This window comes from Xenopus laevis, chromosome 1L (assembly GCF_017654675.1).
Source record: "Xenopus laevis strain J_2021 chromosome 1L, Xenopus_laevis_v10.1, whole genome shotgun sequence".
Taxonomy (NCBI): domain Eukaryota; kingdom Metazoa; phylum Chordata; class Amphibia; order Anura; family Pipidae; genus Xenopus; species Xenopus laevis.
In genome coordinates this window covers 100,664,727-100,796,684 of record NC_054371.1, presented here as the reverse complement: position 1 = coordinate 100,796,684, position 131,958 = coordinate 100,664,727, and the positions used below count along the sequence as shown (strand labels likewise).

The 131,958-nt window shown below is 40.6% G+C and overlaps 2 protein-coding genes across 8 annotated transcripts; both read right to left on the bottom strand.

Annotated features, from left to right (window-relative positions):
- Window positions 1-10,939: 10,939 nt before the first annotated feature.
- rax2.L (retina and anterior neural fold homeobox 2 L homeolog) lies at window positions 10,940-29,766 on the bottom strand. Of its 2 annotated transcripts, NM_001280624.2 has the most exon segments (4): window positions 10,940-11,718; window positions 12,707-12,960; window positions 28,154-28,242; window positions 29,606-29,677. In NM_001280624.2, coding segments are annotated over 2 exon segments (687 nt in total). In that variant the 5' UTR covers window positions 12,953-12,960; window positions 28,154-28,242; window positions 29,606-29,677; the 3' UTR covers window positions 10,940-11,277.
- A 13,267-nt stretch (window positions 29,767-43,033) lies between these two features.
- XB5845204.L (provisional ortholog of complexin 4 L homeolog) lies at window positions 43,034-106,195 on the bottom strand. Of its 6 annotated transcripts, none has more exons than XM_041581359.1 (7): window positions 106,097-106,195; window positions 75,092-75,271; window positions 74,901-74,987; window positions 53,692-53,772; window positions 53,348-53,554; window positions 48,555-48,642; window positions 43,034-43,627 (listed from the first exon to the last, which is right to left on the bottom strand). In XM_041581359.1, exons 2-7 carry the CDS (start codon window positions 75,253-75,255, stop codon window positions 43,409-43,411), a joined length of 846 nt encoding a protein of 281 aa, XP_041437293.1. In that variant the 5' UTR covers window positions 75,256-75,271; window positions 106,097-106,195; the 3' UTR covers window positions 43,034-43,408. The 6 variants fall into 6 exon arrangements, with proteins under 6 accessions (XP_041437293.1, XP_041437302.1, XP_041437309.1 ...); XM_041581368.1 differs by lacking the exon at window positions 106,097-106,195 and adding an exon at window positions 94,151-94,230; XM_041581375.1 differs by lacking the exon at window positions 106,097-106,195 and having other exon boundaries at window positions 74,901-75,017; window positions 75,092-75,180.
- Between the last annotated feature and the right edge of the window lie 25,763 nt (window positions 106,196-131,958).

Below are 131,958 nucleotides of genomic sequence, written 5' to 3'. Positions count from 1 at the left end.
TCTTTTTAAAAATGTGTGGGGGCAATGGCCAATTGTTTTTTTAAAATAAATGTGTAGGGGCCCTGGCTAATTTTTTTTTCTTAATAATGTGTGGGGACCCTGGCTAATTGTTTTTTTTAATAATGTGTGGGGGCCCTGGCCACCAATGTTTTTTATTCTTTAACCACCACCTGACCACCAAAACTTGTAGGAGGGCCCTGGGCACCAAAGTTCTTTTTTAACTTGTAGGGGGGCACTTAATGTTTTAATGCCTGTGTCTTGTGTGGCCTTTATACTGATGGGTGAGGAGGGGTGCCCAGAAAATTTTGTTGTGCGGGGCCGTGTGATTTCTGATGGCAGCCCTGCTCTGCACCCACAGTGGGTGCAGAGTACCGCAGTACACACATCCTGCACACTGAAGTAGCTCTTCAAGGGCTCTAGAATTGAGGGAGCTAGAGACTGTTTTCAATAGTACATACATTGCATAAAAAATGCAATAAATGTACATCATAAAATTGCTTAACATTTAGGGGCAGATTCATTAAGGGTCGAATTTCGAAGTTAAAAATACTTCGAAATTCGACCCTCGAATTGAAATCCTTCGACTTCGAATATCGAAGTCGAAGGATTTAGCGCTAATCCTGCGATCGATCGATCGAAGGATTTTTCGTTCGATCGAACGATTAAATCCTTCGAATCGAACGATTCGAAGGATTTTAATCCAACGATCGAAGGAAAATCCTTCGATCAAAAAAAGGTTAGCAAACCTATGGGGACCTTCCCCATAGGCTAACATTGACTTCGGTAGGTTTTACCTGCCGAAGTAGGGGGTCGAAGTTTTTTTTAAAGGGAAAGTACTTTGACTATCGAATGGTCGAATAGTCGAACGATTTTTACTTCGATTCGTTCGATTTCGTTCGAATTCGAACGAATTTAACCAATTCGATGGTCGAAGTACCAAAAAAATACTTCGAAATTCGAATTTTTTTCATTCGAATCCTTCACTCGAGCTTAGTGAATCGGCCCCTTAGTGTGAATTGTATGTAACTTGAGGACTCCCTGTACATATACAGTTAGGCCAATAAATCTTTGGACAGAGACAACTTTTTTCTAATTTTGATTCTGTATATTACCACAATGAATTTTAAATGAAACAACTTAGATGCAGTTGAACTGCAGACTTTCAGCTTTAATTCAGTGGGTTGAACAAAAAGATAGCATACAAAATTGAGGAACTTTTTTAACACAATCACTTCATTTCAGGGGCTCAAAAGCAATTGGACAATTGACTCAAAGGCTATTTCATGGGCAGGTGTGGGCAATCCCTTTGTTATGTCATTATCAATGAAGCAGATAAAAGCCCTGGAGTTGATTTGAGGGGGGGGGTACTTGTATGTGGATACGACCACATGTGATGACCACATGCAGTTAAATGAGCTCTCGATGCAGGTGAACCAAGCCATCCTTAAGCTGCAGAAACAGAAAAAACCCATCCGAGAAATTGCTACAATATAAGGAGTGCTAAAATCTACAGTTTGGTACATCTTGAAAAAGAAAGAAAGCACTGGTGAACTCAGCAACGCAAAAAGACCTAGACATCCACGGAAGACAACAGTGGTGGATGATTCGCAGAATCATTTCCATGGTGAAGAGAAACCCCTTCACAACTGCCAAACAAGTGAACAACACTCTCCAGGAGGTAGGTGTATCAATATCCAAGTCTACCATAAAGAGAACACTGCATGGAAGTAAATACAGAGGGTGCACTGCAAGGCGCAAGCCACACACAAGCCTCAAGAATAGAAAGGCTGGATTGGACTTTACTAAAAAACATCTAAAAAAGCCAGCACAGTTCTGGAAAAACATTCTTTGGAGAGAATCAAAATCAACCTCTACTAGAATGATGGTAAGAAAAAAGTATGGAGAAGGCATGGAACAGCTCATGATCCAAAGCATACCACATAATCTATAAAACATGGTGGTAGCAATGTGATGGCTTGGGAGTGCATGGCTGCCAGTGGCACTGGGACACTAGTGTTTATTGATAATGTGACACAGGACAGAAGCAGCCAAATGAATTCTGAGGTGTTCAGAGACATACTGTCTGCTCAAATCCAGCTAAATGCCAATATCAAATTGATTGTGAGTCATTTTATAATGACCCAAAACATACAGCCAAAGCAACCCAGGAGTTTATTAACCCTTTCACTGCCAGCCAATTTGGCCAAGTTGGAACTTCTATTGCCAGACCGTTTTTGAAAATTTTTTGCTCTTTCACTTTAGGGGACTTTCCTGGGGGGGTCTTTTAGTTTACCCATGAAAACAAGATATTGTTTTTTTCAGGACAACCTAAGCTTTCAAAATATGCTAGAATTTAGTTGTCATTCCAGTCCTGTAAAAAGATATGGGCTTCTAAGTGTATAAAAAAAACAAAAAAAAACTGTTTCACATGATACAAACGCATATATCAGAAGCATAATTTATTTTATGCATGAGAACATGGCAGATTTGGAAAGTTCTGTGTCTCCCGAACGAACCAATACCAAATATATATAATTTTATGGAGATTTCTCACTTCGATAGTTGAAAACTCCGAAGCAGTAAACTACCAAATTTCCAAAGCACCGCTCCACAAAACAGCATACATCTGATTTCAAGGCCAAACATTCCACTAACAGTAGGTTTACCCTAAAAAACTACCCCTTATTGGAAAGAACAGATTCTAACGAGTTCAAAATGGGTAAATATATATTTGTACTCCAAACTACCAAGTTGCAATTCTTTCCTAAAGTTAGCAGTTTTTATAAAAATGTGTTACATTTTTGAAAAATTACCTCAAAGTGTCCAGTCTACAGCATTGTATATCCCACATATCATTATAAACCAAGATACAACACCCCAAATATGAAAGCCCAGGGTCTGCTGAACAGTTTGATGCCCAATATGCATAGGTGCACCTAAGTATGTGGCATATAGGGGCCCCAGAACGAAGACACCCCATATGAGTTATCAGTTCTGGAATTCCAAATACTGCAAAATCCGCACATTTACATCATTTTTCAAGGGGCAAAAGTACAAAAATGTATGTTCACCCCAGAAAACCATAAACTTTTGGAAAGTACACATTCCGACAAATCTAATATGGGTATGCACATCTTTCTACTCCAAAGTACCAAGCCGTAAAGCTTTCCTACATTTCGCAGTTTTTATGACATTACCGAAAATCAACTCGATATTGCAAATCTGAAGCATCGTATCTCACACATATCATTATAAACCAAGATAAAATACCCTAAATATGAAAGCCCGGGGTCCGCTGAACAGTTTGATGCCCAATATGCATAGGTGCACCTAAGTATGTGGCGTATAGGGGCCCCAGAACGAAGACACCCCATACGAGTTATCAGTTCTGGAATTCCAGATACTGCAAAATAAGCACATTTACATCATTTTTCAAGGGGCAAAAGTACAAAAATGTATGTTCACCCCAGAAAACCATAAACTTTTGGAAAGTACACATTCCGACAAATCTAATATGGGTATGCACATCTTTCTACTCCAAAGTACCAAGCCGTAAAGCTTTCCTACATTTCGCAGTTTTTATGACATTACCGAAAATCAACTCGATATTGCAAATCTGAAGCATCGTATCTCACACATATCATTATAAACCAAGATAAAATACCCTAAATATGAAAGCCCGGGGTCCGCTGAACAGTTTGATGCCCAATATGCATAGGTGCACCTAAGTATGTGGCGTATAGGGGCCCCAGAACGAAGACACCCCATACGAGTTATCAGTTCTGGAATTCCAGATACTGCAAAATAAGCACATTTACAGCATTTTTCAAGGGGCAAAAGTACAAAAATGTATGTTCACCCCAGAAAACCATATGTTTTTGGAAAGTACACATTCTGACGAATCTAATATGGGTATGCACGTCTTTCTACTCCAAAGTACCAATCCACAAAGCTTTCCTACATTTCGAAATTTTTATGACATTGCCGAAAATCACATCAATATTGCAACTCTGAAGCATCGTATCTCCCACATATCATTATAAACCAAGATAAAACTCCCTAAACATGAAAACCCAGGGTCCACTGAACAGTTTGATGCCCAATATGCATAGGTGCACTTAAGTATGTGGAGTATAGGGGCCCCAGAACGAAGACACCCCATACGAGTTATCAGTTCTGGAATTCCAAATACTGCAAAATCAGAATATTTACAGCATTTTTCAAGGGGCAAAAGTACAAAAATGTATGTTCACCCCAGAAAACCATATGTTTTTGGAAAGTACACATTCCGAAGAATCTAATATGGGTATGCACGTCTTTCTACTCCAAAGTACCAAGCCGTAAAGCTTTCCTACATTTGGCAATTTTTATGACATTACAGAAAATCACCTCAATATTGCAACTCTGAAGCATCGTATCTCCCACATATCATTATATAACAAGATAAAATACCCTAAATATGAAAGCCCAGGGTCCGCTGAACAATTTGATGCCCAATATGCATAGGTGCACCTAAGTATGTGGCGTATAGGGGGCCCCAGAACGAAGACACCCCATACGAGTTAGTTCTGGAATTCCAGATACTGCAAAATAAGCACATTTACAGCATTTTTCAAGGAGCAAAAGTACAAAAATGTATGTTCACCCCAGAAAACCATATGTTTTTGGAAAGTACACATTCTGACGAATCTAATATGGGTATGCACGTCTTTCTACTCCAAAGTACCAATCCCCAAAGCTTTCCTACATTTCGAAATTTTTATGACATTGCCGAAAATCACATCAATATTGCAACTCTGAAGCATCGTATCTCCCACATATCATTATATACCAAGATAAAACTAGCTAAACATGAAAGCCCAGGGTCCGCTGAACAGTTTGATGCCCAATATGCATAGGTGCGCCTAACTATGTGGCGTATAGGGGCCCCAGAACGAAGGCACCCCATACGAGTTATCAGTTCTGGAATTCCAAATACTGCAAAATCAGAATATTTACAGCATTTTTCAAGGGGCAAAAGTACAAAAATGTATGTTCACCCCAGAAAACCATATGTTTTTGGAAAGTACACATTCCGACGAATCTAATATGGGTATGCACGTCTTTCTACTCCAAAGTACCAAGCCGTAAAGCTTTCCTACATTTGGCAATTTTTATGACATTACAGAAAATCACCTCAATATTGCAACTCTGAAGCATCGTATCTCCCACATATCATTATATACCAAGATAAAATACCCTAAATATGAAAGCCCAGGGTCCGCTGAACAATTTGATGCCCAATATGCATAGGTGCACCTAAGTATGTGGCGTATAGGGGCCATAGAACGAAGACAGTTCTGTAATTCCAAATACTGCAAAATCGGCACATTTACAGCATTTTTCAAGGGGCAAAAGTACAAAAATTTATGTTCACCCCAGAAAACCATATGTTTTTGGAAAGTACACATTCTGACGAATCTAAAATGGGTATGCACGATTTTCTACTCCAAAGTACCAAGCCGCAAAGCTTTCCTACATTTCGCAATTTTTATGACATATTCAAAAATCTCCTCCATGCTCCAACTCTAAAGCATTGTATCTCCTACATATCAATATATAGCAATATAAAACTCCCTAAACATGAAAGTCTGGGGTACGCTGAACAGTTTGATACCCAATATGCATAGGTACCCCTAAGTATGTGGCGTATAGGGGCCCCAGAAAGAAGACACCCCATACGAGTTCTGTAATTCCAGATACTGCATAATCAGCACATATACAGCATTTTGCAACAGGCAAAGGTACAAAAAACTAGGTTCACCCCAGAAAACCATATATTTTTGGAAAGTACACCTTCTGCCGAATAAAAATTTGCTAAAACTGTCTTTCTACTCCAAACGTACCTACTGCAAAGCAACGCTAAAGGCAGTGGTTTTTATGATATTTCTGAAAATCTCCTAAAAATATTGCAGTTGGTCGCATTTATCTCACCCAATTTCTTACATACAATTGGAAAACACCCTAAATATTGACGCCAAGGGTCTACTGAACAGTTTGATGCCCAATATGCATAAATATACCAAAGCAGGTGGGCATGTGCGGACCCCAAATGAAAACAGTGCATAAGAATTTTCTCAGCTGTCAATTCGCCTTCTGTGAACATAGCGCCCTGACTGCATATAATGTGCCGTAAGACCCCCTAACAGTACAAAGACCCCCCAAAACCATATATTTTTGGAAAGTATACATTCTTCTGAATAAAAATTTGCTACAACTGTCTTTCTACTCCAAACGTACATACTGCAAAGCAACGCCAAAGGCAGCGGTTTTTATGATATTTCTGAAAATCGCCTAAAAATATTGCAGTTGGTCGCATTTATCTCACCCAATTTCTTATATACAATTAGAAAACACCATAAATATTGACGCTAAGGGTCTACTGAACAGTTTGATGCCCAATATGCATAGATAAACCAAAGCAGGTGGGCACGTGCGGACCCCAAATGAAAATAGTGCTTAAGAATTTTCTCGGCTGTCAATTCGCCTTCTGTGAAGATAGCACTCTGACTCCATATAATGTGCCGTAAGACCCCCTAACAGTACGAAGACCCCCCAAAACCATATCTTTTTGGAAAGTACACATTCTGCTGAATAAAAATTTGCTATAACTGTCTTTCTACTCCAAACTTACATACTGAAATACTATGCTAAAGGCAGCGGTTTTTATGACATTTCTGAAAATCGCCTAAAAATATTGCAGTTGGTCGCATTTATCTCACCCAATTTCTTACATACAATTAGAAAACACCATAAATATTGACACTAAGGGTCTACTGAACAGTTTGATGCCCAATATGCATAGATAAACCAAAGCAAGTGGGCACGTGCGGACCCCAAATAAAAACAGTGCATAAGAATTTTCTCGACTGTCAATTCAACTCCTGTGAACATAGCACTCTGACTGCATATAATGTGCCGTAAGACCCCCTAACAGTACAAAGACCCCCCAAAACCATATATTTTTGGAAAGTACACCTTGTGCCGAATAAAAATTTGCTAAAACTATCTTTCTGCTCCAAATGTACATACTGCAAAGCAACGCTAAAGGCAGTGGTTTTTATGATATTTCTGAAAATCACCAAAAAATATTGCAGTTGGTCGCATTTATCTCACCCAATTTCTTACATACAATTAGAAAACACCCTAAATATTGACACCAAGGGTCTACTGAACAGTTTGATGCCCAATATGCATAGATATACCAAAGCAGGTGGGCACGTGCGGACCCCAAATGAAAATAGTGCTTAAGAATTTTCTCGGCTGTTAATTCGCCTTCTGTGAAGATAGCACTCTGACTCCATGTAATGTGCCGTAAGACCCCCTAACAGTCAGAGACCCCCCAAAACCATATATTTTTGGAAAGTACACATTCTGCTAAATAAAAATTTGCTATAATTGTCTTTCTACTCCAAACTTACATACTGCAATACTATGCTAAAGGCAGCGGTTTTTATGACATTTCTGAAAATCGCCTAAAAATATTGCAGTTGGTCGCATTTATCTCACCCAATTTCTTACATACAATTAGAAAACACCATAAATATTGACACTAAGGGTCTACTGAACAGTTTGATGCCCAATATGCATAGATAAACCAAAGCAAGTGGGCACATGCGGACCCCAAATGAAAATAGTGCTTAAGAATTTTCTCGGCTGTTAATTCGCCTTCTGTGAAGATAGCACTCTGACTCCATGTAATGTGCCGTAAGACCCCCTAACAGTACGAAGACCCCCCAAAACCATATATTTTTGGAAAGTACACATTCTGCTAAATAAAAATTTGCTATAATTGTCTTTCTACTCCAAACTTACATACTGCAATACTATGCTAAAGGCAGCGGTTTTTATGACATTTCTGAAAATCGCCTAAAAATATTGCAGTTGGTCGCATTTATCTCACACCAATTTCTTACATACAATTAGAAAACACCATAAATATTGACACTAAGGGTCTACTGAACAGTTTGATGCCCAATATGCATAGATAAACCAAAGCAGGTGGGCACGTGCGGACCCCAAATAAAAACAGTGCATAAGAATTTTCTCGGCCGTCAATTCGCCTCCTGTGAACATAGCACTCTGACTGCATATAATGTGCCGTAATACCCCCTAACAGTACAAAGACCCCCCAAAACCATATATTTTTGGAAAGTACGCCTTGTGCCGAATAAAAATTTGCTAAAATTGTCTTTCTGCTCCAAATGTACATACTGCAAAGCAACGCTAAAGGCAGTGGTTTTTATGATATTTCTGAAAATCGCCTAAAAATATTGCAGTTGGTCGCATTTATCTCACCCAATTTCTTACATACAATTAGAAAACACCCTAAATATTGACGCCAAGGGTCTACTGAACAGTTTGATGCCCAATATGCATAAATATACCAAAGCAGGTGGGCACGTACGGACCCCAAATAAAAACAGTGCATAAGAATTTTCTCAGCTGTCAATTCGCCTTCTGTGAACATAGCACTCTGACTGCATATAATGTGCCGTAAGACCCCCTAACAGTAAAAAGACCCCCCAAAACCATATATTTTTGGAAAGTACACATTCTGACGAACACAGAGTTGCTAAAAATATGTTTCTATCCCAAATTATCAAAGTGTAAATGAGGCTAAAAAATTACATAAGGAAAAACAATGCAAGCATAAAACTGCAATAAAAATCACAAAAAAGCAAATACAATTAGGAAAATCAACGAAATAACAAAATAACTGATCCGACAGCGTGGTTAGAGGTCAGAATGCTTGATCCAGTAGTCATGCTGTGAAATCTAAAGTTTTTAGGGAAATAACATAAGGGAAACTTAGAAAATGAACTAAAAAAACAAAAAAAAAACCTATAAGTGTGTGTTTGTGTATGCATGGATGTACAGCACTAAAAAGTGTATAAATATTTGCATATATGTATTTGAGTATGTAAATATGTGCAAAAGTTTGAAAAATCAAAAAAATCAGAAAATCAAAAAAAAAAAAAAACTACTTTTACTAGTATGTGTACTGTGTATATGTAAATGCCTGTAAATGCCTGTAAATACCTGTAAATACCTGTAAATAAGTAAAAAAAGGGGCACTTACCAAATCTAGATGAAGAGGAGTCCTTTTCAGTGCTTTTCAGTTGAGACACGCTGAGTCACTGCACCAGGAAGTGCGTGGGCGGAGCAGGAGCATGTGCTGTGCTGCTGCTTGCGACATGGAAGCTGCTGAATCTGTTGCTGCTGTTGCTGCGTCTCTGCGACCCTGGAGTGGAGGATCGCCGATCTTTTTCAGGTAAGCTCGTTGCCTAGGGGGTTCTGCTGCTAGCTGCTCCTCTCTGCACGCTGATTTTGCAGTGTGTGCAGAGAGAGCTGTTTTAGTAAAGAACGTAGCTCCTACGTTCTTGGCACTTAAAGCCTTTTTTCAAAGAACGTAGGAGCTACGTTCTTGGCAGTTAAAGGGTTAAAGCAAAGAAGTGGAATATTCTTGAATGGCCAAGTCACTCACCTTATCTGAACACAATTGAGCATGCATTTCACTTGTTGAAGAATAAACTGTGGACAGAAACATCCACAAAAAAACAGCAACTGAAAGCTGCTGCAGTAAAGGCCTGGCAGAGCATTAAAAAGGAGAAAACCCAGAATCTGGTGTGTCCATGAGTTCAAGACTTAAGGCTGTTATTGCCAGCAAAGGGGTTTCAACCAAGTATTAGAAATGAACATTTTATTTTCAGTTTTTTGATTTGTCCAATTACTATTGAGGCCCTGAAATGAAGTGCTTTGTGTTAGAAAAAGGCTTTAGTTCCTCACATTTTTATGCAATCTTTTTGTTTAACCCACTGAATTAAAGTTGAATATCTGCAGTTCAACTGCATCTGAGTTGTTTCATTTAAAATTCATTATGGTAATGTATATAACCAAAATTAGAAAAAAATTTGTCTCTGTCCAAAGATTTATGGGCCCAACTGTAAGTATGAGTACATGTAAAGCCCATATAGTGCATTAAAGGCTCTGTGACTATAATTTAACTGTATATTTTAGTTTTTCTATCTGACCCCTTCAGTCAGCTCCATTGGACTTCATAAAGGGGTCAGTCTGTTATTTAGAAACCACTATTTTGAAGGGTATTAGATGTCACAATCACATTGTTTTGTGCCACATTTCCTATATTCTAAAGAAGTATTTATATTTAGGAAAACTTTGTAAATCTGTACAGTAGGTGATGAGAGTTTGTGTGTTTATATTACTCTGCTGTAAATACTATATTCTTTAAATTTTGGTTTCAAGTAATATATTTTCAGTATTGTGTGCTGCTTTGTCACAGAATAGATTTTTTTTTTTGACTGGCCATGGCTTGCAACAGACATCAACCAGTCTCTCCAGCTGTGTGCCCTGTTCAAGCTTAATTAATTCCACCATGTTAGTCCTGAATTGGAAGGGAGATCTATATCCTTTTTATTTAGGGTACTGACATACATGGAGTTCTGCCCACAAGGAAAACATTAATGAGAAAGATCAAGAATTTAGATACAGTAAATGTGTATGTAAACTTTAATAGCGACCAGTTTTTGATGTTGCAGTTTCAGCTGCTGAGTACATATAGCTTCAGCAATTAGTAAGAGATCAATGGAGCTGGGCAGCCAATCCTGTGCAATGTGCTTGCCTGATTGCAACGTAGATCTTTACTGACAGGCAAAGAGAGTAGTTTTCTGGGCATTCATGCATGCAAACAAATAGCTTGGATGTACGTATTAATGAACTATCTGAAAGGAGAAATTAATGGACTAATTGTATAGTATTCTGCGAACTAAGGACCCGAAAAGATACAAATAAAAATTTTTTTACAGCATTTTTCAAAAAATGTGTTATGCACGTGATAGAAGAAAGCATGGGTATCTAATTATTAACTTCTGCTTTGAAGTTTGGTTTATTTTTTATTTTTTTCTCCTTAAATAATGGCTGACCCAGTGAAGACACAGTGAAGTAAAACTACAACACAGGGACATCAACTTCTAACAAACAAGCCTGTTCCTCTTAACCATGCTGACAACAGTGTAAAAGTCACATTAGTCTCAAGACCACCTACAAGTAAACAGGTCAACTTATGTAAGTTCTATAGCATATTCCATCTTTCTGTCAAAAGTCTGCTTTGGCTTGAATACATCCAGGTATAAGGAATGATAGGCTTCAAAACAGAACATCTGAAATTTTGAATTAAAAGGAATTGTGATATTTTGCATTTTGTAATAGCTGTTTTCATCAGATAGGCTGCCATGTTTTATCTATTGTCTGGATGTGCTCCTTTGCTTTCATTCTCAGTGCAGCAATGCTTGAACTTCTTTGATCCATTTCCTCTAAGGGAAATTTGTCCACAAATCCCCCCATGCACTGATATGGTGCACTACTGAGAGGTTGGATAGGGGTCATTGGAGGCCCACTGTTCAAAAATGTGTGACTTGGGAAAGTTGGCAGATGGGCCTGCGAAGGAGTCATGAATGCTGGCATATTGTGGATGGTGGTAGTGCCTGAGATTGGTGAGGTGAGCCAGGGTTCCAATGGTAGAGCGGTGCTCAGAGGCCCCATACTTGTAGCTATCGGGGATCTTGAGAAAGAAAATAGTGGAGAGTCATGTAGCTTGCTAGTGGAAGACTCCAGTTTCTCTTGCCGCCTCCATTTTGCTCGCCTGTTCTGGAACCAAACCTGTATTAGAGAAGAAATACTGTTATCACAAAACAATGCAAGAGGTCAACAACTGAGAATGGACAAGAAACTTTTTGTTTTGAAGAAGTGAAAAATCTCTAGGATTAGGATAAGAGCTATCCCAAAACCCGATCCTAGCTAATGATTATTCCATTAACAGCTCGAGATGACCAGTAATTGGATGGTACAGTTTGTGGATTACTAAGGGAAATGTGTTCTGCATTTGTAGCGATAGGATTCATAACATGAGTGCAGTTTTCTTGTGGGATACAAATTGCTGTGAGTGGGTAAAGCATCATTTACAGATTTTGTATGGACAGTTAGACACATAAAACAATCATAATGTTTCACTGTTCAATATACTGATTGTGCTTACAAGCAGCACAGAGGGGGGATGTTGACACCCTTCCTTGTGTGTCATTCAGGGGGCTCAAGAAAGGCACATCAAGGGAACAGGCATCAAGGGAACAGAACCCTGTACTCCAGAACCCTGTATTTAATGCCTGTCCATGAAAAAGTAGATCATCCAAGATGCTGTGAAACCATTTTTTCAATGGCCATATCTTTTTGACTTGTTTAGAAAAGCAAACCTATTATGTTTAATGTAAACAGTTTTTCAATTTGGGCAAAATGTATATTTCTCACAGTTTTACAAATTTATTTTAATGGCTCCATGCTCTTTTCACTCTTTAGTGAATATACAAATGTTCTCTCACTTTTAATTATATAAGATCAAGTGAACAAGGATGTTAAAATTCTGTTAGCCTCAAAGGTACACCCAATTCAGTTTAAAATAGTTATTCAGATGTAATTTATAATAAGTATGGGAACACTTTGGCAAGTAGTGCATTATGTCAGTTATCTGTACTGTCAACTCTGGAATCAGTGTGAAAGTTGATGCTCAACAAGTCCGTGGGCTAAGTCATTCAGAAAGATTAAGTTGATTAAGCAAATTATGACTGACATTCAGAAATGTCTGATATCCCACCTGGACTCGAACCTCTGGCAGGCTGACCTTCATAGCTAGCTCTTCTCGACTGTACACATCAGGATAGTGTGAGCGCTCGAAGGCATGCTCTAATTCATGAAGCTGGTAAGTTGTGAATGTTGTTCGGTTCCTGCGGTGTTTCTTTGTAGGTAGTTTATAATCCTCCCCCTCAGGAGTGCCAGGTGTTGGCGTGCTGCCGTCTTCCCTCAAGTCACACAAATCTCCTTCACATTTGTCTAGAAACATCCCTTGTGCTGTTAGGGGATACAAATGCCAAGAAAATATAACAATTATAAATCATATATACATACATACATAAACTCAAAGTTCATAATTTATTAAGAACCTGTTTTGTATTTTAACCAATTAAAAGACTAAACCTTCCTGAAATGAAGATAGTTCAGACACATACAATTTGATGCAATTTTCCTTATAGTACCAGATCATATAAAAAAATTCATGGGCATTGCTACACTGTTCGCATTTCATTTAAATACTTACATTTATTAGGCATGCCCTGTCCAAGATTACTATGTTTCAATGCTTTAAAAAAGTTATTACTGTAACTGCAATTTATATAGGAGAAATTAAACAAATGCATAGATATCACCAGTTGCCTGGACAAAGCATTTCAGTTTAAGAAGATAAGTAATACTATGTTGCTAATAGTTTAACTGGCACACTGCGTATAATTGGCATAGGCGACAGGTAGTTAATATGTCAATGAATAGCACACTCCTGCTTCCTTTGAATATTATTGTGGATGCTTGGTCACTTAAAGGGGACCCATCACCCAAAAAAAATTCAATTTTATCACATTAGTCAAGCAAAAATGAACTTTAATTACACTATATAAATTATTTGAATCTTGTTTTCTTCAGTTTGGGAAATAATAATTATAGCAAGCAGGCAGGAGCCATTTTGTGGACACTGTTATTAAGGCAAGTCTTACATCATCTCAGAACCTTGTTTGTGCACCAGAATGGGGGACCTGATGTCCATCCCCATACCCTGGCTACACAATTAAAGGTGAAGAGAATGGGGGTGTGTGTGGAGAGCAGTAACATCTAGGAAGTGCTGAATGGAAAGTGAAAGTAATTGTCTGGCCCGCCTCTGTGCCTAAGGCATAGAGGAGGGGCAGACAATATTTGATTGACAGCTGAGATTTTTAAATGAGCTTAAAACCGCTACGAAAGCTTTAATAAAAATAGATATTGAAATTCATGTTTAATTTGAAAAGAACTTTTATTATACAGCTTTTTGTGCCTGGGTGACAGGCCCACTTTAAATCACTGGTGTCAAAACCCAAAACAGTGAATAGTGTAGTTTGAGAAAATGGAGACTGTTATCCAAAATGATTATGACCTGAGGTTTTCCGAATATTGGATATTTCCATAATTTGCATTTTTATACCTAGGGGTACACTTACTTAGGGTGGAATATCAAGGGTTATTGTGAGGGTTATGGGGTTACCTGTGCGGCAGGGTCGCCCGCTGCGCCATCGGCGGGGACGCCCGCCGCATGGTCCGTGAGCCGGCGCCAACGCTATCTTGGGTTCTAGGGCGCGCCTGCGCGCCTCTTAAAGGCGCAGCCACGCTGGCTGCCCTGCCTGTATCCTGACTACTCTGAACTCGGTATCCAGACCCTTGCCTGCCTACGACAACTCTTCCTACTTAACCCCTTGATTGACAACCCGGTTTGACCCTTGCTTGCCTGACGATTCTGATATCCGCCTGCCTCGAACCAGCCTGTCTGACCATCCTTCTGCCTAATCCTTTTGTACCGTGACCTTCGGCCCAAAAAGACTTTGCTAACAGCCGTGCCCCTTAGCCAGCCAGAACATCTCGCCTTGCACCCCTCGTTAAGTCCAGGTGGCACCCAAGTAAGCGGAGGGCTCCTCCCAAAGCCCAACGGTGGTCACACTACTGGTGAAGCCGAGACCAGGGTGCTTGGCATTTGTTCTGGTATCGGGTGCCGGCCGTGACATTATCACGGGCCATGGATTACGAAAGTCACGCTGAAGCTGCTGCCGCTGCTGCTCCTCCAACTACCACCGAAGCGCTTCTTACCACTCTGTTACAGCGCTTGGAGGATCACGATCAGAAGCAAAATGACCTCCTGCAGGGTTTTGACAATCTAACCTGACAGCTGGAGGGTACACAAGCTTCGCAGCAGCAATCTGTTCCTGTTCCTGCACCTTCTGTGGGTTCTTCTGCAAATTGGGGTAACTCATCTAAACCCCATGAACCAAAAATTGTGTTCCCTGAGAGATTCAGCGGGGATCGCACTAAATTTTTTGTCTTTAAAGAGGCATGCAAGTTATACCTTAGTTTCTTTCCTCATTCTTTCCAAACTGGTGAGGAGAAAGTAAGGTTCGTCATGACCCTCCTTTTGGGTGACCCCCAAATTTGGGCCCTCAGGCTGCCTTCCTCTGACCCTGCTCGTTATTCCCTAGACACTTTCTTTAACAGCATGGCAATTCTTTACGATGACCCGGATCGTGCATCTTCTGTCGATACCGCGATTCGTAAGTTGCGCCAAGGGTAAAAGGGATGCGGAGGTGTACTGCACCGAATTCTGCAGGTGGGCAGTGGAGACTGGGTGGAATGATTTGGCTCTACGGAGTCAATTCTGTTTGGGGTTATCTGATTCAGTAAAAGATAGTCTGGTTAATTACCCCTTACCTTCTAACCTGGATGATCTCATGTCCCTTGCCATCCAGGTAGATAGAAGGCAAAGGGAGAGAAGGGGTGAGAGGAGTACAAACTTCTCTGGGGTTACTAATATAAGGTCTAATGTGGTAACCAATGTAAAATCTTCTAATCCCTCTGTGCCTCTACCTCAGGAGGAGCCTATGCAATTAGGCGTATCCCACCTGACTCCTGAGGAAAAGGCACGCAGGCGTTCCCTGGGTCTTTGCATATACTGTGGTGAAAAGGGACATTTTCTAAACCAATGTTCTAAGAGGCTGGGAAACTCCGAAGCCTAAATGGAGAAGGGGAGCTCCATTTGGGTGCAGGAATTTCCTCTCCCCAATCTTCCTCTAAGGTTTTGTTACCCTGGCCTACAGGCTCTGTCAAGGTGTCCGCATTTGTGGACTCAGGGGCGGAGGGTAATTTTCTGGATACTGCTTTCGCAGCTAAATTCTGTATCCCTGTAGTTCCTCTAAGTGCCCCCATGAGAATAATGGCAGTGGACAGAAGACCCTTAGGGTCAGGTGTAATTTCTAAGGAGACTGTAACTCTTTCCATGTGCATTTATAATTTGCATTGTGAGGAGACAGCTTTTTACCTCATAGAGGGTGCTTCCTCTCCTCTTATTTTGGGATTACCGTGGCTCCAGAGACATAACCCTCGGATTGACTGGGTCTCACGGGAGGTGGTTCAATGGAGTACTACGTGTGGTGGGGTATGCTTTCCCTCTGTAGTAGCAACTACATCGCTTGAAGGGTTACCTGCTGCATATGCAGAATTCACTGATGTCTTCTCTAAAAAGGCAGCAGAGACCTTACCCCCACACCGGCAGTATGACTGCCCAATAGATCTGGTCCCTGGGTCAACTCCTCCTCGTGGTAGAACCTACCCTCTTTCATTGCCCGAAGCCCAGGCAATGAAAGAGTATATAAAGGAAAATCTAGAAAGGGGTTTCATCAGACCTTCTAGTTCCCCTGCGGGGGCGGGCTTATTTTTTGTAAGATGGTGGTCTTCGACCCTGTATTGATTATAGGGGGCTCAATAAGATCACCATAAAAAACCGCTATCCCCTCCCTTTAATTTCTGAACTCTTTGATCAGGTCAAGGATGCTAAAATCTTTTCCAAACTAGATCTTAGGGGGGCTTATAACCTGATCCGTATCAGGGAGGGTGATGAGTGGAAGACTGCATTTAACACCAGGGATGGCCACTACGAGTATCTCTTTATGCCTTTCGGCCTCTGTAATGCCCCCGCAGTGTTTCAGGAGTTTGTCAATGACATCTTCCGGGACTGCTGGGGATCTTTGTAGTGGTCTACCTAGCCGATATTCAGATTTTTTCCTCTAACATGAAGGAACATCAAAATCATGTTCGGGAAGTCTTACGAAGGCTAAGGGGAAATAATCTTTATGCGAAACTAGAGAAATGTACTTTTGGGGTTTCTTCTGTTCAGTTTTTGGGGTTTAACATTTACAGCAAGGGTCTAGAAATGGATCCAGGCAAGGTCAGAGCAGTCCTGGATTGGACCCAACCCCTTTCGCTTTTGCAACCCAAAGGTTTCTTGGTTTTGCTAATTATTACTGTCAGTTTATAAAAAAAATTCCCTCATTGTGGCTCCCATCACTAATCTGACTAAAAAGGGCGCTGACCCCAGCATGTGGCCCCCTGAGGCCGTTCAAGCATTTGAATTCCTCAAAAAGGAGTTCAGTTCTGCCCCAATCCTTCGTCACCCCGACACTGTGCTTCCTTTTATTGTGGAGGTGGGAGCGGGGGCAGTCCTTTCTCAAAGGCACCCGACTACCAACAAGTTACATCCCTGTGCTTTCTTCTCCAGGAAGTTTTCACCCGCAGAGGTGAATTATGATATAGGTAACAGGGAATTGTTGGCAGTCAAATGGGCCTTTGAGGAATGGCGGCATCTCCTGGAGGGTGCTAAACATCTGGTGACGGTCTATACTGACCACAAAAATCTACTATATATAGAGTCTGCTAAACGCCTTAATCCGAGGCAGGCTAGGTGGGCTCTATTTTTCACAAGGTTTAATTTTTCTTTGACTTTCAGGCCTGGGACTAAAAACACCAAGGCGGATGCACTCTCTAGGAGTTTTGAATCCATTTCTTATGACTCTAGTGAGTGTACTCCCATTATTCCCAGAGAAATGATCATAGCAACCCTTGAATCTGACCTTTCTTCTTTATTGCTCCCTCTTCAAACATCTGCTCCTTCAGATACCCCTTCGGGAGATGGTTTGTACCGCAGGAGTTAAGGGAGCAAGTATTGAGGGAGGTTCATGATTCTAAAATGGCAGGGCATCCTGGCATTTCTAAGATGGTGTCCCTGTTATCCCGTCATGTTTGGTGGCCATCATTCAAACAGGATGCTAAAGCCTTCGTTAATTCCTGCCCAGTTTGCCAAAGATCAAAGTCTTCTCGAAATTCTTCCCAGGGTCTGTTAATCCCCTTACCCATTCCAGGGAAACCTTGGTCCCATTTGTCAATGGACTTCATTGTTGATTTACCCCTTCTCAGGGGAAAACGGTAGTGGATAGGTTTAGCAAGATGAGCCATTTTGTTCCCCTTCCACACCTCCCTTCTGCTAAGACTTTGGCTGACCTATTTGTTACCCACATTTTTAAGTTTCATAGTTTTCCTGAAAATATTGTTTCTGACAGGGGGGTTCAATTTGTTTCTAAGTTTTGGCGTGCCTTCCGTTCTTTGGTTGGGATTGAGTTATCATTTTCCTCTGCTTATCACCCCCAAACAAACAGTCAAACTGAGAAGGTAATCCAGTCCCTAGAACAGTACCTCAGGTGTTATGTGTCTGACAACCAGTCCACGTGGGCGGAACTGTTACCCTGGGCAGAGTTTGCATATAATAATGCTACCCATTCTTCCTCTGGGGAGTCCACTTTCTTTATTGTAAATGGGTTGCATCCCAAAGCTTTTTCTTTTTCTGGGTCTGGTTCCCCTGTACCTTCTGCCAATTCTTCTGTCGAACAATTTTCTAAGGTTTGGTCAGCAGCTACTTCTGCTAAAAAAAAAGCTGACAGATCACGTAGAGAGGCACCCCAGTATAAAGTGGGGGATCGGGTCTGGTTGTCTACAAAGAATATCAAGCTAAAGGTGCCCTCTCTCAAACTAGGACTCTATATATTCTAACCAATATGAGAATCATTATATATATATATATATATATATATATATATATATATATATATATATATATATATATATATATATATATATATATATATACACACAAATATACACACACACACACACACAGTTAGGTCCATAAATATTTGGACAGAGACAACTTTTTTCTAATTTTGGTTCTGTACAGGGGCTCAAAAGTAATTGGACACTGACTCAAAGGTTATTTCATGTGCAGGTGTGGGCAAATCAATGAAGCAGATAAAAGCCGTGGAGTTGATTTAAGGGGGGGGGGCTTGTATGTGGAAGATTTTGCTGTGAACAAACAACATGCTGTCAAAGGAGCTCTCTCAAACATGCCATCCTTAAGCTGCAAAAACAGAAGAAACCCATCCGAGAAATTGCTACAATATTAGGAGTGGCAAAATCTACAGTTTGCTACATCCTGAGAGAGAAAGAATGAAAGCACTGGTGAACAAGACCTGGAAGTCCACAGAAGACAACAGTGGTGGATGATCGCAGAATCATTTCCATCGTGAAGAGAAACCCCTTCACAACAGCCAAAATAGTAAACAACACTCTCCAGGAAGTAGGTGTATTGATATTCAAATCTACCATAAAGAGAAGACTTCATGAAAGTAAGTACAGAGGGTGCACTGCAAGGTGCAAGCCACTCATAAGCAACAAGAATAGAAAGACTTTGCTAAAAAATACATCTAAAAAAAGCCAGAACAGTTCTTTGGACAGATGAAACCAAGATTAACCTCTACCAGAATGATCGCAAGAAAAAATTATGGAGTAGGCGTGGAACAGCTCATGATCCAAAGCATACCACATCATCTGTAAAACGGTGAAGGCAATGTGATGGCTTGAGCGTGCCTGGCTGCCAGTGGCACTGGGACACTAGTGTTTATCCATGATGTCACACAGGACAGAAGCAGCCGAATGAATTCTGAGGTGTTCAGAGACACTGTCTGCTCAAATCCAGCTAAATGCAGTCAAATTGATTGGGAGGCGTTTCATAATACAGATGGACAATGACCCAAAACATACAACCAAAGCAACCCAGGAGTTTATTAAAGCAAAGAAGTGGAATATTCTTGAATGGCCAAGTCACTCACCTGATCTGAACCCAATTGAGCATGCATTTCACTTGTTGAAGAATAAGCTTTGGACAGAAAGGCCAACAAACAAACAGCAACTGAAAGCCGCTGCAGTAAAGGCCTGGCAGAGCATTAAAAGGAGGAAACCCAGAATCCCGTGATGTCCATGAGTTCAAGACTTCAGGCTGTCATTGCCAGCAATGGGGTTTCAACCAAGTATTAGAAATTAACATTTTATTTTCAGTTTTTTAATTTGTCCAATTACTTTTGAGCCCCTAACATTTAGTGATTGTGTTTAAAAAAAGGCTTTAGTTCCTCACATTTTTATGCAATCTTTTTGTTCAACCCACTGAATTAAAGCTGAAAGTCTGCAGTTCAACTGCATCTGAGTTGTTTCATTTAAAATTCATTGTGGTAATGTTCAGAACCAAAATTAGAAAAAAAAAAAGTTGCCAAATATTTGTGTGCAACTGATAAATCCTTCTCCTAATGCAATATTGTGCACTTCTGGCCCAAGTAGAAAAATATTTCCTACCAAGAAAGTATCTTACATTAAGAACACTATTTAGTGATATATATATATATATATATATATATATATATATATATATATATATATATATATATATACACATACATATATATAACCTGACTATAGTCAGGTGATCCCACTGGTGTCTAATAAAAGGGTAGCCAGGTTTGGGAGTTTTACTTTGAAAGCAGCTAGTAAGTTGCAGGTAAAACTTAGTCCCTTTGTAAAATGTATAATGAAGCAATAGAATTCTTAATGAATCAGATGAAAATTTAGCGTAGGACTGGCCAGATATGGGATGACTTTGACATAGTTGGCCAGCTTAAATATATTGCAATATATGGACAAACAATCCCTGTTTTATTTAAAGGGTAAGGCATTTTTCAATAGCAGTATGCACAAAATGTCTCTGTCTTAAAGGGGTTGTTCACCTTCCAAACACTTTTTTCAATGCAGTTGTTTTTTGATTGTTCCCCAGAAATAAAGAATTTTTTCAATCACTTTCCATTATTTATTTTTTACCGTTTTTCCAAAATCTAAGTTTAAAGTTGAATGTTCTTGTCTTTGGTGTTTAAAGGGCACCAATCATGACCAAAATCATTTACTAAGTAAATACACTATGTGAAAGTTCAAGAAATCCGATTTTTAAAACAGTTAGAATTGTTTGTATAATGTAAATGATCAGCTCACTATTCCTTCTGCAAGATCTCCCCTTTCTCCCCTGCAGTTCTAGCTGAGGCAGGCATCTTGGATTTCACTGGCTCCTCCTACCTATATCTTCCCAGCCAACTGTAGCTCTGAAATCTCGCACATGCTCAGTTCAAATTCCCTGTTTGCTTATCAACCCTTCTAAGCTATTTTCAAATCAGCCAAACCTGTGTGTTAGCTGCTGTACAGTAGTGCTGCCACCTGCTGGAAGTTAGCAGGTGGCAGCACTTCTATTGGATACTTCTAGTGGAGGAGTTTACTAAAACAAGGCATTCTGGGTAGAATACTCAAAGCAGTGTTACAATCTGAGCATGCTCCTGAAATTTGCACATTAGAGTCTCTGTTAGAGTCTCAATATGGCCTCCCTCAGTGAAAGAACCCATTTGACAAAGTAAGGGATTTTTTTTAAAACCTGCAGTTTTTTCCAAAAACTATATATGTAGTTTGATTAAACGTGTTTAGCTTGTACTGGTCAGATTGTTAATATGTGTTTGATTTTGGCTGTGATAGGTGCCCTTTAAGTCTGACAGCTCAGTAATTCAGGTGCAGACTCCAAACTGTTACAATTTTGCAACATTTAGTTGATACATTTCTCAGCAGCATCTCTGGAGTATTAGCAACTATTGTATCAATTCTAACAGCTGCCTGTAATGAAACCCAGGGATTCTGCTCAGCAGGGAGACAGATAAGAAATGTATCAACTAAATGTATCCATTTACAACAGTTTACAGGCAGGATCGGCGACCCCCCCTCCCAGGGCTGCTTTAGAAGGTGAAAAATTACACTTTACACTTCAATATTAGAAAAACGGTGACACATAGAAAATAGAAAATCATTGGAAAATTCGTCATTTCTGGTGATCTATCTGAAAACAACTAGTTGTTTGAAGGTGAACCACCCCTTTAAATATATTGATAATGGGTTGAGTGCAGTGGACTCTTGTATTTGTCTATATATATATATATATATATATATATATATAATATATATATATATATATATATATATATAAAAAATGGTGGATATGAGCCGCACACCATAAGTATAATCACAACCTGGGTGCTCATGCTTAGAGGGTAAATGCAGGATACGAAATGATGGCACTCGCAGGATTTTAGCAAAAACAGACAAAAAGTGTCAAAAAAGAAAAGGAGGGGGCGTGTCCTGATGGTGCACTGACTAAGACGTGTTGTTTGGAGCTCCGATATACTTCTTCACCAGAATTAAGGATAACTCCCTACTAATCGCTAAAATGGGGAAAAATCACAAAGCTGTACCCACAAGTGCCACCCCGAAACCTGTTGGAGTGAAACGCACCAGGGATATTGAGCAGTTCTTCGAGAAACCTAATGACGACGCTGAAAGATCCGAAGACTCCAATATGGCGGAGGATGATTCACAAGGCCTGGCTATTGCGCACTTGGGAAACCCACCCGATGCCTCTGCTTTGCAAAACGTGCTCGCAGACCTGCCTAGCAAAGCGGACTTGGCTCAACTACTGACGGATATTAAATCCTCCATAAAGCAAGAGGTGACGGGTCTTCAGGTGGAGCTTTCTAAACTTTCTAACAAGCTGACGACTCTGGAAACTGCGCAAACAGCCCTGCAAGGCGAGACGGGCCTTCTTGCAGCTAAACTTACCACTCACGATCGGCAGATCTATCTGTTGCGACGAGCGATGGAGGATTTGGAGAACCGCAATCGACGCTGTAATATCAGGATCAGAGGTCTGTCGGAGGATGTGGATCTCCCTGAAGCCCGCCAACTCTTGGAGGATCTCTTTCGACAGCTTTTGGGCCTGGATAAAGATAAGCCTGTACGTATTGAGAGATTTCACCGAGTTATGGCGAGCAGACAAGGGAAGCCTCGGGATATCCTTTGCTGTTTACATCATTTTACCCAGAAGGAGGCAATCTTGCGCAAAGCCAGAGAAGCGGGTGATCTGACTATAGAGGACGACAAGATCGAGCTCTACCAAGATTTGGCGCATTCTACTATTCTGCAACGCAGGCTTCTGAAGGGCGTCGTGGAGTTACTGAGGTCTCGTAAAATCATCTACCGCTGGGCCTACCCGTTTGCACTGGCAGCTCGCCATAATGGCACTTGGATCCAGCTACGAGAGCCCTCGGAGGCACATCGCTTCTGCTCTGCACTCAATATTGAAACACCCGATCTTACGGAATGGTCCCGCTATGCCTATGGTCCAAGCGCTGAGTCCACTGCAGAAGGCTGAGAGATACGCGCTGAATGCGCCACCATACCTCACCGGGATCTCCTGGACTCACTTGAATTCTACTGGATCCTTCACTTCCACCTGAGAGGGAATCTGTGCGGGTAAAATGTACCCTTTATTTTATATTTTATTGCGGATGATAAGAGCGGTTTGCTTGCTCATCCCTCCTCGTTATACCTGTTTGATGTGGTGGTTACATGGGTCCTAATCCTTGACAGTGTCCTACTACCCGCTGTTTTACTCTCTCCTGTTTTGGCGCAGTTTTGGGCCACACATTGGAACGTCTCCCTACCCCGCTACTCACTCAGCTCTATATCCCAGCAAGTGATATCTACCACTGTTTTTCCTATTTTCACTAACTGACTCTTGTGCTGGCTCTGCCACCCGCAGGGCTGTATGTGTTGCCTATACTGCTCCAAGCGATCTGTCTGCTTGCCATTGAGGCCTAGGAAGCAGCTCGTGACCACCCACTCACCGGCCTGGGAATTGGTTGCCACTGTCATTTTTGCTCATTGCCATGTAGGGGGTTGGGAGCGATAGCAATATTCCACTGATCGTTCCCATTTTGCTTGGACTGCTGGGACGGTTCTCCTTCCAACCAGCACTAAAGGAGTCCTCGGATCTTACCTGTAGTGGTGCATGTTCAGCATCCATACTGCATGTTCAGTGTTTAAGTTATCTATGCTTTACGGGTGCAGTTCCCGGCACACGAGTATATGACACTATATTATAAATGTTTGCATTGTTCTTCTGTTATGTATAATACTCTTTCCTTTACGTTTATGAGTGGGTCTGACTCGACCTAAGGTTTTAACCACATACACCGGTGACATATTTCCCCATGTCTTTCAGCTTTATACCATCGCGGAGTTAGCATATTACACGCGAGTATATCGGAATTACCCCAAACCGGTCCACTCTCGGACACACCTCTCTCCTCGAGCTCCTCCCACTACAACTAAACGGAGGTAACGCTAGACGTACCCTCGTTGGTCAGAGCTCTTCGTCACACCTTTAGTGGGGGGAACTGATTTTCCTCCTCACCTCCCACTACTCCCTGATACTTCTCCTCTCCTCCTGGTCCTTTTCTAACTAACTACCTTCCCTTCTATCTCTCTTTTCTCCTTTCTCCTCCCTTCTCACCCCCCCCCCTTTTTTTTTTTTTTTTTTTTTTTTTTGTTAACCTTCCTTACCCACCTCTCCTTCTTTCCTTGCCTCACTCTTCTCCTCACATTCTCTACACAGCGTTATGGCAATACCGACAAGACCTTCTCTTGAGCCTAGATGTGCACCAGTGAAAGTAGTGAGCATAAACGCTAATGGTCTCAATTCCCCACAAAAACGCATCCTGCTAAGTTCTGAATTGAGGCGCCTTAAGGCACAGGTGGCCTTTATCCAGGAAACCCACTTCAAATTAAATTGTGTTCCCAAGTGGTCCAACCGGTATTTTCCCGATATTTATAGCAGCGTCCCGCAACAGAGTAAAACTAAAGGGGTAGCTATACTTTTTGGGAAAAATTTTAACTTTAAGGTGACCTCTACGAAAAGAGACCCAGACGGGAGATATGTGTTTGTGAAAGGTAACTTAGGTTCTCAGAAGATCACGTTTGCTGCCTTATACTTGCCTAATGAAAACCAAGACCTTACGTTCCATAAGATATCCGAAACTTTACTGGGTTTTTCGGAAGGCCTGTTGGTTTTAGGTGGAGACCTGAATGTCCCTCTTGACCCGCATATTGACTGCTCTCTGAACAAATCTAGTGTGCCGAACCGAGTTATTCGTAACATAATTAAAGACTTACATAACTTACAAGTAATTGATGCATGGCGCTTATTAAAACCTAAAGAACGAGATTATACCTTCTATTCGGCTAGGCACAATCTCTATACCAGAATTGACTATCTCTTCATTAGCCATCATTATTTGAATACTTTACAGCATGTAGACATACATACACGCTCTTGGACCGATCATGCCCCCATCTCTGTGGCCTTGTCAGTGAATGGGGAACCTATCAGGCAGGGGCTGTGGAGACTGAATGAGTCGGTGCTAAAAGATACTCAAACATTGAATGAAATTAAAGCTTCCATCCAAACATATTTTAAAGAAAATGTCACTGCTGATGTTAATCCAGTCACAATTTGGGAAGCCCACAAATGTTATATTAGGGGTATATTGATTCAACTTTGCTCTAGAAGGAAACAAGCACATAAGAAAAAGCATGAGTCGCTATTGACTGAAATCAGAAATCTAGAAACACAACATAAACAAACCCCGACCACTGAACTTTCCGCTAAATTAGCTTCATTACGATCTGACCTGGCTAATCATCATAATTTTTTCACAGAAAAGGTTATCACTAGGATGAGACATCGTTTTTACGAACACGGGAATAAATGTGGCAAGCTTTTAGCTCGCCTCTTGAGGTCGCAGGTTGCTAGAAATCATATTCACAGCATACAACCAAAAATTGGGAGTAAGGTTCACAGCAGCCCTCAAATAGCGCAAGAATTCCATAGATTTTACTCAGAACTGTATCAGATACCTGACCCTATGCCTGATGATGGGCTATCCCGAGGGGCAGCCATCACCTCCTTTTTAGATAACACCCAGCTGCCGCGCCTATCTCCAGCGCAACAACAAGCTTTAGAGGCCGACATCACAGCGGAGGAAGTCACTCAGGCAATTAGAGGGTCTCCATCAGGCAAGAGCCCTGGTCCGGATGGCTATACATCTAGTTACTACAAGGAATGTTCATCGCTATTAGTGCCCCACATGACTAAGGCGTTCAATGCTTTGCAAACTGAGGCCCAGTTTTCACATCATTCCTTAGAAGCCCATATCTCTCTGCTATTGAAAGCTAATAAGAACCCCGATGACCCTGGCAATTACAGACCTATTTCATTGATAAATGTGGATGTCAAATTCTTAGCCAAAATAGTTGCTACTAGAATGCAAGCGGTCCTCGGTCGGTTAATCGGCCTCGATCAAGCAGGCTTTGTCCCTGGTAGGGAAACCAGAGATAATACCAACAAACTCATTAATATTCTTCACCATGCAAAACTCAAGAAAATTCCTACTATGCTATTGTCGACGGATGCCGAAAAGGCCTTCGACAGGGTTTGCTGGGAATATATGTTCAGTTGCCTACAGAGATTTGGGTTCGGGGACCGTCTTTGCAAATGGATACGTTCTCTTTACAATAGCCCTATAGCCAGATTAAGAGTAAATGGGACCCTCTCTGATTACATTAGTATTAAAAATGGGACTCGCCAGGGTTGTCCCCTATCACCCACTTTGTTTATCCTGGCCCTTGAACCCTTCCTTTCACAGATCCGTCACAATCTGGATATTTCAGGAGTCACTGTCAGACAAAAACACTACAAAGTGGCTGCATATGCAGATGACCTCCTTTTTTTTTTAACTAATCCGCTTATTACGATCCCGAACCTGAATCACCTATTTGACTTATTTGGTAAAGTTAGCAATTTCAAAGTGAACTATAGTAAATCGGTGGCGTTAAACATCTCCCTTTCTCCACACACTCTGCAGGGACTCTCCCAAAAATTTCCATATAGCTGGCCAAACAGACAATTCACTTATCTGGGCATAATTATTACTAAGGATTATGACGATTGGGTAGATGGGAACTGTAAGGTGCTTCTCTCCAAGGTAAAACAGGACTTGCAAACTTGGTCCAAACAGTATCTATCATGGTTAGGTAGAATAAACGTCATAAAAATGAATGTTATGCCACGCCTGCTATACGTGTTTCAGTGCATCCCTCTTTCGTATTCCGACAAGTGGTTAAAATCCTTTCAGTCTTTGATAATCCGATTTATTTGGCAGGGGCGACCACCCAGGATTAAGACCTCTACGTTATATCGCAGCAAGTGCGAAGGCGGGTTGGCTCTTCCTGATTGTGCGCGATATTTGAAGGCTGCTCAATTATCAAGGATAATTGATTGGTCTCATCACTTAGATAATAAGGATTGGGTAGAGATTGAGCAGCAGTCCACAGCCACGCACCTGATTCATCTACCTTGGATAGATAAGATCCATCGGAGGATTCTACATGAATCCCATCCGTTACTAAAAAGCACATTGATGACATGGGACTCGGTGAAGGGAAATTTTAAGTTCACCTCATTTCCCTCTCCACTTACCCCTATCACTAATAACCCGGCATTTCCTCCGGCTTTGCATCCTAATGCCTTTAAAGATTGCTTAGTAGATGGCCACTTACAATTTATACATATTATGGATAAGACTCAGTTAGCCGACCTTATCACCCTCAGACAGTCCAGGCCTGACAATGTTCTGCATGACTTTCAATATTATCAACTCAAACATTTTTACAAATACAATGGTGGTAGTAATAATTTGGGGAGACCGCTTACCTCTTTCGAGACCCTCTGCCACAGCGAAACTCCCCCGAAACGGATAATTTCTATGATATATGACATGCAAAAGCTAGGAGGTGGGAAGAAACAATTACGTTTTATTAGGGCCTGGGAACTGGCTCTGGGTCTCGATCTCTCGGAAGAAGATCTCACTACTGGTGTTGCTAATTTGTTATTTAGCTCCAGGTGTTGTAAAATACAGGAATTGAATTATAAGTTACTGAGTAGATGGTATTATACTCCGCATAAATTGAAATTGATCTATCCGGCCACGAGCGATGCGTGCTGGAGATGCAAAGGCGATGCTGGAACTCTCCTTCATGTTTTTTGGTCCTGCCCGGATCTTCACAGCTACTGGTCTGGAATTCTCCAGCTCAGTTCGCAGGCATTGGGTCGACAGATACCCCATACCCCGGAACGGATTCTGTTGTTTTGGGTTAGGGACCCCATGGCAGACGTCTCAGATTGGGCTCTAGAAAGGCACTTACTTAACGCAGCCAAGATACTTATCCCACGATTATGGAAATCCCCTCTGGCCCCTACTTTGAAAGATTGGGTAGGGAAAGTAAATGAGGTTGCGAAATTTGAGGAACTTTCTTCCTCTACGGAAAAACAACTTACCAAGTTTAGGAACACTTGGGTACGCTGGTTCTTGTTCAGGGAGACCGAGGAATACAAGCGAATACTGGGCTCTTAACGGTTCGACATGTCTGGTTATGTTTGTAAGACATATATATATGTGTAGAAATCAAGCGGACAAGTGAATAGAAAGTGACAAAACAAAAGAAAAGCTAAATATTTCATTCATAATATTAATTCATATTATTAATCGAGAAACACAATCTGTTTTTTAACATATGTTTATGTTAATTGGTTACATTTATGTTTAACAGTATGTTTTATCATATTGTTATTTGACTTTTCATCTTATTCTGTATTATACTAACCGAAATTGTAGATGTTTAAAAAACTATTTCTGTTGAAATCAGCAGTCCCAGGTTTTCATTCTGTTTTTAGGTACAGTGCTGAACCCCAGCAATGAATAGATCTGCCAGGTGAACTTGCCATCATGTGGCTAGCTCATGGCATTCTAGTTAAGCCATTAGGATTGTTCCAGTAGTGGCCCAATAAAAGACTTTGTGGTTTGGTACAACAACATAGGCATTTATAAAATTGAAGACTCTGAAACCAAGATTGACAAAGGCAATATCAAACTGTGAGTGTTTTTTTTTTTGTTCAGAAAATGTTACTAGCATGAAAGGTTTAATGTAGCATTAAATAAGCTTATATAGTTTAAGAACTGGTCTTGAATATCTTCCTTATGTCTTCATTGCACACAACATTGCCTTACTTGTGTAATTGTGTAACTTGTGTAAAATATATATATATATATATATTTTTTTATTTATATATATATATATATATATATATTCAATAAATAGACATCATTCTGTCTACATCCATGACCACGTTCCATGACAGCTTTCTTCTTGTATTCACCTCATAAAGAAACATTTACTTCACTCAAAATCAAAAATAGTACACTATTCACTTGCTACATGTAGGGCCTTCCTATATTTTCTCTATATTTTCTGGATTGAGTGAGTACATTTTTAAAAAATAAATAAAAGTTTGTTGTCCTTTCTCTGGATTATCAAAGCTTGAAGTGGACATTGTATTTTCTAACCTGGCTTTGCTACTAATTATAATACACACACTATTTCTAATAGTGGTCGAATAAGGCAGTAAACATGTACATATTCTGCATGTCTTAACATTTAATTTCTTAGTGTGTTCCCCTCTTGCTTTCAATTTTAGGGGACTGTACAAAGTATACACATTCCTAACTCTCTCTCTATATATATATTTTCATGTTTTTTCCCTGTTAATAACATTGACATCAAATAACCTTCCAGACAATTAAATACCAGTCAGGTGGCAACCCTATATATCTGTTGTCTTTAGACCTACAACAAGTAGCTTATTTACTTATTTGCTTAGCTACAACCTGCAACATTAAAGTTTTTGATCCATTTAAACCCATTGTTTCATGAATATACATGGTTAAGTTACCTGGAAGTGTCTTCCTGAACTGCACTTAGTTGCAGGCAAACAAATGGATCAGCCTCAATGTAATATCCTCCCAGCTTTTGAGATTTGAGTAGTAGTGAGTGGTGGGGGAGAGAGCTACAGAAGGAGAGCTAGAGAAGGAGTCTTGGTTAAATCTTCACAGATGTCTGTAGGGGCTGAAGCAAGCTATAGCAGCCGCAGGGGATTACAGGACTTTAGAAAAGGGTCACCTCCCACTCTTAGTAATGATTGGCACTGCCCAGTGGCTGAAGGAAGAAAGGCTGTATGGTAAAGACAGAATGTTTTAATTTTCAAAACATTTAGCAATCACACTGTTATTGCTTTAAATCATTTTATATTGTCTGTCGCTCAATGAAAAAGAACACTCCATAGACTAAAGGGCAAGTAGATCTAAATTACAATATAATTTTATTTGATGCAAAGTGATAGACCCCATCCAAAAAAAAGTCTGTACATGTAAAATCACAGTCAAGTCAAACACAGCAAAAAGCTGTGCCACAGTCAGTGTCGTTAAATTAATGTAAAGTGCTGCATAAACTGCTGGCGTTATATAATTACTGTTAATGGTGATGATGATAGTCTATTTAATGGCATAAGGAATTGAAAACCCTAAGGGCTATATTATATTATTATGACATTTCAACATAGAGTAAAAACACAAAACAAACAGTTCATGCACATTGTTTATATCTCTAAAAAGAGACAGAATATTATTTTTCACATGAGCTGATATGCCAGGGCAGATTGCTGGCACATGTGGCATATAACTGTAGCATATTTATAGATAGCTACTGAAATCACTCAAGACTTTCGTTGCATATGATTACATGGCATCATTGTGAAATTCCTGCAATGCCACATTTTAGAGCAAGCTATTAACGATATAAACATACAATGCTCTACAAACCCTGTTATTATTGCACATCACATTGTTTTGTGCATCAGTGCACTTGACAATATTTGGAATGAGGTAATGCTGTGGTGGTTTGTGGGAAATGTGAATAAGTGCAAAGGTTTGTAGAGTAGGACAAATCATGTGTAATATAGAAATATGCTTGTCTAACATACGCACATAAAACCACGTGTTACAATTATGTAACAACGTGTAACATAGCCCTTAGGTTTTGCACATGTATGCATGAAGATTCAAAAAATCCACACTTCAGTATGAACTGATTTCTGGAGATCAAGTAGAACCACAAGTACATACATAGCAAAAAACCCTCTGAAGTTAAAGGGGCGGTGCACCTTTAGGTAATAGGAATGCCAAATTCTAAGAAACCTTTCAATCAGCCTTCATTGTTTTCTGTTTCATAGTTTTTTTTAATTATTTGCCTTCTTCTGTTCAAATGGGGTCACTGATCCCATCTAAAAAGAAACCCTATGTAAGGCTACAAATTTATAGTAATTGCTACTTTTTATTACTCATATTCATATTCCAGTCCCTTTTTCATATCACTGCATGATTGCTTGGGTAATTTGGACAATAACAACTGTATTGCTGAAATTGCAAACTGGAGTCCTGCTGAATAGGGTACTATCTAGGTCCCCTTTCAAAAAAAATCTTTGTGGGGGCCCAGCGCATATACAGCGGGCGTGCAAATTTTCAGCACAAAACTGCGGCTATGGAGGAACCGGACTCCATTGTCCAAGCTCCCCGTCCCCCCCTGCGGTATCTGCTTCCTCTATAGGTACGTTATTGTAAAAAACTCAAAAACCACACATAATAAAAAATGAAAACCAATTGCAAATTGTCCCAGAATATCACTCTCTACACCTTACTAAAAGTTAATGTAAAGGTGAGCAACCACTTTAAAGGCATACTATCATGAGAAAAACTTTTTTTTTCAAAATAAATCAGTTAATAGTGCTGCTCCAGCAGAATTCTGCACGGAAATCCATTTCTCAAAAGAGCAAACAGATTTTTTTATATTGAATTTTGAAATCTGACATGGAGCTAGACATTTTGTCAATTTCCCAGCTGTTCCAAGTCATGTGACTTGTGCTCTGATAAACTTCAATCACTCTTTACTGCTGTACTGCAAGTTGGAGTGATATCACCCCCCTCCCTTTTCCCCCAGCAGCCAAACAAAAGAACAATGGGAAAGTAACCAGATAACAGCTCCCTAATACAAGATAACAGCTGCCTGGTAGATCTAAGAACAACACTCAATTGTAAAAACCCATGTCCCACTGAGACACATTCAGTTACATTGAGAAGGAAAAACAGCAGCACATGACCAGGCAGGCCCGGATTTAGGGAAAGGCCCCCTAGGCCCGGGCCTAGGGCGGCAAGATGTTAGGGGCGGCAAGAATGCGCCCCCTAACATCTTGTGTAAGTCGGCTGCTCCTGATAGATCCGGCTGGCTTTAGGACCGCTCCTCCAGCCTATCTCCCGCTGTGGCTCCGCCCCCTCCCACTCCTCTCTGTGCTCGTGCTGCTGCTGCCTCTGCTGTGCTGCGTGTGTCCCAGCAAGGTGATCTGTTCCTGGTATGTACATTTAATATTTCCCCTGCAGATCTGCTGTATATCGGCCATGTAGAGAAATATGTCATAGTCAATTTGCAGATTTGCTGGAGGTGCAGAATCACAAGTGTTCTAACTTCTAAACCTGTCACAGATTTTTTTATGTCCCTTTCCTGCTTCCTACAAAATGAAAACCATTTCAGTTCTTGTATTATAAGGGATAATGTACCCCCTACTGTAAATGATAAGGATATTAGAAGTCACTGAGGGGTTCTATGGACATATAAAGGCACAAGGCTGCAGGCTGAGTTATACAGGGAACTCTGAGTATCACTTATGTATTATATGGGATAATGTACCCCCTACTGTAAATGATAAGGATATTAGAAGTCACTGAGGGGTCCAGTAACCATATAAAGGCACAAGGCTGCAGGCTAAGTTATACAGGGAACTCGGAGTATCACTCATGTATTATAAGGGATAATGTACCCGCTACTGTAAATGATAAGGATATTAGGAGTCACTGAGGGGTTGTTCTGTGACCATATAAAGGCACAAGGCTGCAGGCTGAGTTATACAGGGAACTCTGAGTATCACTCATGTATTATAAGGGATAATGTACCCCCTACTGTAAATGATAAGGATATTAGAAGTCACTGAGGGGTTGTTCTGTGACCATATAAAGACACAAGGCTGCAGGCTGAGTTACACAGGGAACTCGGAGTATCACTCATATATTATAAGGGATAATGTCTGCTGAGAAATAGGAACTACAAAGATTATGATGCTGCCAAGATTTGACTTTTTTATTTTATAATAAATATTTAACTGATGCTGCGGCTGCCCACTGTAGCACAATTGACAAACTTATCAAAACAAGGGACACATCTCTCTCTGCATCTATGTATAAAAAGGTGTCTATATATATAGAGAATATATATAGATATATCCCAAACAAGCCTAACTGCTAGTTGATCCATCTGATCCACTTTTGCATAAATGTCCTGATTGGAAAAAGATTCACATCCAGAAAATGCGTGCGGGGGGGCGGCACAGTAGCTGGGCCTAGGGGGGCAAGGAGGGTAAATCCGGCCCTGTGACCAGGGGCAGCTGGGAAAATGACAAAATGTCTAGCCTCATGTCAGATTTCAAAATTGAATATAAAAAAACTGTATGCTCTTTTGAGAAATGGATTTCAGTGCAGAATTCTGCTGGAGTAGCATTATTAACTGATTTGTTTTGAAAAAAACATGTTTTCCGATGACAGTATCCCTTTAAGATTGTTTTAAGCAAATCTGTTATGTAGGATTTTAAAAGTCAAGGACGGAACTAGGGGTAGGCAGAGTAGGCACGTGCCTAGGGTGCAAAGCTGGGGGGGGCGCCAGGCACGCACCTCCTCTGTCGCCTACCCCCAGTCCAGTGCCCGACTCTTTGCGGTTCTTACGTATTCTTGTGCTCCTGCGCATGCACGCGAATACATTTCTCTCCGCACATTCGTACCAATTCGCGCATGCGCAGAAGAGCAGAAGAAGTAAAGACCACCGCATGCACGCGCAAGCGCCACCTTGCGCAAGCGCACTTGGGCTAAACCGGCGCCGCGTCCGCCGGCTTGCCTTGGGCGCCTGTGCGGTGTGGCCCGGCCCTGTTAAAAGTATTACTAAAAAGTATCTTTTAAGAGATAGGGTATATAAAAACATCTTATCTATCTTCCATGTACCCCATCTGCACTTGTGTAATGTAAAATTGGCAAATTGTCTAGTATTGACTATGCAATACTTTATTCTGCAAGTTGATCTAAAGTAGTGGTCCCCAACCAGTGGCTCATGAGCAACATGTTGCTTTCCGATCCATTGGATGTTGCTCCCAGTGGCCTCAAAGCAGGTGCTAATTTTTGAATTCCTGACTTGAAGGCAAGATTTAGTTGCATAAAAACCAGGCATACTGCCAAACAGAACCTCCTGTAGGCTGCCAGTCCACATATTGGCTGCCAAATAGCCAATCATAGCCCATATATGCTCCCCAGGAACTTTTACATGCTTCCCAGTTTTCTTTACATTTGAGAGATAAGACAACTAAAACTATTCATGTAACATGTTTACATAAAAAAACGATTTCTTGTCTTTAACATGGTTCAAAGTCATAAAATTTAAAAAAACAGCTCAATTAATAATTAGGGACAGCACCAGGTTTTATGGCACCCTGTTCCAGTTGACTTACGTTAGAAAAATAGAAAAACTTATGTTAGAAAAATAAGCACGTATTGTATGCACACATTGATATGTACCGTTTGAGCACATCCTGACAGACTTATGTGTAATTGTTTATTGACATTAATTGAAGTGCTCAGCTTTAATATTTATTTAATGGTTTAAGAGTCTTATAAGATGTTAGTAGCCACTTAGGAGGGCAGCATGGTCAGTTTTCCTCTCTGGTTACAGTATTAAAAGGGGTGTAAACTAAAAAAAAAAAAAAAGATTTTGCCTAATGTAACAAAATATTCTAAACAACTGCCCATTATAAATGTTCAGTGGTCCTTAAAAAAAGTAAATATAATTGCTATTAATAGTATCTGTTCCTTGGTGTTCTCTGCACTGGTGGCTCTGATTTTTGTGTGGCAGAAGCAAACTGATTTTGCCTTCTTAGTCTTGGTTATAGTGGGCCATATTGAGTCAAGAGTCAAAGTCCACAATGTCTACCCACACTTCACTTTGCACCTCAGAGCAAGGTGCAGTGCACAGGCATTTTTTCACATCAAAATATCCTTTTCACGCTGCTCAGTCTCAGACCAACAAAGTTTTATGTAACAAACAAATAATAAATCCAATCCACACTACCTGTTTTGTGTAATATAGTTATTGTTAACTCTCACATCCATATAATGCTTCACCTTCATTTAAATTCACAAAAATTTACTGACCTTTTCAAATAGACAGATTCACAATCATCTGTTCTGAACCTTCAACTCTGTTCTCTCCTCACCACAGTCAGGCCCTCCTTCATCTCCTGCAGCCTAAGATCTTACTGTATACTTGCAACAAATAATAAATACAATTAGGAATTAGATTACAGAACCAATCACCACCCCTGTCACACATAGGCCAAAACCTGTCACACAAACACCACCCAACTCCAATAATGCAATGATATCACAATTCTCCCTGGTCAATGAGGAAGAGGTTCACTAACATTTGCCCACTGCCCAGGTCTTACTCATGTCTTCAGTCTCTCTTTCTCTCTTCCCTTCTGATTTTCAATATGCACTTGTCACACCTTCTCTTAAAAAACTTTACTTGATCCTCTCTCTACTGTCCTATCTCTTAACTTACCTGTGCTTCTAAACTTCTAGAACATATTGCTTACAATTACTTGTCCCATTTTTCTTTATTAACTCAATACTAAATCCACTTCAGTAGTGTTTCTGCCTACTTCATTCAACTGAGACTGCACTACCCAGTCTCTGGCATCCTTGCCTGGGAAAACTGATAGACTGGGCAACTAAGTGGCAGATAAGATTCAGTGCCGATAAATGTAAAGTTATAAATTTTGGATACAAAAATATGCTAGCCACTTACTCCAAATGTTATTAAGTTAGACACAACCTTGATGGAGTAGGAGCTGGGGATAAATGTGGATAATAAAAATGTAGCTGTAGTAAGCAAAGTCAAGTCAGCAGCAGGAAGAGACCGAAAGATATTCTGTATTAAAAGGGGTATGTGGGAGAAGAGGGTCATACTCCCTGGAGGCCTGGAGAAATGTTGCTTAAAGAATACTTTTTTTTTTCTATCTCTAAAATGAGGTCTTCATATTTGGAGAGGGAAGCAAAACTCACCCTAGACAAGGAAGTAGCTAAAAGAAATTAAGTTTAGCTGTCTTGAGCTCTCCTTCTCTCTCCGACTATACTGCGCATGCCTGATTGATTACTTTTGGAGCAGAGGCAGTGAGCATGCCCAGTGTGGAGCTTCACACTAAACAAGGAACTAGCTAAAAGAGCTGAAGTTAAGCTGCTTGTAATGTAGAAACCAAATAAGACTCAGTGTAGGGAGAAAAGTATGGTATTCTGGTGGATGTTTAGTAATTTTACAAGAAAAAGCTTGCTTATCCTTTAGGGTAAGGGCACACCTGGCAATTTGGGGGGACTAATCGCCTGGCGACTAATCGCCTCTTCTTTGGGGCTACTAAATCTTCCCGAATTGGCATGTGTGCCCTAAGAGGGAGATTTGATAACTTTGTATAAATATGCAAGGAGACCAAATAATAAACCGTTTGATGCTTGTTTACCAGTTAGGTCTTTTAAGCGAACACAAGGGCATACATTCAGAAGGAAGTTTCAACATAAGATGCGGAAAAGATTGTTAAAGTGTGGCTGCTGTACTGGAAGATTTATTCAATTTTCTAAATAAAAGGTTGTATGCCTTTATAGAAAGTGAGGAAATACCAAGTTATTGAAATTAACTATAGTGCAAGTTGATCCAGGGACTCAATTTTCATCTGATTCATTAAGAATTCAATTGCTTCAGTATAATGAAGCAATTGAATTCTTAAAGAATCAGATGAAAATTGAGCGTAGGACTGGCCAGATATGGGATGACTTTGACGTAGTTGGCCAGCTTAAATATATTGCAATATATGGACAAACAATCCCTGTTTTGTTTAAAGTGTTAGGCATTTTTCAGTAGCAGTATGCACAAAATGTCTCTGTCTTAAAGTTCAGTATGAAAATAAAAACTGTGTAAATAGATAGGCTGTGCAAAATAAAAAATGTCTCTAATATAGTTAGTTAGTCAAATATGTAATATATAAAGGCTGGAGTGAACAGATGTCTAATAAAACAGCCAGAATCCAACTTCCTGCGTTTCAGCTCTACAACTCTGAGTTAGTCTGCAACTTGAAGGGGGGCCATATGGTACATTTCTGTTCAGTGAGTTTGCAATTGATCCTCAGCATTCAGCTCGGATTCAAAAGCAACAGAAATGACCCATGTGGCCCCCCCTCAAGTCTCTGATTGGTTACTGCCTGGTAGCCAGGGTAACCAGTCAGTGTAAACCAAGAGAGCTGAAAAGCAGGAAGTAGTGTTCAGACTGATATGTTATATATCAAATCACTCCAGCCTTTATACATTACATTTTTGACTAACTAACTATATTAGAAACACTTTTTATTTTGCACAGCCTATCTATTTATCCAGTTTTTATTTTTACACTGTACAATTCCTTTAAATATATTGATAATGGGTTGAGTGCAGAGGACCTCTTGTATTTGTCTATATGTATTTTGTGGTCACAGCCTCATTGCACCCCCACCTAATGTTTTTAAAAATTAGTGGTGAGCACAACTTTCCCTTGTTTGTTATATATATATATATATATATATATATATATATATATATATATATATATATATATATATATATATATATATATGTATTTATTTATTTATTATTTATCATGCTGTGTAAAACGTGGATTAAAGCATTACCTGTGATGTTGCACAGAGCAAACAAAAAGCAAAGATCTGATCGGTTGCTATGAGCAATATTACAGGTAATGCTTGAGTCCACTTTTTTCGCAGCATGATAAACAGACCCCTTAGTTAAATATGTTAAATTTCTAGTTATAGTCAAGAAATCAACTTTGAGACCCAAAAATAAGTTCTGGGGTCAATTATTTTATAAAGATATTAACATAAGTGATCATGAGGATGCACATCATGAGAACGCACACTGAACAGATGGGGGTCCCTTTTTGGATTACAACCCATAGAATCCTTGCTTGCACTACCCTCTACTAAACTGTATCCTTTTCTTCTCCCTCTCTTCTATCTTCCTATATCTTTTTCCTTTTGTTTCCTCCTTCTACTCAAATTCCTGGCCTGTCTAATTTTAGACACTTAAGAAATTAGGTTGCTGTGCACTAAAGGAATGAAAGTATTAACCTGACTTTGAGAACATCTTAGTGATTCAAGACTAATGGGGGAATGTAATATGTTTTGTTAGTGTAAAACAAGTTGGCAAAGACCATTGCGAGCATTAGCAATGAAAATTTTCATTGTTTGCATCCTTTTTGACTGATTTCAGACCTCACAACACAAAGTAAGCTGCAAAATAGTTTTTGCGAACATGCACAGTGGATGTAATAAAAATTTGCAATCACAAAATGTTTTTTGCAGGTGTTAACACTGATCTTTGCTTAGTGATAGTAGTGATATTAGCCAATGAACGATTTCACATTGCGAGCCGCACATTACATTTGAAAAAAATACCACAACAACGCTTGCGATTTTAATTACACCCCCTTAACTGTTTTAAGTGTTTTGAAATCATACCAATTATTTTCAAAACACTGTTAATAGCCTTTATCAATATTCACATTTTTATTGTATTCATTTAATATTTAATTAGACATGACAATGTAACCTTTAGTATAACAGACAAATGCATTCCATTTCAGTAATAAAACAGTGCTTTAATAGACTGGAGTAATGTAACATTATTACTTTGTCTGTATTTATGGTCAGTACAGAAATAGAAGAGAATCAATGCATTGGTAAGAGTTCTGCATCCTCCACTCATCCGTTAAAGTGACAGATTTGCTCATTAAACCGTTTAAGTCAAACATTAACCCCATAAGCACTCAACTGCAGTAAAAGTTTCATATTGTCCGTATTGGGAGGACTTAATTCTCCTGTGGAGGGGGTCCGAAGGTCTCTGATCGGATTCATCATGTTAAAATATTAATGCAGAACAGCTTCATTCTACTAATTGGTGGTTGATTGGTTAAGCGGCAGCTCTGCGGCTGGTGGCAGTTTAATGACAGATTTAACCCCTGATCCTATTAAGACCAAAGCAGCTCAGACTGCAAGATGCTGTGTCAGCTCCTGCCTTGGTAGTGGTGGTGATGTGGAATCAAAGTGATAGTAAAAGAGTGGAGGCAACATGAATAAATCACTAAAGTATCAACATGTGTTAAACCTTTTAAAGGGGTGGTTCACCTTCAAACAACTAGTTGTTTTCAGATAGATCACCAGAAATGACGAATTTTCCAATGATTTTCTATTTTCTATGTGTCACCGTTTTTCTAATATTGAAGTGTAAAGTGTAATTTTTCACCTTCTAAAGCAGCCCTGGGAGGGGGGGTCGCCGATCCTGCCTGTAAACTGTTGTAAATGGATACATTTAGTTGATACATTTCTTATCTGTCTCCCTGCTGAGCAGAATCCCTGGGTTTCATTACAGGCAGCTGTTAGAATTGATACAATAGTTGCTAATACTCCAGAGATGCTGCTGAGAAATGTATCAACTAAATGTTGCAAAATTGTAACAGTTTGGAGTCTGCACCTGAATTACTGAGCTGTCAGACTTAAACACCAAAGACAAGAACATTCAACTTTAAACTTAGATTTTGGAAAAACGGTATAACGGTAAAAAATAAATAATGGAAAGTGATTGAAAAAAGTCTTTATTTCTGGGGAACAATCAAAAAACAACTGCATTGAAAAAAGTGTTTGGAAGGTGAACAACCCCTTTAAGTATGTGTACAGTACAGAGTTTCACCACAACAGATTATCACATATTGTCAATGTCCAATGTTTCAGTCCACATTCACATTCAAATGTGTGTGTGTGTGTGTGTGTGTGTATATATATATATATATATAAAACAAACAAACAAGTAGTTGACTATATATATATATATATATATATATATATATATATATATATATATATATATATATATATATATAGTGGTGTGAAAAACTATTTGCCCCCTTCCTGATTTCTTATTCTTTTGCATGTTTGTCACACAAAATGTTTCTGATCATCAAACACATTTAACTATTAGTCAAAGATAACACAAATGAGGGTTTTTATTATTTAGGGAGAAAAGAAATCCAAACCTGTGTGAAAAAGTAATTGCCCCTGAACCTAATAACTGGTTGGGCCACCCTTAGCAGCAATAACTGCAATCAAGCGTTTGCGATAACTTGCAACGAGTCTTTTACAGCGCTCTGGAGGAATTTTGGCCCACTCATCTTTGCAGAATTGTTGTAATTCAGCTTTATTTGAGGGTTTTCTAGCATGAACCGCCTTTTTAAGGTCATGCCACAACATCTCAATAGGATTCAGGTCAGGACTTTGACTAGGCCACTCCAAAGTCTTCATTTTGTTTTTCTTCAGCCATTCAGAGGTGGATTTGCTGGTGTGTTTTGGGTCATTGTCCTGCTGCAGCACCCAAGATCGCTTTAGCTTGAGTTGACGAACAGATGGCTGGACATTCTCCTTCAGGATTTTTTGGTAGACAGTAGAATTCATGGTTCCATCTATCACAGCAAGTCTTCCAGGTCCTGAAGCAGCAAAACAACCCCAGACCATCACACTACCACCACCATATTTTACTGTTGGTATGATGTTCTTTTTCTTTTTTTTTTTTAACACAAATGCTTTATTGTCACATCCACAAAAGCATCACATACAGCATATGTAAAATAAATGTGGAATGGCACATACAACGACCAGCATTGAAATATTGCTACGCATTGTGAACAGTAACAGAAAACAGAAAATCTCTCATAACTGTGTCTCCTCAGTACAAATGACTGCTCCATAGTTTGTCTAGAATTGACTGGGTAGCCGCATTAAAGGAAAAACAAAACACAAAAAGGGGTAGAGAAGGAAAAGGGGAGGGTCCCAGGAGCAGGGAGGGCCTAAGGCGCATCTACCTGAGTGGATTTATGATGTTCTTTTTCTGAAATGCTGTGTTACTTTTACGCCAGATGTAACGGGACGCGCACCTTCCAAAAAGTTCAACTTTTGTCTCGTCGGTCCACAAGGTATTTTCCCAAAAGTCTTGGCAATCATTGAGATGTTTTTTAGCAAAATTGAGACGAGCCTTAATGTTCTTTTTGCTTAAAAGTGGTTTGCGCCTTGGAAATCTGCCATGCAGGCCGTTTATGCCCAGTCTCTTTCTTATGGTGGAGTCGTGAACACTGACCTTAATTGAGGCAAGTGAGGCCTGCAGTTCTTTAGATGTTGTCCTGGGGTCTTTTGTGGCCTCTCGGATGAGTTGTCTCTGCGCTCTTGGGGTAATTTTGGTCGGCCGGCCACTCCTGGGAAGGTTCACCACTGTTCCATGTTTTTGCCATTTGTGGATAATGGCTCTCACTGTGGTTCGCTGGAGTCCCAAAGCTTTAGAAATGGCTTTATAACCTTTACCAGACTGATAGATCTCAATTACTTTTGTTCTCATTTGTTCCTGAATTTCTTTGGATCTAGCTTTTGAGGTGCTTTTGGTCTACTTCTCTGTGTCAGGTAGCTCCTATTTAAGTGATTTCTTGATTGGTACAGGTGTGGCAGTAATCAGGCCTGGGGGTGAGTACAGAAATTGAACTCAGGTGTGATAAACCACAGTTAAGTTATTTTTTAACAAGGGTTGCAATCACTTTTTCACACAGGCCCTTAATAACGTAAACCTTCATTTAAAAACTGCATTTTGTGTTCAATTATGTTATCTTTGACTAATAGTTAATGGTTTTTGATGAGCAGAAACATTTAAGTGTGACAAACATGCAAAAGAATAAGAAATCAGGAAGGGGGCAAATAGTTTTTCACACCACTGTGTATATATATATATATATATATATATATATATATATATATATATATATATATCCCTCCAAAGAACAGCTGCTATCCCTAGCAGATGCTATTTGTTGAAAAGTTCAAACAAATATTTTTGATAATTTATCATCTTCCATGTTTCCAAGTGTTCCATTAGCTGTGTTGCAACACTGTTGTTTTAAACAGAATATCTTTATAAAGATTAATTATTTAAGTAGAAGGAAAGGTTAAAACTAAGTTAGCCTTATCAGAAAGGCCCACCTAAATATACCAGTAAACCCTCAAACTAATGCATTTCTTTCCTTCTATTGTGTACACATGGGCTTCTGTATCAGACTTCCTGCCTTCAGCTTAAACCTCCTTGCCACTGCGCGAGCATGCTCAGTTTGCTCCTCTTCCCTCCCCTCTCCCTTCTCTGCTGTAATCTGAGCCCAGAGCTATGCGTGAGCAGGGAGAGACTCAGGCAGGAAGTGAAGTCACACCAAGCTAAAGAGAGCATATACTGTTTTTTACTCAGATATGGTAAAACATTCTACAGCAGTGATCCCCAACCAGTAGCTCGTGAGCAACATGTTGCTCTCCAACCCCTTGGATGTTGCTCCCGGTGTCCTCAAAGCAGGTGCTTATTTTTGAATTCCAGGCTTGAAGGCAAGTTTTAATTGCATAAAAACTAAGTATAGTGCCAAGTAGAGCCTCCTGTAGGCTGCCAGTCCACAAAGGGGCTACCAAATAACCAATCACAGCCCTTCGTTGGCATCCACAGGAACATTTTTCATGCTAGTGTTGCTCCCCAACTTTTTTCAAATTTGAATGTGGCTCACAGGTAAAAAACGTTTGGGGACCCCTGTTCTACAGAATAAATATAGCATTCTAGCTTACACTATTGCAGCTAATGTACTGGCAATAAAATGCCTCTGTAGCTTTCCTTCTCCTTAAAAAAAAATTCAGGAGCCATTTTTTAATCAAAGAGGAAGATCTTGGAAATAAGTGTTTGATACACCCACTGTTATATGAAGCCTATTTAAATCTGGTATTTAGAAGGAATGCCATAATAAAGCATAACACTAATCAGAAATTCACTGTGTAATTTATGCAAGTTTATAAAAACATTGTAGTCTTAAAATACCTATTTTTCACATTTTATTAAGTAGGAGCGCAGACAGAATTTTCTAACCAACAAATAAAACTGAAATGCGGCTCCTTTAAAGACCATTTCACAGCTCTTATAAAGAAATAACCGAAAAACAGAATTTTCCTTTCCCTTTCTAATGTTCAGTACTTTAACAGAAAATAAATGTGATCATTGCACACAAATGAAACATTAAAAATATGAATTGTGTAGTAAAAACTTTATTAAGTTAAGCTCTGAACTGTATAATAGTGAATTTGAAAGTGTTAAGGTGCACTGTTTGTTTTTCAGGCTTTGATATGAGATTCGCATTATTTGTTAAATGTCTGTGCTAGACTGTGAAAGTGTTAGGATGTGAGCTCTCGTGTGGTGTAAATTTGCTATTGCTTCTTAGATCTAATAAATAGCAGAATCCATGCTCTATTGCTTGTTTAGCCAATCCAAAGTATTAACTTGTGCAGAAGTGCCTGTCAAACCAAGTATCATATAGAGGAGTCACATTTGTTGGTGCCTTTCCACCTTCTCATTGTATTTCCATCTTCTTCTTGTAGCTTCATAATGCCAGACTGTAGAAGCTGTCACATAAGCACACACTTTTCTTCAGCCACCCTGCGGACCTCAGTATATGTGCCTTGTGCTCGTACCTTGAGGGCATCAATATCAAATTCTGGCAACATGGACAGTAAGGAGTCCTGCTCTTCCTCCTCTTCCTCATCTTCTTGCACCATTTTAGCCAGATCCTCTGGAAGTTCAACTTCTCCTCCCACCATCTGCAGCTGGGCATCATCCTTTTCACTCTGCAAAACAGATAAACCAAAAAGCATAGAAAAGGGGGGAAATGTTTGCTTTTAACAGCAAAACAGCAGTAAATGATAAAATGCTAATTATTTCGGCAAAGAGTTCACAGGTTTACATCTGTATGAGCCAGGCCATATACAGTTCCTATGGGACACAGACGAACCATTGTTAATTTAAGCAGTGAGTGTATCACAAACCATAATTTTACCTAACCTCTAGACAGAAGGTCTAAATGGTGGGCCGTATGATTTTCTGAATTATTTTCTGAAATGTAGGACTCTGGGTCAACAATGTATAACATGGCTGCCATCAGGGGGGCAATGGGTCCCAGTCCCCATGGCTTTTATATGTTAAGGGGGGCCTAGCCATGCTGCATTTCCTGGATTAACTGTACCCCAATGAGCTGAGTTGCTCCAAAATAGGAGCCGAGTTGCTCCAAAGAAGGCGCTGAAGAAAGAGCCAAGTTGCGCCAAAGTAGGAGCCAAAGCCACAGAAAGGCACCAAAGAAAAATAAAGGTAAGTTCCACTGAACACCAATGGTCTTCTTTTTTTTTTTAATAAACAGTTGGGCACTCTTTTTTTTTAACTTGTAGGGGGGCCATGCCACCAATGTTTTTTTTTCAACTTGTAGGGGGGCCATGCCACCAATGTTTTTTTTACTTGTAGGGGGGCCCCGCAAATTCTGATGGCGACCCTGATATTTAGTATAGTAAGTTTACAAAAGCAAATTTAAACCTTATTGTCTGCTGTCAGGCAACTGTATTGCAGTGTTCTTTCCTTTAAAAATATTGAGTATCTACCATTTTATCTCTATATTTTTTTACATTTCTCTTTATTGTATGTAATTTCTAATTTACTTGCCATTTTTATCTTTTTTAAATGAAACATCTGTGATCTTTAAATTTCATATGTAGTTATCATTTACAGTGGAGAAGAGGCTCTTAAGAGGGGAATATAATAATGATGTCTAAATATATAAGGGGATCACACAATTAACTCAACAATGGAACTAGTAGTTCCCAGGCCAGATGCAGGCCGTGCAATTTTTGTGTGGGATTCGGGGCGGCACACCCCCAGGAGGTTTGCCTCTGCTGATGTTGTATTTAGCTTTAGATCCATTTATAAAGGAGGTTCAATCTTAAGATGTGAAAAGGTTATTTTTTATAGTGAGAGCTGTGAATCTGATTGCCTTCTTGATTGTGTTCTTGTGATCTGAAAGAAATTCTGACGCCAGAATTTGGAGATCCAGAAAGGCTTCAGGTTGGGTTTTTTTCTGTCTTCCCCTGGATCAGCAATCAGCTTTCACTTAGAATCAACAATGCTACTATGTAGTATTTGGATAAGATATTTACCATTTGCAAACATTTAAGCTTTGATAATCACAAATCCAGATAATAAATACAGTAAGGCCACACTGGGCGTTTTGGGGAGATTTGGTCGCCTGGCGACTTATGGCCTCATCTTTGCGGCGACCAATCTCCCCAATTGCCTTCCCTCACTCTGCGCCAGCTAAAATTAAAAAACTCTGGCGCTAATCACACGTGGCGGTTTGTTTTCCAAAGTCGCCCGAAGTTGCCTCACGAGGAAACTTTGGGCTACTTTGGAAAACGAATTGTCGCGTGTGATTAGCACCAGCTAAAATGAAAAAAGAGTGAGGGAAGGCCTTTGGGGGGATTGGTCGCCGCAAAGACGAGGCAATTAGTCGCCAGGCGACTAAATTTCCCCAAAATGCCCAGTGTGGCCTTACCCTTAAATTAGAAACAAAATGCTACAGCTCTTTCTTGTTGCAAAGGTCTACTTTATTTACTACTTATGTCTGGCAAAGGTCACTGGACTGCATGTGCACCAATCTCAAAGAATCTAGCACGGTGGTTCTTGCACACCCAGTGGTGTAGTGGCTCTCACAACATGCTTGAGCCAACTAGGTTCTTGATAAAGACAAAACATGATTTAACACATGCACACCAAACAAAAATTGCAGGAACTGCAACAATATTCATTCCCCTATCTTTCACCCTTCTACTGTTTATGAGCGCTTCTACTGAGTTATAGTAGGCTTATAAGAAGCTACCTTAGGCTGTGGCCAGGTGTGATGGACATTCAAGGAAAATGTCTTTGGAGCTCATCACCAGGGGTACAGGTTAGTGTACTAAGCAAATAAGATTATATTCAATGTAAACAGATACCCATAAGACATGTAGAGTTATATACTGTATATCAATAAAATAACTAAAAAAGAGAAGTTATTTAGATGCAATTGCCTGAGGCAAGCTACACAGGCATGTTGTTATCTTTCTGCCAGCACAATGTAAGCACACACTGAGACTATCACAAACAAGCTTGTGAATAAAAAGTCACATAATAACTGTTAATTGGTATTTAATCACTATGGTATCTAACTAATTATATAGAGCAAGCAGGTGTGCAACCTTTGGCAGAGATAAATACTTATATAAGGCAACTGTTCTTTAAAGGGCACCTATCACAGCCAAAATCAAACCATATTAACAATCTAACCAGTTCAACATAAACACGTTTAATCAAAATACATATACAGTTTTTTGAAAAAAACTGCAGGTTTTAAAAAATCCCTAACTTTGTCAAATGAGTTCTTTCACTGAGGGAGGCCATACTGAGACTATAATATGCAAATTTCAGGAGCATGCTCAGATTGTAACACTGCTTTGAGTATTTTACCCAGAATGCCTTGTTTTAGTAAACTCCTCCACTAGAAGTATCAGGAGATTTCCCTATCTTGTCCCTTGCTGGTGATGTTCTTATGCAAATGAAGGGCACACACTAACTTCCAGCAAGTGGCAGCACTACTGTACAGCAGCTAACACACAGGTTTGGCTGATTTGAAAATAGCTTAGAAGGGTTGATAAGCAACAAGGAATTTCAACTGAGCATGTGCGAGATTTCAGAGCTGCAGTTGGCTGGGAAGATATAGGTAGGAGGAGCCAGTGAAATCCAAGATGCCTGCCTCAGCTAGAACTGCAGTGGAAATACATTATTACCCTCTAAACTACTGCCCACCCCAGTAGTCTCAGGGTCTGCTACTCTAAGGGTAGGACTACATTGACATTTTTGGCGCGCTGTGACAAAACTTATGCGACAAGTCACATGCAACAAAAATAAGGTAAGTGAATGCATGGTCGCATGGTGTCGCAGCGGTGATCCGACGCGACACGACTGTCGGATGCAGACTCAGTGTGCAGTTTTGTCACAGCGCATCGGATTGCGCCGAAAACGTCCATGTAGTCCTACCCTAATGGTTACACCTCTTTCACTAAGTCCCAAAATTCCCTTTCATTTAAAATGATCAGTCTATGATGCCTCTCTGTGTATTCAGTTTGAACACCTACTTCAAAAGGGCTGTTTATGATGGATTAGCTGGGGTTATCGATACAGTCAATTGACTCCCATAAAATGTACAGGCAAGTTCAGTCAGTTCAGTATACTTCAATGGATACAATGCTGCTTGTTTTTATTCAGTCATTTGCAAATGTAATGGAATTAATAGCAGTAGCTGTCTTTTAATTTCAATTACATTTGTAAATAACTGTATAATTATAATTATTGAACAATTATAATTTATATACTTTCCAGAAAAAAAATATTATCATTTTACCCTGATTTTTTTTCCTCATTTGAATATTTAATTTTGCTTTTATATAATTTATGGAAAAGCTAGTTAATATTCCAGTGTTTTTGGCTTCAGGACCAATATGATTGTTTTCTAACCTATATGGATTAATGCATCTTCACAGGGATCAAGTATAAGTTAATGTCTTATTATTACAGGTTTGGGATCCATTATCTGGAAACCAGTTATCCAGAAAGCTCCAATTACAGAAAGACCATCTCCCATAAACTTCATTTTATCCAAATAATTAAAATTTTTAGAAATGATTTCCTTTTTCTCTCTAACAATAAAACAGTAAATTGTACTTGATCAAACTAAGAAATAATTAATCCTTAATGGAAGCAAAAGCAGCCTTTGGCGAGGCCAGATAGGCCGGGGCTAGGGCAGCGAAAATTAAGGGGCGTAATGCCGCCCAGCCGTAGGGTTGATCAGCTCGATCCCGGAGCACTAATCGATAGGCGCTTATCACTCCACTAATAAAATATGTGCACGTGCGCAATCCTGCTGGAGGGAGGAGGCGCCAGAGGACGTTGGCCTACGTGCGCCCTCTGGGGAAATCCATGCCTGCTTTTGGGGCTATTAAATGTTTAAATGATTTTCTAGTAGACTTAAGCTATGAAGATCCATATTACAGAAAGATCCTGAAAAACCACAGGCCTTGAGCATTCTGGATAACAGGTCCCATACCTGTACAGAGAAATAAAAATGTTTTAAATAGAATTATTTGCTTAAAATATACTTCCTGTCATTTGGAGCTTTCTGTATAACAGGTTTCCAGGTAAGTGATCCCATTTCTATACTGGCCTTAGATATGAAGGTATTCTAAGGAAAGGCTTTTTTTTCTTATATGTTGCTGGGAATTATCCAATTAACTTACACTATACTTCACTACTAAATCACACGTATGGCCTGCTTTGGCCAGTAGAATGAGAAGATCTCAACAAAGAATCACACAACTGTCTGCCAAAAGAGTTTTTTCTGCAAAGCTCTGGCAATACAACTAAAATCAGTGGAACTCCCAAACTACATTCTCTTGTGTATTGCTGCCCAAAGTACCCATTCTGTTACACACATATGTGTAAATACTAGGATGCATGCTGGATATTATTTATCTGTAGAGATAACACGCAGATGCAAGGTGGCCATTTCTAATGTGTAGTTATAAATACTTCTTTGTTATTTACTTTTAAATCCTAACTCTGAATGAAATATCCTCAACAAGAATTGCTGCGCTGAAGCATTATATTTGGCTCACATAGCCAAATGCTGCCAGTTCATACCTGTGGAAGTCTGTATTTGTCCCTCATGTGCATTCTGACAGCTGCTCGCTCTGCTTTCTTATGTGCAAAGGCGTGATCTCGTTCTATTCTGTAGATACACAATAGTTGTATTATTTTTAAGAGCATAAAACACAGTGACAATTTTGAAATATACAGTGGTTGTACACTCTATATTGAAAAATATATACACGGTATTTATATATTCCGATCAAGATGAAATGAGGTTGGCAGCCCTATTGATCAGAAGGTTTTGTTGTGATTTGAGGTAAACTCTTGATTGTGTTATTTATTTCTGTAATTAAGATTTTCCAAAAAATAAAAGGTTTAAAGGTTTTACATTTTTATTATTAAAAAAAACTATCATGTATAAAAACAATGGTCATTATTTTGAAATGAAAGCATCATAATACCATAATGAACACAGCTAGTGATATAAAAGTAGATTATAAAACTAATCAGTGTTGGATTGGTCCCAGGTCGCGGGCCCAGACCTGCCCTCCTGCCTGGACCATCCCCTCTCCTTGCTCCCGACCAGCTCAGGGTAAGATGGAAGTGAAAACCTTTGTCGTGGATGCGCAAGGGGTGGGGTCTGGGAACAGCAGTGGGAAGGTATTTTGGTTTTCCTGGTGGGCCCTGGCAGTCACGCTCCCGATTGCTCCCGACTTACCAGTCCAACCACAAAACTAACATTTTTAGAGGGAACAGAACTGTGACTGTGGATAGCCCACTGCACAGCAGCAGTATATAAAATGGTGATAAGGCAAAGTCATACAGAGTTGATTTTCTCATTGCTTTTAGTTGGAGTTAAAAGATTAAATAATGTGTGAGCCTTTGCACACATTTCAATAAGATAATATTTAGGGATGTATCATAGGTCAGTGTTGTCTGTTTCTGCAAAGTTTGTGAAAAATCCAATAGATCAGATGTTTGGGGTGAAATTATACCAAACTACATACCTCCCAACATTTTGGAAGTAAAAAGAGGGACAAAAAAAAAATTTCCGCACGTAGCGCAGCAATTTTTTTGACCACACCCCTTTCTGTGGCCACACCCCCTAATTACCATGTTCGTTTTACAAAATTTGGCAGGTTATGAAAGTTTGAAAATATTCCTCCTTATCTAAACTGTGTTTTTGTGTCTCAAAATTGTTACAAAGTATCTTATTTGCACCTGTTAGCTGTTCTGGGCTCTCTGCTAAAAGCCAATTAAGTGAGAAACTTTGTTTCTTTTTCTGGCTGTTCAGTGCAGAGAAAAGAGGGACTTTCCAGTACAAATGAGGGACTGCGGGTTGAGCTGTCAAAAGAGGGACTGTCCCTCCGAAAAAGGGACAGTTGGGAGGTATGAAACTATTACAGTATTTAATACAAAGTAGAGCATTTGGGCATTCCCAAAAAAACAACTGAAAGCTTGCTATAGGGCCATGGGTCTCCAGGTGGAAAGGGCTGATATAAGTTATTTTGACTGAAGGGTCACTGGGTCTGTATTGTTTGTGTAATAAAGACAGACAAGAGTAGAAACATAGCCGTTTTAGCCGGACTGTAGTCTCTAACAGAGTAAAAACCCTGTGGCTACCAGTATGTAAGTTAACATCTCTTGCAGTGCCATGGCTTAACTGTAGTGGGCACTTCACTTATAACACCAAAAGGATTCACAGCTGCACATACCTTTGAATTATCCCGTGGTTCAATGTCCCGTAGACATCTGACGACCTCCCAAACTATAGGTATAAAAGGAAAGAGACTGCACTTACAGAAAATTTTCAGCTGGAGAGCTTACCCCATTTATTATGCCAGTGTAATGACCCAAATCATTGTTTTGGTGGAGGGCACTCCCAGCTGAAAATTTTCAGTGAGTGCAGTCTCTGGACAGACCCTGCAGTAGCTTAAGGCTCAGACAACAGGTGGCTAGTGATGGGCGAATTTGCGCCGTTTTGCTTCACCGGAAAATTCGCGAATTTCGCACTATATTCGCAAAACGGCGCCCGTTTTTGACTCCGACATCCGGTTTTTTTTTTACGCCAGCAAATTTTTTCTGGCGAATTTTCACGGGCGTTTCGCCAATTTATTCGCTGGCGGTGAATCGCGCAAATTCGCCGAGAATTTGCGCCTGGTGAATAAATTCGCCCATCACTACAGGTGGCCAGTAAGTGGGGAAGAGTCACAGATGACCTCCAATGTGAGTTGCGCAAGCAATTGCAGCCATGGCATTATGGGTCACCCACAATTTCCCATGGGGGTGGGGGCCCGAATAAGACATTTTTCTAAGGGGGCTACGGTAGCTGTGCTAACCTTCCATTTATGTTCCATATTATGAATCGTAGGAACCTTGCAACCTTGCAAACCATGGAAGTGACCAGAGTAATGTCCAAAGAAGCTCATAATTTGTGGAAAAAACATATCTGGATGTGTGGGGACCAACAGATATATCATCAGTGCTTATATATAAGCAGTGTTGGTTCCAGCAACCTGACCTAGTCAGATGCTACTACTCTGTTAGCACCCCCAGTGACTATAAATGCTTTCTTTCGATCCTTTCTTTAGCCAGTGCTCCTATTCTGAAAAGTGCACAGGCCCAGGGCATTAAACACCACACCGCTAGCCAGGTCTCTCCCAGCAATACTGTGCTCTATCCTAAATAGCGTGTGCACATGCATAGTAGAATAGGAAATCCAAACTTACCTTTAAAGGAGAAGGAAACCCCCAGGGCGCTAAACCCCTCCCCCCCTCCCCTGTGCTGGCCTACCTGTCCCCCTGGGCAAATGCCCCTAACTTTTTACTCACCCCTCTGCGCAGGTCCTGTCCACGGAGTACGCAGTCGCCATCTTCTCCCACGCGCGTCTTCTTCCTGCTCTGATCGGCGTTTTCTGGCGCATGCGCAGTAGGAACAGGTACCGGTACGGCTCTACTGCGCATGCGCCGAATGTCACGAAGTTTTCCGATTTCACTTTGTGACATTCGGCGCATGCGCAGTAGAGCCGTACCGGTACCTGTTCCTACTGCGCATGCGCCAGAAAACGCCGATCAGAGCAGGAAGAAGACGCGCGTGGGAGAAGATGGCGACTGCGTACTCCGTGGACAGGACCTGCGCAGAGGGGTGAGTAAAAAGTTAGGGGCATTTGCCCAGGGGGACAGGTAGGCCAGGGGGGAGGAGGGAGGGGGGGCAGCACAGGGGAGGGGGGGAGGGGTTTAGCGCCCTGGGGGTTTCCTTCTCCTTTAAGGTTTTTAATGTGATATGTATGCATGCTGTCCAGTACATTGAAGAGCATTACAGGGACATTAGCAGAAATGGTGGCATGGTGCTCAAGGGGTAGCACCCCAGGCCAATGTACTTTTCAGCAAACAGGAGTCTAAAGTAAGTGATTCTATTCAGTTTGGAGTGCCTTACACATTAGCACCCACCTCAGTGGTTTTGAGTTGACTTGTCCTTTAATATCCCCAAAAGGTCCAGGATTATTATGTAGGTACATAACATGTACCAAATACATTTAACCTGGAACAGAGCATAGTCACTCTAATTCCTTTAGGCTGTATACCCACAAGCATTTTTACAATAGCTGTTGCTGGTCAGTTACATTTTATGAGTAAAATGAAAGGTAACTAACTGTCAAACATGTTCATACTGCTCACACTGGGGGTCATTTATCAACACTGGGCAAATTTGCCCATGGGCAATAACCCATGGCAACCAATCAGATTGCTGTATTCAATGTTCTACTTACAGCTGGCTTTAAAAAGCTAATCACTGATTGGTTGCTATAGGTAACTGCCCGTGGGCAAATTTGCCCAGTGTTGATAAATGAGCCCCATCGTGTTTCCTACCTACTTATCCTGTTACTGACCCTTTAACAGATGCATATTGGGCACGCATCATCTTTAGGCTGTCTATTGTGAAATGTACCAAGTATATGAGAAGGAAGAGGAACTCCAGCAGTATTACTGCAAACAACTTTTTATTCCAGGCAGTGGTAAACACAACATGATTCGGGTTCAATACCTTTTATCAAGTGAATGGAAGAGTATTGAACCCGAAACATGTTGTGTTTACCACTGCCTGGAATAAAAAGTTGTTTGCAGTAATACTGCTGGAGTTCCTCTTCCTTCTCTTATACTTGGATCATTTGCAGCAGTTGCAGCACAGAGCAACTATTAAGGAATTGGACGCATACCATTTGGAAAAGCTGTGCTAACCCCCATCCCCTTCTTCTATTTGGATATCGTAAAACGTACTAATGGCAAGTTTGCTACGGCCACGAGGAAGGGTGAGAACTTTTCCTCAGGAGGCAGAGTATGCAGAAATTCATCTTTTTTTAGTGCAGAGAGCATGGTGTGCATGTTATTTTGTAGGGATTGATAAAATTAGGATGAATTTAAGAGTGACTATTTTATTTGTCAGTGCAACCTAATGCATATCATATCACTGTATATGGCTTACCTCTACAGATAATATACTCATTTAATCAATTAATGAATTATTAATTAATGAATTATAAAATCTAGCTAAATAATTATGCAATTTGTCACAAAAATTAAATTCACTTAAAGGGAAGGGTTAAGTTCTGTTATCCTGTCTAGCAGAATATAATAAATTATACAGTTGTTTTCCCTGGTCACACAAAGCAGATCAGTAAAAGATTCCTGCTAATTGTTTTTTATGGGTATTATGGGCAACTTGATCAGTAGCAATCATTGAACCTTTAGTTATATTATACCTATTGTATTTTAAAGAGAGAATATGTGGGAGATACTGTGAGAGAGGAAAACTGTATCTATTTAAACATAATGCAAAGCACTCACTTCTCTTCCACTAGTTGTCTCTGATACTCCTCAAACTCTTCCCGTGTCATTCCCTTGGACTCTGCTGTCTCCTTTCCATCTGGATTTTCCTTCACCTCTGCTTCACCTCCGAGGTTATTCCCCAAGTTCTTCATTGAAGATCCCATCATCGCTTTTAACATGAATGCCATGTTTGAATGCCACACTCTATGTGATAAATCTCCCTTTCTATGAATTATATGAACAATAAAAGTCAGACAAATCGCTTAAAAAGACCAATTATAGCTGCCTGCCTTCTTTAGAGAACCCATACAACAGTAATTTTAACTGTCTCTCAGTTCTCTATACACATTAAGTTCACTCACACAATCTCCGAAGTCCTTCTTTCACTCTCACTGTCCTTCCTGTGTTGCCTAAACAAGGTGAGTGTGTCCTGAAAAGACAGCCTAAACCAGATTAATGTATTAAGGGTTGGAGAGGTGGAGACACCAGCTACTTAGCGAAGATACAATAAGATCTACAAACAGATAAGGCAAACATGCTCTATTATTTGCATATGTGTTTGTTGCATTTTACAAAATTGTAGCACAATTCTCAAATGTTGTATGAATATTCTGCAGCCATTTTTATTATAATGACATATAATAAGCACTACACAGGTGCAACTATTACAATAATGGTTTGACCATGAAAACAATCTTGATTATACATTTTTCTGATTGTCATATTTGCATATTAGGAAACACTCCTAAAGACTGAGCATATTAAAGGGGTGGTTCACCTTTAAGTTAACTTTTAGTATGTTATAAAACATAATTTTAATTGGTCTTCATTATTTATGTTTTATATTGTTGTTGTGTTTTTTAATTATGTGCCTTTTTTTGCTCTGAAAAACTACAAATGTAATGTTATTGCTACTTTGTATTACTCCTCTTCCTCCTCCTCTCCTATTCTTATTCAAATCAATGGATGGTTACTAGGGTAATGTGGACCCCAACAACCAGATTGCTGATATTGCAAACTGGAGAACTGCTGCAAAAAAAGCTGAAATACTCAAAAACTACAAATAATAGAAAAAATTAAACCCAATTGTAAATTGTCACTCTCTATATCATACTAAACTTTAACTAAAAATAAACAATCCCTTTAATAGTTCCAGTATGAGAACAGAATCAATATGTCAGATTTACCCAAACAAAGTACACATAAAAAAACTAAACATATATTAAATCACAGAAAAGAAGTAAGAAGTAAAACTGAAGGAGACCTAATGTTTTGTAACCATTGAGTTAAATTGGGTTGAAAAAAGACAAAGTCCATCAAGTTCAACCCCTCCAAATGAAAACCCAGCATCCACACACACACCCTTCCCTACTTTTAATTAAATTCTATATACCCATACCTATACTAACTATAGAGCTTAATATTACAATAGCCTTTGATATTATGTCTGTCCAAAAAATCATCCAAGTCATTCTTAAAGGCATTAACTGAATCAGCCATCACAATATCACCTGGCAGTGCATTCCACAACCTCACTGTCCTGACTGTGAAGAACCCCCTACATTGCTTCAAATGAAAGTTCTTTTCTTCTAGTCTAAAGGGGTGGCCTCTGGTACGGTGATCCACTTTATGGGTAAAAAGGTCCCCTGCTATTTGTCTATAATGTCCTCTAATGTACTTGTCAAGTGTAATCATGTCCCCTCGCAATTGCCTTTTTTCCAGAGAAAACAACCCCAACCTTGACAGTCTACCCTCATAATTTAAGTCTTCCATCCCTCTAACCAATTTAGTTGCACGTTTCTGCACTCTCTCCAGCTCATTTATATCCCTCTTAAGGACTGGAGTCCAAAACTGCACTGCATACTCCAGATGAGGCCTTACCAGGGACCTATAAAGAGGCATAATTATGTTTTCATCCCTTGAGTTAATGCACTTTTTTATGAAGAACAGAACTTTATTTGCTTTAGTAGCCACAGAATGACACTGCCCAGAATTATACAACTTGTTATCTACAAAAACCCCTAGATCCTTCTCATTTAAGGAAACTCCCAACACACTGCCATTTAGTGTATAACTTGCATTTATATTATATTATATTATTATAGTGGTATTGCTCAGGGCCAGAACTAGGGGTAGGCAGAAGAGGCACTTGCCTAGTGCGCAATGATGTGGGGGCACTGGGCAGGTGCCTGTTGAAGATTCATCTACCTACCCCTAGTCCAGATTCCCTCCCTCCTGCAGCTCTGACCTACCCCCTCTGTCGCTCGCCTCTCTGTCCCTCCCTCCACTTCCCCTTCGTTGTCCTTTCCTTATGGTTGTGCGCACACATGTATGCACACACGCAGGGGGCCGGGTTAGCCGACTGAGTTGCCTAGGGTGCCCGGTCGGCTTGGCCCTGGTATTGCTACCCTGTAGTTCAGTGATATTTTATTAAGAAGGTTTGCTGGATATCCTGGGTTTAAGAAGACTTATAGAAGAAGACCGATGCGCCATTCCGAAGGCATAGGACATCGCATGAAGGACAGGTATTACGCTGCAGAATGTCCTAAAATACGCTCCATACAGGCAGCTTAGCAAAGTAGTCAGAAGAATCAGCAGGAGAGCAGGGGGCTAGGCTTCGGAACTGTCAGAAACCATTAAAAACCATGAAAAGTCTGCATATTTTTTAAATGCTGTAAATTGCAAAGTTGCTTGAAATTATGTTTACTTTTCAAAAATCTTAAGTTATGTTTGAGTTTGTATGTGGAGTTCCCCTTTAAATGAACTTATTTCCAAGTACTTTTGGTGGCCTTCTCTTGCCCAGGATGTCACAAAGTTTGTTGCTGCTTGTACGGTTTATACCCAACAGATGTCTCCTCACTTTCATCATTTCTTGTGGGTTACTTAAGCCACTGACATTTACAGTTCAGCCTTGGTCTGACATTTCCATGAACTTTACTGTTGACTTACCTAAAGGCTAGTGGATTGTTTTTCAAAGATGGCCCATTTTGTTCCTTTAAAGAAGCTCCCATCAGCTGCTATTTTTGATGAGGTTTTTGCCAGAGAAATCTTCCACTTACATGGGTTTCCTTCCTCTATTGTCTTGGATCTGGTAGTCCAGTTTGTATCCCAGTTTCTGGTATGCCTTCTGTAAACTGTTGAGTGTAGCTTTGAACTTTTATTCTGCACACCATCAGGCCCGGATTTAGGGAAAGGCCCCCTAGGCCCGGGCCTAGGGCGGCAAGATGTTAGGGGCGGCAAGAAGGCGCCCCCTAACATCTTGTGTAAGTCGGCTGCTCCTGATAGATCCGGCTGGCTTTAGGACCGCTCCTCCAGCCTATCTCCCGCTGTGGCTCCGCCCCCTCCCACTCCTCTCTGTGCTCGTGCTGCTGCTGCCTCTGCTGTGCTGCGTGTGTCCCAGCAAGGTGATCTGTTCCTGGTATGTACATTTAATATTTCCCCTGCAGATCTGCTGTATATCGGCCATGTAGAGAAATATGTCATAGTCAACTTGCAGATTTGCTGGAGGTGCAGAATCACAAGTGTTCTAACTTCTAAACCTGTTACAGATTTTTTTATGTCCCTTTCCTGCTTCCTACAAAATGAAAACCATTTCAGTTCTTGTATTATAAGGGATAATGTACCCCCTACTGTAAATGATAAGGATATTAGAAGTCACTGAGGGGTTCTATGGCCATATAAAGGCACAAGGCTGCAGGCTGAGTTATACAGGGAACTCTGAGTATCACTTATGTATTATATGGGATAATGTACCCCCTACTGTAAATGATAAGGATATTAGAAGTCACTGAGGGGTCCAGTAACCATATAAAGGCACAAGGCTGCAGGCTAAGTTATACAGGGAACTCGGAGTATCACTCATGTATTATAAGGGATAATGTACCCCCTACTGTAAATGATAAGGATATTAGGAGTCACTGAGGGGTTGTTCTGTGTCCATATAAAGGCACAAGGCTGCAGGCTGAGTTATACAGGGAACTCTGAGTATCACTCATGTATTATAAGGGATAATGTACCCCCTACTGTAAATGATAAGGATATTAGAAGTCACTGAGGGGTTGTTCTGTGACCATATAAAGACACAAGGCTGCAGGCTGAGTTACACAGGGAACTCGGAGTATCACTCATGTATTATAAGGGATAATGTCTGCTGAGAAATAGGAACTACAAAGATTATGATGCTGCCAAGATTTGACTTTTTTATTTTATAATAAATATTTAACTTATGCTGCGGCTGCCCACTGTAGCACAATTGACAAACTTATCAAAACAAGGGACACATCTCTCTCTGCATCTATGTATAAAAAGGTGTCTATATATAGAGAATATATATAGATATATCTCAAACAAGCCTAACTGCTAGTTGATCCATCTGATCCACTTTTGCATAAATGTCCTGATTGGAAAAAGATTCACATCCAGAAAATGCGTGCGGGGGGGGGGGGGGGCGGCACAGTAGCTGGGCCTAGGGGGGGCAAGGAGGGTAAATCCGGCCCTGCATACCATACTGCAATGACCAGAGTGAAAGGACTAATGAAGCCCTGGAACAGTTTCTTGGCTCTTATAATATTATGGAGAGGGCAGCTAAACTGATAAAAGGTATGGAAAGCCTCAGCTATGAAGAAAGCCTGGCCAAGTTTGGGTTGTTTATGCTAGAGAAGAGGTTCTTAAAGTGGTTGTTCACCTTGAGTAGAATTCTGAGACAATTTGCAGCTGTTTTTCATTATTTATTATTTGTGATTTTGAGTTATTTAGCTTTTTATTCAGCAACTCTCCAGTTGCAAGCAATCTCAACAATCTGGTTGCTAGGGTCCAAATTACCCTAGCAACAATTCGTTGATTTGAATGAGAGGCTAGAAAATTAATAGGAGAGGGCCTGAATAAAAATAATAAAAAGTAGCAGTATCAATATATGTTTAGCCATTTAGAGCATTTGTCAGTTAACCTCCATTCGAAAACTGGAGAGAGTTAGAAGAAGAAGGCAATTAATTCAATATACTGGAATATAAATAGGTGCAGCCTTAATATATAAATGAGTAATTATTAGCAATAACAGAACAGAACAATAACAGAACATTTGTATCCTTATAGAGAATTTGTTTTTTAGATGGGGTCAGTGACCCCCATTTGAAAGCTGGAAAGCTTGCTTAGAATTAGCCATTTTATACTAAAAGTTAACTTAAAGGTGAACCACCTCTTTAAAGGGTGATATGATAATTATGTATAAATATATATGTGGAGCATGTAATAATCTCTCAAGTGCTTTACCACTAGATCATTCTAGCTAACACAAGGGCACCCATTCCCATTAGAATAAAGGCGGTTTCATCAGGGCGTGGTCAACAGCCTGATGTGAGCAGTCACACATGTACAGAGCTGTGGTGCCCAAACTCCTAAATATCCTGATTTACCCGGCTAATTTGCAAATCCCAGGTACAGTGGAGCACCCCTGGGACCAGCTACCTCCCAGACACCTGATGGGCCAGAACCGAGCTCAAAAGCGGGCCTCAGAGGCGGCAGCGAAGTTGGGAAAGTTCACCAGAGAGGGAAGGTCAGCGCAAGATGGCGCCTCTCTCTCTAGGCCTAGCTCCCCAGACCCAGATGATCCTGCAATGCAGCCAGAGACGGTGGAACCCACACTCTCTGACCTGTTGGCGGAGATCTGATCCACAAGAGAAACCTGTGCTTCCGTGATTACAGCCACAACTAAGGAGATCAAGGTAGATCTTTCCATTATTAAACACGATATGCAGAAAATCAGGGAAAGGGCCAAAATGGGGGAGCAGCGGATTAGCACGCTAGAAGATACATGCTTACCATTACCTAACACTATACAACAGCTACAGCAATCCCTGAAACTGGCCCAGCACAAAGCGGATGATATGGAGAATAGACTCCGACTAAATAATTTGAGATTTGTGGGCTTTCCCGAGGGAGTGGAAGGTGACAATCCGAAAGGCTTTCTGGAACTGTGGCTTAAAGAAGCTTTTGGGGATCAAAACCTCTCCACGACATTTGCCATCGAGGGCCCATAGGATCCCTACCAAACGCAGGCCTCCCGGGACACCTGTGAGACCACTGATTGTGTGCCTGCTGAATGCAAGAGATCGGGACAAATTTTTAAGGTTGGCCAGAGAAAAAGGCAGCATTACATTTCAAGCTGGCAATGTGTCCATATATGCGGACTTCTCAGCGGAAATACAAAAACAGAGGGCCCAATTCGCAGACAGCAAGAGGCGACTGAGGGCGCTAAATATCCAGTACTCCATGTTGTACCCAGCGCATATGAGGCTGTCCGTTGATGGAACTACCCACTTCTTCACCTCTCCACGAGACCTTAATGATTGGCTTGACCGCAGGGGAGATCCAGAGCACCCGAATCCGCAGTAACAGGTCCCGGTGTGTTTGTTTTGTTTTCTTCTTGCTGGCACTCACTCCTCACCACGACCAAGTACCATTCTGAACAGACAGCCCCACAAAACTGATGACTCTTGTGCCCATAGTATGTGTTAGTCCTAGGATCCCTACACAGGATTGGACGTAAAAGCCATTAAGGCATACAATTCTCATTTACTTGTCATCTGGGCTGTATGATTATCTAATTTACCTAGGGGTACAATATGCTTGTTGGACCTAACTGGGTACGCTGTCATTAAGTATCTGGACAACGGAGGGAGGGCACTGTATGGAGCTGCTCAAGTTGCCTTTCTTTTAGCTCAGTTTAAGTTTACTGTTTTGGCCACCTCGGAGTGACCTCACTTAAGGTTATGGGAAACATTCTACCTACGGTTGGGGAAATGGGTAGAAAGGAAGGGTTAGGGAAATGCATACTGTTTGTGTTTGAAAATGTTTCTATCTATGCTTTGAACATGTTCAGGAAAGGTAAAGTCAACGACAATGCAGATACACAAGTTCGGTCCCCCTTGAGACAAAAACCACCATGACTTTAAACCTTATTAGTTGGAATGTGAGGGGTATGAACCATCCCATTAAAAGACGGCTGGTAACGGACTACCTGAGGCGAAGGGGTGTGGGCATTGCACTCTTGCAAGAAACGCATCTGTCAGGCAGTAAAATACTTGCTCTAAAGAAGCCCTGGGTAGGCTGGCACTTCCATGCAACACATAGCACACACTCCTCAGGAGTAGCGATACTGGTGCCCAAACATATTCCCTTTCAATTACTGGAGATTTAATCGGATGCTAAGGGGAGATACATTTTTATGCATGCTAATGTTTTCCATCATGAATATAAAGTAGCTAATATATACATCCCTCCTCCTTATGAACCCACTTGTGTCAGACAACTAACTCAATTTATGGCCCAGCTTGACACGGAACTAGATAGACTACGGATTCGCCCGCATGGAGGGCTAGATGCACGCTCTAATCTGTCTGGATTGGTAAAAGGTGTGGGGCTCACAGAAGTATGGAGACATTTACACCCACTTGATAGGCAATACTCTTGTTTTTCAGCTTCTCACTTACTACTGTCCAGAATTGACTTTGCTTTTGTGAATGATATCTCTCTTGCATGTATAACAAGGGCGGAATACCTTCCCAGAGGTATAACAGATAATGCACCATTAGAGCTTACCCTTACACTGAATAAACCGCAGCTGCAGAACAGGTGGGCATTGAACCCAGTTTTGTTAAAAATTCTGGATAATGATAAAGAGCACGAGGGGAGACTCTTACAGGCCTATATCTCTCCTCACGGCTGATGTTAAAGTACTAGCTAAAGTTTTAGCCAGACGGCTAGCTCAGGAAATCACACATACGGTCACTGAAGACCAAACAGGGTTTATACCAGGGAAAACGACAGCTCATAATGTTAGAAGACTCATGCTTAATCTCACTATAGACCATGTTAACTTGGGCCAGAGAGCAATTGCAGCCTTAGATGTGGCAAAAGCATTTGACACGGTGGAGTGGGCATATTTATGGAAAGTGCTCAAAGCCTTTGGTATTGGTCCATACTTTTCTTCACTTATTCAAATTCTGTACAAGGCCTCAATTGCTTTCTTGAGAGTTAACTCCTCCCAGACCAACTAACTAGTACTAACTAGAGGCACCCATCAGGGGTGTTCTCTGTCGCCTCTACTTTTTGCCTTAGCAATCGAACCTCTGGGGCTTGCAATTAGGCAAAACCCGCACATCAGGGGACTCCGAACAGGTAAACGAGAGGAAAAAGTACAAATGTACGCGGATGACACATTAGTGTACTTAGGGGACACCCTGGGTTCACTTGAGGCACTACTAGTCCTTACTAAAAAAAATTGGAGAAGTCTCAGGTCTACAAACCAACCCAGATAAGTCCTCTTTATTCCTGATTGACCCAGAGGAGAATTATAAATTTCCCACAATAGTCTCTCTACAATTAGCCTCTCAATTTACATACCTGGGAGTCAAAGTGGCCCTACCAGTGTCAGCATTTTATGTGCATAACATAGCCCCTCTGCTACAATGGTCTCGTGATAAATTTCAAGTCTGGAAACAACTTCCACTGGGCCCAACAGGGCGAATACAGCTCATTAAAATGGTAATAGCCACAAAGATTTTGTATATTCTATGGCAGGCACCTATTAAAATACAAAAACCCTTTTTTACTGAGCTAGCACAGATTTTTAGGCAGTTTATATGGGGTAAATCTAGAAGTAGACTTTCCATTGCAACCCTCCACAGGCCAAAAGAATCAGGGGAATGGCCCTACTAGATATGCAGCTTTATTACCTGGCATCACAGCTATTACAAGTTTGGACCCTTAGATACTCAGACAAAGAGGAGGCGCTATACCAGCTATGGCAAGAGGTACTGCAGACAGAGTTACCTCCAATACATGCTTTAGAAACTACAAGCCCAGGGTGTTCTAAACCCATTAACAACCCAATACTAATTTCCCAAAGGTACATTCTCACCTTGGCAAACCATACTATTAAAGCCGAGAATCTGGGCCCACTTACACCACTTTGGCGTAACAAAAAGCTTGCCCCACTTGATAAACTAATCCCACCTAAATCCTGTTTGGAAGCTGGCATTTATACTTTAGGGCAGGTATGGACCGATCAGGGTATGGCCTCTTTCGCTCACTTAAAAGAGACCGACTCAATACCTAACTCACAATGGTTTACCTACCACAAAATTCGGAAAGCAGCGCAACGATCCCTCAATTTTAGGAACACTCAGCTGACTGTATCCTCAGTGGTAGAAGTGTTCAAGCAGGAACAGACTGGTCACAAAATAACAATGTTTTATAGAGCCCTCATGTCGCCAATAATACAAAGATCCCCATTGAAAGTTAGAGATAGATGGGAAACCGATACTGAGCAGATAACCGATGACCAATGGGATCAAGTGCTTCTAACCCCCCTACTGATTTCTCCCATATATAAATACAGACTATTGCAATTATATTTTATACATAGGGCATACTACACAAGAACTCTTCTGCACAAACTTAACCCAGAGATTTCCCCTATGTCAGGGATCCCCAACCTTTAGAATCCGTGAGCAACATTCAGAAGTAAAAGGAGTTGGGGAGCAACACTAGCATGAAAAACGTTCCTGGGGTGCCAAATAGGGGCGGTGATTGGCCATTTAGTAGCCCCTATGCGGATTTTCAACCCACATTGAGGCTCTGTTTGGCAGTACACCTGTTTTTATACAACCAAAACTTGCCTCCAAGCCTGAAATTCAAAAATAAGCACCTGCTTTGATGCCACTGGGAGCAACATCCAAGGGGTTGGAGAGCAACATGTTGCTCGCGAGCTACTGGTTGGGGATCACTGCCCTATGTGTTTAAGATGTAATCAGGAAGAGGGAACGTTATTACATACCTTTTGGTCATGCAGTGAAATAAAACCATACTGGCTAGCAATACAGGAGAGAATTACTAAACTGCTAGGGTTTGAGATCCCGCTGGATCCAAAATGGTACCTTATGGGGATGGATCCTACTAACTAGCTAACTCACCCAGCCAAAAAAATCATGCTTAAACTGTTGTTCCAGGCCTGTAAGCTTATTGCACAACATTGGAAAGATAGGAGCCCACCTACGTACCCTGAATGGGAAAAATCTATACAGGAAACTCAGGCAGTAGAACATATGTTAGCTAGGAAAAATGGTACAGTCAAACAACACCTTTCTATCTGGCAGCTATGGATTCTGGAAAATGTTTAAAATTAAATATGTGTAAGCCATGGTGTGATTTATTGATGTACATGATCATTTTACACTTTTTTTTTCTTACAATGATTAACTGCTGAACTGTGCTTTTGTGATGCCATTGTTGTACCTGCAAATGTTGTTCAAATAAAACTTACATGAACTAAAAAAAAAGGAGGTTTCATCAGAAAGGATTTTTTTTTACAGTGAAAGCTGTGAAGTTGTGGTCCGAACCTCTTCCCTGGGCTAAATCTAAATAATAATCTGTCATGAGTCTTTGGGCTTCTCTTCTTTCTTCCGTACATATGGACTCAATCCTCTGGCTCTACCTTCTGACTTCATCAGATGATGCAACTGAATCTACCGCAGGGGTGACCATTCAGCCTGACATTCTTTGAACCATTAACATTAAATTACAATAATCAAGTAATCGTAGCAGTAATATTTGGGCACATTAGTGAAATGATCTGCCACTTGGTCTATACTATTGAGTGCTGAAGGTGTTAGCGATATACAGGTACTGGCACGTAGTGACACACTACTCTCACATACTTCTTTAGTTTATTGTACTGGCACCTCAGTATGTCTATTGACACCTTCAGCCCTAAAGAAGTATGCGAGACCAAGTGGCAGATCATTTCACTAATGTGCCCAAATATTACTGCTATGGGATTCCTGATCGCACCATGCTGGGGGGGGGGGCTTCATTATTATTAATTTCATGATGGAGGATCTAAATTCTGCAATGTTTGCAAACCAGTTAAGGTGGCCATAGATGCACAAGTTTCATACAATATTAGGTGCATGTATGGTGTGAGACGAGCCAACTGATATTGGCAGAAGACTTGCATATCGGTCGGCTCGTTGACCAGAAAATTTTGATCAAGCGCCTTTGAACATCTGGCACTGTTGCTGCTAAATGGTCAGATACAGGTAGAATTGTATTGTTTCTAAGCCTTTAGGCTTTAGATGTACTAATGAGTAGTTCTTGGGTATTATGGAATGGTGCAATTTCATTGGTCATATGAGCAGGACTGTGATTTGGGGGGAAATGCCTTACATACTAAAATTTTGTATACTTGAAGATCTTGTAATATGTTTTAGTTGCATTCGGTTGTACTCTTTGGAATGCCAAAGCATCATTGGTCAGATAGATTAGTGGGCTGTGGGCAGATGTTTTGTGAACAAAATTGACTACCTCCCAGACCATCAACAAGAAATATTTCTAGGCCCCCTCGAGTATGCACTAAGGGGGCTATTTATTAAACCTCAATTTTTTTCTGATTGCGGTTTTTTTTTTGTACAAAAACTCACATTTTTCGAGCTGCTAAAAGTCTGAATCGAAAAATCTGCCATCTCAAACCTGCTGAGGTCATGTAGAAGTCATGGCAAATGTCCCTTTTACAATCTGAAGATATTGTGAGCTACGCTGGATTTAGTCCGATAAACCCAAAAATTCTGGGTTTTCTGCCGCTAATCTGAAAAAATGAGTGATTCAGGTGTCAAATCCAAAAAATTTGTATTCAAGATTTTGCTCAATTTTTTGGAGTCGTTTCCCGACCCGACTCTTTTGAGTTATTTTATTGATACATAAGATAAAATCATGGATGGGTGTTTGGTCGAGCTTGGTTTAATAAAAAGATGAGATAAATCTGAGTTTTTAGTAAATAACCCCTTAGGGTTGCCACCTTTCTGAAAATAATACCAGTCTTCCTGGTATTTATCTTTCTTAACATCAAGCATCATATCATTACCGGCAAGGCCCATAAAATACCCAGAACCAGATTTACATAGTTGGTGCCCCTAGGCCCACTGCTGTTCATCGCCCCTGTCCCCTCCCCTTTATTCGTGCAAATTTTCATTATCTGGATCGGATCAATGGTGATTGGCGCACGGGAAATGTAAAAAATTATTGTATCTCCTGAGAATCCCCAGTGTTTTTGAAGCAATGCGGGTGTGGTTGGGCAGCATTCCGCCCTAGGCCCGGGCCTAGGTGGCCTTTCCAGAAATCCGGGCCTGAAAATACCACCCTAATGGCACTCCAGAGAGGAGCACAAAAATCCGCACCTTTCCAATGAATACAGTGCTGGCCGTAGACATGAGGGGATGGGCGAAGTGGTATGTGGAATTCAGTGGTTGCCATGACGGCCTTTCTGTTTCTATCTGAAACAAAAGTTCATATGCCAGTTCATATGCTTTGTACTTCACTTAACTAACAACAATATTTTGGTATAATATGCAATTACTAGTCATAGAGTGTACCTGTACATTTTTCTTTATTTATTTTTTAATAAAACTGTTAGCAATAGCTGTTAAAAATATGATACCTATGATTTGCATCTTCAGCTCCAATCACTGTTTGCTCCAAGATGTGTTTTGAGTGTTTGAGGTGTGTGATGCTGCCTTGTTACAATTTTAAAGTGGTTCTTTATATATATGGACGCACATGATGCTTCAGACTGTCAACCTGTGCACTTTCTTTTCAATAGTATTTATGCCTAAATTTCTATTCCATGACTTAAAGGGAATGTTCACCAAAAAACTATCATCTGCATAATAAAATAAAACATAATTCTAACCAAATACGTATACAATAATACAAATGCAAATGTTATTTTAAATGTTATTGCTATTAAAAGCAGTAACTAATTGTTTATTTATCCTGAATTTTTGAAACAATGTAGCAGAAGCTAGTTGATTAACAGACCAGCAGAACTGCCTTCTGCTACATTGCAAGAGTTAGAACTAGGAAGGTGTATAGAACAGAAAGGGGCGAATAAGAAGGTACTGCTTTCAGTTACAATTCCTTTTACAAATAACTTCTGGTTTTCTAAAAAGTTGCCAGCTGTTGAGATGATTTGAGATACAGATGAGTTGTAAAGGATAATGTTTTAGTCTTTGTTTCACTTTATCCCAAATTCCTGGTGACTTTGCTAGTAGTAAATGGTCTGTATACATAATTCACCAATGAATTACATCAGGAGGTGGCAAATTGGATAAAAAAAGAAATATTTCTTACTCTGTTGCAATCCACAATTTATTAATGAATTTAGGCCATGGCCTGAATTTTGCACAAGAGGTCATCTGCATTTTAGAATTCTTTAAACAGGGTTTCAGGTTTTCCAACCACTGTTCCAAAGGCATGTGTAGACAAAAAAATGATGCTGTGCACAAAAAATTTTTTGAAAACACAAAATTTTGATGTGTGCATAACAGTTTTTTAAGCTAAAAAGTGTGCACAAAAGATTTAGAGTAATTAGTGATGGTCTCCATATTTGGGAACCCCTCTCAGCCTGCATAATAAATTACTCCACTTTCATTTTCTTTCATTGAAATTAAATCAAGTGTGAAAAGCTGGCTGTTGGGTACCCTTGTAATTTTGCTAATTTGAATGTATGCAACTGCTTAATATGGTTTGCTGGCAACACCAAATTGGTTGGATTAGCTTGTTAAGCCTTGAGCTTCATAGGCAGGTGTGTCCAATCATGAGCAAAGGTTTTTAAGGTGGCCAGTTGCAAGTTGTGCTTCTGTTTGACTCTCCTCTGAAGAGTAACAGCATGGGATCCTCAAAGCAACTCTCAAAAGATCTGGAAAAAAAGATTGTTCAGTATCAAGGTTTAGGGGAAGGCTACAAAAAGGTATTTCAGAGGTTTAAACTGTAAGTTTCAACTGTAAGGAATCAGGAAATGGAAGGCCACAGGCACAGTTGCTGTAAAACTCAGGTCTGGCAGGCCAAGAAAAATACAGGAGCGGCATATGCGGACGATTGTGAGAATGGTTACAGACAACCCTCCAAAGACCTGCAAGAACATCTTGCTGCAGATGGTGTATCTGTACATTGCTCTACAATCAGCGCAATTTGCACAAAGAACATCTGTATGGCAGGGTGATGAGAAAGAAGCCCTTTCTGCACTCACGCCACAAACAGAATCGCTTGTTGTATGCAAAAGCTCATTTAGACAAGCCACAGTCATTTTGGACATTTTGGATTTGGACATTTGGGCTGATGAGACAAAAATTAAGTTATTTGGTTATAAAAAAAAAAGCTCTTTGCATGGCGGAAGAAGAACACTGCATTCCAAGAAAAACACCTGCTACCTACTGTCAAATTTGGTGGAGGTTCCATCATGCTCTGGGGCTGTGTGACTAGTTCAGGGACTGGGGCCCTTGTTAAAGTCAAGGGTTAGATGAATTCAACCCAATATCAACAAATTCTTCAGGATAATGTTCAAGCATCAGTCACAAAGCTGAAGTTACGCAGGTGTTGGATATTCCAACAAGACAATGACCCTAAACACACTTCGAGATCTACAAAGGCACTTATGCAGAGGGAGATATTCCCCAACTTGAATATCATGGAAAATCTATGGGATGATTTGAAGCAGGCTATCCCTGCTCGGCAGCCATCAAATTGAACTGAACTGGAGAGATTTTGTATGGACGAATGGTCAAAAATATCACCATCCAGAATCCAGACACTCATCAAAGGCTATTGGAGGTGTCTAGAGGCTGTTACATTTGCAATAGGAGACTTTACTAAGTATTGATGTAATGTCTCTGTTGGGGTGCCCAAATGTATGCACCTGTCAAATTTTGTTATGATGCGTATTGCATATTTTCTGTTAATCCAATAAACTTTATGTCACTGCTGAAATACTACTGTTTCCATAAGGCATGTTATATATTAAAAGGAAGTTGCTACTTTGAAAGCAAAAAACTCCAAAGAATTAAGAGGGGTTCCCAAACTTTTTCATATTACTCTATGTGTAAGTGAGAAACGTAAAAGCTATGTATACAGCATTTACTACTTTCACAGCCTGTGCCTTACAACAGTTAAAGTGGTTGTAAAGTAGACCCACTAAATTTTAATTCAGAATTAGCAGTAACTTTTGAAACAACGTTGCAGGCAGAAATGTATATTTTAGAATTCCCAATAGAAGCATTTATGTCACAAATATCAAGACCCAGGGGTACTATTATGTAGCTATTCAAGAATATTATAGGGGGAATTCACCTGTAGATAGTACCATGCTGAGGCTATTCTCAGTTTGTCATTTTTTATTCTTGTGTTTTTTGGAATATTTAGCTTTTTGTTCAACCGCTTTAGCATTTCAGTAGCTGCCTGGTTGCTAGGGTCCACTCCATTTTACTCAAGCAACCAGGTAATACTTTGATAGTTTGGAAGATGACTAGGAGAGGATAGAACAATAATTAATAAAAAGTAATAATAATAATAAAATGGTAGCCTCACAGAGCAATAGTTTTTCAGCTGGTGGAGTAAGTGACCTCCATATGAAAGCTGGAAAAAGGCAGAATAAGCAGACAAATAATTAAAAAGGAACAATGAAAAAGCTGCTATTCTATGACATTCTATGTCATATACTTTGAGAAGAGGCATTATGTTCTGGAAGGAGTTGCTTACAGAATTCAGATAAATATTTGGCTGGTAGTTCTTAACTGGGCATTCAAGCATTAGGAAAACACATAGGGGTATATTTATCAAAGAGTGAAGTTAATAGTGAAGTTCCGCCACTAGAGTGAAATTCCGCCACTCTCCATTCATTTCTATGGGATTTTTATAGGCGTATTTATCAAAGGGTGAACTTTCACTTTCACCCATTGATAAATACGCCTTTCAAAATCCCATAGAAATGAATTGAGAGCTGCGGAATTTCACTCTAGTGGCGGAACTTCACTCTTTGATAAATTTACCCCTTAATTTGCACTAAATGTAAGATTCTTTGTGCCAAACCTTTTGGCTTATTTTCTCTCTTTCTGAAAGACCATTGGACTTAATTGTTGCACTTCTTCCTTCTGAGGGTCACAATACAATAATGTGCCATGCACAGATATATTTCTTATTAATATGTGTCACTCACAGATTATCTTTCAATACTGGACAGAGGCTCTATAGGTTATTTTTATAGATTTGTTACAATTTTTTTCCAGCACTTGTAGAGGGTAATTCCTGTTTCCTCTACCCAATCACTGAGCATGAGATTCCTTGCCACATAAGTCTGGTGGCCTGAGCAAACAGGTTCTGTTTTGTTTTAGTGAGAATCTGTGATTTCCTAGCTAGTGTCAGTGAATTAAATCTGTTATAAGTACAGTATTTTCTGTGTATGACCTAGTTTTCCTAACACTAACGTTTAACACTTAACGTTTTCCCTGCAAACTTTAACTTGGTGATTTCTTATGTATGACCCTGCTTATTCTGACTCTGATAAGTGATATTGATTTCAGCCTGACCTTGCATTTGTTTAGTCCCTCTAGTATTGCTTGCCCTGCTTCATTACTGCAGCAGCTACTAATCTGCAGCTTTTCCTCTGTGCCTCAGTGTGTTTCCTAAGGGAGCTTGCCTATGCGGGTAATCCAGACCCAGAGGGGAGGGCTGGGGAATTATATTATTAGACTGAGAGTAATTACAATCAGTTTTAAAAAATGCATCCACAGATGATGTCATTGTTCATCTTTATTTTAATAGAGATAATATGTAAAAAAAATCCACTATAAACCTCTCCCTGCACCTACTAAATCACTGGGGGTTGCAAATTGCAGTTTTACGGGCAGAACTATGCTTCCCTGGTCCCTCAGCATATGCAGCTGCCTTCTTGGATTGAGCTTCCTACGCACAAGCACATGTTATCACTGATGGAAATCATTGCTCTGTGGTTGGCAACACCTCCACTACGGATGCTCCACACTGAAGGAAAAAAGTGAGAAGAGCAGAGTCCACACTGATGCCACCCTGAACTTAGAATGTAGGCATTATTCGCAGGGACATCACCAATTTACTAACAGGTGTAGAGGACAATTCGCTAGCAAAAGAGCTCCTACTGAAGTTTCACACACTGTCTCTATGCGAATTTTCGATCAGGCGATCAATCGTTACTCCGCAAAGTCATCAAAATGCAAACTTTCCACTACTTTACCCCTTTCACCAGAGTCTGTTCGCCAGGTTACAAATGATAAGATGAAGCTACAGCCTCCACAATCTTATGTCAGTGACAACATAACCTATATGCCGAATAGTCATAAAAAAAGACAAAACGCTAGCGTTTCTTCATGTTTTAAAGTTGGATTATGTTTAAAAGTTGTAACTTTACTTTTTTTTTTTAACCATTTGAAGTTTATGCCACATTTGTTTTAGGGTGGGCTCATGTCTAGGACACCAGGGGATCTCTTTTGTCTTTATTTTGCTTCATTGGACATTTTTGATAATAAATGGCCACTTATTTCACTAACATCTCTAATATAGACATATATATGACCTACAGTATATGTACCTGCCCTATTTAAATTGACCTAGGCATAAGTGTGTTAACAAAGTTTTGCTACAAAGAAAGTAACTGTAGCGAAAGTTCACTTAGAAATGCTTGCTCTGGCGAATTTTTGATGGCGAAACTTCACCAGCATTCGTCTGCCGAAACGTAATTTTGCATTTTGATGAATAAGCATATGCGCTGCGAATTAATGTCTGATGAAGTTGCGTGAAGTGTGGCTGAGCCTACCGAGGCGAAAATTCACCTTTTAGTAAATTTTCCCAGTGTGTTTAGGAAAGTGCAGCAGTGAAGCTGACATGAAATAGGCTGTGTGGTCTGGCTGACAGAATGAAGTTAATCTCTGAACTGTGAGTAACAAGGTGCTTACCTTGTGGTGGACCAGAGTGTGGGAGAGGCCCTGGAAGACTACATTCAGGAAGACAACGTTCTTGGCTGTGAGAGAGACTGTTACATATGTTGATGACATATGAAGATAAGCACCTTGTTACTGCAATCAGTTGAATAAATTAAAAGCAAATATTGCCCTGCATTTTTGTGCCCCTGTCCTGCATAAGAAACCTGCTTGTCTACCATTTTTAAAAGCTAATCTTCCCACAGTAGGATGTACGTTTCTGTCATACCAAATATAACCATTGTTCACTTTATGAGCCCCTCAGACTATAGTTTTGATTGAAAGTAAATTCATTTGGTTAATCAGTACTGAAAATTTGGTTCCATTAAAGGACCAGTAACATCAAAAAAAAATATTTAAAAATTCGTTAGAGCACAACGAAAAATAAACATCAAGACAAATGAAATTTTTAAATAGCAAAGCTTTTATTAAGAAATAACTTACAGAATGTCCACTTCCTTTCCTTTTCAGAAACGGCGAATAGGCGACCATCCAGTGTGTAGTGATTGATTTCTCCTGCCTGGCTATTCACTGACAGACGTCGGCTTCCCTTCCACTGGCCTGAGTGTGTAGTCTCCCGACGCACACTTGCTTCCTTATACTGCCTCGCAGCTGTACACTGTGCTTCCCTCCACCGCTCACCTCCCTCTCAGCATGCACAATCCAGTCTCGGCATTCCTCTGCATTCCAATAGCGCACATATCCTACACATGGAAGACACAGACCGGCTTATGCAGTCTGTGTCTCAATCGCACTCTGTTCAGCAATTTAGTCGGATCAAGTGTTTGTATCCAGATGGTGTGTACTGAGTCAGGCGTCTCTCGTCCAGCCAGCTCGCCTCCCCCAAACCCAGGCATGCACATTGTGCTTTTTGCTTTGCCATTACTTTGCTACAGGCAGAAATACATATGAAATACATCCCCCCCTGCACAGTGAAAAGCTGAACAGAGTGCAATTGAGACACAAACGGCATAAGCCGGTCTGTGTCTTCCATGTGTAGGATATGTGCGCTATTGGAATGCAGAGGAATGCCGAGACTGGATTGTGCATGCTGAGAGGGAGGTGAGCGGTGGAGGGAAGCACAGTGAAAAGCTGCGAGGCAGTATAAGGAAGCAAGTGTGCGTCGGGAGACTACACAGTCAGGCCAGTGGAAGGGAAGCAAGAGGACACGCTGCTGTTAGTTGATAGGAGGATGAAGCCGACGTCTGTCAGTGAATAGCCAGGCAGGAGAAATCAATCACTACACACTGGATGGTCGCCTATTCGCCGTTTCTGAAAAGGAAAGGAAGTGGACATTCTGTAAGTTATTTCTTAATAAAAGCTTTGCTATTTAAAAATTTCATTTGTCTTGATGTTTATTTTTCGTTGTGCTCTAACGAATTTTTAAATATTTTTTTTTGATGTTACTGGTCCTTTAATGCGCGTGGAGCTATAAACTGACAGCAGAAACAACCCTCCACAGCCTCCATGTGATTCAAGTTCAGCATGTGGGCTTAGCAGCCAGATAGCAGGGAAAGAGTAAGTGTGTGCAAACCTTTAATCTCCCATCATTGTTTCAAATTTCTCTTTTAGAAAGTAGGGCGTTTTCCAGAGTCAGCCTCCCAGCAACTTTTCATAATGCTGTATATCATTGGTGGGCAGTTTTGCGGAGCCTCAATCCAGTATCCTTTCTTCACCCCTGCAATCACTTCTCTTAATGACTGAAAAAGATGTGCCATTTACCATGTTTTGCTAGAAAGGTTAATTCAGTAAGTAGTGAAGTACCTTAAAATGTAAGTCTTTTTGCAAACCAACCATAATTAGTCAGGGCCACATCTGTAATGAGGCATTGTGAACTTTCGGGGGCAGAATGAAAAATACTTCGAGTTTTTTTTTTGGCTACTTCAACCATCGAATTGGATGCTTCGACCTTTGACTAAGACTTTGACTCGAACGATTCAAACTAAAAATCGTTCGACTATTCAACCATTCGATAGTTGAAGTACTGTCTCTTTAAAAAAAACTTTGACCACCTACTTCGCCACCTTAAACCTACCGAGCACCAATGTTAGCCTATGGGGAAGGTCCCCATAAACTTTCCTTGCTTTTTTTGATCAAAGGAAATCGTTCGATCGATGGATTTAAATCCTTCGAATCGTTCGATTCGAAGGATTTAATCGTTCGAACGAAATGTGGTAAATCCTTCGACTTCGATATTCGAAGTCCAAGGATTTAACTTCGATGACCGAATATCGAGGGCTAATTAACCCTCGATTTTCGACCCAAAGTAAATGTGCCCCTAAGTGTAGAGAGAGCTCTGCTTCCAGTTTAGTACAAAGGAGAGGGTCACTGGGCTAGCATTAGGTTGCCAACTCTGCTAGCAGTAGGACCTGTAACACCCCTGTGTCATTGGAATGAGGATTGTTTGACTTTTAAGAGGCAATAACACCAATAAAAATTAAAAGGGCCCATATGCAATTATATTTAATATACTGGAAATCTCTTCTTGGAGGTGTTCCCTAGATTCGGTGCATCTCTACTGTAAACTGTGATATTCTAATAGATAGTTTCATCTTCAGGGCAATTAAAACTCAACAATCTATCATGCTAGAAGCGATAAACCACTACATCGGACCTACTGTAGCAGCCCAGGTGGTAGAGAAGCCCTCTATCCATGAACATCCATCCTTCCGTTGCTGCCCCTATAACTGCTTTTAAAGCAGAACTAAAGCCTAACTAAAGAAGAAGGCTACAAATGTTGTACATGATGTTTTGGGCTTCCGTACCAGCCCAAGGCACCACAGCCCTTTAGCAGTAAAGTAATCTGTGCCTCTGAAGATGCCTCAGTAGCCCCCCATCTTCTTTTCTGCTGATTCACTGCACATGCTTTATGCTGCTGTCAGTTACTGAGCTTGGGGACCAACTCAAAATTTACAGTACACACAGAATATAAATGTCATAATATAAGGCTGATTAATAATTAATACAGATAATTTGCAACAACCCCTAAGATTATCTTAGCTGCTCAGAGCCCACTGAGCATGTGAGTGTTGCAAACACTTTCCAATATGTTAACCCCCTGTGACAAGTTTGAATTCCTGAATGCTTGCTGCTACTGAGAAGCTGAAACTTTAGGCTGGTGCAATAAGTGCAGTATATATAATATGGTCTTTTTAGCCATATAATTTTTTGAGTTTTGTTCTCCTTTAAGTCATTATGATAATAGCCTTATTTGTGTCAGTGGTACTCCATGTGCTTATTGGGCTTTGGTCAACTTTATGTACAATTATTAGCATACCCTTCATATAATCATATGGTGGGCATGACAATTTGATTTTACACCCTTTAATTAGCCACCCACCCAAATACCATTAGGATATTTTAAATGTATTATTAAGTTTAAATTATTAACCATAGTTATTAAAAGATCTGTTTTTTTTAAATTATGCCACAAGTCAAGGAAGGAACCATGTGAATATAGGAGTCTAGTAAAATCTATTTGAATGTCAGGGTGATTGGAACAGGTTTTGGGTTCATAACTGCTATTTAATAGAAAGATCTGGAAGTTGCTGAAACAAAACATTGATACTGATAATTTTGTTCCCATTTTGTTGAAATGTTTTGAGCATCAATGTTGTTCAGAATTGGGATAAATTGAACAGTTCTGGCCCTTTTGTTAGGAAATTGCACTATGCATTCAGATGCATTTATTGTATTTTAATATACTGACAGGCAAGAATTAATGATGTTCTTACCATTTTGGGGTATGGAGCCTGTCCATATGAATATATCTCCCATAGCAGCACACCAAAACTCCATACATCTGGGCGGGAAGAGAATTTCTGGTAGGATTGAAGAAGAGAAACATTTACCTGATTTATTTTATAGTAAGAATAATTTTAAGGCCCATTTTGCAAATATTAATCATTACATTGTTCTGCAGTACCTATGGTGCCGTCCATTTAATCGGAAGCCTGCTGAGGTCATCTTGCTGTAGCTGTGGCTTAGACCAGAATCACTTATCTTGGCTTCTCCTTTTTCTGATATAAAAATATTTCTGGCAGCAAGCAGGTCCCAATGCACAAGCCGTTTCAGTTCCAGGTACTCCATTCCTTGAACAATATCCCTAGAATACAGAAGTCAGTGTATTGTTGCTGATGCAGTGCTTTCAGACTGTGGGGTTACTCACATTAACACAGTAGACATCATTGCTGTAAGGGATCTGTATTTAGTCTACCTAGGAAACTCCAAGATGACTACAGCAACTCCTACATCAACACGTTTCACTTTACATGTAATAAGCATTATTCTGTATTATCCTGTTGTAGCGACACCTTTATGCACCACATTACATTACAGTCAGTAAGCAGAATGGTGGAACATTTAGTCTTAAGGCTCACTGGGGCTGTGGTTTTGTTCCCTAACAATATATACTTCTTTGCATCTTATGCAAAGTCACACTTTAAATGAATGAAGGAATTACCATGTGCTTTGTATCCACATGAATAATCATATGGGTACATATTCATTCCATCCAGTATGCAGCATCCTTACAACAGGATCTTGACAAACTGGCAATCTGGGCAGCTAAGTGGCAAATGAGATTTAATGTTGATAAATGTAAAGTCATGCACCTGGGATGTAAAAATATCCAAGCCACATATACCCTTAATGGGACTGCACTAGGCAAATCCATTATGGAAAAGGACCTTGGAGTCCTTGTAGATGATAAACTTGACTGTAGCAAGCAATGCCAGTCAGCAGAATCAAGGGCAAATAAGATCTTGAGCTGTATTAAAAGGGGCATAGATTCAAGGGAGGAGGGGGTCATTCTTCCACTTTATAGAGCACTGATAAGGCCTCATCTACAATATGCTGTACAGGTTTGGTCTCCAGTGCTCAAACAGGACATTATTGAATTAGAGAAGGTACAGAGAAGGGCAACTAAGCTGGTAAAAGGTATGGAAAATCTTAGCTATTAGGAAAGACTGGCCAAATTGGGGATGTTCACGCTGGAGAAGAGTCACTTGATAACTATGTATAAATATATAAGGGGATCATATAATGATCTCTCTTATCTCATGAGGTTACCCATTCCGATTAGAAGAAAATCGGTTCCGCCTAAATATTCGGAAGGGGTGAGAGCTGTGAAGATTTGGAATTCGCTGAATCAGTTGTACAGGCTGATTCATTAGATAGCTTTAAAAAGGGGATGGATGGCTTTTTAGCAAGTGAAGGAATACATCATCTATCACCCCCTGGTCCCTTCTCTACTTTCTTGGATCACTTTGCTGCTTGGCTTCCATACTTTCTCTCCAGCGAGACACCTGCTCTCATTTTAGGTGACTTCAACATCCCCATTGACAACTCTGCTTCTCCTGCCACCCCTAAATTCCTCTCTCTAACAACTTCATTTGGTCTCTCTCAGTGGACCGACTCACCTACCCACATCGAGGGTCATGCTCTTGATCTTATATTCTGCCACTTGTGCCGCCCATGCAAACTTATGAACTCTCCTTACCCCCTATCTGACCATCACCTACTCTCCTTTCAGATAACACTTTCACCTTTCATCACAACCAGCTCTCTCTACCCACACATACAGAAACCTTAACGCCTTTGATCCACAACAATTATAAACGATATCAGTACAACCCATCTCTCATATTAACAATCTTTCCTGTCCAAATATGGCAGCTTCTCTATACAACGATGCCCTTTCAACAGCTGTTGACTCCCTTGCACCTTCTACCACCCGTCACAGCTGACCAGCTAAACCCCAACCCTGGCACACTGGTGTAACCCGCTACCTCAGAATATGCAGTAGATCAGCTGAGTGACGGTGGAGAAAGTCACAAACTGATCCTGACTTCATCCACTTCAAATTCATGCTCTCCTGCTACAATCGAGCTCTAACATTAGCTAAAGAACAATACGTCTCTTCTTTAATCTCCACTAAACCACAGCGACTGTTTGCCACATTTAACTCACTCCTATGCCCCCCACCCCCTCCACCCATTAATGTAACTGCCCAACATCTTGCTCATTTCTTTAATGAAAAAATCGATCTCATTAGGCTGAGCATACCGTCTGAAAACAATCTCAGACTAACATGCAGTCCACTCACATCCACTTTGAACTCCTTCACCCCTGCAACACTAGATGAAGTTAAACTTCTAGCCTGCTCAAAACCCACAACCTGTTCCCTTGACCCCATACCCTCTCGCCTCCTTTATCCACTCTGATACACTCTCTCCCACACTTACCCACCTATTTAATCTTTCACTCTCTACTGGTACTTTTCCATCCTTATACAAACAAGCACTAATCACTCCTATCCTCAAAAAACCTTCCCTTGATCCCAGCACTCCCGCTAACTATTGTCTGGTTTCCCTTCTTCCATTCACATCCAAATTACTAAAACGGCTTGTTTACAAACGCCTGCTCCAGCATCTCGCTCACAACTCCCTTTTCAACCCCCTGCAATCTGGCTTCTGCCCATCACACTCAACTGAAACTGCACTCACCAAAGTAACCAATGATCTTCTATTGGCAAAGTCTAAAGGTCACTATTCCATACTCATCCTTTTAGATCTCTCTGAAGCCTTTGACACAGTTGACCACACACTCCTCCTAGACATTCTATACTATTCGTGACACTGCTCTTGCATGGTTTACAGCTTATCTGTCTGACCGTTCCTTTAAAGTTGCCTTCTCTAACTCTACTTCTCCTACATTCCCTCTCTCTGTTGGAGTTCCTCAAGGCTCTGTTCTAGGCCCCCTGCTGTTCTCGCTCTATACAACTTCGCTAGGAAAACTTATTCAATCATTTGGACTTCAGTATCACCTTTATGCTGATGACACCCAACCCTACTTGTCTACTCCTGATCTTTCTAATTCTGTCCTTTCCCAAGTTACAGATTGTCTCTCTGCTGTCTCCTCCTGGATGTCACAGCTCCACCTGAAACTGAACCTCTCAAAAACAGAACTCAGTATATTTACTCCAAGATCTTCCCCTGTCCCTCAGATATCACTCACAGTAAACAACACCACCTTTCATTCCAAGACACAGGCACGGTAGCAAGGAGTTATCCTAGACTCAAATCTGTATTTTTCACCACACATTCAAACACTTGCAAAATCTTGTCGTATATAACTGCTCAACATTGCCCGAATATGACCATATCTCAGTTCAGAATCAACTAACACACTGATTCAGTCGCTCATCATCTCCCGCCTTGATTACTGCAACCTACTCCTTGCAGGTATTCCAACAAGTCATCTTTCACAACTCCAATCTGTTGTAGACTCATTCATTTATCTCGCTGCTCAACATCAGCTGCTCCCATATGCATGTCCCTTCACTGGCTCCCAATCTCCTTTAGAATCAAATTCAAGTTACTAACACTCACTTTCAAGGCCCTTAATAATGAAGCCCCTCCCTATATTTCATCTTTGCTCTCCAAATACACTCCTTCACGAAACCTTCGCTCTGCTTCTGATCTCCGCCTCACTTCTTCTCTCATCACCTCTGCCCATTCTTGTCTACCAGACTTCTCTCGGGCTTCTGCTTTTCTCTGGAACTCTCTGCCTCGAGCTATCAGACTTTCTCCTTCTTTCCAAACTTTCAAGCTCTCCTTAAAGACCCACCTGTTTAAAGTAGCTTATTCAATGTACCTTAATCAATCATTGCTGTATCATAAATCACAAAATTGTTTCTAAAATCCTAATGTCTCAATTGTACCCTAACCTCTACTTTGTAAACTCTAATTTGGAGGGCCCTCTTTGGAGGGCCCTCTAATCCTATTGTACTCTGTAACCCTTGTGTAAGGGAAGGGCTCCCTCAGTGCGGCATCTCAAGGTGGCGCTGACGTCACGGGCATCAAGACGTAGGTGCGCAACAAGGAGCGCGTCCTGACTAAAGTCAATGTGCGTACTGCGGCGCTGAGCGTAATGACGCTGGCGTCATTGCGCAGGCGTGCTGATGCTGGCAAAAGGGCGCCAAGACTCCAGGTATTTAAATGTATTTTTATATTTTACCTGTGCCTGGTTATCGAGGTTACTCCTGAAACCTAGCTTAAACTGATCTATTGAACGCCTGTGTATTACCTTGCTTGTGATCGAATCTTTGCTATATATCCTGACTTCGGCCTGCCTATTGTTCTTGCTGTTTGCTGTCTGCCCTTGAACTCGGATCTGGTTTGACTACGCCTCTCTCTTACTCCCCGGTACCTGGTTACCTCACGGCTCCCCCTGTATCATCCTCAGGTGGGTTCAGTGTTGTGTAAGCCGCTTGTGGGTCCTTGTTTTCTAGAAGAGATCCATCGTCTAATTCTCCGGTATTCCCTGTTTTGTTATAACTAAGGTAAAGCACTGCATATCTTGTCGGCGCTATATAAATAAATGATGATGAATACAGGGTTATTGAAGATAGCTCATAGTATAAGTGGACTAGTCCGATTGCCATTTTGGAATCAGGAAGGAATTATTTCCCCCTCTGAGTCAAATTGGAGAGGCTTCAGATGGGGTGTTTTGCCTTCCTCTGGATCAACTAGCAGTTAGGCAAGTTAAAAGGTTGAACTTGATGCACATGTGTCTTTTTTCAACCTAACTTACTATGGCTGATCCCTCACCAGGGGAAAACTCCAAGTTATTTTTCATAAAGTCTTGTCATTAAGTAACAAATTATTTACAACAGCACACAATGTGAGCCCTAATATGATACTCATTAATGCCTGAGAACAGCAATACTTTTGTTTCATTTATTTTTATTGAAACATGTCAGAGTATCAAGATACCTAAATAAAGCTTTACAGCTGATTTATTAAAGAAAAGCAAATACATTTTGCTTATATGCAAAAATTATGAAAAAGAGCATTTTGCAACCATTATTTGTGTATCATCATTAAAGGAATAGTTCAGTGTGAAAATAAAAACTGTGTAAATAGATAGTCTGTGCAAAATAAAAAAATGTTTCTAATATAGTTAGTTAGCCAAAAATGTGATATATAAAGGCTGGAGTGAACAGATGTCTAATAAAACAGCCAGAATCCAACTTCCTGCTTTTCAGCTCTATAACTCTGAGTTAGTCAGCGACTTGAAGGGGGGCCACATGGTACATATCTGTTCAGTGAGTTTGTAATTGATCCTCAGCATTCAGCTCAGATTCAAAAGCAACAGATATGACCCATGTGGCCTCCCCTCCAGTCTCTGATTGGTTACTGCCTGGTAACCAGGGTAACCAGTCAGTGTAAACCAAGAGAGCTGAAAAGCAAGAAGTAGTGTCCTGACTGACTTGTTATACATCAAATCACTCCAGCCATTATACATTACATTTTTGGCTAACTAACTATATTAGAAACATGTTTTATTTTGCACAGCCTGTCTATTTAACCAGTTTTTATTTTTACACTGAACAATTCCTTTAATAAGATACATCAGTTGTTAAAGCTCAGTTGCTGGAACTATCATGTGACAATGCACACTACGACAGGTGCTTAAAGAATGGACCTTCACTACAAGTGACGCTGTATTACCTAAAAACGTGCTTTCAAATGTATGATTCTCTGGTACAAAGAAATATCCTGAAAAAAAGGTTGCTTTACATAGGTAAAGTAATACTTTATTTTGGTGGCAGGCTTTTTTGTCACATCTAGTAGATTTGTATTTCCATGGCTACATGCCCACAGTTATTGGTGATGCCTGGAATTGCCAAATTGCACTGTGCAGTCTATGTACAAAGTACACACAGTATGAAGTATTATAATAAACACAAAAAGTGTAAATACACAGAGGGGTAGATTTATTAAGGGTCGAGCTGTGTTTTCCACCAAAAAAATCACGTTTTTGAGTTAAAATTTTTTTAAAAACTCAAATTTTTCAAGATTTATTATACCCCAACCCTGATAATAGCTAGAATCCAAAAGTACACCATCTAAAACCTGTCACGGTCATGTAGAAGTCAATGACAGAGGTCCCTTTAACCATTTGAAGATGTTAATAGCCTTCATGATGTTCAAATTTTTTTTGGTGGGTTTTGCTCGAAAACTCAATCAATTCGAACTATTCAAATTTTTTTCCTGTGGAAAACTCCATCAATTTCAGTTTTCGGGTTGTTAACTCCAATTTCATTGATTCGATTTTTTTTACATTCAAGGTTTTTCTTAATTTAGAAACCATTGAGTTGTGACTTCATTCAAGGTCTAAAAAAAAGCTCCTGCATTTATTGCCATGTCTGGCATCCCTGCATCTAGATTGGCATAGTAGAGGTATTACCTGCCTTTTGGCAAGTGTCAAACAGAGGAAGCCAGAATTCTGTGCAAAACCCAGCACACCATGTGAACCCGCCCAGCAAAAACTGAGTAACCGCAATTAAAGGTGCAATCATATATCTTTATGGAATACTTAAGCAACAGATAGTTTATATCAAACTGAATGACATATTAAAGAATCTTACCAAACTGGAATATATATTTACATAAATATTGCCCTTTTGCATCTCTTGCCTTCAACCACCATTTCGTGACTCTATCTGTGCTGCCTCAGAGATCACCTGACCAGAAATACTACAACACTAACTGTAACAGGAAGAAGTGAGGAAGCAAAAGGCAGAACTCTGTCTGTTAATTGGCTCATGTGACCTTACATGTGGTTTGTATGTGTGCACAGTGAATCTTACGATGTCAGGGGGCGGCCCTTATTTTTTAAAATGGCAATTTTCTATTTATGATAACCCAATGGCACATACTACTAAAAAAGTATATTATTATGATAATGGTTCATTTACATGAAGCAGGGTTTTACACATGAGCTGTTTTACTCAGTATCTTTTAATAGAGACCTACATTGTTTGGGGGGTATAGTTTTCCTTTAAATAATTCTACACCTATTTTAGCACCTAGTGATTTTAAGTGAGCACTAAATACATTTACTCACATGGAGAAGATGTGGAGTTGATAGGAAGGTACCTGTGATAAAAACTCACCCTGGTGGTCTAGTGGGGGGACAGCAGGGAGCTTGGTGACGTCAATGGCGCGAAAAGTAAAAAGTACTTAATGGTACATTTTTTTTTACACGCTGCCCGTGATAGGAGTTTGTTCCTGGTGCTTCTGAGCTTTTGCTAAATCTGTTTTGAACCTGTTTGATTCCTGTTGTGACCCCCTGCCTGGCTTTTGACGATTCTACTCTCCATATCCTGACCCCTGCCTGATTACTGACTTTGATTCTGCTTAACCCCTCTGATTGACTTCCTGGTGTGACCCTTGCCTGCCTGACTACGTTTATTCTCTGCCTGCCCTGACCCGGCCTGATCTGACTACTCTATTGCCTAACGCCTTGTACTCCGACCTTCTGATAGGCAGAGTCGTGCCCCTCTGCCTATCCAGAACATCTGGCCTTACACCTCTCATTTAAGTCCTGGTGGCATCCAAGTAGCTGAGGGCTCCTCCCGAAGCCAAAGGCGGTCACACTACAGGTGAAGCACGAGCCGAGACCAGGGTGCTTGGCATTTGTTCTGGTGTTGGGTGCCGACCGTGACAGTACCATAGAAATTCCTCTGGACCGTAGATAATTTCCAAGGTTACACTTCACAAATGAAAGGAGACAGATTTTAAAGTAAAATATTTCAGCCCTCAAATCCCCTGCTTGTCTTTTTAGGTGGTCAGCTAGAGTACCTTGCTCATTAGTTCCATTACTTGTTCTTGTGCTGAAGTTTTTTAATGAGAAAGAGAGAGAATGTTAACCAATATAAACAATTATAATACTTATCCACAGTGAAATATTTATATGGAGTGCCAAAGGGGGGCAACCTTTTCTGGGAATAAATACTGGCTTTTCTATATTTTTATCTTTTAATACCTTTGGCATTAAGCATAATTGTACAAAATTGCAACAAAACCAGCACTGACTTGCTTAGAAACGTATGTAACTTACACATCTAGCAGGGACAGTAGGGTTGCCACCTCACCCTTTTAAAAACAAACACATGAAATCCACAGCCTGCATGACTAATTATCAAAGCATTTAGATGCTGCAGACTGAACTGATTTCTGTGCAGCCATGTATCATGCATCTAAATGAATTGCTAATTAGCCATGCAGGCTGTGGATTTCATATGTGTTTGGTTTTAAAATGGTGTGGTGGCAACCCTAAGTGACAGGCAGAGCAGTGTTGAGGGCAGGTAGGTTTCTTGAACATTTTGTGCGCTCTCCCTTTACCTAGGAAAATGATACTTTTTTTAAGTGTTTAAGTGTTCTACTTCTGGAACAAGATTTAGAGCTCTAAATACCAAAAAATGAAAAAGTTATATTTTTCATGATACAGGGATTTATACCAGAAAAATATTTTACTTTATGCACAAAAATTCAACTCATTTGGAAAGACTCAAGCTCATACAAATAGTCCCGGAAGGCGCGTCAGCTGCTGAATAATGATTTTTTATGAGGTAAATACACAAAATAATACATGGACCCCCCCCCCCAAAATAATATATTTCTGGAAAGTACAAGTGTCATCTCCCATAGACTCCATTATAATCCAATAATTCAAATTTTTAAAAATGATTTCCTTTTTCTCTGTAATAATAAAACAGTAGCTTGTACTTGATCCCAACTAAGATATAATTAATTCTTATTGGAAGCAAAACCAGCCTATTGGGTTTATTTAATGTTTATATTTATTTTCTGGTAGACTTAAGGTATGAAGATCCAAATTATGGAAAAGATCCATTATCCGTAAAACATACCTCCCAACTGTCCCTTTTTAGGAGGGACAGTCCCTCTTTTGACAGCTCAACCTGCTGTCCCTCATTTGTACTGGAAAGTCCCTCTTTTCTCTGCACTGAACAGCCAGAAAAAAAAACAAAGTTTCTCACTTAATTGGCTTTTAGCAGAGAGCCCAGAACAGCTAACAGGTGCAAATAAGATACTTTGTAACAATTTTGAGACACAAAAACACAGTTTAGATAAGAAGAAATATTTTCAAACTTTCATAACCTGCCAAATTTTGTAAAACAAACATGGTAATTAGGGGGTGTGGCCACAGAAAGGGGTGTGGTCAAAAAATTGCTGCGCTACATGCGGAAAAAATTTTTTGTCCCTCTTTTTACTTCCAAAATGTTGGGAGGTATGGTAAAACTCCAGGTCCCAAGCACATCCATCCCCCCCATCTGCACAGTTGAAGTCTCTGCAGAACACAGCCCACACTCCCCCTCCCTCTCACAAACTTGTAACAGTTTCTCTTCAGTATCTGAATGCTGCTCAAATTCCCCAGCACAGCCCAGCACAGGAAGCAGTGGCAGATTGACAGCAGACATAGCCAATAGGAGTTAAGTTAGCTGCCAGTACAATGTGTGATGTCATATAAGGAAGAGGAAGTGAACACTGTAGTGTTTTTGGGGGTCAGTGACCCCCTCCCAGCACAGGGTCTGTGTGGAACTGAAGGATAAGTACAGAGATACTTCTGAGGTGAATATCTCTTGAACTGTACTTTTTCTGTTAACTATTTCTATGGAAAAGTTTGTTCTATTCATGTGAACTGTTAGATTTGTCAATTTGTTACAAAGGTGAACAACCCCTTTAAGCAGCGTTAAAAACCTTAAGGCGTTGGTGTTTGCTGTGCATGCTGGGAGTGCTGGGTGCAAGAAGGGAGTAAGTGCAAATAACTGACTGCTGTGTGTTCTGTGAGTTATCTGACTGAGACAAGCAGCTTTTTCTTTTCTCTGTTTGGGGTAAACTCTTGGATACATTGAGTGCATTTATTTTCTTTTTGTGTTTTAGCTTTAGAGTTTCTAAGGGGAAGGTTTTTTTAAAAATAAGTTCATAAGGGGTTATTTTACTGCTGGTAGAAAATAGCATTTTTTTCCCCTCTTTCCCTCTTTCTTCTAATTAAGGGGGAGGAAAATTCTTTGTGTGCTCTGGTTGAAACCTTAACCTTGTGAATTCAAAGCGAGTGTTGAATGTGAATTAAGTGTTAAGTAGCGTTAAAAACCTTAAGGCGTTTGTGAGGAATTGCATTTGGGAAACTGTAAGTACCCAGTGTAAATATGAGTGCAAGTGGGTTAGCTGGTATTACTCGGTGTGTGTCTTGTCACATGTATGTGGTGTTGGAGCAGCAGTTCCATGCAGTATTTACATGTGAGAGATGTCGGTGGGTTTTCATCTTGGCAGTGGCGTAACTACCGGGGGAGCAGGGGGTGCGATTCCGGGTGTACGGAGGAAGGCGGGGGGCCCGGCAGCACATCCCGCGCCAGGACCCGCCCCCCTCTAGTTACGTCACTGCATCTTGGAATCTTAACTGCAGACTCTAAGGGGTGAGCTTGCAGCACTGAGAGCAGCGGCAAACGAGGGGGAGGAAAGGAGGCTCGCAGAGGAACCACTGGCAGGGGCTAGTGGAGTGGGGGGAGGAGAAGGGGCAGTGGAGGCTAATGAGGGAGGAAGGTTTGTGACAGTCAGGAGGGGAAGTAGGGGTCAGAAGGGTAGGGGGGCTGGTCCACAGCTTGCAAATTTGCCGTTTTGGCTGAAGATGCTGGGGAGGAAAACTCTGAACTGGCATGTATAGAGCAGACTGACTCTCAAAGCACCCTGGGAGGCAGTGGTTTTAATACGGGTGGTGGGGGAGTGCAAGGAAGGAAAGGCAGGTTATAGTTATAGGGGATTCAATTATTAGAAAGGTGGATAGGGTAATCTGTAGTAAGGCCCCTACATGCCAAACAGTCTGCTGCTTGCCTGGTGCTAGGGTTCGGAATGTGGTGGAACGAGTGGACAGATTATTGGGAGCGGCTGGGGAAGACCCAGCGGTCTTGGTACACATAGGTACCAATGACAAATTTAGAGGAGGTGGTGAAGTCCTCAAGAACGATTTTAAAAAACTAGGTGTAAAGTTGAGGGCGAGAACTTCCAAGGTAATTTTCTCAGAGATATTACCTGAGCCACAAGCAACGCTAAGGAGACAGCGGGAGCGTAGGGAGATTAATGCGTGGCTGAGAGATTGGTGTAGGGAGGAGGGTTTCGGGTTTTTGGAGAACTGGGCTGATTTCTCAGTCGGCTACAGGCTCTTTGCTAGGGATGGGCTGCACCTCAATGATGATGGTGCAGCTGTTTTAGGAGAGAAGATGGCTAGAGGGTTGGAGGAGATTTTAAATTGGGTTTGGGGGGGGCAGGATTCAGTAAAAGATTCAGTGGAAGGCTGGTTAGATGAGAAAGTGGGCAAAGAAAGGGAAAAGAGGGGAAGAGATTTGGCTGGGGATACTGTTAAGGATAGGGAGGACCACATGTCATATGTTCAATATGGTACCAGTAATAAATGTATGTTTGCAAATGCAAGGAGTCTGACTGGTAAAATGGGAGAGCTGGAGATGCTGGTGCTGGAGGGAAAATATGATGTGATTGGTGTGGCTGAAACATGGTTGAATGAGTCACATGACTGGGCAGTAAATATCAGTGGCTATACTTTGTTTCGGAGGGACAGAGGCAATAGAAAAGGAGGAGGGGTATGTCTATTTGTTAGGCAGGATAAAAGCTTATATAAGGGAGAGGTTACAGTGGCGGAACTACCGGGGGAGCAGGGGGTGCGAGCAGGCCAGGGCCCGCACCCCCTCAGGGCCCCCCGGCAGTCCGTGCGCCAGTAACAAATGCGGCCGTACGGAGGGGGGCAGGGCCCGGCTGCACGTCACGCACCAGGGCCCGCCCCCTCTAGGATCGCTACTGGGAGGTTATGTTAGAAAATGAGGGGGCAGAAGTCTTATGGGTGGAATTCTTCACCAATTGTAAAGAGTCCAGCAAATGAATTGTAGGCGTATGCTATAGACCCCCTAATGTAAGTGAGGAGGAGGAGGCGAAGCTCCTCATGCAAATAGAAAAGGCTGCTAGTTTAGGCAAAGTAATGATAATGGGAGATTTTAATTACCCAGATACTGACTGAAGCAACAGTACTGCCAGATCAGTTAATGGGAACAAATTTTATAAACTTGTTGCATGACAATTTTATGGCACAGGTTGTTGAGGAGCCTACCAGAAAAAATGCTATTCGGGATTTAGTGATCTCAAATGACCGAGAACTTATAGCAAATGTGCAAGTCATTGAACCCCTGGGTAATAGTAACCATAATGTTATATCATTTAATGTCTGGTGCAAAAAAACAAATATATACTGGGGCAACAAAAACCATGAATTTTGCAAAATCTAATTTTAGTGCCTTTAGGACTGCCCTACAGAGCATTAATTGAAGCAATAATTTTTCAGCTAAAAACACAGAACAGAAATGGTTGTCATTTAAAATGATATTAAATCATTACTGTTCTCAATTTATTCCCTTAAGAAGTAAATGTAGAAGCTCTAAGAATCATACTATGTGGCTTAATACAGAAGTAAAGAAGTTAATAGGAAAGAAGAGAAAGGCATTTAAAAACTACAAATTTGTTGTGACAGAAGCTGCATTTAATGAATATAAACACTAATAAATGTTGTAAATCAGCAATCCGGAAGGCAAAGAAAGGAAATGAAGAGTTAATTGCGATGGAGGTGAAAACTAAACCTAAAAAGTTTTTTAAATATATTAATAGTAAAAAGATGCAGGTTGAGAGTGTTGCTCCATTAAATAATGGTACCAGTATGGTTGTAACAGATGCAGAAAAGGCAAATGTGTTTAAATGTGTTCTTTTCTTCAGTGTATACAATAGAGGAGTCTGAGTTCCCAGGCTCTCTTTATAGCTGCACTAATGGCTCAGCTCAATCTAGTCATTGGCTGACTCAGGATATGATTCATAAAGCTTTATCAAAAATTAATGTAGACAAGGCTCCAGGGCCTGATGGCATACACCCCCTGGTTCTAAGACAGCTTAGTTCAGTTTTAGACCAGCCCCTATTTCTGATTTTCTCAGATTCACTTTCATCTGGTATGGTGCCTATGGATTGGAGAAAAACTGATGTTATTCCAATATTTTAAAAGGGATTATGATCTCAGCCTGGCAATTATAGGCCAGTAAGCTTGACATCTGTGGTGGGCAAATTATTTGAAAGCTTGTTTAAGGGATACTGTCATGGGAAAAAAAATTTTTCAAAATGAATCAGTTATCAGTGCTGCTCCAGCAGAATTCTGCACTGAAATCCATTTCTCAAAAGAGTAAATAGATTTTTTTTATATTCAATTTTGAAATCTGACATGGGGCTAGACATATTGTCAATTTCCCAGCTGCCCCAAGTCATGTGACTTGTGCTCTGATAAACTTCAATCACTCTTTACTGCTGTACTGCAAGTTGGAGTGATATCACCCCCTCCCTTTTCCCCCCAGCAGCCAAACAAAAGAACAATGGGAAGGTAACCAGATAACAGCTCCCTAACACAAGATAACAGCTGCCTGGTAGATCTAAGAACAACACTCAATAGTAAAAACCCATGTCCCACTGAGACTCCTTCAGTTACATTGAGAAGGAAAAACTGCAGCCTGCCAGAAAGCATTTCTCTCCTAAAGTGCAGGCACAAGTCACATGCTGGGAAATTGACAAAATGTTTAGCCCCATGTCAAATTTCAAAATTGAATATAAAAAAATTCTGTTTGCTCTTTTGAGAAACGGATTTCAGTGTAGAATTCTGCTGGAGTAGCACTATTAACTGATGTTTTTTGAAAAAAAAACATGTTTTCGGATGACAGTATACCTTTAAGGGATCACATTCAAAAATTTGTCCTAGTCAACGGCATTATGAGCAGCAATCAGCATGGCTTTATGAAGGATAGACAAATTTGATTGCTTTTTATGATGAGGTAAGTAAGATGCTGGACAGTGGGGGGCAGTAGATGTAGGGCCTCCATCAGGGGGTCACAGGGGGGACAGTTGTCCCGGGCCCGCAGGGTTTTATGTCTAAGGGGGGGCCTGGCCATGCTTCACTTACTTGATCAGCCGGGCCCCCTGCTTTCAACGTACTGCACAGCAGCTCTGTGCATGGAAGATTTTCTCCTATTAGATTTGCTGTAACCTCATTGGTCCTTTAAGAATAAGTCCCGGTAAATCTGCATTGGGATTGGATCCCTTTATCCAATCCCTGTACAGCTTTACCGGGACTTATTCTTAAAGGACCACGAGGGTACAGGAAATCTTAATAGGAGAAAATCTTCCGTGCACAGAGCTACTGTGAAAGCAGGGGGGTCTGGCTAATCAAGTAAGTGAAGCATGGCCGGGCCCCCCCCTTAGACACTAAACCCTGGCAAGCAATTTTTTTTAAAAATTTGGGGGGATCTGGCCAATTTTTTTTTTACTTGCAGGGGGGGGCCCTAATCACCAACGGCTTTTTATAACTTGTGGGGGGGGCAAGCCATCAATTTTTTTACTTGAAGGGTGGCCCCTGATCACCAATATTTTTTTTTTTTTTTTTTTAAAAACTTTTATGGGGGGCCCTGGTTGCAAATGTTTTTTTTTAACTTATAGGGGGGCCCTGATCACCAATTATTTTTATAGCTTGTAGGGGGGCCCTGATCACCAATTATTTGTTTTTTAACTTGTAGGGGGGCCCTGACCACCAATTTTTGGAAAACATTTTTATGGGGGGCCCTGGCACCACATTTTTTTTTAACTTATAAGGAGGCCTGACCATCAATAGCTTTTTATAACTTGTGTGTGTGGGGGGTTACCTTTTTTAGCACTGATATCTATGGGGTCTTTTAACTGTAGTGTGGAGTGGGCGGGATCTGGGGTGGGGCTTGAGGGCAGGGGTGGGTGGGGGTGGGTGGGGCCCAGGGGGCCCTGAGCATTTTGTTGTACGGGGCCCCGTGATTTCTAATGGCAGCCCTGAGTAGATGTGATCTATTTGGATTTTGCCAAAGCGTTTGATACTGTTCCACACTGCACGTGGACAGGAAACTGGCTACAGGATGGTGTACAGAGGGTGGTTGTTAATGGTACATTCTCTACTTGGAGTAAGGTTCTTAGTGGGGTCCCCCAGGACTCGGTATTAGGTCCCCTTTTATTTAACTTGTTCATTAATGACTTAGGGGAGGGTGTTGTAAGTAATGTATCAGTTTTTGCAGATGACACAAAACTATCCAGCCCAATTAATTCCATCCAGGATGTGGCATCCTTGCAACACGATCTTGACAAACTGGCAATCTGGGCAGCTAAGTGGCAAATGAGATTCAATGTTGATAAATGTTGATAAATGTAAAGTCATGCACCTGGGATGTAAAAATATCCAAGCCACTTATACCCTTAATGGTACTGCACTAGGCACATCCATTATGGAAAAGGACCTTGGAGTCCTTGTAGATGATAAACTTGGCTCTAGCAAGCAATGCCAGTCAGCAGCATCATGGGCAAATACGGTCTTGAGCTGTATTAAAAGGGGCATAGAGTCACGGGAAGAGGGGGTCATTCTTCCACTTTACAGAGCACTTGTAAGGCCCCATCTAGAATATGCCATACAGTTTTGGTCTCCATCACTCAAACAGGACAATATTGTATTAGAGAGGGTACAGAGAAAGGCAACTAAGTTGGTAAAAGGTATGGAAAATCTTAGCTATGAGGAAAGACTGGCCAAATTGGGGATGTTCATGCTGGAGAAGACGCGCTTAAGGGGTGATGTGATAACTATGTATAAATATATAAGGGGATCATATAATAATCTCTCTAATGCTTTATTTACCAGTAGGTCTTTCCATCTGACACAAGGTCAAGGTCCATTCCGATTAGAAGAAAAGAGGTTCCACCTAAATATTCGGAAGGGGTTTTTTACAGTGAGAGCTGTGAAGATGTGGAATTCTCTCCCTAAATCAGTGATACAGGCTGACACATTAGATAGCTTTAAGAAGGGGTTGGATGGCTTTTTAGCAAGTAAGGGAATACAGGGTTATGGAAGATAGCTCATAGTACAAGTTGATCGAGGGATTAGTCCGATTCCCATTTTGGAGTCAGGAAGGAATTTTTCCCCCTCTGAGGCAAATTGGTGAGGCTTCAAATGGGTTTTTTGCCTTCCTCTGGATCAACTGGCAGTTCGGATTTCCTAAGTCGTCTGAAGTTTCCTCGTGAGGCAACGTCAGGCGACTTTGGAAAACCGAAGAGATTCTTAAACCATCCCATCGGTGATTCATATTCTTGCCCGTGGGAAGGTAATTCGGGGAGATTAGGAGGCTCTGTTTACAACTGTTTTTTATGAAACCAAAACTTGCCTCCAAGCCAGGGATTCAAAAATAAGTACCTTCTTTTGGGCTAGTTGGAGCAGCATCAAAGGGGTTGATGAGCAACTTGTTTACGAGCCGTTGGTTGTGGATCACTGCTCTAAGCCATGCTTACAGCTTGTGCTTCTGCCTTCCCATACATATAGAAGTTAAGAGGTCATTTGTTAAAATGGGCTGCAAGGATTTGGGGCACAGTCCTAGCTTTTCTTACTGGATTGGGCAGAATGTTTGAGTTACAAACTACCAGCAACCCACAATGCTGTGTAGCTTGGAGTTTAGAACTACAGAAGATCTATTCAAGACTATACGCAGGGCCTTGTTGTAAAGAATGTTGCAGGAGCCTTATTTCTGTTGGCTCTGGAAATGCAGTGGCTGTTTTTAGCAGTGTCAGATACACAGCTAACCCTGTTCTGAGCACCAAATGTAAAACCTTGGTGGCGGTGGGGTTACTTAAGACACACCTGCCATTGATTTACATAAATGCTTTCTTAATCTACAGCAGATTAATAAATCTGACCTTTAGTCTGCTAAGGGTTGTCTGGGAAATGTAAGTAAGATGGAAATGCCATGCTAATTTTCTCCTGTGCATCTATTTCCTATTAGGAACACTGGTTTGGGGAAAAAGGTAGTGAATTAACTTACTGTAGGGTTATTTACATATTGTAAACCATGAATTTGCCTCTTTGCTAACACCCTTAAATCTTTTTTTTAAAATCATAGTTACAGTTTCAGTGTATGTCTGTATGAATTCTCACATACAGCAACACTAGCTATAGAAAAAATAATCTGAGCCTTCCGCTCCATTTCCTTTATTTTTTCAGAGTATTTCCTTGCCTCCTACCTGTGGTATCATTCATATAGTCAGAGTAGGTGACTGACTGTTTGGTGGCCCTCTGGGCTTTTAAGAGCACCCTCTCTAAATGTTTTTCGACCTTTTCAAGATCATTTGTCGTCAATATTCTCTCATTGTCAGTCGTGTAACTACAATAAAGCAGACCCCATGACCTTGGGGGCTTGGTGTAAAAGGGGTGCCTAGATCAGTCATGGGATCTGCTGTATGGTGCCACTTTCATTCTCGCGCAGGTTCAGGCTGAGGATAGGTAATGTAACTGCTCATTGTAATAATATTCTTAGCAGTATTCCTTTTATAAAATAAATAATCCCTTTACTGTAATTATATTACAGCATATTCTCCATAAAAACATAACTTAAGCGTTTTAAAAAGTAAACATAATTTCAAGCAACTTTGCAATATATAGTACATCAATTAAAAAATATGGAGAATTTTCATGATTTTTAATGGTTTCTGACAATTCCCTAAGCCTAGCCCCCTGCTCTCCTGCTCATTTGTCTGACTACTTTGCTGATCTAACTGACTACTGTTACTTTGTATCAACAACCAGCTGTCCTTAGCCTGCATCCACCAAACCCCACAATTCCCAGCACACATGATTTCAATACGGATAGGAACATCACAGTGCAATGCATTGTGGGTTATGTAGTTCCAGCATGCTATCTGTAAGCTGTGGAGAAGTTGTTATAACTTGTAACTTCAGTGTTTTAGTACCTCCTTCCCTGCCAGGATTTCAAATGATGCAGAAAGAGAAGACAGCTGGATTTCAGCATAGAAAATGGCATTTAACTATACTTTTTGAAGAAACAGGTAACTGTAATGGATATATTAGGGGTTATGTAGGCCTCTTTATCAAATTGTGGTTTGGAAGTTAGATTCCCCTTTTAAAGAATATAAAAGCTTAACAAGGCTATTGACCCACATATTTGAAATATTTACGTCATTGTGGCTGTTTCTGTAAGAAAATTTTGTTCAGTGATGTCACATTTAATGTTTTTAATTGCTACAGGATGACCTATATATTCCCCCTGCAGGACTTCTGAACAAAAGATAATGTTTTTAATTAACTGTTAGCTATTAAATTCTGAACTTCAATAACGTGTATTTTTTTTACTGTGTATTTTTGCTCGTGTGACAGGCTATGTGTGCCCACCAAGTTAGCTGTATTAATTGTTCTTAAATTATAAGAACATCTAAAAGAAAGGGGATTCATCTTTATGAGAACTGTCACACTCAGGGCAACTTCTGTATAGTAAAGGTCAGTTAATGTGGATCCTTAAAGGAGATGTAAAGGCAAAAAGATAAAATCCCATTTATACTTTAAGAAATCTATCTCCAATATACTTTAATTATACCGTATTTATAAGAAACCTGACTGTATGCAGTGAAACCCCCCCTTCATTTACTTGCTCTGACTGCTGTGGATAGGAAACTGTAGATGGTCCCTAAACCCCCTGCCAGGGGGTGGGGGAGCTACTTCCCAGAACTTGAGCAGCTTTTATGTTTCCCTGTAGAGATTCGTATCCTCAGACCCAGTGCAATCTGCATTTTCTGATTATTAATCAGTCTGGCAGATGTTATTTGACTTGTGCTGTTTTTATAATTTATGACTATTGCTAAGCTTAACCTCCCAACAGAAGCCCAGACCACACTGAGCAAAGTTGGTTTAACAGTTACAAGATGAAAGCCCCCTGTGGCCAACTTTGAAAAAATAAATGATTTGTTTAATTAGGCTTCTGGTGCAGTAAATTCACGTTTATGTTTAGTATACAAAATACAGCATTTCTGGCATTATTCTATTTTAGATGTTAGTTGCCCTTTAAAAAAGGCAAACGATTTATTGAACTGGTGGTACACTTTTCAATGGTCAATTACTTTACATATTCAAGGTTGGTACACTCCAGTAGTGGCTGCAGGTCATTTACATAAATATATTGCTTACAGATACTGTCTGATTTTTTTTTTAGCTTTCTGAATTGAGCTGTCTTACCTGCCTTTGGTCCACAATTCCCATTGAAGGTGAATCTCACAGCTGGTCTTATGCTCCAAGGATCTCTCTATCCCTGATAAGGTTGCAACCTTTTTGCTCAGTGGAGACCGGGAAGGGGGCAGGGTCGTGATGTGAAGGGGCGGGGCTGTGATGAGGCAGGGGTGGGTAGTGACGGCTGGAGGAGGGCTATGACGCCGTGTCAATCATGGGGAATCTTGCACGGTTTTCCTAATGTGGAAAACCAAGCAGGAAGTTTTGACCTGGGCAGCCCTTCAAAATTCCGGGCTGTCTACATACCTCCCAACTGTCCCTTTTTCGGAGGGACAGTCCCTCTTTTGACAGCTCAACCCGCAGTCCCTCATTTGTACTGGAAAGTCCCTCTTTTCTCTGCACTGAACAGCCAGAAAAAGAAACAAAGTTTCTCACTTAATTGGCTTTTAGCAGAGAGCCCAGAACAGCTAACAGGTGCAAATAAGGTACTTTGTAACAAATTTGAGACACAAAAACACAGTTTAGATAAGGAGAAATATTTTCAAACTTTCATAACCTGCCAAATTTTGTAAAACAAACATGGTAATTAAGGGGTGTGGCCACAGAAAGGGGTGTGGTCAAAATAATTGCTGCGCTACGTACGGGAAAATATTTTTTGTCCCTCTTTTTACTTCCAAAATGTTGGGAGGTATGTGTCTAGGTCAAAGTCGGACAGATTGCAACCCTAACCAGCCTAACCACTTGAGTACCTAACCTTGTGGCCTTGTCACTGCAGGGTGCTAACCCTTCACTAAACTCCTCATTGAAGCCTTAGCTGCTCACTAACTTTCCTGAACCTGTTTATTTTACTCATTTTTGAGGTTGAGGAAAAAAAATGCAAGCAAAAAAAAAAAAGTAAACCCTAGTTTATTTAAGAAAAAAGCACAAAAATTTTCTCTGCATGTTTTTTCCTTAGAAAACAAAGTCACAAGCCAGTGAGAATCACATTATTACATTTATTTTAATAAAGTAATGGGAATGTAAGCTTTTTTGAGCAACTTTTTTTCAGTCTCTTTCATTAATAAATACTGACTATTCATGGTTTAAGAGGTTTTTTTTGCGTTCATATTTTTTCTCTGTGTTTTTCTGGAATCATGGAAAAAATGCTAATTGTATTTTTGATAAATCAGCCTCTTAGAGTGCCTCCTACAGGCAAAAGGCTTCAGTCTCCCAGGCACACTTCACCCTCCTTCATCAAGTGGCCAAGAGACACCCCTGACCAATTATACGTTCCCTACAAGCCTACATTTTTCTACCATGTATATAAGTTTGGCATATCTTCCCCACCCAAGCCACATCATTTGTACGGCATATACCCCCTCCATTTGCCAGCACCATCACATTTTCTAAAACTAATAGCAGCTTTCACCTGGTGGCCATTTTCCATCTGACACATCATCAGTAACACTGACATCTGCAAGCAGCACATAGGCTGTAAAGTTCATTCAATGCAGAATGCAGGTTTACACAGGCGCAACATACTTTGGGTCGTTAGGAGAAAAAACATAGGATCAGACTGCTAGAGTTTCTATAGGAACCAGCAATGCTATATCTTCATTGGCTGTTAAACTGAAGGGGGGTGTTTAGTAATCTGAACTAAGGAGAACTGAGCATGCTCATTAGCCAACAGCTAAAGTAAATTCTCGAGGAAGGGGGCAGAGTGGCAGGTATCTGAGTATTTATGTGTGGGGGGGAAGGGGTTACATGTCCTTTAATGGGGTAAAGGAGAGACTTAATCTCTAACTTACTTAAACCATAAACAGTTGTTCTTTTAAAATAAAATGTTCCCTTTACATTTATTAAGGTTCCACAGCATTGCCTTAGTTATGCTTATTCAGTGCACACTCTCTTCAAGTCTTTGCCTATTTTACAGGTGGCACCTTGTACTGCATAAAAATCTTTGACAAATACAATGTAGACTATATAATTGTAAACAACTCTATTAATTTTTACTTCTTGCATTTACTATATTACATTTCTATATACATATGTGTATATATATATATATATATATATATATATATATATATATATATATATATATATATATATATATATATATATATATATATATATATATATATATATATATATTACAAATAAAGGTATGAGGTGTATTTTCCAGAAATTCATTATCAAGAAAGCTTTGAAATATGGCAATGCTATTGTCATATTTAAGAAAATTAGATTATAAATCCATGTTGGAACCAAAACAATCCATGGATATTTAAATTTTGGATAAAACACTTATACAGATAACTCCCGTTCCATATCTGTATTAAAACTTGCATCTATCTTTATATAGATTTAATATTTATATGTCTATAGTTGAATAATATAACTGTTATTACAGTTGCAGGGATTTATGTGGGTTATATATAGGTGTTATATAGGACAGCTTGCATATGTCACTTTTCCTTGAGAATCATTGTTACACCTTCTTCCTTTTCAAGGTCTTCTTGTCTTATTCACTTGTGCTAATTTTAACAGCCACTTACACGAGCAGTGTCGGACCGGGATATCAGGAAAAGTCCCGGTAGGCCCAGGTGTCAGTGGGCCCTCATGCTGCTAAACATTACTTATTTCTATGAGAACAAAGAGGCTAAATAGATGGAAAAATAGAGTATAGTATGTAAAGAAAAGAGACTAGGAGAATAGAGATGAGGAGAGGAAGAAAAATGGTACAAAGAGTGGGCCCCTGGTCTAAGATTAATTGGTGGGCCCCTGGTCAAAGGTTTTCGGGTGGGCCCCTGGTGTCCAAGTCCGACACTGTGAACCTGCTCATGGGGGAGGGGGAGGCAACAACAGCAAGTTGCCTCAGGCACTGGAGGGGCCAGGATCGCGCCTGCCTATGTTTATACCATTGGCGGGACCTTTGCAGATGCAGATATGAAGAAAACTGTATCAGGGTGAAAGGTAGAAGGGTGACAGGCAGAGAAGACAAAGTGCAGATGCCTTTGTTTGAATTTTTGATACTGCATTCAGCTTAGCAAATGAACCAATGCATTTTTGTAGGAGGTGATTTATTTTACCCATACCACAGGCTAACATAATTTTGGGTTTGATTAGTGATGATCAGTTTGGCATGTTAGCAGAAAGGAAAGCAATTACCTAACAACCACCCATATGCAGAAAAATAATCCAACGATTCCTATGAATCACTAAAATGAGACAGTGTGTTTTAAATTTGAGTCAGACTCATTGTACAACAATATAATTTGCTCTTAATCATAGAGATTGAAGGACATTGCATATAACATGTACTAGACCTAGGGGAAATACAAAATCCCCCTTCATTCACATCTGCTGTTCAACAATAACTACAGGTCCCACTGTAGCACATAGCACAAGAACAAGGCAGGAAAAAAAAAAACAATTGTTTAAATAATTTTCAAGGCAATATATATTATAGTCTAGATAAACAGGCATGACATTTAAAGGGATCATATCATCAGAAAACATGTTTTTTTCAAAACGCATCAGTTAATAGTGCTACTCCAGCAGACTTCTGCACTGAAATCCATTTCTCAAAAGAGCAAACAGATTTTTTTTATATTCAATTTTGAAATCTGACATGGGGCTAGACATTTTGGCAATTTCCCAGCTGCCCCTGGTCATGTGACTTGTGCCTGCACTTTAGGAGAGAAATGCTTTCTGGCAGGCTGCTATTTTTCCTTCTCAATGTAACTGAATGTGTCTCAGTGGGACATGGGATTTTACTATTGAATGTTGTTCTTAGATCTACCAGGCAGTTGTTATCTTGTTTTAGGGAGCTGCTATCTGGTTACCTTCCCATTGTACTTTTGTTTGGCTGCTGGGGGGAAAGGGAAGGGGTGATATCACTTCAACTTGCAGTACAGCAGTAAAGAGTGATTGAAGTTTATCAGAGCACAAGTCACATGACTTGGGGCAGCTGGGAAATTGACAATATGTCTAGCCCCATGTCAGATTTCAAAATTGAATATAAAAAAATCTGTTTGCTCTTTTGAGAAATGGATTTCAGTGCAGAATTCTGCTTGAGCAGCCCTATTAACTGATTCATTTTTTTTTTGCCCAGGCATTAAAAAAAGGAAAAAAGACCTTTGGTGTTGGTATTCTGCTTGTACAAGTGTACTGTAGATGAGGGAATGCTTTCAGTCCACCAATTTCTGCATTGATCTTACTGGATCTTAATGATGAGTGCTCATTGGCCCTTTTCAGTGATTATACTGGCATGTCTTTGGTTATTATGCTGATCATCCACTTCCTGGCACTATACTGGCACTATTGGGGTTAAAAATGTCTGTTATTTGTTTTATTTAGTGATCATACTGACTTGTCTGTGGTTTTTATGCAGATTATCTATTATCTGTTGTGATCATACTAGCATATTTTGGGTTAATATGCAGATTATCTATTCTCTGTAGTAATTATGCTGGCATGTCTGGGGTTAAAATACCAGTATCTATTTTATTTAATGATTATACTGGCTGGTCTGGGGTTAATATGTGGATTATTCAGTTTCTGTAGCAATTATACTGGGATATCTCAAATTAATGTGCTGATTAGCCATTTTCTGCAGCAATTATACTGGCACATCTCGAGTTAAAATGAGGATTATCTATTTTTCAAACTAATTATACTGGCACATCTGGGGTTAAAATGCCTGTTATATATTTTATTTAGTGATTATACACACATCTCTGGTTAATATGCAGATTATCCACTTACCGTAGTGCTTATTCTGGTACATCTGGGGTTAAAATACCCATTGTCTATTTTATTTAGTGATTATACTGGCTTGTCTGTGGTTAATATGCATTTTATCAATTTTTCTGTAGTAATTCTACTGGCATGTATGGAGTTGTTGATGTGGTATTTAGGAGTGTATTCACAAGTGCACTTGGCCAAAAAAATATTTGCAGCACTACACATAGCAAATCCCCACAATCTGTCTAGAATACCCTCTTATGTACATGTAAAGAGTAATCATGTCCAAGCATTCTTTTTCTGGAGAAAACAACCCAACCCTTGACCGTCTACTCTCACAGTTGTATCACTGTACTATTTACTGGCTCATTAGCCAATAAGCATTGGAACTATGGCTGACAAAATAAAACTCTAACAGTATAATAACAGTTAAAGGGGTCCTTTACCCAAAAACTGATATTTTGTATGATGAAAGAAAATTTAATTCAAACAATTTACCATTATACATTATTTAAATATTTACAGCAACTTTAAAGTTATTTGTAAATGCATTTATAGTCAAAGGCACTGTTTATCTTTTACATAATAATTGAGGCTGAAAAAAAAAACCTTTTATGTCTAAACAAAACCTACCTAGTTTCAACCTACCTAGTGCTAGTTGTTTCAGAGAAAGGCACAAAACCACAACTAAAGCCTCTCCAATTTGCTTCAGTAGGGAAAAAACCTGACTTCAAGACAAGACAATTGGACCAGTGCACTAAACACTATTTTAAAAACTTGATAAAAAGCCATCCAATCCTTAGCTAAACTAAGAGTGTAAAGCTGGCTATAGATGACCAATTTGCCAGGAAAACAAAGGGGAGCTGCCTGCTTGGCCCTGCAAACATAGATAGATTGCACTGGGACCGACAAAGATTTTTTGACCTGGCCGATCAATTTCCTGACAGATGTCGGCCGAAAAATCGTAAGATGTACGATCGTTCGAATCCTACTAACCACACGATAATTTCTAAGGATTGGTCGGGCTTCCCTGAAATCGGTCGTTCGGCAAGAAGAATCATTGCGTCTATGGGGAGCTTAGACAGACGAGGTATCTGCCTCTACTGATTACTGACTAGCATTGATTGCTACAGACAAGTTTATTATTTAAAAGCACTCCCAGGTTCTTATGCATAATGCATTTGCCTAACACAGTTCCATATTTTTAGTTCCCAGGTGCATAACCTTACATTTAAATCTCATATGCCAGAATGCCAGTTTGTCAAGATCCTGCTGCAAGGCTGACACATCCTGGAAGGAATTAATTGGGGTGCATAGACCAACAGACCTTAGCTTATGTTGCACTGAATCAAATGCTTTGGCAAAAATGCAAGTAGATCACATCTGCATACCTCCCAACATGTGAATAATGGATATAGGGATACAAAGTTGTGCTGCACGCAGTGTGGCAAAATTCTTTTTACCACGCCCCTTTTATGAGCACACCCCTTAATTACTATGTCCATTTTACAAAATTTGGCAGATTATGAAATTTTAACACATTTCTGGTTGTAGTGCAATGTTTTATGTGTTATTACAGTTTTGCTAATGAAAGTAAATTACCCTTTAAGCTGCTAGTCTCAGTTCTCCCTAGAGACTTGCTTATCTTAAATTGTTACAAAAGTATACAAGTTCATCTGCTGATTATTCTGGGCTCTCTGCCAAAATCTCCTATTTTAATTAAGTTTCAGAAACTTTGTACTTTGTACATTTCAGTAGAAAACGCCGGACTGCAGGCTGAGCTGTCAAAATCTGGACTGTCCCACAGAAAATGGGACAGTTCGGGGATATCCATCCCCGCTAACTTCATCATAAAAATCAATTATATTTGTCTGAAAATAAATATCCTTTAAAAAACGATGCTGATGATTACTTATAATGCCTGTTGTAGAACTGGAAGGATGCACCAAAGATGCCAGACTGCCGGGTAGTGCTCCCTACATACTGTCCAATCCTCCCCCTTTACTTCCCCTTTCTGTTTCCATAACCTTTCTTATTACTCCACCCAGTGCTAAGCTCCTAATGCATATTAAAATGAACATTTAACATTCTCACAGGAATGGATGGAACAACATTACAATTCTCCAGTGCAATGTGATCTCCAAACAAACGTTCAAATAACTTGCCCACCACAGATGTCACACTTACTGGCCTATTATTTGCCTGGCCAAGATAGTTATTCCTTTAAATACTGGAATTAAATTATATTTCCTCCAATCCATAGATACCAAACCAGATGAAAGGAGTCTGAGAAAATCAGAAAAAGAGGACTGGCTAAAACTGAACTAAGCTATCTAAGGTGGGTCTGACACCTTTTATAAATACGCCAAAGAAAATAACTGATTCAGCACTTTTTTTCTGTATACTTTATAACTAGACTATTTCCAATATTTAATGGAGTCACATTCTCAACCTGCATCTTTTTACTACTATATACTACTATATATATAATTCTACTACTATATACTTTAAAAAAATCTTAATTTTCTAAATTGTTGCCTTCCTGATTTACATTTTACAACACTTGTACACAGTTACTAACAAGACCCGAATATGTCGTCACTTCAAATCCTCTTCCCACATCTTTTCCCTCTTTTACTTACTTTTGCTGGCTGCCAGGGATATCTCTCCAAACCCTGGACCCTGCTTCATACCAACATATATTCAACCTCGTTTTCCTGCCAACTTGCACAAATCTTCTGGTTCCTCTACTTTCTCTAACCTTATTCTGATTCCAACTCTTCCTTCTTCCTGTCTTCCTTTTTCTTATGTGCTTCTTAACACCTGCTCTTTAACTAACAAATCCACATTAATCCATGATTGTTTTTGCTCTAATTAACTTAGTCACAGAAACCTGTCTCTCACAGAATGATACCGCCGTTGAGGCTGCGCTCTCTCATGGCGCTCTCTTTCTCTCACACCCCCGAACCATTGGACATGCTGGGGGAGTTGGAATTCTCCTCTCGCTGTCGGTTCAAACCTATTTCTATTCCTCCAGCCTTCTCATTTAACTCTTTTGAAGTGCATGCCCTTCTGATTTTCCACCCTCTCTCTTTGCGTGTAGCTGTCATTTACAGCCTCCTCCTCTGCTGCCTTCCTTTTTGACTTTGACACCTGGCTTTCTTTCTTCCTCTGCACTGCAATCAGCCCTGCAATCATTCTTGGGGATTTTAACTTCCACGTTGATGATGCTTCACTACCCTGGCCCTCTTGTAACCTCCTCCTTTGAGCTCCAGCAGTGGACAAACACCCCTACTCATAAGGATGGCCACTGGATCTAGTGTTTACTAAAAAACTCTCTCTCTCTGGTTTTAACAGTGAACCCTTCCCCCTTTCCGATCACAATTTGGTTACATTTTCCAACTCTCACTCTCCGTGCCCACCTGCTTCTTCCCCCACTGTCTTAGTTTGGGATACACGTGACATTGACCTTCCAGCCTTAGCTCAGTCTTTCAGGTCCAGTCTCATTTCCCTTAAGAAAATGTCTGATCCTGATACCCTGGTAAGTGAGTATAATCACATACTATCCTCAACCATTGGCTCATTTGCCCCTTTACAGGCTAAGCGAACACGTGCTCAGAACCCACGACCCTGGCTGAATTCACAAATCAGATTCTTACACTTCTGTACAAGATCTGCTGAATGTATGTGGAAGAAATCCCGTACGCAAGCAGACTTTGTTCACTATAAATTTATATTCTCCTGCCTCAATTCTGCCTTGTTAAAGGCCAAGCAAGAGTACTACAGTACCCTTATAAAAGATCACAAATCCAACCCGTGACGCCTGTTTTCTCTATTCAATACTCTTCTCCATCCCTCATCAACAGTATCAGTCAACCTGGCGCACTCTCCTCAGGACTTTGCTGTTTTCTTTAAGACAAAGTAGAGTCCCTACCTCTACTAATGTAACCAGCTCCTCCTTCCTAAGCCCGCTTCTGAATGCCTTAATTCCTTCCCTCCGGTAACAATGTCTGAAGTCTCCAAGCTTCTCTTGTCCTCCCCACTTACAACTTGCCCCCCTTGACCCTATGCCTTCTTCTCTGCTCAAACACTGTGTTGCAGAGCTTACACCACTACTTACTCACATCTTTAATTCTTCTCTAGCTTTTGGAACCTTCCCTTCTCCTTTCAAACAGGCCTGTGTAAAGCCTATTCTTAAAAAGGCCACACTTAACCCATCCTGTCTATCAAATTACCGTTATGTCTCCCTTCTACGACTTGGCTCTAAACTCCTAGAGCGTATTGTGTTCTCCCGTATTACTAACTTTCTTCACACCCATGATCTGTTGGACCCTCTGCAATCTGGTTTCCGGTCTGGTCACTCTACTGAGACTGCTTTGGGCAGAGTTCCAAATGATCTTTAGGTTGTGAAAGCCAAAGGTCACTTCTCCATCCTTCTCCTCCTTGACCTACCATCTGCATTTGATACAGTTGACCACTCTCTCCTGATGCAGATTCTGTATTCGCTTGGCATCCGTAACCAGGCTACATTTTGGCTCTCTTCTTACCTTTCTAACTGATCATTCACTGTCTCCTATGATAACAAAACCTCATCTCCAGTTCAACTTAATGTGGAGGTGCCACAAGGCTCTTTACTTGGTCTGCTGTTGTTCTCCCTGTACACTCTGTCTTTGGCAGATCTCATCCGTTCATTTGGCTTTAATTATCATCTGTATGCTGATGATACCCAAATATATTTATTCACCCCTTCATTAACAGCTGAAACAGAGGCTCAAATTTCTAACTGCCTCCTAGCTATCTCAAATTGGATGAACCAGCACCACCTCAAACTCAACCTAATAAAAATTGAATTAATCATCTTTCCATCTAAGCCTGGTCCTACTCCCCTATTTACTATCTCTATTGATGGCATGCTCATTAATCCTGTCAACTCGGCACGCTGTCTGGGAGTAATCTTTGACTCCTCTCTCTCCTTCTCTGATCATATTAACACCACTGTCAAAACCTGTCACTTTTTCTTACACAATATTGCCAAAATCCGTCCCTTCCTTTCACCTGATACATCCAAGACGCTCATGCATGCTCTCATCCTATCCCGACTAGATTACTGTAACCTTCTACTAACTGGCCTCCCTAACTCCCATCTCTCCCCCTACAGTCTGTATTAAACACTGCTGCCAGAATTATCCTCCTCTCATCCAAAAGGGTACAGGCCCCTCCGCTGCTGAAGTCCTTATCATGGCTTCCTATAAAACAAAGAATAACTTATAAACTCCTCCTCATAACCTTCAAAGCCCTTCATTCCTCTGCACCTAATTACATCTCATCTCGTTTCTCTATATGTTCCTGGCCGAAACCATCGCTCCTCTCAGAGCAACGGTTTGGTTGTACCCCCCACTACTACTGCTGTTTCCCGTATCAAACCCTTCTCTCCTGCGACTCCTTATATTTGGAATGCCATTCCCGAATCTCTCAGGAGAGAATCCTCCTTCAGTATTTTTACCTGGATTTTATCTGGATAACACCTGAACTGGGTACTGGCACTTATATAACAATGTAACAAACTGTAACCTGTAGCACCTTAATACCCCTCTGAATTGTGTCTGTATGTTACCCTCCCATTTCGACTGTAAGCCCTATGGGGTCGGGTCCTCTCCTTTTGTTTCCTTGACACTGAGCACTTAATCTGTATTGTAATTATATTTTATATTTATGTGAAATGTATTTCTAATAATGCACTTATTGTTACTTTTTATTTCAATGACCCCTTGTTTGTTATTACTAATTTATTGTTTTGCTGTACAGTGCTTTGCCCTCAAGGAGCGCTATACAAATAAAAATGTACATACATACATACTTGTTATTGTGTTTATATTGTGTAAAAGTAGATTCTGTTCCCTCTGACTTTTTTAGCTTTTATCTTTAATTCTATTAGTTTCCTCACTTCTGAGTTAAGCCTCATACTATAGGATGGTCCTCAATGCACTTACATTTCCCTTGTAAGCGAATAAATTGAGAACATGACTTAACATAATTTTAAATGACAATAATTTCTGTTCTGTGTTTATAGCAGCAAATGTATGTCCCAAACTGTGCACTGACGTTTTTATCTGAAGGAAATTAAATTTATGTTCCTGAAACTTGTTGAAATGTTGAAAATTCAGTTTTCTCAGTTGTAAAACAGGAGTCAGGTCTTCCTAGGATGGTTGCAACTAGGCCCCCCCACCCGTGTTGTGGGTGGTTAACAACATTTACTGACCTAATGTCCTAGAACTGAATTTAAAAAGTTATATTAATTACTGAAACTGGTACACAAAGTGCTGTACAACTAAAATTAAATTTTTTAACACTGTAACGTTATTGTGAAAATAATCTGGTATAGACTGCAGTGATAAAAAATCATGGAAGCCGGGACGGTCTGTAAACACCTTTAGTGGTGGCCAGAAATTAATTCTCAGTTACTTTTATGACAAGGCACAACTAAACATTTTTACAACTAAACTATTACTCATAATGTGAAATAAACCTGGGAATAAGGGTATGTAAAACTGAGGTTTTACTCTATTTGGTATTTTTGCATACAGACCAAATATTATTACACATTTATTTCATGTATAATACCAGACAGAAACAATAGGCAAAAAGCAGACCAGGACCGCAACCATGTATACAGACATAAAAAATATGGATGGCGAAGTAGCAATTCCATGTATAAATACCCCAAAACTCATAGAAGAATGGCACAGTTACAATTCCATGTATAAACTAATAGAAGGAATAGGCCAGCTAGGCTGCTGAGGGTGAAGGATGCTTATATCTGCTACAGTACCTACTGCCTTGCCTGTCTGTCCCTGATCCAGATCACATGAATGCGCAAAGAACCTGAACGTCAGCCTTATTCTAACATCACAATGGCTTCTCTTCCAGCCAGAAACAAATACATTAGTAGAGTTGTGTCCATATGAGGCCAGCAACAGCAGCAGTTGGGGAGGCACAGTCCGTATCTGTTCCATAAGGCATTATACAGGAATGTTGTGTTGTGGGAGCAAGAGATGCAGCACCGGGCTGAGCACAAACACTAAAGCAATTAGAGCCCGTCTGCATAATGCATCTGTTGCCCTGCAGTGCTTGTCTTCTATAGGGCATGATTGCCAGAGCCAGTGACAGCTCCCTCCCACCCAACACTCACTGCAGACAGGTGAATGCACCCGCCTACAATCCCCTTACCTCTATGGCTGCATCCAGAGCGGTGCCCAGCTCGGATATCAGATGGTGAGGGTTGTAGGTGCCGCTTTACTCTGTCACACACACAAACAGTTTCTCTGCAGGCTGACTTTCAGCAGCAGCAAACACTCTCTCTGCCTGTTCTATTTTACACTAAGCTGCCAGAGAGGGGGAGGGCAGGGCCCACCAAAACATGTGCAACATGTCTGTCAGTGCCACTGTACCTCATCTAGTTTATCTAGTACCAAATTACAAGCAAAAGTTATCTTTACACTACTGCTTCCTATTTTTCTTTTCTTTCTACTTTGTAATTATGCCTCTTTATAGGTCCCTGGTAAGGCCTCATCTGGTTTATGCAGTGCAGTTTTGGACTCCAGTCCTTAAGAGGGATATAAATGAGCTGGAGAGAGTGCAGAGACGTGCAAATAAATTGGTTAGAGGGACTGAAGACTTAAATTATGAGGGGAGACTGTCAAGGTTGGGGTTGTTTTCTCTGGAAAAAAGGTGCTTGCGAGTGGACATGATTACACTTTACAAGTACATTAGAGGACATTTTAGACAAATAGCAGGGGACCTTTTTACCCATAAAGTGGATCACCGTACCAGAGGCCACCCCTTTAGACTAGAAGAAAATAACTTTCATTTGAAGCAACGTAGGGGGTTCTTCACAGTCAGGACAATGAGGTTGTGGAATGCACTGCTGGGTGATGTTGTGATGGCTGATTCAGTTAATGCCTTTAAAAATGGCTTGGATGATTTTTTGGACAGACATAATATCAAAGGCTATTGTGATGCTAAACTCTGTAGTTAATATAGGTATGGTATATAGAATTTGTATGAAAGTAGGGAGGGGTGTGTGTATGGATGCTGGGTTTTCATTTGGAGGGGTTGGACTTGATGGACTTTGTCTTTTTTCAACCCGATTTAACTATGTAACTATGTAACTATGTAAATTTCTAATATTTATAGGCACATTTAATTACATTAAAAAAACATTTTATCTTTTATATGATGAAATCTAAACTGAAGATCATGCAGAAATCTGGAAATGAATAAGTTAAAAGCTTAACTAAACAAGTAGAGCAGAAATATTTTACTATGTTTTTAGCTTCTGTACCAGCCCAAGGTAACCACAGCCCTTTAGTAGTACAGGTCTGTAACCCCAAAGATCCCCCTATATACTGTATATATATTATAAATGTCACAATATAAGGCTTGTTAGTCAGATTACAGGGATGTGAACTCTGATTTGAGACAACCTCTAAGCATGTGCATGTCGCAGACACTCCTAACAAATGGGACACAAAAAAAGATGGGAAACCCCTATCACAAATTTGAAGGCCTGAAATATTACTACTATATTAATGCTGAACCTTTAGGCTGAATCAATAAGTTCAGTATATGAAATATGGCATTTCTATCCATTTTTATTTTTAGGGTTTAGTTTTTCTTTAAGGGGTACCAAAACCTTTTTAGGATATATCTAGAAATGCTGTATTATATTACCATTCTATCATTCTATCATTCTATGTACAGAATTTAGTGTTGTAATTTAGTGTTGTAATTCATCAGCTAGGGCCAGTACTGGTATAACCAAATCACTGAAATGTACTGGCCGTTAAATTTAAATTGCCCCAACTGGGTGTGTGAGGGCGTCAGCCTTCAATTCCCTGTAGGGCGTGATGCCACACACAGAAAGTGATGTCACGAGCTGCGATGTACGTGACATCACTTCAGCAAACTGGGGGGCATTGTTAGGTCCTGTGCCTAGGGTAGCACCGGACCAAGATACTGAACTGACCAGTGCATCAGGCAGGTGTAAGGGCAGGCTGGAGTGGGGAGCTGGGGCAGAGGAGTAGCTAGTACTCCACTGTCATAAAGTGTACTCTAGTTTAGTTTGGAGTCAGTGCTGGAATTAAGGTTAGGAGTCATGTGTTCTGAGAGCAATGTGTTGTGGGGGGGAACAATAGGTACATACCTTTTCTGCCTGCCTACCCACCCTAAGCTCTGACCTTTATGTAACTCCTCAACATATTCCTCAATACTCTGTTCTACTCCCCCAACCTACTCGTTGCTCCTCCCCCATCCTGCCCCACTTCCCACTCTGTGTAGCATGGGTAGCAGGGTAGTGATGGAAATTGGGGAAATTTATTGCAGAGCAGAGGGAGGTTGGGGTGATAAGCAGTAGGTCCTGCCTTGGGCACAGGAATCTTTTGGCCCACCACTGTCAAATATCCCTACACCAAGGGGGGTATTTACTTAAACTCAAATTTATCCCATTTTTTTATTAAAACAAAAACTAACTGACATACACTAATTTAACTAATGTATCTAAAAGAAAAGTAGGTGAGGGAAAAATCTCAACAAAACCGTGTGATAATTCAAATTGTATGCTTGAACTGTTTCTTCGAGTTGTCACATGAAAACCCAGATTTTTTCAGATTATCATACGAAAACCAGCGCAGTTCACAATGTCAAGAAGCATCTTTTTTTTTTTTTTTTTTAAAAGGTAAGTTTTATTGTTTTAAACACGTAAAACAAGACATAACAGCACATCTCGTATGCATTACATGAAATCAGACATGAATTACCAGTCGATAGAGTATTGTAACAGTAAGAACCCTGTATTGGGGTCAATTGGACACTCTTAGAAGTATTCTTTATGAATTATTTTTGAGCCACCATTTGCTCCAAACTAAATTGTGAAGTTGCTTAATTGTCTTATGTAGGGGTACACCTAGGTTACCCTAATTCAGGGATCGGATCGATATCACACCACGGCCCCCAGACCTTGTCAAATTTGGTGGGTGAACCTCAAATTTCAAGTTTGTAAGTTTGAAAAGTGGGACAGCATTGTTGACCAACTGCTTCCATACTCTGAGGGAGGGTGGAGAACTACCCATCCAGTGCATTGCCACTGTTTTCTTTGCATAGAATAATAGGATACGTGACCGTAGCCTGGCATGTTTGGAAGGGATTATAGCTTCTACAACCCCCAGGAGACAGCTGGTGTTATTACCCTTGGGAAATCTAAATTATCTGCCAGGTAAGTTACAACTTGGGACCAGAAGGTAAAAATTTGTGGACATTCCCATATCAGATGGAAAAAGTCAGCTGCTGGTTCCCGACATCTTGGGCAAAAGTCATCAGGAGTTCGCCCCATTTGTCTAAGTCGGGTGGGAGTTACATAAAGATGGTGTATTGTCTTATATTGTATTAGCCTATCTTTAAGTGATATGAGACAGGAATATGCACTGCTTGTCGCCTCATCCCAGTCGTCTTGTTCAAGGTCTGGAATCTTACCAGACCACCATTCTTGTGCTGCTTGGAAGGGTTTGGGGCCTGTCAGAAGCAGGTTTTGGTACAGTCGGGATACCATCTTTGAGGAATTGGAGTCGTGGAGAATTTCTTCTATGCCGAGGCAAGTGAGTTGGGGATTAAGAGTGTCAAATTGAGAGCGGAAGGCATATCTGAGTTGCAAATATTTAAAAAATGGAACATGACCTGATTGGCATTTTTGCTGGAGTGTGAGATAAGTGGGAAAGGTCAAATTATCCAAAAGATCCCCCAAGCATTTGATGGTCTGATTAGGCCAAAAGATAAAGTCTTGCAAGTCCCGCAAATGCGGCAGGAACGAATTCCCCCACAAGGGGAGGTATCTTGATAAAATGGGTGGGGAGTACCTTAGGAGTTTAAGGGCCAACAACCAGGTTTTATGTGGTGTAGTAAGGGTTGTAGGTAGTGGTGCTGAATCTTTTAGGGAGCGATATGGGAAGTTGCGCAGTCCCTCCCAAGAGGATATCAAAAGCGCCTGGAGTTGCGAGTTAGGGTTATAGGGGTCTGGATTAAAGCACCCGTGGAGGTAGTATATCTGCGAAGCTAGGTAATATAGATAGAAGTTTGGGAAGGACAGTCCTCCCTCCTCCCGTGGAGCACATAATTTGGCCCAGGCTATTCTAGGTGTTTTATTGTTCCATAGGAACGGGATTAGAAATTGATTCAATTTTTTGAAAAACATTTTCAGAATGTGGACCGGGGCATGATGGAATACATATAATAACTTGGGGAGAATAATCATTTTGACAATGTTAACCCTTCCCCAAAGGGTTAAGGGTAATTTAGTCCAGTGGATTAGGGTTTGTGATAATTTGGTAAGTATTGGGTCCAGGTTTAATGTTAAATATTTAGTGATATCCGCATGGATAGTGACCCCTAAATATGTGAACTGATTGGCCCACTTCAAGGGAATTCCAGATGGTAGATGTTGAGGTTGTTTAGGGTCTATCGGGAATAGAACAGATTTCTCCCAGTTGATCCGCAAGCCTGAAAAAAGGCCAAATTGGTTGACTACATGAAGCAGCTCGGAGAGGGAATTGTTAGGATCAGCCAAATATACTAAGATATCATCAGCATACAGAGAAATCTTTTCTTGTAGGGTGGATAGGGTTAAACCTTTGATTTGGGGGGATTGTCTAATTATGATCGCCAATGGCTCAATTGCCAAGGCAAATAGCACCGGAGAGAGGGGGCACCCTTGCCTTGTTACTCTAGTTAGTGGGAAGGAGGGAGATATAAAGCCGTTGACTCTGACTTGGGCTATGGGACTCTTATAGAGAAGTTTAATCCAAGTTAAACATTTTGGGCCCAGCCCGAAACGGGTTAAGACCTCCCATAGATAATCCCATTCTACTGAGTCGAAGGCTTTTGCAGAGTCTAGTGAGGCCACAACTCTGGTTCCTGTCTCTATGTGTGGGATTTGAAGATTGGTAAAAAGTCTTCGGAGATTGATATTGGTTAAGCGCCCGGGCATAAAGCCTGATTGGTCGGGGTGTATAAGATCAGGGACCACTTGTTGGAGTCGGGAGGCAAGAATTTTGGCCAGGATTTTGGTATCTGTGTTAAGGAGAGATATAGGGCGGTATGAGGCACATAGGGATGGATCCTTCCCTGGTTTAGGAATGACTACTATTAATGCTTCTGCGAATGTCGGGGGCAAGGAACCACTATCAAATGCATTTTGGAGAGTTTCCAGGTACTTAGGGGCAAGTTGGTCCGAGAGAGACTTATACCAGTCTGGGGGTAGCCCATCTGGACCCGGGGTCTTATTAGAGGGTAGCAATGCAATTGCCTTAGTGACTTCTTGAACAGTGATGGGAGAGTCCAGAAATGCTCGGTCATCTGGAGAAAGAATGGGTATAGAAATAGAGTTCAGGAAACTGGAGAGTTGGGTTCTGGAGTAAGTTTTTGTGGACGTATATAGGTTTTTATAGAAGGTCGCAAATTCCTGTGCTATGATTTTGGGATCTACTATTATCGAGCCATCATCTAATGTGAGGTGTGGAATTGCGAGGGAGTCAAGAAGCATCTTTAAATTGTAAAGGGGATATCTGCCATTGACTTCTAAATGATCTCAATAGATTTTAGCTGGAGTATTTTCGGATTCAGATTTTTAGCAGTTTTGGGGTAAAATAAATTTTTTTTCTCTATAAATTTAAGTTTTCCCCCTAAAGAACTAGACCAGAAAAAAATTAGGCTTCATAAATAGGCCCCCAAACATGCCATTATCTCCCTCACTTTCATATGCCAATTCTGTTGTTCCTCTGCATCTGTCTCAGGTTATATTCTGAACAGCCCTCTACTACAGAGGCAGGAGTACACTGCTTACCTAGTCCAAACTAAATTTTTGTTAACTGAAATTCAGCAAATAAAAATTATAAGCAATGCAGCACTGCTTTCAAATCCTATGAAACTGGAGCACAATAATTTGATGTAAACCCACACAGAAATGTGTAGCGCTTCCTAATTAATAAAATTTAGATGATCAGGAATAAGTAATGAAATTATGTTTTAGCTAACAAAGGAAGCCATTTCATATGGCAAATTTGTCATATCTTTAGTTATGGCATTTGACCACTACAATATGTTATTTTGAAACATGCCTCTAAGCAGAATGCAGAATCTGTGTTCATTCATCCATAATAAGATAGTTTGGAGCATTGTTGCTTGGATAAAAGCAACATCACTAAACCAGGTCAAGTTCTTGTATGTATGTATGCACTATTATGATGACAACCTGGGAAATTGCATTTTGGACTGAGCGCCTGAAAGAAAGTAACATTCATGCTATGGTTAAAACATTTTTGATGTTATGACTCTTTCATAGATTTATTTGCCATAACTGCTAATGACACAGCAGGCATGAAATTAGGAAAATTGTGTTTTAATAAATAAGATATCCCTACCCTTCCTCCTTTTCCCTTACAAGGCAAAAGCCCATGTATCTAGTTTAAGTATTCACCTATCAGTTATTGGCCAAGAGGTGTAATGACCACTCCCTGCCATACTTCAATATAGTGTTTGGAAAGGGGTGGGTCTTCCTCTTTGGCTGCTGGTGTCCTTACCTACTGGTTGGTCTCGTTGAGCCTGGGTACACCAAGGCCTAGTAAAGCCACCGCCCTAAAGGGACCTGTACCTTTAGCTTTTAAGTTGGGGAGCAGGGATCCCCGTGAATGAGATTAGCTAGAATTAGGTTATAATAGCGATTATATAGCAAGAGCAGCTTTGTGCCCCATCGAGGATCTGTAGCAGGGAGTAGCTTCCCAAAGGCTTCTTGATTGCCTTCAGTGAAGGGACCACAGTGGATAGTAACATAGTAACATAGTAAGTAAGGTTGAAACAAGACACACGTCCATCAAGTTCAACTTTTTTTTTTTAATCGGAATGGGTGACCTCGTGTCAGCTGGAAAGACCTACTGGTAAATAAAGCATTAGAGAGATTATTATATGATCCCCTTATATATTTATACATATTTATCACATCACCCCTTAAGCGCCTCTTCTCCAGCGTGAACAACCCCAATTTGGCCAGTTTTTCCTCATAGCTAAGATTTTCCATACCTTTCACCAGCTTAGTTTCCCTTCTCTGTACCCTCTCTAATACAATAATGTCCTGTTTGAGTGATGGAGACCAAAACTGTACGGCATATTCTAGATGGGGCCTTACAAGTGCTCTATACAGTGGAAGAAGATAGGGTGTCAGGCTAGACTTCTTTTCCCTTACCACTCTGCTGGGTGGGATCGGTCCGGACCATTTCAAGGTACTTCTGCCTGGGATTCCTGATTACTACTTGACTACAATGCCTTATGGGAGTCACATTCCTCTGCTGTGTCATCCAACCTATTCTAGCATGTGATGTTACATCTACCTATACCTCTTAACAACTGTGAATAAACCTGGGGACATTGTTCTTGTAACAATAAACTACCATTCTGTTATTTCACCAAAAGAACCTCCTGGCGTCCACCATTTTCCTATTTTTACTATATAGTATCTGAGTGTTGTAGTTCCACTACACCCTTATGGAAACTACCACTTAGCGAAGGCCCTGATCCTGATGTGTGAGTCGCAATGTAACCCATGCTCCTATCTCTAGCTGGACACTTAACTACTTGACGTCTGGATAGCCCAGATTAGCGTTACAACTGTTAGAATATTGCTTAGCGAGGATTACTACTCAGCAAAACAATTCATCGTGCAGAAGATGAATGAATGACATAGAACAGATTGCGAGGATATTAATGTCATACATTGTTACAGACATTCTGGACAGCATCATGTGCTGCTTAATTTTAAGCACATACATTTATGGAGCTTTACAGGTATGGGATCCTTACCCGGATACCCAGAAAGCTCCGAAATACGGAAAGGACACCTCCCACAGACTCCATTTTATTCAGATAATTCAAAAATTTTAAATGCATTTCCTTTTTTATTGTAATAATAAAACATTGCCTTGTATTTGATCCAAGCTAAAATATCATAAATCCTTATTGGAGGCAAAACAATCATATTGGTTTTATTTAATGTTTAAATTATTTTTAGTAGCCGTAAGGTATGAAGATCCAAATGAGAAAAGATCTGTTATCCAGAAAACCCCAGGAAAACCCCTGAGCATTCTGAATAACAGGTCCCATACCTGTACAAAACTGTACACCAAAATCATGCTTGCTGAGCAAAAACTGAAAACATTGTGTTCTTAAGAATTTACAGAAAACCTCTACCCAGAGTTGTGTTCTTAAGGGCTATTACACACAGGTGTTTTTTTCTGCATTATTTAAACGCATACTGAACGCCAAAAACTTTGACACAACTAAGTGCGTTTGTTTTTCGTTCCAAACACAACCTCTGTTCTATTTATAGCTGAACGGTTGTCAATCTCAAGAAAATGCAGCATGCTGTGTCTAAACAAACTCAATAATACTCAAATGGAGTAAAACGCAACTCAGAACGTTCATGAGTACAACCAGGCACAATATAACAAATCAATTAGGGAATGCATTTAGTTGCGCTCAAACCTGCATTTAAATGTTCATTAAACGCGGAAATAATGCGTGTAAAAGAGCCCTAAAGGTTTTTCTTATCATAAATATTGGGGTTTATTTATCCATGCAGGTGCAAGCACTAATGTAACAATCTAACAGCACAGAGCACCAGTGCAGCAGATTAAATTTAAATAATTTAAAAAAGCACTTTACCAACCATACACTTGATGTGTTTCGTGGCCACAAACCACTTCCTCAAAAGCCAAAACAAATGTGCAAGTACTATGCATGCTATGCAAAAAGATATTTCACACGGGTGGCAGGTGTACTGCAATGCTGGCTGGCTTTCTGAGGGTTAAATGGGGTAAAGACTGATGCAGCCAGCAGGCTACTAATAACTAATATGTGGAGGCAACACCCTGATCGGTGACTTAACCCTCTGGGCAGTGGCATGTTATTCTGTTAATGCCTTTAAGAGTGGCTTGGATGATTTCTTGGACAAGCATAATATCCAAGGCTATTGTGATACTAAAATCTACAATTAGTATAGATATTGGTATATATAGTTTATGTGAGTGTATGGAGGGGTTGGTGTGAAGTATTGTAATAACATGATATAAATTTAGCGATGGAGTGGGTCAAAGGAGGGCCACATCACTAGTACAGAGAGCGTTATTTACTTAGAACGGAAATTCTGCTATTAATATTAACAGAGGTGTTATTTTTACTGCCGCTGGTAACCAGCCCCTCGCTTCTGCCTGAGGCAAGGAGCAGCTGTAACCCTTGACAATGGTGTGTTAGTCATATCCTGTTCTGAAATTCCAGACTAGGAGGAATGAAGCTCATTTGGAATAAGAGCCGCAGCTGTGGTCAGGGTGTACCTAGTCCTTGATGCTTAAACTGTTAAATAAAGAATGTGACCTCCACAGATTTTTGCCAAAATACGTCTCTGTGTTTTAATTGAATGGTAGGGTTACATCCTGGGGGGATAGGGGGTTCCTTAGCTTATAGTTTATTTGTTCTGCCTTTTACATGCAAGCATTATTTAATTTTGTTTATTGTAAGCAAATGTTACACGGGGTCAGACTGGGCTGACCCAGATCCAATCCCCAACTGCAATATTTTCGCTCCCCCGTTGCCTTCCGTCCGCTGATCATGGCAAAGTAAGGCTGTGGACACACAAGCTGTTGTCGGAGGCTGATCAGCAGCTGTTGTCAGCCTGTGTAATTTTGCAGGCTGAGAGAAGCAGATCTGCTCACTGCCCCTGCTTCATTGATTTGAATCTGATCAGCCTGTGTGCGGTCAAACACAGGCTGAGGTCAGCCCAATTACACAGGCTGAAAACTGCTGCCGACAACAGCCTGTGTGTCTATTAGGTGTCCAAGTGAAGGGAAGCATCTTGGATGCTGCTGGATTTCATTGTTATGACAATAGTAAAATATATATAAATATATGTACATATAACTAAAGAGCAAGAAAAAATGTTTACCCAATTAAAAAAACTTAATTCAACATTTCGGTCACATAATGTAACCAAAAACATTGGTTAATTTTTAAAATTTATTTTATTAAATAAGCATTTTCTGCTTGTTTAGTCCCACTGTGTGTGCTGCTTTGTTTGGTTACATTGCTGCTTTTACCTGCACTTGGGCTGTTATTTTGGACTCATTTTGGAGTGCTCCTCGATGTCCCAATATATATATATACAGATATAGGACCTGTTATCCAGAATGCTTAGGACCGGGGGTTTTCCGGATAACAGATCCTTTCATAATTTGAAGCATCATTCTACTAAAAATTATGTAAACATTATACAATTTGGATCAAGTACAAGGGACTGTTTTATTATTACATAGAAAAAAGAAATCATTTTAAAAATTTGGATTATTTGGAAAAAATGGAGTCTATGGGTGATGGCCTTTCAATAATTCAGCGCTTTCTGGATAACAGACCCCATACCTGTATATATATAAAGTTCATTAAACTATAATATGTCATGTTTCTTAGGACCTTCACAGAAAATTCATACTAAGTACGCAAATGTTGATTTTCTACCTTGATTTTCAAAACAGTATTTTTGTATGTAATATCTGCTGCCCCACATGTACCACCACCTAACAATTATCGGGGGGCCCAGCATAAAATCATGTCGGCCCTAGCGAGGGCCTCATTCCCCCTAGGCCAAGGATCCCCCTACCTCCTTACTTTTGACTTAAACCAATCATGAAAAATGACACAAAAACTTGTATAGTGACAAAAAATCTGTGGAGGTCACATTCTTTATTTAACAAATTCGCAAAGGACTAGGTACACCCTGACCCACAGCTGCGGCTCCTATTATCAAACCTGGGGCTCTGGCCATACTGTAACAAAATGTCAGGGAGAAGTGATTCTGGGACAAAGCGCACTCTGTGACTGACCGTTAGCCCAACCTCCTGATCCCTATCATGTGCAATAATGGCACCAACTCAGCCTCTCAGATGACTCAGACAAGACCGTGCAGTCTCAGTCTGATCCACGCTAGTGACTCTCCAAGGGTAGGCCTGCACTGTAACCATTACTGTTTCTGGAGCTGCGCTGACGCCACCCACTGGAAAAATAGGGAAAGGGTGCCACCTATCCTTTTTCCATGACCCACCTACTTGTTACATGACCTCCACCACTCCTCAACAAATATCCTAATGTTTCCCAAAAACAACTCCAAACATTCTTCTGACAGGTGAACTCTATCACTTCTGAAAAGATGCTTTTGCCTATAGGTTATATTTTCATGCCTTATTATTCCATACACATGATTTTGTGCATGGCCCTATTTACTTTGTCCTGGCTTTCTCTACCCCCTTGGGGAAAAGCGCTCCTCGCCATTCTCCTCTCTGAATGATATCTGACCATGCAACCTTTCCAATCTTACTGTTGCCCAGCAACTCCTCCAGATCTTTCCTCATTGTCTCTATGAGTGACGGGGTCTTTCCCACTGTAAGGTTGTTTCCTTCTGCATGTATTATTACCAAATCCACAAAGTTGAATTGCCAGAGGGAGTTGTTCAACCTACCTTTCAGCTGTTCCCATCTCATACCTCTCCAGCCCCTCCATACAATCTTCATGTTTTAACCCCCATTCCTGCCCTGCTGCATGCTCTCTTGCCCAAAATATAAATGAATGACCTATGATCATAATGTTGCAAGGAGTTCTACCCACTGCTGCACAATTGAACAAATATTGTTTCTGTCTTTTCTTTGTAATCCAAGAGTGTGTCTCTGGGTATTTGAGTTGCTCTCAGGGATACCATCCACAGGTTATTGATGATCTAATCCACAGAGCAACTCAAATACCCAGAGACGCACTCTTGGATTACAAAAACAGGGCCTTAATTTAGGGTCAGGTTTCATTTCACACTATGTGACCTGACTGAATCCAGACTCCTGGACTATTTACAACCCACCCTAATTCATTGTATTAGCTCTACATTTGATCTTTATCTATCTGTAATGTCCTAATTTATTGCCCATGAATACCTTTCACTGATCTAACAGAATATATGCTGTGCCTTTCTAACTTTCATTTGTGTTTTGCCTGACGAAGGGGCCTTGGTGCTCCGAAAGCTTGCAATGTATTTTTTTTATTGTTAGCCAACATAGGTATCACTTCTACAATACTTTTTGTATTTGTTTGTTTTTTTATTTGTTATTTTTGCTACTGACTAACACGGTACCACAGTTTTTGTTTTGTGCTTAACAAATATTAAAACACTGTTACAATCCACCTTGTGTTTCTTTTACAGGTCATATATATCTTATACACTTTTGACCTCCATCTTTCTAACACTTTTATCCTATCTTCCTTCTTACCCCTTAATGCTGCCTCTGTTGCAGCCCCAATTCTGAATGAATGTAACCCAAACTTACTAGGGTCCCAACCCACCGCCTTTTTTAACACCTGCCTAAACTGGAAAGCAGATATAGGAGATAAATCCTTGTGAATTAAAAACAACTTTCCCCCTTCTGGGCGTACTAACATGTATTCCTTTACTGCTCTCACTGGGCATGCAACCCGCAATGTTTCCTCCATCCTGACCCATTTCCCTTTACCGGACTGGTCCGTTTTTAACCTGCTAATGTAAACCAAAATCCTATCCTCATATATCAATACCTGACTAAACATTAAACCCTTACCCAATGACTTCTTAGAGGGAGGAACCAATTCACTTATCCTGAAGGCCCCCCGAATGCCAACGCAAAAGTTGCCCCAAACAATATACACACAAAAATATCTAAACAAACCTTTTCCAATGAGTTCAGTAACCTGCATTCTATTATAGGTTCTCTTCTATCCACTCTCGGGCCCTCAATTCTTGCCCATCCCTTCATTATTTTCCTCACCACAGGATTATGGGTAATATCCGGCTTCCCTTCTGCTATGGAAAAATGGGAGATTGCTGCTAATGTGGTACTTGCCCTTGCCTTTCCTTGTACAAAACCTTCAAAAATTATAGTAACTCCTTAATGCGTTCCTTGCTCTTACTGCGTTTGCAGAATAGCTGCCATCTTTTCCACTCCCTTTTGTAGGTGGCAATTTTTCCTGATACCGACCTTTCGAAAAGTTCTTCTAAGAGGGGGTCACCAACTGCACAATTTATCAGGGCATATATCAGCTTTTTTTGATGCATTAGGTGCCAGCTTAAAGAAAATATCCCATTTTTCCCTAGACAATGCATCTGCTAATGTGTTCTCCACACCCGGCACATGCTGTGCTCTAAAAGAGATATTAAACCTCATGCACACTAGCACTAAATGCCTTAGCAAGCAAATTACAGGAATAGAATCTGATGACAAATTGTTAACCGCATGTACTACTCCCATATTATCAGTATTGAACTTAATTGCTCTATTTTTCAACTCCTCTAATGTTCTAATGCTACCACTATAGGGAATAACTCTAGCAATGTTAAATTCTTTGTCAAACCGTTCTCTTGCCATGCCTGTGGCCACCTGGCCGCACACCATTTTCCTGCCAAGTAAGCCCCAAATCCGACACTCTCAGCTGCATCCATGAACAGCTCAATTTCCTGATTAACCTTCACTTCCTGTACCCACAACCAGGCCCGGACTGGTAATTTGTGGTATCGGGCAAATGCCAGAAGGGCCGCTCCATTTACTGCTGAAATGGGCCGCTTCTGTTTTGTGTAGTTAAACTGTCGTCAGTCTCGCCCAGCAGCTGCGAGAGACTGCAGGAGCACAAACTCGCTCATCATTGTGACAGCTGCCTCACATGAAGGATGAGAGAGAGAACGAGCATACAGGGAGCGTGGCAATGAGACATGGAGGGGGGAGCCGGCATTCCCAGTACCACCACTGCTAACCTGCCCACCGGAGTGCCCCACCCCTTCTCGGCTCTACCTGGTGTTGTGCTGGCTGGAGTCAAATGTAACAGTGCAGAGTGGCGGTGAGTTGTTACACACACAGGAATAATACCACAGCTGCCTAGTCAATGCTGTTGTTCCAGGGGAGCCAGGCAGGCTGTTGCATTCTGTGGAGCCGCTGGCTGATTCCTGTCTCGTTATCAGCAAGGGCAGCAGTCACAATCATGGGGCCCCTATAGCATGTATTATCTATTTCAATACTTTCCTATATTGAAAGAAAATGGTCAATTAAGTTCCACAACTCTAATCTGCTCTACCCATGGCTCATTACACACAGAACAATCTGCCTAAACTTTTCCATGCCCTCAAATCTCAAATCTTTGGTCTGCATATTTCACCTTTGCTTTTTTTAAACTTCAAGTTTTCATGCTGGATTCTGCAGAAGTTTATACTGTATACTCTCAGATTCTCTCCCCCCACCCCAGGAAAGAAAAGATAAGTGAGAACTATAGCCTTAACTATTTCCTTGTAGTCTGTCATTACCTGTGAAAATGTGATTTTTATTTAGTTTTATAAATGTGCTGAGGTTCTTGTACATACAAATAACTGTTCAGTGTGTATCATTTGTGAATCTGCCACTGTGTCATCCTACTATGTATTCTGGGGGGTATTACACATGGACTTGTCTCTGTGCCATCCCATGGGGGGGCCCTGAAAGTTCTTCTGCAGGGGGGCCCCACAAACTCTAGTTACGCCACTGTGTGTGTGTCTGTGTGTGTGTTTCACCTGCTGATGTAAATATGAGATAATTATTAATAAGCGCAGTTGCTATGCTGTGCAGCTGTCCTATTGCACCTGCCACACAACATGTTGCCCCTTCCAATACAGGTATGGGACCTGTTATCCAGAATGCTCGGAACCTGGGGTTTTCCGAATAACAGATCTTTCCATAATTTGAATCTTCATACCTTAAGTCTTAAGTCTTGGAATGGGAGGGGGAACCTTTCCACAGAGGCTGCCTGATTTTAATAGCATTCTCCCTAAAGCTGGCCATACACAGGCCGATAAAATCTGCCAACAGATCTAATGAAAGTCAGCCAGATGTCAATCGGGCAGGGTTAAAAATCCCATCAGATTGAATCGGTTCGTTTATGTGGTCCCGTGATCCAACCAATATCATACATTCTGCCGAAGGTTCATAAAGATCCAATTCATCCCCCTGGGCGCCCGATTGTAGCTGGGACGGAGTCAGTCCTACAGCCCTTAGCAATTTTCTTGGATACATTTTTACAACCATTGGCCCAAGAAAGTAAATCATACTTGAGAGATACCACACATTTTTTGAACAGACTAAGGGAGATTCCAGTACCCTCTAGTGATTTTCTTATTGCAACTCTTGATGTACAGAGCCTGTATACCTCCATCCCACATTGTGAAGGTATACAGGCCTGTAGAGAAAAACTTCTACAGGACAACTTAGATCATAGACTAGTGGAATTCCTCGTCTCACTATTACAGATAGTACTTACTAAGAATTTTCAGTTTGGCTCAACGTTTTATGAGCAGGTAAATGGGACAGCAATGGGGGCTAATAATGACAAGATAGGATATCTAAGCACAAGTCAGATATTGCCACGGATAAAGATACCCCAGTTGCCAGACATTTTAAAGATAAGGGACACAATGCCTCTCAATTGAGATTCCAAATATTGGAGGAAGTTCCAAGACCAAGAAGAGGTGGCAATAGGGACAGAATATCACTACAGCGTGAAGCTAGATGGACATTCAGGCTTCAGACAGTTACTCCATATGGTTTAAATGAACGTATAGAATACCATTGGTTTTTATAAAACCATTTGTTACGTTTTTGAGCCTAATCATTTGTACTAAATATTTATAGACCAAATCTAAATGTTCTAAAGTACCCCCCTGTAATCATTTGAACATGCGAAGGGGTTCCCCAAGATGGTGAGCATTGACTCTATGAGTAATAATAACTATAACTGCATTGGAAGGATGAGTTAATCTGAAAGGGTAGGCACCTTGGTGTGCAGTTCCCTCTTTGTTTATAGAATTCTTTTTTTCAAAAAATTCGTTTTGGTCTATTAGTCTGCACAAATGTATCTCAAATAATATTCCACTACTACGCTTTATGAAAAATGAATTCAAAAGACTGATTGTTAATATCACTTTATTTATGCATTCACAGCTTGTTCCGGGACTTTGAGCATGTATTTCGTTCACTTTATGGTTCGTCGTTTTTTACCACATATATAGTATGAGTATTTGAATGGGGAGTGGTTGGCAAGATGGCGCCTTGGAAATACATCAGTGGTTGGCGTTACATCACTTCCGGGAACAAGTATGATAATTTGAATTGGGAGTGGTTGGCAAGATGGCGCCTTGGAAATACTTCTGTGGTTGGCGTGACATGACTTCCGGGAGCAAGTAACTGGCTGGCAAGACTGCACAGGATATTAGTGTGCTGGTTGGTGTTACATCATCCCTGAGAGCTGTTGGGAGACTGGTTGGCAAAATGGCGCTTGATACTGATGCATTGGTTGGCGTGACATCACTTCTGCCAACCATGCAACTGACAGACACAAATATTTGTTGAGAAAAATGATGCTTTACTTCGGCAGATGCCGATTGGATAATTTGAACACTTGAGGGGGTGGTGGTATTGCTTGCCTATTTGTATGTGATATTTTTGTATTTTCACTTGTGCACTTATCCACTGAGGAAGGGAGCACGAGGCTCCTGAAACGTTTGATTATATTCCGCACATTAAAGCCTTGGAGGTACTTTAAGTACACCACCCACATTGGCATTGCGTCTTCATTATTTTTGTTCTACTATTGAATGCATCCTGTCACGTGATCAGGAGACACGCAGAGCCTGCAGCACACAAGTTATACAAGTATTGTGAGTGTATTGGCACTATTTATTTACAGACAATCGCAATGACCGTTACACATATATAATCCCAGTGAGAATGAAGATAAATGGATATTGGGAAGTTGCTTAGAGTTATGTTGTTTCAAGAGTCAGAATCAGCAGTTCAGAGGATAGAAGGGAACAGACAGGAACTGATAGACAATCACAATGACCGTTACACATGTCTATAATCTCAGTGAGGAAGAGGATAAATGTATATTGGGGAGTTGCTTAGTGTTATATTGTTTCAGGAGTCAGAACCAGCAGTTCAGAGGATAGAAAGGGACAGACAGTGACAAAAAATTGCAATGACAGTTCTGCATGTCTATAAACCCAATAATAATGAGGAATTAATGGTTATTGGGAAGTTACTTAGCTTTTTTAATGTTTCAGGAGTCAGAACAAGCAGTTCAGAGTGAAAGGACAGACAGATAGTGAGAGACATTAGCAGTGAGAGTAACACATGCCTATAAACCTTGTGAGAATGACTAGTGAATGGATAATAGGAAGTTGCTTAGAGTTACATAGTTTCATGACTCACCAGTTCAGAGAACAAAAAAGGATAAACAAGTGACAGAAAATCTCAGTGGCAGTTACAAATGTCTATAAACTCAGCCAGTATGAGGAATGAATGGATACTGGGGAAGTTGATTAGAGTTATATTGTTTCAGGAACCAGCAGTTTAGAGGACAGAAAGGGACGGACAGTGAGAGAAAACTGCAAAGACAGTTACGCATGTCTATAAACCCGGTGGGAATGAGAAATTAATGGATATTGGGAAGTTTCTTATTGTTTCAGGAGTCAGAACCAGCAGTGCAGATAAAAGAAGTGGACAGACAGTGACACGTTGGGAAGTTACTTGTACTGTGTAGATCACAGTCCCTCTGGAAGTAGGGTTGCCACCCGGCCGGTATTTTTCCAGCCTAGCCGGTAAAACAGGTATTGAGGCCGGTGCCGGTACTAAGATAATACCAGCAATTACATGGCCGGTAATTTTTTGCAGGGAGGCAAAGCCACTTACTTTCAGCTTCACTGCTCCCTCCCTGCCTGCTCCAAACTCCTCAGCTTGTCTCGTGTGATTATGACGATTTGATTGTGTGGGCGGCGTCAGCGTGCAGTCTGCAGGGGGAGCCGAGTGTGTGTGCGGCTGCTGGCTCAGTTGGATGTGACCCTGTATCCAGTGAGTCTCACACCAGTCAGCTCTCCCGGATTTACACGTTGTTGTTGTGTAGCTTGGAGGGGGCAGGCATGTGGCGGGGTCTCCCCTGTTATTAGTGGCTGCAGCATGGGAGTCGGACTTCTCAACTAGAGAGTGGGGGCAGGTTGTGGAGCTCGGTAATAAGAGGGAGATACAAGGGAAGACACAAATCTTGGTGCCGTAGTCACGCCCCCTTTTGAGTCACAGGCCCGCCCCTTTTTGTTCCCGCCTCCACCGGCCGGTAAAACATTTGGGAAAAGGTGGCAACCCTATCTGGAAGATGCCTAATGACAGTCTGTTTGCTGAGCTGGATTGTGCCTGAGCCCTTATAGCCTGTTGGCAGATGTGGTCTTTATGAGGATCGCACAGGGGAACACTCAGCTCTCCGAAGAGCTCAGGGATAATACACTCAGCACTTTTCCCATGTACACAACAGGAACAATATGGTGGAAGGAAGAGGAAAGGGGAAAAACAACAGAGTGCAGTAATACAACAACAACATATATAAAGAAATATACGCATTAACATACTTCTCATTGCCATCTTGTGGTTGTCTTAGTAGAGCACACAAAGTTTAAGCATGAATGCTATTGACTATCTTCCAACACGCAGAAGGTCCAAGTGACCAGTTAGCTACTACTTGCCTCCCCCCCAAAAAATGCATTGTTCATTTTCCTGTCTACTTTTAAAAGACTGCACTTGGTTGTATGGCAGCTCCAGTAAAGTAGGTTGTGTTTTGTGGGCTGTAAATAGGGGGGGCTTGCTGGGAGAGGTCCAGGCTTGGGCAGATTTTGGGGGCAGCGTTTTGAAAAGATGGAGGGGGTGACCTTGCATGCACTTGCAAAGTTCTTCCATTGCAGTGCCATGCTGCTGGTGGACAGGTCAGCCTGGGTTACCCATGGGCTAATGTCTGCGTACTCTGCGTAGAGAGTCCTATCACACAGAGGCCTGGCGCCCCCAACAAAAGTTCCCCGGCTCACAAGGTAGCGCTAATGATCCACCCAAGACACTCCCTCTTCTTTCAAAAGTGCCACTAATAAAATCTTTAGCCCTTGCAGTTGTCGCTATTGGATCTTCGCTGGAGCTGCCATACAACAAGAGCCATGTGTGCAATATGAAAGCGAAAATTAACATGTAGCTTGAGACAAAACATTATGGTTGTGTGTGGCAGAATAGTGACTATAGGAAACTTCCACAGCATAGGATTAGGATTTTCAGTGGCTGTCTTTGGTTATAGGGCAGCTCCAGCAAAATTTCCATGGCAATGAATACAGGGCCAGAAAAGCTGCCAATGTGTTATATGGGGGGGAGGGGAGTCATATTTGGGGTGAAGGAAAGACTCGGCAGGTTTTGGTGGGGGGGGCATTTTTTGAAGATGAGGGTGTGTTCTGGCTTAACACCTTTCTTGCAGGGGGCTCTTTTATTGGGGCATCATGGTATATCAGTCAGCAGGGCTCTCCAACGGTAGGCTATTATTTGTGCAGTCCCCATATTGCATTGTTTTATGCAACAGATTAATTTTCCCTTTCATTTTGCACAGACGGTATTTTGCTGTATGGCAGCTCCACCAAAGATGCAAGGGCAATGAATGCAGGGCTGCAAGAGTTGCCAATGTGCTGCATTTATGGGTCATATTTGGTCGGGCTTGGGCAAATTGTTGGCGTGCCCTTGTGTGCAGGAGCTGTGTTCTTTCATTGGAGCACCATGGTATTTGCTCATCAGCCGAATATATTCTAAAACGAATGGAAAAAGTCAAGGAAGTTAAATCTGTTGCCAGGCTGGGGTCTGGGATCCAAAATAGGCCCTGGCATCTCAAGCATGCAGAGACCCAAAGGGCTTCCCACTAGCCCAATAAGTTGTGACTGTCGACTGTAGCATCTTACAGCAGCCCCTCTGGAATTTGAAAAAAGGCCCAGATTGCCAACCTCAGCCTGCCCACAGCCAGCATGGATACTCTCCTTCCTCCCTCTATGTCCCCCCTCTCCTTCCTGTACATAGGAGGAGCCACTTCCCACTGCAGTCATGATCAGGTGCAGGGAGTTGCAATGGATAAATGCAGCAATTGTAGAACATTTTATGATCAGGTGCAGCCCCTCAGAGTCATCTTGATTGGATTTTGCAGTTGGGTGCTTATTCATAATCACAGACAAATTGATTTCTGCCTACCCCATACCCCACCCACATTGGTGGCCAGGGGTTTAGTAAAATAAAAAAAACACATTGGTGCTTAGTAAAACTGAACTCGTTTTGGAACTTCAACTTTGGCTCCTTTCATGGATTCGGGTCTTTTCATGGCTTCAGGACTTCAACTTCGGCCTTTTTGCGGCTTAGGGTCTTTTCGGGTCTCTCCCTGCACACCCTGCCCAAATATGACCCACCAATGTTGCACACAGGCAGCTCTTCTGTCCCTGCATTGATTGCCACTGGAACTTTGCTAGAGCTGCCATACAACCAGAGTCTGCACAAAATTAACCTGTTGCTTAAAGCAATGCATTATGAGGGGACCCATGTGTTATGCCTGTGGTCACTGGAGTATGCTCTATGCCAGGGGTCCCCAACCTTTTTTACTCGTGAGCCACATTTAAATGTAAAAAGATTTGGAGAGCAACACAAGCATGAGAAAGTCCACAGGGATGTCAAATAAGGCCTTTCATTGGCTGTTTAGTAGCCCCTATATGAACTGGCAGCCTACAGGAGCCTACACCTGGTTTTTATACAACCAAAACTTGTGTCCAAGCCAAGAATTCAAAAATAAGCTCCTGCTTTGAGGCCACTGGGAGCAACATCCAAGGGATTGGCGAGCAACTGTTGCTCGCGAGCTACTGGTTGGGGACCACTGCTCTATGCTATGGCTCTCCAGTGAAAGAACATTGCCGCAGCTCACATTGTCACGCTAATGATCCACCCCAAGGCAAATATCACACTCCTATATGGCACCTCAGTAGCTCTTGTGGCCTTGCATTCATGGCTATTGGATATTTGATGGAGCTGCCATACAACCACTTAAAACAATTCAGTATGAGGGAACCCAAAAGACAGCCCACCAGTCACCTCGGCCCCTAGTGGGGAGAGTCCTGCTGTCTAATTCCATGATGCCCAGTGAAAGACCCTTGCCCCTGCATGCAAGACAATGGCAATGATCCACCCAGGACACACACTCAGCTTCAGGACACACACTCAGCTTCCAAAAATGCCACTCCAACTCTCCAGTCCCTGCAAGCCCCACCCAAATTTGCCCCACCGATATGGCATGATGGCAGATTTTCTGGTCCTGTATTGTGGCAGTTGCATTGCTAGTAAAACTTTGCTGGAGCTGCCATACATCCAGACAGAGTCACTGGCAAATGTAAGGGAAAAATAAACCTGTTGCTTTCAACAATGTGGGCGGGGGGAGTTTATTGTTTATATTGATTAAAATTAATTTATTTTCCATTTTATTGTTTAAAATGTATTTTCCGTTTAAAAGAGGTGATTCACCTTTAAGTTAGTTTTTTGTATGTTGTACAATGGGCCATAGGCAGCAGAAGATGTTTTTGACAGGGGAGGCCAGGACGAAGGGCACATGTGCCGCGCGCAGCGCGGCTGCAAAAATGTGTCCACGCCCCTTTTTTGGTTACTCCCTTTGGGCTCCACCCCCTTTCCTGTGTGCTTTCACTGAATTTTCTGGAAAATCAAACCATAGCAGTGGGGACAAAATTTGCTTAAAGTCTGGCACTGCAGGAAGGGGTTATTAACACCACATGCACAATTTTAACTGAGAGCTGTGAATGCTGCACTACAAGCACATTATGGGGAAAAAGATTCTGGCACCTAAAGTACATTACATGCAGCGACTGTGGGGTACTCAAAAGACATAAAGGAGCAGTAGGTACTGAACTCCCAAGCACATAATATAGAGAAGGCACCACAAGAAATATAAAGAATATTATATAGTAAGAACCCGAGGCACTGGCACACCAAATACATACATATAGAGCAATGGACAACAGCCACACAAGCAGTAAGATATAGAGATTACTGACAGGCCAAGCAAAATAAAAAAGTACAAGAATGCATTATATAGTAAGAATCAGTGAGCACAGGCACTCTCCCAAGTTCTAGCACCTCCCCATGCACTGCCTCACTCTATTGCTCTGCCAAAAGGCAAGGTATGAGGAACTGTAGGCCTGGAGCAGTGTGTAACCTGTAGTAGGGAAAGCCGTGAAGTGACTGCATTAGTAGTGTGAAAAATCTCTCACTACATGGATACCTTTTCTGCTAGTTAGACAGCAATGTTATATTATTATGGGGCAGTTGTACAAATTTTCCAATCCCACAGCATCAGCATAATAATTATATATAAACATAGTAATTTAGGTTGAAAAAAGACACGTGTCTAGCCTTTTGGCCTAAGTAAAACCTGTCTAACTTCTAGCTGATACAAAGGAAGGAGAACAGCCCCTTCTAAAGCTTATCTAATTTGCTTCAAAAAATGTCTTCCTGACTCCAAGATTTAATTAGATCATTTTCTGGATTAACTTTGTACTAAGATCTGTAACCCTGTATTTTCTGTATACCCCCCGCCCAGAAAGCAGGATGGCACAGTAGAAATTCCATGTTTAAATACCCCTAGATCTCATAGCAGAATGGCAACTTAATTTGTAAATCCCCCAGAATTCACAGCATAATTGCAACTTCATTTATAAATAACCCCAGAATTCATAGTAGAATGGCAATTCCATGTATAAATACCCCCAGAATCCAAAGTAGGATGGCACAGTGCAATTCCATGTATAAATGCCCCCAGAATTCATGACAGGATGGTACCATGGTAATTCTATGTATAAAACTCCCCAGAACCCATAGCAGGATGGCAAAGGGGCAACTCTATGTATAAATACCCCACAGAACCCATAGAAGGAGAAGAGAAAAGTAGATGAGCACATTGACAAATTGGCAATGATCAGCCACTCACCCTCACCAATGGGTGTTAAAGGGGTTGTTCACTTTTGAGAATACTTTAAGTATGATGTACAGAATAGTATTCTGAGACAATTTGCAATTAGTTTACATCTTTTATTATTTATGTTTTTTTTAGTTATTTAGCTTTTTATTCAGCAGCTCTCCAGTTTGCAAATTTAATCTGGTCGCTAGGGTACAAATTACTGATTTAAATAATAAACTCGAATATGAATACGAGAGAATAGAAAATTTAGTACTAAAAAGTAGCAATAACAATACATTTGTAGCATTACAGAGCATTTGCTTTTTAAATGGGGTCAGTGACCCCCCTTTGGAAGTTGGAAAGAGACAAAAGGCAAATAATTAAAAAACTATAAAAAATAAATTATGAAGACCAATTGAAAAGTTGCTTAGAATTGGCCATTCTATAACATACTGAAAGTGAACTTAAAGATGAACTACACCATTAAGAAATGCATAAAGCTATTAAAATAGATTTGCTATAGATTCCTCAACATAGATTTGCCTGGGGTAAACACATACGGGGGAATGTACTAAAAATCTCTAACGGAAAAACTATTCGCAATGCGAAAAGTTATGCCTTTGCGCGAACAAATTTTGCTTTGTGCGAATTTAATATAGCTTTTGCGAGCCCGGAAACTGTTTAGCGACCACTTCCGACAGTGAAAGACCGTTTGCGAATTTTATAGTTTGCGCCAATCAATGTAATAAAACTTCTTACTGAAAAAGTCGTTATGTTTGCTCCAAAAGATTGCGACACCTTCAAGCACTTCTTATGAGTGCGCAATTAAAATTGGCAATGCAATAACAGTTTAAGGAACAATATTACATTGCGAGATGTGGATTTTTAGTCTTATTGGTGCGAATTGTTTTGCTCTTTGCGACTTTTATTACATTCCCCTGAAAGGGTTCTAGTTGTCTGCTGTTCCTTTTATTCCTGTCGCCTGCGATTACATTATAATACATTTATAATAAGTTAGGGCCAGGGATTGAGACCTTAGCACAGCATTTCCATTTAAATTGTACCAATACATGTATATCAGAGTCCAGGTATAAGATATATCTGTTACAATGGAAGATGCATGCATCTTCACGTTTTACAAATATATAAGGTATTTTTCTTTAGCATTATTTACCATTAAAATAATCACATGCAATGACGAGTATTGTACCGTATGATGCATGAGAGGGATGAGAGGCAAAGTTGCATTTGCTGATTTGCACTCCTCAGAGACAACGTTGGATACTGTATGGCACACATGTGCAGGCCTAAAAAAAAACGGTTTCAAAATGGAGGAGGAAAATTCTGGGGGGGCCACGGACCCTGTGGCCCCCCCGGTTCTGAAGCCTATGCAATGGGCAATTCTAATCGACTTTTCAACTGGTATTCGTTTTTTCGTTTTTATAGTATTTTTCATGATTTTCCACCTTCTTTTTTTTTACTCTTTCCAGCTTCCAACCACAGGTCACTGAGCCCATCTAGAAAACAATGCTCTGTAAGGCTCTGCTAATGCTACTTTTTATTATTCATCTTTCGATTCAAGCCCTCTCCTATTCAGATTCCGGTCTCTCATTCAAATCAATGCATGGTTGCTAGGGTAATTTGGCTACCACCATGCTGAAACCGCAAACTAGAGAGTTGCTGGATAAACAGCTAAATAACTCAAAAACTACAAATAATGAAAAATTTTAACTATTTGCAAATTGTTTCAGAATAACAGTCTCTACATTATGCTAAAAGTTAATCTAAAGTTGAAAAACCCCTTTAGGAATTTGTATTAACCATATAACAAAGGAGGCAGCAGACTAACGGCTAACCAACAGACGGCGCTGTGTTATAAAATTAACAACTACTATGTGGTCAACCAGTACATAGCTTGAACCCATATTATAATGTATATCTGGTCTTTCTGTTGTGATACCTTCCCACAAGTCATCTCTTGATAGCAGCATTTTTTTTTCAATAGGTATTATTATTATTTCATTTTAACATTACTGGAAATAGTGGGGGTAGAAAGAGAAAGGCGAAAGAAAGAAAGAAAGAAAGAAAGAAAGAAAGAAAGAAAGAAAGAAAGAAAGAGAAAAAGAAAGGCATAAAAATAGAATCTGGAGAATATGTTATTTGATAGTGTCTGCTGGAGATTCGAGCCAAGGGTTCCATATTCTCTCGAACTTATGCGGGCAGCCTCTGGCTAAATTGGTGAACTTGAATCAATTCCTAGGAGATCCTGCCTTTTTATTTAATTTTGTACATTGTATTTGTGCCCCTGATGAAGACCATGCGTTGGTCTAAACATGTAGGGCTAATGATTATGTTTTTGTAATGTTTTGATGCAATAAAACGACATTTCATATAGCGTGTGCAATCCTCCTCTTAATTTTTGTTTGTGCTGATGGCCTGTAGATGTCACTGTGCTCAGACTTATACTGTGCATCCTTCCTGACAGCTTAAAAGTGAAAGTTACTGTTGTGTAATGCCTGCAAGAGAGAGCCTGCTAATAAAGCACTGTTATACTCTACTCATCCTTGGCTACCAAAACATAACAACATTGCAACTTACAAAAAGATACATTTTATGGTCGCACATTGTGGGAGGGATTTATATGGCGTAAATGTCTTAACGGGACATTCTTCTTCATCCAGCTCACGGATGCCTCTGTTGCAGGCAAGTCTGTACGAGTCTTCATTATCATTACTTCTAAGAGAAAAAACCGCAAAGAATAAAGAAATTAGTAATAAAGCATACAGTAACAAACCCCAATAAAATCCCCTCTGGCTCTGGTGAATCTGTCACGATGGGATGCCCAGCCTTGTCTGGGCCTGGCATCAATCCACTCCATGGAATTCTCGGGCGACGTGAGGAAGTGACACATGTGAGTTTTGCACGATAGAGCGTTGTATGAGAAAGCTTAAGATCTTGTGGTTTTCTTTTAATGCCCATGAAGGAACTAAGCTGCTTCTGTAGGCAGGTAGAGTAGTCTGGATAGAACCAGAGCACGAGGTTCCAAGTGACCAGATTTGTGGGCCTCTTGCAGGTCTATGTCAGACAGACTCTTAAAGACTCTTAAAGATTATTCTAAGGTTAAA

Bases quoted from the DNA above. Each gene is read 5' to 3' on its own strand.
- rax2.L (XM_041584778.1), bottom strand. From the start codon at position 12,952: ATGTTTCTAGACAAATGTGAAGGAGATTTGTGTGACTTGAGGGAAGAC. The intron at 11,719-12,706 runs GTGGGATATCAG...TCTCTAATACAG, and splicing joins TGCCAGAGGTTCGAGTCCAG to GTTTGGTTCCAGAACAGGCG.
- XB5845204.L (XM_041581359.1), bottom strand. From the start codon at position 75,255: ATGGAGTACCTGGAACTGAAACGGCTTGTGCATTGGGACCTGCTTGCT. The intron at 53,773-74,900 runs GTAAGAACATCA...AATCTGGTTTAG, and splicing joins AGGCTCCATACCCCAAAATG to GCTGTCTTTTCAGGACACAC. The intron at 53,555-53,691 runs GTGAGTGAACTT...TATAATTCATAG, and splicing joins AGAAGGACTTCGGAGATTGT to AAAGGGAGATTTATCACATA.